Source organism: Tenrec ecaudatus, chromosome 14, assembly GCF_050624435.1.
Source record: "Tenrec ecaudatus isolate mTenEca1 chromosome 14, mTenEca1.hap1, whole genome shotgun sequence".
Lineage (NCBI taxonomy): Eukaryota > Metazoa > Chordata > Mammalia > Afrosoricida > Tenrecidae > Tenrec > Tenrec ecaudatus.
Window position 1 is genome coordinate 69378771 of NC_134543.1, and position 144179 is coordinate 69522949.

At 41.9% G+C, this 144179-nt stretch overlaps 1 protein-coding gene and 1 long non-coding RNA gene across 5 annotated transcripts; one reads left to right on the forward strand and one right to left on the reverse strand.

Moving 5' to 3' along the window:
• Window positions 1-36735: 36735 nt before the first annotated feature.
• On the reverse strand, window positions 36736-101082 carry LOC142426157 (uncharacterized). Its single transcript, XR_012779729.1, has 4 exons — window positions 101026-101082; window positions 86022-86174; window positions 54728-54832; window positions 36736-37314 (listed from the first exon to the last, which is right to left on the reverse strand). It is a non-coding gene; the product is annotated as an uncharacterized LOC142426157 (long non-coding RNA).
• Window positions 101083-101199: 117 nt separating this feature from the next.
• Window positions 101200-120245, forward strand: MBIP (MAP3K12 binding inhibitory protein 1). Of its 4 annotated transcripts, none has more exons than XM_075530693.1 (9): window positions 101200-101404; window positions 104941-105060; window positions 107063-107287; window positions 107400-107496; window positions 109952-110017; window positions 110350-110505; window positions 114047-114144; window positions 116981-117019; window positions 117286-120239. In XM_075530693.1, exons 1-9 carry the CDS (start codon window positions 101273-101275, stop codon window positions 117391-117393), a joined length of 1041 nt encoding a protein of 346 aa, XP_075386808.1. In that variant the 5' UTR covers window positions 101200-101272; the 3' UTR covers window positions 117394-120239. The 4 variants fall into 4 exon arrangements, with proteins under 4 accessions (XP_075386808.1, XP_075386809.1, XP_075386810.1 ...); XM_075530694.1 differs by having other exon boundaries at window positions 117289-120239; XM_075530695.1 differs by lacking the exon at window positions 117286-120239 and adding an exon at window positions 117129-117233.
• The last annotated feature ends 23934 nt before the right edge of the window (window positions 120246-144179 follow it).

Sequence of the window (144179 nt, forward strand, 5' to 3'; positions counted from 1 at the left end):
AGTAAAACACCAAATAGGTTCTTAGCAAACGGTAGGTTTGTCTATCTAAAGAGCTTTTGGGCAAATTGCTCCACTTTGTGAAAGGAGGCAGGAGAAAGATGAGGCTTTCTACTCCCATAAAAGGGTTACAGTCTCAGAAATTCACAGGGCACTTCTACTCCACCCTACAGGGTAGCTAGCTGTGAGTTGGCACCAGCTGGATGACAGTGATTTTTGTTGTTGTTGGTGGTGTTTTTGTGAAAGGAATGATGGATGTGTGCCACCTACAAGCCATGCCTCTTGTTCCTCATGTTGCATTTACGAGATATCTGTATATGATCATGCCAGGCAAAGAACCAATCTTAGACTCCTATGATCCTCACCTGAGATTTATTTATTTTCTTATTGTAGTCACATGGTTTAAAAATATTAAGGGTATTGAATTACTTTTATTTTGCTGAGAAGATTCACTCATCCCTCTGTCTCTGTTCTCCCTATTCCCCGTCTACACTTTTTATAAATTCTTTTATTAGGGTCTTATATAGCCCCGCCAGTGTTCTTTTGGGGAAATGTATGCTTCAGAGAGTTTGTGGGAAAATTCCATTATCTTTTCATTCACTTTTCCACAGAACTTTTTGAAGCCTCTTTGTACATGTATGTTTATGTTTTCCTCATTTTCTTAACCAGTATTTACCAAATGTATGAGGGGGTACCCCCCAAAACACCCGGAATTTTTTTTCAAAGCTATGTATTTAAAATTTTTTGATGAAGCAACCTTATCACCTTCAAAGTACTCTCCATTATCCATAATACATTTGTCAAATCTGCAACTCCGTTATTGGAAACATTTTTCAAACTTGTCTGTTTGGATGGCTGACAGCACCTCCCTCATTTTTTACTTCACCTCTTCTTCAAATCACTGTCTTTTTATATCTCTCTTCATTCTTGGAAGCATAAAGAAGTCACACAAAGCGAGGTGAGGTGAGTAAGGCGCAAGGGGCAAGAGAGGCATGCTACTATTTCCAAAAACTGCCACACTGAGATGGCTGCATGAGCAGGTGCATGCCATGGTGGCAAAGCCAGTCCCCTGCCCGCCACAAATCAGGCATTTTTGTCACACATTGTTTTGCAATCTTTCCAGAACTTCTAAATAGAAAGCTTGATTAATAGTTTGACCTGGTAAAACGAACTCCAAATGCACTATCCCCTCACATCAAAAACACCAATGAGCATCATCTTAATCTTAGATTTCACTTGAAAGGCTTTTTTTGGCAGGGTGTCTTCCACTGGTTTGATTGATGTTTCCTTTTCGGTCATAAGAATAGCACCATGTCTTGTCACCAATAGTGACTTTGGGGAAAAATTCTGGGTCGCTTCAGAGCTGTTCTGTCAAAGCACGGCACGTTTCCACTCACACTCTGTTTCCCGGTCAGTCAGGAGCTGAGGCACAAATGTCACAGCGGCCCTTCTCATTCTCACACCTTCCATTAAAATTCACTGAAACCTAAAAAAAATGCTGAACCAAGTCCAGGTAACTTCCCCATTTCTTCAATGGTCTGTCGTCAGTCTTGGAGCACAAATGCACGAATTTGGTTGAAATTTTTGTCCATTTGGGAAGTTGACGGACTTCCAGAATGAGGTTTGTCATCAATCGATATTTCACCTTTTTTGAAACGAGAAAACCACTCATACACGCGAGCTTTTCCCATAGCGCTGCCCTTGTAAGCTGTGTTCAACATCCCAACAGTTTCTGAGGCATTTTTTTCCTGGGCAGGAAACACAATTTCACAGCATCGCAATTTAAGTTCTCTTAAATTGGCCATCACAAAAAACGAGGTTTGAGCAAAAAAATTCATAGTGACCAAAGAAACCTTCCCAGGTGATGCCACTGGGTGCACTAACTTAGAGTGAATTGCTGATGCCTACCTAGTGGAAAAATGCTTACTATGAAAGCTCAGGCCAGCGGACCTTTTCTGCGTTTGTGTGTGTGTGTGTGTGTGTGTGTGTGTGTGTGTGAGATACCCCCTCTTATGTTGTTAAGAACCTTGCTTTCCTGGAGATATTTTTGAGTTGGGGTAGAGACTTCTGCATCAAAGAAAAAGCATTTATTCCTAAGCGGGACTCCTACTAGGAATCCCAGACCCCTTTTCTTCTCAGGGCAACTGGTTGGAGCAAGCTAGGTGCCAAGTGGACTTTCTCTCTTTGGCCTAGACTCTCGGCCCTAGAGTAAGCCTGAAGAAGCTACGTCCTGCTGTTGGGCACCTAGCTCTCCAGACAGCTCTTGCTGGTACTGCATCTCAAGACAACTACCTTTAAGAGACTGCAGAAACTTCTGAAATGTCACTTCAGAGAGAATGTTGTTGCTGTGGGTTTCCAAATCCATCCTAACTCAGAGAGCCCCCGTGTGAAAAACTAGAATTGTTCCATAGGGCTTCCTAGGTGGTTATCTTTATGGAAGTAGATTGCTAGGGTTTTCTCTTGTGGAGTGACTGGCGGGCTGGAACCTCAGACTTTTTGGTTAGCAACCAATTCTTAAACATTGCAATACCAGCGGGCCATGCAGGAGAGATTGATACAGCATTATTAATACACTGCAGAAGACACGAGGGGAACGGAAATGGAGTCCATGTCTTTAATGTAGTCTGCCATTCTGTGGAATTTCTCTAGTTATGATAACTTGCCTTTCTGACCATCTTTTTTCTTTTGATAAAGTTCATTATGCTCAGGGGTAGAGATCAACCCATTCCTGAGTTACCTCCCTTTGCCTGGTCCTTGAAGCGTGAACCACTTCTGACCTCTACCCAAACCTAAGCCCCTTATATGCCATTCTACTGTGGTAAAAACATACAGGAACATATTTGTCATTTCAATAATTTTTATCTGTGCAATTCAATTACATTAATTATATTCACCATGTTGTGTAACCATCTAAGAATCAATTGTCAAAAACTAGGTTCTGAGGCAGGTCCTCAGGCATTATCCTTCTTTTGTTCTAAAAGCCGTATGGTTTTTGTTTTCACATATAGGTCCTGGATTTTTAAAAAGGCAAACATAATGCACTGATGATTGAAATTTTCTTTTGATTTTGAAGTTACTATGTGCTTATTGTGTTGAAATTTGGAAGGACAAAAACATAGAAATGTATAAAGAAGAAAATTAACATAATTCATAGTAACACCTGAGAGCATCACTAGCTTAGTTTATTGTCTTAATAAAGATCATACAAAACACAATGCTTTGTAATCCTTAGTTATTTATTACTTATGCAGGGCAGGGAATTATGTAATGTGGCTCTTCTAGCCAAAGTCTCTAACTCCCACCAAACGAGCTTTCCCTGCGTGGGTCTGGTAAGAAAGTGGGGGAAAATACTGATAAAATTCACCTGAGAGCAATTGCAAACCGATTCCCTGGAATGTCATCCTGCTGTGTATGAAATGAGCCCTCTGAGAAGCAGGAGGAGAGATCTAGTTAGAGCCATCAGTGGAGGGCATCCTATGGATCTGAAATCCCTTTGTAGTGAATCTCCTGGATCCAGATTACAGCTACCACATGAGAGGAGCGGCAGCAGAACGGGCAACCAGAGCACAGAGCAGAGTGATCCACGTTCCAACACAAGAGGCAAGTGATGATGAGTGCTTTTGTTGTGGAGGCTGACTTGTGGAGTGGAGTGCCTCCGGGCACTTAATTGGGGAATTTGGGTTTGCTGCTTCCCATGGGGCTTGAGCTGAGTGCCTTCGGGTTGAGACATACAGCAAGTGATGTGCCGCTTTGGGCATGGGTTAGCAGCTCCCAAAGAACTTTGCAACAAGTCCTGATGAAGAGTTTAACACTGAGCGTTTCTCACTGGTGTTCCAACTTGTTCACATCCTTAATAAGTCTTTTAATCATGAATTTTGTCTGTGAGTTCTGTGTAGCCACGGCAATGGATATTAAAACCCAGAGTGGTCAAGAAGGGAATACTTAATAAAACAAACTTAATAAGTCATTAACATTTTTGCAAGTTTTACAATATTTTACAATGGCCTCCTCACACATACATCCAGCACTGAATGAATCTTTTCAGTTGCTCCCCATGTTTCTTATTAGACTTAATCATTGCAGCCCACGTCCTATTATTGAATCTTCGTTCAGGTCTCTGAGTATTCTCCAGAAGAAGGTCCTAGAAGTGACACTGACAGGCCAGAAAATGTGTGCGTTTTTAAGCCTTTTGGTACATATTACCAAGTAGAGTTAGGTTTATTTTAAAAGATTTAGAAAAGCAGATCACTTGAGTTTTCCATGGTAGACTTCTGACATCTTAAGCTGCCTCAAAACAGTGAGAAACTTCTCCAAGTGCATCGCAACCCCTACTGTGGGTAGTGAGAACGGAGGAAGAGAGTTCCTGGTGGTGTGTGGAGCTCCTTTGGGGAAATATGGTGCTTCCTACCAAGAACGTGGTATGGCGCCTTTAGCCCACAAGGGTGTAGACTAGACCGTATTGCAGCCTTCGTATCACATCGCTCGGTGCAGGACCAGGTTTACATGTATATGCTATCTGCAAATAAGGAGACTCCTGTGATGCTTGTAAGATGGGAGAAGGAACACCTTCTTGAAGCCACATTTCACTGTTTTAAATGTTATTTCGTTTTTTAAGAGACTTCTTTTATATACTAAGCTAGCTGTTTAAAATTTAGCTTCAAGATCTAACCCGAGTTCATTTCCATTTGCTCTTAACAATTTCATTGACATGTAATTCATGAACCATACAATTCAGTAGTTTAACTACATTAAAAAGAGTTGTGCAATCACCACCACAATCAACTTTTAGAACATTTTCTTTGTTCTCGTATCTATTATTATTAGGTCCGCTTAGACCCCCCAACCTCCCCTGCCATAACCTCGGTACTGTCTCAATAGATGTACCTAGCCTGGATTTCATATCATGGGAATCATATAAAAACTCCCAACAATGACACAAAATAAAACACAAACATCCGCAATCCAAGTGAAAGTAGACAATAACAGAAACTAGAACAAATTAAAAGTGGGCCAAAAGGGAAAACACATGATAAGATGTTAAATTTTAATCTAATTATATCTGTTGTGATCCATTTTTCAATGCACTCTGAGGGCTAGATTCTTCACATCTTTAGTCGATATTCAGAGGGAATTCAATGGAGGCTTCGTTCAAGTAGGGAATCTGCACATGGATTTTGGATTTCACTGTCATCGATCTCCTGCAAAATGGGTGCCCAGAATTTAAGCTCTAATACTATTCTCTCACCCGATCTTGTATTTTATGATTTACAATCCTAGAATCACACAGGCTTATATTTTATCATTTACAATCCTTGGATCATCACTCTTTCTGTTTGGTCTGGCTGACACCTCACTTAGATGGTTGCTTTTTAGTTGTTGTTATTTTAAGACAAGCTTTTAAGACTGCAGATGCTATTCTTTCTGATAGCCAGGCACCATCTGATTTCTTTACCATACTTTGCTAGAGCACCCATCTCTTCAGTGATAACTGAACACTGTTTAAGAAAGCAAAGAACAATTTCAGTCACACTCATTCACTGAGGCAAAACTATGTAAGACTAAGACATCACAAATAGCAAAGAAAGCAGGAAAGAGCAAGTACATGGTAGTTTTAACTGGCCAATTATTGGGCAACCTCAAAAGCAAGGTATTTGAACCAAAGTCCACTGACTTCCAAATCCACAAGGTAACCATGGTTGTATTTTAATGGTTGTATATTTATTTTATATTGTATCAGAAAAAAATAGTTAACATACCAAAATCATAATTTCATGGATATTAGTACTTGGATGAGTCTAAGTTAAAACAAACAAAATCAAAATCTATTTATAGAAAACCAAAAAAGTAAAAGAAAAAATTGACGTGCTATATGACAAAAAATGATATGCATACATCTGAGGTTTTTGAAACATTGCTCTCTCCACAATATATGCATCCCTCCCCAAGATAGTAAATTTTAAAATAAAATTGATTTAAAATCTTTCAAAATTCATTAATTAAAAAGAAAACAAAATAAAAAAACCCTGAAGAGTCTTTTTGTAGCTTGAATTATCACCATACTAGAAATAATCACTATTGTAAACATCTGAACATTTTCATTCATGCTGTTTGAAGAGACTGGAATATGTATTACACCAGTTTTAGAATACTAAGTATGCTTCTGGACATCATTAGAGTGAGAGATTATAACTTTCTTTTAAATGTACACTTCATTTTAAAAAATAGGCACCTTGGAGTACTGTCACGCTAGTGAGATATTTCAAAGAAAACTTTAGTACTTTCAAAATATGGTAATTCTCTTCATAAACTGAGAAGTAAAAAATTCAGCACAAGACAAGAGTGAAGTATTAGGATGTTCAGACATGCACACGTTCACTTTTGTTTTTAGATGTAAATGAATGGAGGAGGGATTATTTCACGCTCAGAGAACAAAAGCTTACATTTAAAAAAAATCCATTAATTTTACTTTCTTTCAAGGTCCAGAGGATTTTTTACAGACTGCTGTTGAGATCAGATGGTCTCTAAAGAAATCAATCCAATTTCAATAGAAGAGCTATGCTGTGTGGGGATTTTTCATATAATCTACTTGCTAAATGATGTCAGGGCTACATTTGATTTAAGAGAGAAAAACACAGAAACTTACTGTTCTCAAATCTCTCTATTTTCCTCCAATCAGTTGACCAAAGAGTCTTCCCTAAAGAGAAAAGATGCATTTTCCACAATCAAGGAAAATCAACATTAATGAGATAATATCTGTACCAGTATGGAATATTATTTATTTGATGATATGAAACACTGTGCTAATGCGCTAGGTGAAAGCCCTGAGAGTAAGAATGCGGCATAGAAAACTCATCTCTGCAGCCTCCCTGACATGCCACTCAAACGAAAGGTACTTCTTAGGCCTCTTGACTCAGAGGACCCCAAACTAAACTCCCCACTTGGCAAACAGCAAGAGAAGATGATCCTGAATAAAGTAGGCCATCAGCGGACCTATCTCTAAAACTGTGTTTTCATTGCAAAGCGAAGGGAAGAGAACACTTATTCATACAGATCTTTCTACATAAAAGTGTCTGACAGTCTTATCAGCAGTTGCCACTAATATTGATATGTTACTGCATGGGTTTGCTAGATACAAGGTAAGACTAAAAAGAAGAGGTGTGTGTGTTCTGTTTTCCAAGTTGCTCAGTGATAATCTAATTTCCAATAACAATGGCTCACCTCTCTTTCACCTTCTTCCTCCTTTCCCTCTGTATTCTGATATATTTAATCAGTCTTCTTGAGAAAAAGGCACTTTCTGGAAGGCTTTTCCTGATGGCTATAATTTGTCGTTGTGAAAGTCTACATAATGTCTTAGAAATGGAACTCGTTGGAGCACTAGCCCGTATTGATGGTGAAGATGATGTCCATGCATGATGTGCCCCATGAACATAAGGGTCCGGTGTGAGCTCCAATATGGACAAAAGGTGCCCCGCAGACCCCTGTCAGACACAGTTGAAGGAATGATTAAGACTCATCTCAGGCTGTGACTAAAACTCATTTTGCCTGGTGATCCAAATCTAGGGTACTTGGTATAAAAAGTGATTTTTGCCATATTTCTGTCTTCATCTTTAATTCGGTGTCAAGCAGTAAAACTGTATAAGCAACACAAATGTTATAAATACATTTTATAATATATCCCCCAAACTCCACCACACACAAATAACTGCTGATAAAATTTCCTGTGTTCTTCCAGGGTTTTTTGTGTGTGATCACATATATGTGTACATTCACATGCGCATGTGCACACACGTGCACACACACTTAAAGATGGAATCTTGTCATGCTTGTGATTTTGTAGTCTAAATTTATTCACAGAATACATTTTGGACAAGATCATCTTTAATGCCTGTGTAGCATTCTGGTTACAGATGTTCTATAATAAATGGCTATTATTGAATATTTACTACCCTTTGAAATTTTCAGTAGTTTGAAAAAAAACCCACGAGTTTTATGACTAAGAAGTGTAATTTATATTAAAGTTCAAAATTAAAATTAGGAAGACTGTTTTCTATCTTTTTACCTCTTCAAATAAGTAGTGGACTAATGAATAAGTAAATATGACAAGCATAAAACAAAAGAATAAGTATTGGACTAACTATGAGGCCAAGGGTTCAAACCTACTAGTCCCACTCGTCTGTGGGAGAAGTTAAGACTATCTGCTCCTGTAAAAACCCACAACCTCAGAAACCCTACATGGGTTAGCTATGAAGTGATCCTGACGTGCTAACAGTGCTGCCATTTGGTTTGGGGATGCCCCTAGAACACAGAAACTGTTGAATATTTACATGTAGATACATTAGGTATATTGAACATTACTATTTAAAACTTATGCCCCATCAGGCCCCAAAAGACAGAGTATCTTCCATTATTACTTTACACCGGAAGCCAACTTCTTTCGATGGAAAAGTTATTTTAATTAGATGTCTTGATGACATTACATATATTAGTGCTTCCCACTTTTCTATACCAAAGACCTTCTGTGACTCCTCCCCCCTGGCAATCTATACCCTCCCTGAAGTCCTGGAGTCTGTAACCAGTTAATGTCCTTCATTACTAACCTAAAGGTTAAAGATTTGAATCCACCAAGAGGTACCTTAGAAGAATGTCTCAGAAATCTACTTCCAAACTCTTTGAAGCACAGTTTTACTGTGATTCACATAGGGTCACCATGAGTCTAAATTGATTTAATGACAACTAGTAAATGGTCTGAATACTGTGTTTCCATAGTGTCACTGGACCAAACAGCAGTTATTAAGAGCTATACAATATTATAAAATCGATCATCTGCAATGTAAGTAATGAAGTTAAGGAAATATGCTAAGCACTATTTATTACTAAGTGCCTCATAATCATAGTTGTCCTTGTGTATTGCAATTATGGCCATGTCAAATACTCTACAGTGCTCGCAGGAAGGCCCAAATTAACAGGTCTGCTAAGAGAACCAGTGTGCATCAGTCACATCCTAGAAATGCCTGGAACATCAGAAGTGCTAGGCTGATTTCTCTCAGTATGATTTAACCAGAGTTTCCTTAAGTACACGTGAACACATAATTACAACAAAAAGCAAAGAAGCTTAATATTTTGGTTAAACTTTTTGAAACAGCTCAGACAGAAACTAGCCCTGTCCACTGGTAGGCTTTCCAGACCATCAACAAACAGGTTCTAAATGATCTTCTAAGCTAATCTTTCACTTTTCTTCAATGCACCTCTGTGCCAGCTCAATCAACTTGCTGAAAGGTCTGGCATCCATCGATGGATGCAAGAACATTGGCCTCCAACCACTACCAAGTATCTCTACCAAAATAAAGTTTTACTTCCAAATTTGGTGAATAGTAACAGGGGTCTTAAAAGATTCTAAGGCAAAACTAACTATTGGTCTTTCCCCATCTGGAGCAAAGAAGAGTAAAGAAAATCAAGACTCATGGAAACAATTAGTTCAAATGACTAATGGACCCTTCAAACTCCAGCCTCCACTAGACCCTGAGACCAGAAGGACTAGATGTTAGTCTGGGTTGACTAGAGAAACTAATACAGAGACACTCATATGTGTAAGAAAGAACTTTGTATCAAAAAGCAATAATTGTACATTAAGAAACCATCCCAGCCCAGTCCAGATAAAATCCATAAATCCGATATTACCCCATACGTCAACACTAATCCATAAATTCCTCTTTAGACTCACACAGTCATGCAATGATTCCGAATACAGGAAGATCACAGGCCAGTGGTAGATCTTGTGGATCCAGTGGTGGTGGAAGCATCTCAGCGCTGCTGTGGGTCTCCATGTGACTCCTCCAGTTTCAGGGCTCTGGCTCCATCAATGTAGCTCCTTGTGACTTGTCAGTAGAAAGATGAAACCAGGGAGGAATACAGGAGTTCCCAGAATCCTCAGGAGAAGGCCATGTCCACATGGAGACCTCATTGGCTACAGCCTGATTGACAGGCTAGAATCCACCCCTTCACAAGTTGACAGAAGATTATGTAACTGCCACAGTACCTGAGTACCCCTACTGGCTGCTCTAACAATAGATTATAATAGTGTGGGAAGGTGGGGGATATAGACTAACCCTAAAAAAAAAAGACTTGGTCTGATGCATACTGGTAGAACCCCCAAGACAGTAACCCCTAGTCGTCCTTTAAGCCACACCTCCCGGCACAACTTTCAGTCAAACGATAGACAGACTTAGAAGGCACACCGTAATGCCAGAAAGGCACACAGTCGTTCGACAACCAACCATAGGAAGTCAAAGGGCAGCATTTGACCAAGACAAAGCTCAGAAGGCAGGAAGGACAATGGAAGTGATAAACACGGGGAAGGAGCAAGAGTGCTGGCGCACTGCAATCACTCCCTCCAACTAAATGCCCATGGCTGGTGAGTGGAGAACCCAGGCGCTCTGTAAGCCTCGATCCAGATCACAAGACATTGCTGCTGTTTTTCTGAAAAAAAGAGAGCAAGGGTAAGCTGAAGACCGATGCCTAGTGGGGGCCATTAAGGAACCCACCAAGTGAGGGACGGACATTAAAAAGGCATAAGGACCTTCTCCCATAGCTGACCAGGGTGGGCAGGGGGTGTGGAGAGAGAGCCTTGCTTTGAACTGGTACCCAGATTTGGGCTTTTCGTTCCCTCAGCTGTGAGCGGAGGCCTGGTGGTGGTGGGCTGCTGGAGGAAGGAGCATCCCTAACACATCCCTAACCCTCGGAAGCACAGCTCTGCTTTGGCACGCTGGCGGTTGCGTTGCATTGGGACCAACTCAAAGACAACTAACTGACACTTGTTCACTGGAGCACCCAGCCCCAGAGAGCTTCGTTTGAAAAAGAGGGAATGTGTGCACTCCTGAAACTTGCAACTCCACAGGCGTGTCCGCCTCCAGGCAGGGCTGTGTCCAGGGGCTCTGATGATATAACTGAAGCGCTGTCACTTGGACAGATTTGATTCCTTACCAGATTAATAACTCCAGAGAACATCTTTCTTGGCATCAGGTCCCACTGCTCCTAGGGCTGTGTCAGGTGCCCGTTCTCAAACCAGTTCCTGTGGCAGGGGGCAGAGGGCTGTCCTCTTGCTGATCAGGCATGGGTGATAGGTATCCCACCACCACCAGGGTCCTTTCATACACCAGGGCCCTTCTCCCCTTGGAAAGAGTTGGGAAGTAAGGCCAACCCCATCGTCATCACATGGAATGGGTCTCCCTATGAAACGAGGATGCTGGTTCATACCAGGAGAGTGGAGGTAAGATGTAGTAGACAGACTAAAACTCCAGCTGTCTTTTTGTTTTAAACTCCTTTCGTAGCACTGTGCAACCAGCTGCAGGTAAACCCTCATAGGTAATAGAAGTGCAGTAGAGACCAATGACCTTCATTATGGATTCGAAAGAAAGCAGGTGAAATTCACGTTGAATAGAAAAGTAGGTAGACGTGATTGCCAAGGTTGCTTCAAGTCTCTTGCCTTGTTCCAACCGGTATCCTAGATGGCAGGTTTCTGATCTAATGATGGAGGTGCGGCACCCTCCACAGTGTTTGCAATCCATATCGAATAAGCAGTGCCTACAATTGGAATAAAAGTTGATGTGCTTCAGAAAACCTTCCTTAGGGGAAGAACAGGTGGGGGTGGGCACTTTCTTTTTTAACTGGAAAAAATCACCATGTTTAACAAAGATTCTGTGACCCAGCTAAAATGAGAATATATCATGTCCATAATGGGGAAGGACTGAGACACAAGACAGGAAGCAACATGCCTCAGCAACACTTAAGGGATGTTTTTCATCTGGGAAATGATGTTCAGACCACTTTTGCGATTTTGAAATCCAGCCCAAGCACTTGTGAGAAGAGGACCTTTTATATATTGCATTTTTCAGAAAACTATATAGAGTTGGATACAATATCTTGACCTAAAGAGGCACAATGAAATAGAGAGGAAAATGGGGTTTCTGGATTTTCAACCAAAAAGCAGTACAGGGCAGGAGTGAGAGGGCAGAGAGAGGGAGGAAGAGAGGGAGAGGGAGAGGAGAGGGAGAGAGGGAAAGTGGAAGAGAAGGCTGCAAACTTGGCCCTGTGACGCGCGCAGCCTGAACAGTGAAGGATTCTAAACAGTTGCACTATTTCCCACGTGTCACCATCGGCGTGAAAAGCATTGTTTTAGAAAATTTCCTCAGACCCATCTTGCTCTGGTTCGTAGCTCTGCGTGTTCTGGAGGCTGTTGCTGAGGAGCAAAGGTCAGTGGTTTCCAAAAGGTTAGAGATTCTTGGCCCCTTTTCTCTGAAAGGCTAACATTTCAGCTTGATAATATTTCAGTATTTACCACTCGGTATTGTCTTAGGCCTCCTCTTGGCATAGGGCTCCTAAACAACCGCGACTTTTAGCGTCGCTGCCAAAAGGCGCCCTTTCACAATAAAGCATGCTGTGCTTTGGCAGGAAATCAATAAAGTGAAAATCTGTTCTCATCATCCATACATTTACCATCACAATCAACAATCAAAGGCAAGACCTGGGTTCTTTATCCACAGGCTCCAGCCTCCCAATTTTCTGCTATGAAAGGCAGCATAAATTAGAACCCTTGGTTCCTGTTAGCTGGGCTTAATGGGTATGATTTATGAACCATTAAATGAGGTTATGTAAATTGATCCTTAGCAGAATGCTAGCGCCCAGGTGACAGGTGCAGCGCGCTCGTCCACAAGGGTGCTGCACAAATCAGATTCCAGTGACATTCAGTTTGAGGAAAGAGAAATATGTTGTCAACAAGGAAGTGATTTAAATAGTGCCCTGGGTTTGTCAGCAATTATGCCTTTCTTCTTAATTGCTGCAAACTATATAAATTCTAATAGGAAATAAATTAGTAATTTACCAGTTAATGACAAGGGGTATAAAGGAGAAGGGTTTCAATATTTTAAAAGCCATATTACCAGTGAGGCCATACACTTGGGTGATCTCACTTACTGCTGTTAACATTGAAGAGATGCTTTAAAGCAGGCGCATACACGTTGACACATGACAGCGAGTCAACTGGCATTCACTGCAACAGAAAAGAAGATCGGGGTCCCCCCTAGGAAACGCCCCTGCAGAATGGATTCCTGGGGGCCACAGAAGTGGAGATGTTCTCAGGGTCACTCATTCTCATCAGCATGAACATCTGAACCTTAAAACCAACGCGATTATTGTTTCCAAGTTCTAGCCCAGGTCAAAACAACCGGCTCTTCCTTTCAAAAACTCTTAGTCATTCAAGGAAAAAGGAGATGCAATTGTAAAACATAGCGCAGCAGTGAAGGAGAGGGATGCGATTGATGCGGCAGGGCTGTTACCAGTGACTGCCCGCTTTAAACAATAGAGTCCGGTGACAAGAAGACTGGCCACTTCGCTCTTTGCAATCCAAAACACAGGCTTTATGCATATGATGACCCTCTCGTTTGGAGTCTCCCAGTTGAAACTAAATACATAACTCGACGGAGAGCCCTTCGTATGTATGTATGGATGATGTCCACCAGCTCTGAGAATGAAACAAACACACTAACCCTCAAAACCTTCCAATCCATTTATCCTCCTGGCCTCGCTGCCCCTAATCAGGAATGTGGTGGCCTGCAGCGAGAGGTTTCTCTCGGGAAAGAGAGTTCAATATCATCCCGGCTTTTGTCTGAAGCCATTATTGTGCCTGCTTCCAGGAGGCTGACCCCGGTAAGCAGACACATATGGATGTGATAGCAATGGTCCCCGTCCCAGGCAGAGCCTATTAGAGCTCCAAGCAGGGGGTTCCTACCACTCTTTTGAATAGTGATTTGGACTTCATGAGGGCAGTTGTTTATGGACAGGGGAGATGATTTGCACCACTGTGAGGCTACACTGAAGTGTGATGTGGGGCAAAAGTCCTACCTTTAAACTGTGGCCCATGAGGATGGGCTCTTGGTATCAAATGAAAATATTAAGAAGTCATTTGTGAGCTTAGGAGAGAGGCCTCTGGGGCCACAAGTGAACAATTACACAGCCATTAACATCAATAGCGATCTTAGTTGTATCCTGGTGATTTTAAAGCTAGTGGGTAAGAATGATTCAGAGCAGAAAGGGGCAATAGAGAAAGAGTGTTGAAACCACAATAGGGAAAAACGCTTGATGCCTGCCCCCGCCCCCGCCCCCACCCCCAGCCCTGCCACCCGGGCTGGCTGTTTAACAAGCTAGTACCACTCTTAAATGCAGGGCTGGGTGCAAATTATTTTACCTTCAAGGGTTTGGGTAACAGCCCCCATCATCACACCGGATTCCACAGAGAAGATTAAGTAACATAATGCATAGGAACTGGCAGCAAATACTCAATGTATGGGGTGTTAGTACCAGTTCGTGAGTGTGTGTTAGCACTTATTTCCCAAATACTGAGCATTGACTCTTAGCATTTTTATGCATTCTGCATTATTGATAGGTACCATCATCTATTCCAACCAATGAACAGTAGAATGAGACACTACCTGGTCCTGTTCCAGCCTCACAGTTGTTGTGACGTTTGAGCTCATGAGGATCTTTTCTCACGGACCCTCTATGTACAAAGGGACAGAGATATTTCAATTTTTGCTGCCCTAGGATCCCAAGCTAGATATCTCTGTCCACATAATCCTTCCCTCCCTCCTTGCCAGCAAACCAATTAGGGCTTGTTGGGGCCCCACAGGACCGGGAGAGCTGTCCCACAGGGTTTCTGAGCCTCCTTTTTTCTCTTGAGGAGCGCTGGTAGGTTAGAAGTGCTGACTGTGGTGTGCAGCCCAACGTTTAATCCACTATGCCACCTGGCCTCCTGTCCACGTAACAAGTCTTTAATTCCAGAGCCTCGTGTCTCTCTCACCAACATCCTCTGCCTCCCACATTGGTCCCCCTGTCCTCACCCTTGAAGGAATAGGGTGGAACGATGCGAAACGTTCTGAAGCACACAAGAATCTACATCCTACCTTGTTCACTTGCTGGCCCTGTGACTCCAGGCGAATCCTTTCACCTCTCTTCCTTCCCTATAACACGGGGATAACAATAGTACCTACCACATGGAGCAGTTCTGAAGAGTAGAGTAAAAAGGGCTAAGAACATAGTTGGTGCACAGTGATGTGAGTCTTACCACTGTAGTTATGACTGAGCCCTCGGCGTGTCTTGGATCTAGGCTCAAATAAATACTCAGTTGCCTGTCTTGGAGAAACCATTCATATTTACTAAGCCCAGTCATATGCCAGGCAACTTCCATGCATCACTAAAATCTAAAATGCGTATTTTATCCCACTTGACAGATGAGGTGGCAGCTCAGTAAGACTAACTAACTTGTCCAAGATCGCAGACCCAGGTTTGCCTTATCTCCAAACCCATCTCCTTTGTACTATTCTGTGCGGCTTCACAAACCCCACATGGCGTCCTCAGACGCAGAGAAGGACTGATAGCCCTTGAGCTGCTAGAAAGCTGATCTTTCTGATTCCTGTGCTCTTTGGATTGTGATTTCTGCATCAAAGCATTTAGAATCAAAGAAGCTGGATTGGCGGCTTCTATACCATGCACCTCCGAGACCCGGTGTTTCTTCAAGCTTCCTCGGGGGACACTGTGCAGAGGGAGAGCTCTGGACCGTGCTCATCCCACTGGGGCTCTGGATAAGATACTCAGCAATATCATGATCCCTTTCAGCTCCAATATTTTGAAACGAGAGAGTGAAGATAGAATTCCAATCGAAAAAGAAATAATGTTCAGCTCCACAAATAATTTTCGGATCCTCTTTCAGGCGAGGTGTTGAATAGGCAACCTCCCTTGCCCTGCCAAAGTCATCGTAGGAGAACTAACGTCCTGCTCCACACTGAGTGTACTCTCAGGATGCATTCATTGGTTCAGGAATTGTCTTTTCAGTTCACTTCAAAGCCAGAATGTGAAATGCTCCCCTAAAGCTCTTAACCTTTGTGCTTTGGATCCCCCATTTCCTGAAGAATCTTTTTTATCCCTTCCCTGTCTCCAACTCTTATCTGTGTACTCTATCTTGTGAACACAGGCGGGGCCCTAGAAAGCCTCACGTACTGCTACGTTTTCAATCAATAATGCTACAGGGAGCAGTCACTCGAGCATTTCCAATGTTTTCTCTTTGTTTCCAGTCTGGGCACGAGCGTGGGGGAGACCCTCTCGCACCCACCACCCACTTGGAGTCCCAAAGACGGTTATCCTAGGGGAAGGCATCACTTCCTAATTGAAATAGCCTTTCTCACTGTATTTTGATTCAATGGGGATTAGGGATTCCCTCCGGGAGCCCCCCAGTTCCTCTGTGACTGTTTCTGGGGGACTAATTCTTCCCCTTGGGCTCCAAAAGCAATTCCCCTCCCCCTTCTTGTTTCTGGGATAAGGGGTCAACAAGGAGCCTGGATCCCAGAAAATCCTGCCTGGGGAAGGGCTGAATGCACACGAGGGCTGATGTTAAGACGAGAAGTGCAAGGCAAAGCGCTTCCAGTGGCCGCACAGTGTCCTGGTTAGGGACAGCTCCTCCGTGCTGATGAAAACGGCTTTTGAAGAACGCACACCCTGGTGTTTGGGAACAGCACTACCGTATATACTCGAGTATTCCCCGGCCCGAATATCAGCCGAGGCACCTAAACTTTTTTATCCTCCCTTCCCCCTGCACTCGAGGCACCTATTTTACCACAGAAACTGCATTTAAAATGTGCTGGAAAAACTCGGCTTATACACAAGTATATATGGTACATTGCAATAGTCCTCACGCTTAATTTAAGAACACCCTAGAAATGGATCTCAGTATGGACTAAAGAATTTAGAGATCCTGAAAGCACATTAGTCCAAGGATATTTGCCAACACTTATATCTGTAAGAATAAATTGCCAAGTTTGGTTGAATATCCAAGAAATCTCTGTGTTTGTGCATGCAAGTACACACACATTTGTGTGAGACTTGTTAAGCTGGTATCTCACAATTCAAGCTGTATGCCAGCTCTCTTGGGAAACCTAAAAAGATGCTATGGATATAAATTTATTCTCCATCCTTCAAGATTCTGATTCTGGTAAGGGGCCTGCCTGCATCCTGTCTCTGTGTAAACCTCCCCAGGAGATTGGGAGGCCTTCATCACAACATCTTGGGCTTCACCTGTGGTTTTATGCCCCGCTGAGTGTCAATCAGCTGCTGGCCTCACTGTCGGGACAAGGCATCAGACCAGGTTGATTGCACATATGAAATGGCCATTGCTTTCTTGGGTCTGTAAGTGGACTGCTTGATGTGTATTCCTAAACGATTGCTACTTTTGACCAAAATACCGCTAACTCCACAAGGGATAAAACTATCCTAATTAATCCAATGGATCTTTTCACGGGCCATTTATCCTGTCTCAGTAAATGCTCTCCTTCAGCCGGGTTACAGAGGAGCGGCAGTAATCTTTCGTGAACTTCAGGCTTTATCGAAACATTTCATTTGATATAATAGATAACGCTGCGCAGCTATAATTTTAGTGATTTGTTTTTTGTTTTTGTGGGGTTTTTTTTGCCCTGAACTATTTCTCGAGGCAAGAGATCAATAGATTGCATCATTTTCTTGTTGAAGTCTGCTATAATAGACCCGCAAGCTCAATCCTGTGGCTTAGTCCCAAGTCAGCAAGCATCATGCTCTCGGGCTACAGAAATGCCCACACACTCCCCTGGGGTCCGCCGTCACCCTTATACGCCCACACGCTCTCTCCTCATCAGCCCACCGGGCAGTTATGAGGGTCAGCTTCTCCAAGTTTCTTTGCACAATGTCTCTTGTCTTTCAAAAACTTTCAGGGGTTCGCTGGTGTCAATCATTTTAAACCCAAACCTATCCAGTGAGACCCACCACCTAACCACCACAGCGACCACCTGCTTTGATTGCTACCCTCACAGACCGACCTTGCCAGGGTCCCACCTGTCAGGGATTGTCGATTTGAAAAGAAGCTTTCTTTCTGTTGGAAGAGAAGACAGATGCCAGCGAGACCTAAAATGCAGAACCTGTGATGTGGGGAAAATCCGTGGTGAGACTGGTCACCAAAGATTAGTAAGCAAGCATATGTAAACGTATGCTTACTTTGTTTACTAGGTTGTCTGTTTGGTCATGACAATGCTGGTCTCTGGAGAAGGTCGATGGCCCATCTGAATCCTCACTCGAAGACTGATCAGAAATTCCCATTTTCTAGGAAACCTTCCAGTGATGAATTTCCCACTGCCTGTGTGTGTGAACTAGCATGTCTGAACTGCGTCCATCAACTTCACGTGGAGGTAGATGATTGTCTGGTCACATGACTGCTGGACCGTAACGAGTTCAGAACAAGTGTTTTCTTTTGTTGTTTTTTTTTCCTTTTATTTCTGTCTCCCCGAGAAAGCTGGTCCTCTTGGAGGGGAGCACTCCGCTGCCCTGACTGACATGAGGCCATGCCAATATTTCGATGCTTCCAGGAGCTGCCAGGACACAGAAGCCCTGTACCTTATTCTAGGGGAAGCTAGAGAGAAGAAAACCAGGTATACTAGTGGATTAGGAAGGGACTCCCTCAAGGACACAGCTCAAGCTGCTCCCCCCATGAGGATGCACTCAGGCAGGGCTCCTGTTCATCCCCTCTCCATTCCCTCTCTCCTGTCCTCCTTTCTGCAGCCGTCTCGTTTTTGTTGAACCCAATCGACTTCTCACACTGGAAGAGGACTGTTACCCATGTTGCCGTTGTTAGCTGCCATCAAGTCGGTGCCAACCCATATCCACCTTTCCCTGCCCCTCCGCTTCACCAAGTCCTTCTCCAGGAACTGTCTCTCGGGACATGTCCCAGGTCTGCAAGGGGCACCCAAGAACGTGGGCTTCGCCGACGTTGTGTCCACACTCATTGCACTTGCCACATGCCTGGATTTGATAACGATTCCGGCTTCTTTGATTCAGCGAGGTCTGTAGCCGTTTCTTTCAATATAGGCCTTCCTGGAAAGCCACAACTCAAAACTGTTCTGGGTTTACACACCTTATTAACACCAGCCATAGCTTTCATCCTCCCTGCTGCCTTCCTCAGAGACAAGTCTGCTGCGTCCCACCCCAACCTTCATTCTGATCTGCAGGTAACAACCACTTCCCCTTCTATCAAGGGCCCCACCCAGGCAGTATTTTTGAGTACATCAAGCCCCATGTATCTTCAGAGTACGGTGTCAAGTAGCTATGTGGTTCTCCTTATCTTACAGACAGGGAAGGCAGCGGCAAGCAGCCATGGGGTGTGTGTGGGCGGGTGGAGAGGACAGTAATATATGTGCCAGAGAGCCCTGTCCCATACAGTATGCCTTTGGCCTCTCATACCTCCTCCATCATCGCCTTAATTTAAAAACCAAATGAGTGTATGAAACAATCTAAAATCAATATTCCACTAGCCCAATAGATGAACACAACTCACCATATGTTAAGAAATAAGAAGAGGGCATATGCCCTATCTTTTTGATGTAACTTAAAAAATAACCTTCTAAATATAAAGGACATATAGCTCAGCCATTTCTGATTCAATCAGGAAAACTAGGAGGCTGTGGGTTTTGAAGAAAATCAGCACCTTTCAATAGATTGCAAAAAACATTTCTCAGTCCTTCTTCCACTAGCCCCTCATTAACTTTCTCTCCTCATCCCCCTTTTTAAAAATGTAGGGTGATCATGACCACTATCAATATAAAAAGCAAAGACACAGAGCAAGGCTTGGGGAAACCGCCCGTATTTTGAAAGATCAAAATACAGTCCTTAAGGTCACTCTCCTGGAGGCCGCAGATACAGCATTCCTGGATGAGGTGTACAGAGCCCCTAAGGCCCCCTGAACTCATTGGAACTCGCTGGGCCATCCAGGCCGGGGCACAGGTGGGGAAGGGAACACGGGTGAGGGGCAGCATCTTTCCTTTTGCCCTCCTGGTTCGTCCTCACATTACTCTTGCACTCCGGCAGCCAGGATGCTCCCCTTTCCACGCCCTCAGGCGTTTTGCCCCTGCTTCCCATGTTGCCCGTTCCTGGTTCCATGGCCTTTCTCAGAGGACTCCACCTACCAGAGTCTCAGCTGGCCTTCAAGCCTTTCTTTTTTCATTTCCCAACAGTTTTATCGGCACATAATTCACATATCATACAATTGATCACTTCGATTGCTCAATCACCTCGAGGGGAGTTGTACAGTCATCACCACATCTACCTTAGAGTTCCGTCCCCCCCCCCCCAAGATCACAGCACCTTCAAACTGAGCTGAGCAATCACTCTCAGTTCTTGTGCTCCCTCCCCCTCCTCACTGGTCACTCCTCAAATCCCCCTTCCCTACTGAGATAGTTTATTTTGCCAGCCTGGCCGGATAAATACACGTGGGGTTAATTGAAGAGTGGAGAGATCAATGGCTCAGCGAGCCTCGCCTTTCTTGTCTCTTGTTCTTTGATCATCAGACCAGTGTGCGGCTGTCTTGCTTGTTCTGTGCTTCAATTTGCAAGCTACACTATCTGTAGGACACCTAACCCGTGGACTGGGTCACTGTAATTTGAGGTCCCTTCAAGACCTGCTTTGCCACACCATTGGAATTTACATCTCGAGCTGGGGACTGCTGGACCCTGTCATCTGGCCGACTGTTGGTGACCTGCCTTGCTGTTTGCTGCCTGTGCCCAGATAGCCTGAATCTACCCGGCAGTCCTCAAGACTTGAAGGACTGCCAGTGTCTTAGAGCTGTCTCACAGGAGTGAGTTGCACTGAGCCATTTGTGCTGCTTCATAATTTAATTAACTTTATTTCTTATGTTATCTACCTCTATAAGTATATATAAAATTATCAGCATTCTGATTTTGTTTTTCTAGATAACTCTGTCTAACACACCTCTCCACCACCCACCACCTTGCGTCAGTTATCATACATGCATTCCTCCTTTGCTTCACAGCTGGGAAACTCAACAGAAAGCAGTGCAAGGCAAATGGCACGAAGGGGTGAGGATACGGTCATCTTATTGTGAAGGCAAAATACAAATGATGCGTAAGAGGGAGAAGACTCGCATCAATGTTCAAAGAGTCAGGGAAGAGACTGCTGTCACGGGACAACTAAGAGATTCTAATCCATTGCTAAGTCAGGCCATGTCTACAGGGGGGACAACTGGCCTAATACCGAGTTCGATCTCCATAATCAGGATTATAACGATCTCTGCCTGATAGTCAAGCTGTTGGGGATTCTTGTCTCAGCTAGATTGGATCTACCAGCAGCTCAGTCTGACTGGATACTCTGCAGGTGGGTTTGGGGCTCCCAGTGTCCTCCACAGCCTTCTTCAAATTGAGCGTTCATAATTTTACCTCTGACCCTTTTCTCTTCACCATATTCTCAGTTTGTAATTGTCATCTTTGGATCACCCAAGCTGGGGTGGTTCTTCAGTTTGGGCTTAGTTGGCCCCTCATTTAGATGCTTGTTTGAATCCAACAGACCATCCTGAACACAGGCTCACAACGTGAGAAGCAAAGCAGTCTCTAAAGGCTTCTCATCTCCAATAGAATGGCCATTCGTTCAGAGCACAAGCTGAAAACATGAGGCACCTGGTGGCCCAGCACGGGAACAAGCTTGACTACTAACCAAACGGTTGGGAGCTGAACTCCATAGCCACGCAGGGGAGAAAGATGTAGTAGTCTGCTTCTGTAAAGATTTCCAACCTCGGAAAACCATAGGGGCAGTTCGACTCTGCCCTCTATGGTCACCACAAGTCAGGTAGGCTGGACTGCATGGGGGAGTTGGGTTAAGAACTACCGAGGTGCATTTTAAAATGAATTATTCATACCAATATTAAGATATCTGGAAAACAACAGCAACAACAAAAACAACCAAAGCAAATACTTAAGTGAACGCTCTTGTACAGTGATGGTTTTAGTTGTGAAAGCAAAACTCTCCATGAAACAAGAACAACCCAACGAAATCCCTTCCACCTAGTGGGTTCCTAGGAAATCCTCATTATGGCCTTCAAAACTGGCCACGTTTGGAACTTCTGTTGTTCAAGAAATGAAGCACTGCAGACAGCACCATAGTACACAAACAAACTCACTGCTACCGAGTCAATTGCAAAGACAGGAGCAGAAAGCCCCCTGTTTCTTCAGCCTTTTCTCCCTTGGAACAGCTGGTAGATCCAGTTCAACTTTTAACGTTTTGTTCTGCAAAGCTCAAAAAATTATGAGCTTTGGGTTCTGACAGGAGAACAAAGCTAGTTGATTAACAGTGTCACCCGGATGACATTCATGATCAAGAATGTCATTCAGGTGAGTGAGAAAATTATCAATGCTAAATTCACTTACCATATTATTCAACATAAAAATGTATAAGAATATTGTCTCAATGAGCCAAATGCTGAAAGTAGAACTTGAAGGTGTGAATGATACAGAATCAACCATTTTTCTAATATCCATATAAAAACTGCACTGTTCCAAACAGTTAAGAAACTACAGACACAGGGAGTTCACTCCAGCTACATCTTACTCTTCTCCGTTTGTTATCTCTTTGCCTCTATTTTCTTGGCTATTCGACTTCTCATCTCGTTGCAATCATGTACATCAATCCCCTCAAAGTCTTCTGGCAAGGAAGGGATAGATAAATGCATAAACAAGGCACACACTGTCGATGGCTTTACAGCGAATGGAACAAACTTGATGTTTCAGGAGGAAAATGTTTTAGAAAGGATCTCTGGAACTCAACACTGAAACAGATACCTGCCAGCAGATTGGAGGGACTCAGGTTCTTGGTTTCTGTTAACAACCTCTGGCAGTCACTCCACACAGCTCTTGTGTCTTTTCCGCACACACTATCAAGCAAAGTGTCAGGCCTGAGGTACTTGTTGACTCATCAATCATTTGTTGGCATTTGCATGACTTCATTGCATTTTTGCTCAGAGTCATGAATATCCTTTACTGTTTTAAGGTCTGGTTTCAGGCAATCTAAAGGCCTGTTGGGTTTAAACAAACCAAACCAAAAGATGTAGGTATATAAATATGCTGCCACACTTGAAAATTAGCTGCTTTCAATGGGGGGCCAGTTGTATAAAAATTCTAGCAAAAAGACATTGATGTCAGCAATTATTTCAGTGGGGTCTTAAGATTTTAAATTCATCACCCCAGTCTCTGGAGTGTATCTGCAGAAGATTACAGTCGAAGCTGAATGGCAGATTTCTCTGTATTCAGTTTGGCAATGCGAACTTAGGAAAGGGAATTCATGTATTTTCCTTCTCTTGCTTGACACTTACAATGAGGCTTTGCTAATGTTTAAATACTCAAGGCCTAATGCCCCTCTGTCTCAAGGTCTACTTAAGGAAGTGATTCTTTTGGTGCATCACTATGGACAAAAGCTGAGCTATAGCCAACTTTCTGAATATTGTAACAACAAGATATACAGTCCTCTATCCATGCTTTCAAAAGGCTTTTAAAAGATGAATCTATTGTAAAGCAATTTGAGCTCCTCAAAACAAACAGTTCATGAATGTTGACCACAGCCGAAGTCCAACTTTGCAGGGCATGAAAGTGAGGACAGTGGCTGTAAGTAGACACACAAGCAACAAGTATAAATGGCACAGCTGTCCCACATACATATTTGAGAAGCTCAGGGTTCCAAGGTTAAGGAGGATTAACAAGATAAAAGAGAAGGGAAGAATGCATCAGGTAGAGGACAAAAAAAAGTCAAATTCTGAACATACACACCCAAAGAAATTAAAAAAGGTCAGCAGAAGGCAAGGAGAATGAATGGGAAGAGATGAGACTAGGGAAATATTCAGGTTCTTGTGAATCAAGTTAAAACATCTGAATATACATGAATGATGGGAAATCATGAAGCTCTTTAAGTGACTTAGCAAACAAAAACAAAACACAACAAACTCACTGACACCATCAACTTTTCTTCATAGCAACCCAGTCAGACAGAGTAGAACTGTTCCTGTGGGCTTCTGAGGCTATAAATCTTCATAGGGACAGAGAGCCTCATCTTTTTCCTGCAGAGCATTTGGTGGGTACAAACTGCTGGCCTTGTGGGTCAACCTACTCCACCACCAGGGACTTGATCACAGATTGTAGAAAGGACATTCACCCACCTAGAAGGGATAAACTTTTCTCATTTCTATACATTGGTTATATGTTTAGGGATGGAGAGAAGTTAGCTTTATATGTAGATATGGGAAATGACCAGACCACACTAGCCTTCTTTTATATTCTTAAAGTTTCTTTCTCCCTTCAGAATCCTTTGCACATACCTGAAAGTCTTTCTCTCCTCTCTTGTTTGGCCCATTCTCATCCTTTCGTCTTCGTTTGAAAGTCACCTTCAGAGAGGCCCTCTCTGACCAGTTTTCTATTCTTCTCTCACCCCTACACAATCAATAAGAGCACTGTTGGCATAGTGGGTCACCATTGAACCCATGGAAGAAAGATGAGGCTGTCTGCTCCTGGAAAGATTTACAGTCTTGGAAACTTTTTATATGCATCAGAATTGACTTGATGGCAGTGATTTTATTGTTTTGATTTGTTCACCCAACAAAGTAGACAGTCAGTGAAAAAGATCATCAAGGAGATAGATGGACACAGTGGCTCCAACAATTCACTCAAACAGAGCGACACTAGTGAGGATGGCCCAAGAATGGGCAGGGTGCCCCTTCTGCTGGACACGGGTCATTATGAGTTGGAACTACCTCAATAGTATCAGACAACTACAACAAAAATAACACATTTCCTAATCAGCACTCATCACAATTTGTAAATTGGGATTTTCTTGAAAATTAGTCTTTCTTTTGGAGGGAGTGCCTTTTCCACTAATATAGAAAAGCTCAATGGGTATAGAACATTATGCTTTGTTTATGTTACTCATTGATATATTATAGTCCCTAGAATGGTGTTAACTGAATGTGGGAGTATAAGAGTAGGAATACTAGTCCTAGAGTACCTGTAGGCATTCAGGTGAAGAATACAGGTTGTCTATACTAAGGTAGGAGCAGTGAACTAGAGAAAATGAGTTCTTACTGGGGAAAAACATTGGATGGCGAGAGAAAGAAAGATCAAGCGTGACGACAAAGAGTCAGCAACTCTCACAGTTTCAGGTGCTCGAAAGAAGTAGAAAAATCACCAAAGCAATGGCCTCAAACATGTCTTAAACAGTCTCTAACCTCTGAACATTTTCTCCATAGCCATATAACGGTTATAAAGCTATTTTAATGGTTAAGTTGAAACAGTAGTCTAACCAATTGCTATCACATTGATTCTGACTCATGGCAGTTCCATGCAGGTGAGAGAAAAAATGTGCTCATAGGACTTTCAATGGCTCACTTTTCAGAAGGGAATCACTAGTCTTTTTTCCTGAGCTATCTGTGGGTGGTCTTGAACCCCCACCCTTCAGTAGAGGTCTTGAGTGAGTTTCCCTGGTGGTGTAGTTGTAGTGGTTACCAGTTGGATTGGGTTGCGATCCTCATGAATGGCAGTTCAAAACCATCAGCAACTACAAGGGAGAAAGACTGGGCTTTGTACTCCTGTAAGGAGTTACAGTCTCGGAAACCCAAAGGTTTCAGCACTGACTCGATGCCAGTGAGTCTGAGCGAGTTAATCACTCACAAATTGTCCTAATTTACAGTGTGCCGGAGGAGTTCAAAGTGTTGTAATTAAAAAGAAAATTGTGACAAGTGGCTTTCATAAAGGTAGTTCTTTTAGATGTATTATTCAATTTAGATAGCAATTCTTCAGTTGCCAAATAGTGTAAAAATGGAATTAAGTAACTCAAGACAAGTAAATTTGAATAAGACTTTAGAATAATGGTAATGAATGTTCTATGCAGTGGTAGGCATCAATGGAATGTCTTCTATTAGTCTGAAAGGTTTAGAAAAAGATAAAATAATGATGTATATGTGAGATAATTGTCAGTTTACAATGCACTTTCTACATCTATTAGCTATTTTGATTATTGTACCTTAGGAGGCATAGTGGTGTTGTGGTTATGGATTGGTGTACTAACTGCAAGGTCAGCAGTTTGAAACCAGCCAGCTCCTTCAGAAAAGAGTCTCATAAACCCACAGGAGCGCTGTACTCTGTCCTATGTGGTTACTATGAGTAAGAATTGACTTGATAGCAGTGATTTTTTTTAATCCTCTTCATGAAGTGGGTATTATCAATCCTATTTTTGCCATGAGGAAACTGAGTGAGACTGTAGAGATCAAGTAGCTTGCTAAGGTCATGCAGTTAATTCATCAGTAGCAGGATCCTAGGGAAGGAGAATGTGTTAGTCTGGGTAGACTAGAGAAACAAATCCAGAGCTATATATATATATGCTTTATATCAAAGAGTAATTGTATACTAAGAAAACATCTCAGCCCAGTTCAAGTCCATAAGTCTAATATTAGCCCATTATGTCCAATACCAGTCTGTAAATTCCTCTTCAGACCTTCATAACACATGCAATTATGCTGAGTACAGGAAGATCCAAGGCCAGTGGATGATACGTCTTACGAATCCAGTGGCAGTGGAAGCATCTTAGCTCTGGTGTGGGTCTTGACATGGCTCCTCCAACTCCAAGGCTCTGGCTTCCATTAGCATAGTTCCACGTGACTTGCCAACAGGAAGATGGTAGAAGAGTGTGTTGGTCTGGCCTCCAGTCAGCTATTTATCTCCTTCATGCCTCCAAATGAGGTCACCCAGCTGCAACCTGATTGGCAGGCTAGACTCCACCCCTTTGCAAGTAGACAGGAGATTATGTAACTGCCACAGCAAATATCAAAGCTTTATTTGCTGTTGTTAGATGCCATCAAGTTGGTTTCAACTCATAGTGGCCCTATGTACAACAGAAACACTGCCCAGTCCCAGCCATCCTATGATTATTGTGTTTGGACCCATTGTTGCTTTGCTGCAAGCTGCTGTGTCAATCTTCTTCATTGAGGATCTCTTTTTTTTCACCTTCTCCATAATATCTGCTTTCTCCAGGGGCTAGTCTCTTCTGTGAATGTGCCCAAAGTAAGTGAGGCATGCAACATCACTTCTAAGGAGCACTCTGGCTGTGCTTCTTCAAGAAAGATTTGTTTATTCTCTGGCAATCATGGTATATTCAAGAGTCCTCATCCGCACCATAAGCAACAATTGTTCTCGCTTCTCTTTTGTTCACTGCGCAGCCCTCACATGCTTACCAGATGACTGAAAATACCACGGTTTGCCAGGATGATCGCATCCTAGCCCACCAAGCTTCTAGGATGACATTCCTGCTCGGAGCAGAGAAAGCACTGTACGGTTGGGCTCACCAGGAGACACAACATCCCCTGGGTGACCCACAGCACTACAGGGAGCAGCAACAGAGACACAGTGGGGGAATTGTGCCTGGTCTGACCCCACCCCCCTCCCCTACGGGGCATAACATGAAGGGAGTGTAACGGAGTAGCAAGGGGGATAAAGCAATAAAATCCCCAAGGAATTCTGAAAATAGACTTCGGACTGGGTGTGTGTGTGTGTGTGTGTGTGTGTGTGTGTGTGTGTGGCTTGGTACTGCATCAGAACCAATAGGAAAACATTCATAAGGGTCAGCAGACAGACTTGGAGCTATTCATAGACTATTTTTGTTTTGTTTCTTTTTTTCATGTCTATCTATCTAAGATAGGCTGGGTAAACAATCCTGAAGAGAAAACAATGGACCCAACTGAACCGAAAGTTCCTGGGTAACAGGGGAAAGAAGGAGGTGGGGAAAGGGAGTGGGGAGCCAAGTGATCTAAAACTGATGGGGAGGGAGAGTATGGGATGCCTGCTGGGGTTTGATCAAGTGCAATGTAGCCGAGAACTACAGAGAGCCAAATGAAGATCAAACAGGATAGTGGGACAGGAGGAAAGTAAAGAGAAATAGAGGAAAGAACTAAGAGGCAAAAGACATTTATAGAGGTATAAACATAGGCATGTACATATGTACATATGTCAATATATTAATATATAATGATAAGGATGTACATATATTTAAATGTTAAGTATCAAGGTAGCAGACAGACATTGGGCCTCTACTCAAGTCTTCCCTCAATGCAAGAACCCTTTTTCTAATAACCTGGCATTCTGTGATGCTCACCTGAAGGAAGACAAAATGGGTGCATAACCAAATGTGGTAAAGAAAGCTGATGGTGCCAAGCTATTACAAGATACAGAATCTGGGGTCTTAAAGGTTTGCAGCTAAACAAGTGGCCATGTATCAGGGAATCAACAAAGCCTAAATGGAAGAAACACATCAATTCATGTGATCAAGAGGTGTTGACAGGATCAGTATCAGGCATCCGAAGACCCAAAGCAAACAACTATTTTGATGTGAATGAAGGAGATCAGAAGGGATACCCAAGGCCCATCTATAGACAATTGGACACCCCCTCACAGAAGGGTCACAAAGAAGGGAAGAGCCAGCCAGGGTGCAGTATAGCACTGACAAAACACACAACATTCCTCTAGTTCTTTAATGCTCCCTTCCCCCCACCTCCCCACTATCATGACCCCAGTTCTATCTTACAAAACTGGCTAGACCAGAGCATCTACACTGGTACAGATAAGAGCTCTGGGCATACAGAATCCAGGACAGACAAGTTCCCTGGACCAGTAATGGAGTAGTGATAGCATTAGGGTTGTGGGAAAGTGGGGGAGAAGGAGAAAGGGGGAACTGATTGAAATGATCGACATGCCCCCCAGGGGGGCAAACAACAGAAATGTGGTGAAGGGAGATGGCAGACCATGTAAAATATGAAAATGAAAATAATTTGTAAATTATCAAGGGTTCATGAGGATGGGTGCGGTGGGGGGGGGAGGGAGTGGGGAAAAGTAGCTGATACCAAGGGCTCAAGTAGAAAGAAAAAGTTTTGTAAATGATGATATGTACACATATGCTTGATACAATCAATACATGATTTTTATAAGAGCCCCCAATAAAATGAGTTCTTTAAAAATGTTTTTTAAAATAAAATACTGGCACTATGGTTTTAGTGAGGCACACCTTAGTCCTCAAATTTCCTGATGAGAAAATGAACAAGGTCCCAGGGATTGTAAACATAAGAGGCAGAACTCAAACCAAAACCAAGCTCACTCCCTTCAAGTCAATTCCAACTCACAGCAATCCTACAGGACAGAGTAGGACTGCCTGTGTGGATCTCTCTTTACAGGAGTCGAAAGCCTCATCTTTCTTTCATTCGAGAGCAATTGATGGTTTGTAACAGCTGACATCTCAGTTATCAGTCCAACCGGTAATCCACGACACCCCTAGGGCTCCAGAGAGAACTAGGAAAAGGATTGCCCCCTTGGTTTGCTCCTCAATTTATAGGTCAGTATAATAAGTACTGATCAGATTTGGGTTTGGAGTTTCCTTAGAGGCCAATTAGAAACAAACACTGCTTTTGTTGTTCAACCCTCCCGGTGGCCTGCTTTCTCACTGCATTGCTCTGCGTGGTATTGACACCTCATGGTATTGACATGGCTGCTGTGGACAGATGGGACAACAGTGGAGATCAGTCTAGGCCAGTGGTTCTCAACCTTCCTAATGCCATGACCCTTGAATACAGTTCCTCATGTTGTGGTGGCCCCGTATGTGGGTGTATCTGCATGTGGGTCCTGGAGATGGATGGAGGAGCGGTGTCTTGGTTTCTAAGACCATTGGAAATATGGTCTTAGGCGACCCCTGTGAAAGGGTCATTTGACCCCCAAAGGGGTCTTGACCCACAGGTTGAGAACTGCTGGTCTTGGCTATGTGCTACATCTGTGGTGTCTCCATCTCTCTCATGGCCCATGACTCCGAATCATGACCTCATGGCATCTTTACGCTACAATCTTTCAGTGCTAACAGGTCATATCATATGGATTATTCTATTTGTATTTTTGACTGCAAATTCTCCAGAGGCAGGAAGAGAATCCTATGGGCAGTTCATCTTTTTGAGCTAAGACACCATCACAGATCACTGACCTGGGCATCAGGTAGGACAGACTGCCCTTCCAGGACTCTTCTGTTGTGAGGAGATCACAGGACCTTACAGAATTAATCTACAGGAAGGCAGTTTCCCTTAGAGTGTGATATGGGCCTGGAAGTCATTTTGATAGCTTGATCTATTTAGAACTATCCCAGGGACAGTTACTTATAGAACCCATCTCCTGGTTTCATAAGGAAGAGGTCCCTGTGGTTGAGGGTGAGCTGAATGACTTCATGAAGACGAAGGAATCGAGCTGGATCGTGAGACCCAGAGTTGTGCCTGGCTCAGTTAGGAAAGGGCAGAGACAAAGGCGTTACAGGTAGAGAAAACGACATGCACAGAGGCATAGAGGCTTGGCGTGAAGTAGCACAGCAGTATATTTGGGCAGAACCAATTCCTCAGTATGACTGGAATGTCCAGTCTGTGCAAGAGCGGGGTGAGGGAAGCTGGAAAGTCAATCAATAAAAGTCAGAATGTAGGGGCGCACAGAACTGTATGAGCTCCTCTCAGCTAAGGAGGGTGCATTGCCCACAACGGACACTGAGAAAGGCAAGGGATTGTGCGTGGGTTTTCCCATTGACGTGGTGACTAGGGATTATTACTCATAGTTAGTGGGTAGATCAAGGCATGAGGACAAACAAAACAAACAAATAAATAAAAACAAAAACAAATTACTGTGCCCCAATGGCCAGCAAAGCCTTTTTTGGGGAAACACTGGGATAGATTGTGTAGACCCTTCAATGTCACGCTAATGAGTTCGGATTCTAGTCACAGGAAAGGTGGTGAGTGAGAATAGAAACCTAGGAAGGCTTCCAGATAGTGGCTTGGGCAATATCATGAAAGGTATTTCTAATTATCATCCTAGTAAGTTGTGAGTAGAGGGTAGCAGAGGTGAAAGAGGGCTAGAAACAGATTGGTGAAGATTCCCAGGAGTCATGTGGAATGTGACTGTTATAGTATAGTGGAGAAACTGCAGGAGAGAGAGACCTTTGGAAGTCCTTAGGAATCAGTGATAGGTGAAATCATGGATATGGATGAGATCACCCAGAGAGAGTATGAATCTTCGATTATCCAAGGTCCAATTTTAATCGGAGGCAGGCTTTTTAGCTTCCTACTCAGTGTGCTCACAGGAAATCTCAATTAAAATTAATTTTAACATAAGCAAAACATAATTAGGAAGGTAAATTTGCTGCCAAAAATATAAAGAACTCCAGAATGTAAAATGTTTTAGCTTGCTTATCTGAGAGTTGTTTCATGATGTTCTATCTTACTTGAGTCTACAACAACCTACTGAGTTAGGGCAAGGGATATGTTAGACATTTCAAGATTAGTGACAGGAAAGGAATAGAAGTTAGGCTCATCTTCCTTAAGGGCTCTCTCTCATATTGTCTGGAGGCTTGGGATTGCATTTGTCTCTAGTCCCTCTTTTGTTTATTTATAAATACTTTATTGGGGGCTCTTACATCTCTCTCGCTCTTTTTTTTTTTTTTGCTCTTACATCTCATCACAATCCATACATTCATCCAGTGTGTCAAACACATTTTTACATATGCCACCATCATCATTTTCAAAGCATTCTCTTCCCACTTGAGGTCCTGATATCACCCACCCATTTCTCCCCGCTCCGCCCACCCTCCCTCCTGAACCCTTGATAAGTTACAGATTATTATTTCCATATCTTACATAGTCTTCTGTCACCCCTCACCCACATTTCTGTTCATCATTCCCCTGGGAAGGGATTATAAATTGAGCCGTGTGATCGATTCCCCTTATCTTCCCCCACCATACCCTAATCCTACTGGTATCTCTACTCTCATTCTTGGCTCTGAGGGGTTTGCCTAGCCTGGATTCCCTGTGTTTCGGGCTCTTATCTGTAGCAGTGTGCATGCTCTGGTCTAATCCGAATTGAGGTCATGATAGTGGGGTGAAGGTAGCACCAAAGAACTAGAGGAAAGTTGTGTGTTTCATACTATACTACACCCTGACTATACTACACCCTGACTGGCCCCTATGGCCCTTCTGTAAGGGGATGTTCAATTGTCTACAGATGGGCATTGGGTCTCCACTCCATGCCCTCCCTGCCATTCACCTTGGGTATAGTTTTGTTCTGGGTCTTAGATGCCTGATATCTAATCCCATTGACACCTCATGATCACACAGGCTGGTGTGCTTCTTTCACATGGGCTTTGTTGCTTCTGAGCTAGATGGCCGCTTGTTTACTTAATGGCTTTCTGGAACATCATAGAGGAAAGTCTTCACCTGTTTGGAAGGAAGAACACTAAACACTGTCATACTGGGCTTGTGTGTGGCTGTGATGCTGGAAGCTGTGTCACCAATATTATAAATACCAGCAGGGTCACCCAAGGTGAACAGGTCAGAGTAGAACTTCTAAGAGTAACACAGACTAGGAAACGGAATAAGAGGACCATTTCTGAAAAGTTAGCCCTGAAAACCTTAAAAGTATGCAGCAGAATATTGCCTAATACTGTTCCAGAAGGTGAGATATTCAGGTTAGAAGGCACTCAAAATACAAGTAGGGAAGAGTTGCCTCCCCAAAGCAGAGTAGACCTTAATAAAGTGATGGAGCAAAGCTTTCAGGACCTTCATTTGCTGATGATGAATGGCTCAGCACGAGAGGAAATAGTTATGACGTTATTGCAACTGCCAAATCAGTTGCAACTCATTTTTCTTCTAAGATAGCTTCCTTTGTTCTCTTGGCAGTCCATGATATTTTCAATTTCAATTTCCAGAACTATAATTCAAATGAATCCAATCTTCTCTCGTCTTTCTTATTCAATGTCCAATTCACATATGCATTTGATACAATGGAAAATACCATGGTGTGTCCAGTGTACCTCAGTCACGGTGGCATTCTTGGTTTCAACACTTATAAAGAGGTCTAGCGCAGATTTGCCCAATGCATTACATCCTTTGATTTCTGAACTGTGGCTTCCATGAGCATTGATTGTGAATCCAAGGATTATGATATCCTTGACAATTTCAATACTTCATCAATTTATTATCACGTTATCTATTGTTTCATGTGGGAGGACTTTGATTGTCTTTACATTGGGTTGTAATCCATACTGAAGGCTGCATCTTTGACCTTCACTAGCAAGTGCGTCAAGTCCTCCTCACTTTCAACAAGCAAGATCGTGCCATCTGTACATCACATTTCTTACTAATCTGACTTCCTTCCAATCTGATTCTGAGTTATTCTTCAGATAGTCCAGTTTCTCATATGATCTACTCAGCAGACAGATTGAATATTGTGGTAAAAGGATACAACCCCAACATGCACACCTTTCCTGATTTTAAACCCCTCAGTATATCTTTGTTCTGTACAAACAACTGCCTCTCTCGAGGCCCATGTACAGGTTCCAAGTGAGCACAATGAAGTGTTCTGGAATTTCCATTATTCTCAATGCTGTACATCGTTTGCTATGATCCACAAATTCGAATATCTCCAGCAAAATTTTAAACGTATGTGTTATTATAATATTGTTTTATAATTTCAACACTCTGTTAGATCACCTTTTTTGAAATGGTTAAAATATGTATCTCTTCCAGTTGGTTGTCATTGTAGCTGTCTTCCAGATTCTTAGCATAGGTGATTGGATACTTCCAATGTTTCATCTACTTGTTGAAACGTTTAAATTGGTATTCCATCAATTCCTGGAGGCTTGTCTTTTACAAATACTTTCAGTATATCTTGGACTACTTCCTTCAATACTATCAGTTCTTAATAATATGCTAGTCCTTGATATAGTTGAATGTTGACCAATAATTTTTGATACAGTGACTGCCTATTCCTCCCCTTTTAAAAAATATATTTCTCGCATGGTTCAATATATTGTCCATAGAATTGTTCAATATTACAACTAGAGGCTTATATTTTTTCGTTAGTACTTTTTGCTGTGTGTGTATATGTATATATATATATGTATATATATATGCTGTGTATTCTTTTGTGCTATCTAATTCTAGGTATTTGCATATTTCATTACTATACTTTGTCTTCTCCAGGTACCCTTTGAAAATTTCTGTTCAGGTTTTTTACTTCATCATTTCTCTAATTTGTCTTGACTATTCCATGATTAAGAGCAAATTCAGAATCTCTTCTGCCATTTACTTTGAGATATTCTTTCTCTCCTATCTTCTTAGGCATCTTTTGTGTTCTTCATGTATGTTGTTCTTGATGTCACCTTATAACTTAGCAGGTCTTCTGTTATTGGTGTTCAATGTGTCAAATCTGTTCTTGAGGTGTTCTTGAAATTCAAGCAGAATATACTCAAGGTCTTATTTTGGCTCTCCTGGACTTGTCTTAATTTTAATCAGCTTTATCCTGAACTTAAATATGAGCACTGATGGCATATTTCAGAATTCCTTTGGCCTCATTTTATATCCATCACTTCTTCCCACAGATGTAGTCAACTTGACTTATATGTATCCCATCTGGAGAAGTCAATGCATATAGTCACCATTTGTGTTGACAAAAAGTATTTGTGGTGAAGAAGTTGTTGGTCTTGCAAAATTCTATCATGTGGTCTGCAGTTTCATTTCTGTCACCAAAACCATATTTTCCAACTACTATACCTTCCTCTTTGTTTCCAACTTTTGCAGTCCAATTGCCAATAATTATCAATGCATCTTTAATGCATGTTTCATCAATTTCAAAATGAAGCTATTGGTAAAATTCTTCAATTTCTTCATCCCTAGTTCTAGTGGCTGGTGCATAAGTTGAATAAAAGTTATATAAACTGGATTTCCTTGTATGCAGATAGATACTATCCTATCACAGACAGCATTATACTTCAAGATAGATCTGGAAATGCTCTCGTTGACAATGAAGGTGACACCATTCTTCATGAATTTGTCATTCCTGGCACAGTAAACCATATGATTGCCTGATTACAAATGGCCAACACCAGTTCATTTCAGTTCACTAACACCTAGGATATCAATATTTATGTAGTCCACTTCATTTTTGACAACTGCAATTTCCTAGATTTATGCTTTGTACATCATATTTTGATAATATTGTTGTCATTGCTGTTGTTATAGGCGCCATTGAGTCTGTTTGGACTCATAGCAACTCTATATACAACAGAATGAAACTGTGCAGCACTACGCCATCCCCACAATTGTTCTTAAGTTTAAGCCCATTGGTGTAGCCCCTGTGTCAATCCATGTCCTCAAAGGCCTTCCTCTTTTTCTCTGCCCTTCCACTTTAGCAAAGATGATGTCCATTTCCAGGGACTGGTCTCTCTTGATACCATGTACAAGGTACAGGAAATGAAGTCTAACCATCATTGCCTCTAAGGAACATTCTGACTGTACTTTTTCCAAGATAGATGTTTGTTCTGTTGGCAGTCCATCGCACTTTCAATTTTCTTTGACAATACCATTATTTCCAATGCTTCAATTTTTCTTTGGTCTTCCATTTTCAATATCCAATGTTCTTATGAATATGGGGTGTTGAAAAATGCCACTTTAAAGAGGTATTGTGTAGCAGATTTATCTAATGCAATGCATCCTTTAATTTCTTGATTGCTGCTTCCATGAGCATTGATGGTGGACCTAACAAGATGAAACCCTTGACAACATCAGTCTCTTCTCTGTTTATCATGATATTATCCATTGGTCTAGTTATGAGGATTTGGTCTTCTTTACATGAAAAAGGCAAAAAGTCATTAAAACACAGGAAAGAAAGAAAAAGATCAAAGTAGCTGTCAGAAGAGGCGCTGAACTTTGCTTGTCATCAGAGAGTAGTTAAGGAACACGGAAGAAACGGTGAAGTCAATGAGTTGAGTAGAAGTGCTCAAAGGGCAGCTCAAAGAACAATGTCAAATATTATAATTAAATGCAAAAACCTAGAGTTAGAAAACCCAAAAGGAAGAACACTCTCAGCATACCTGAAACTGAAAGAACTAAAGGGAAAAATGCAGACCTCAAGTTGCAGTTTTGAAATGCACTGTGGCAAAATATTGGATGCTGCAGGAAGCCTCAAAAGGAGATGAAAGAATGCAGTCATTGAACCAAGAGGAACCAGTCAGCATTCCACTCGTTTAGGAAGTCCCACAGGAGCAAGAACCAACGCTTCAGGAAGGAAGAAGTTCAAGCTGCACTGAAAGTATTTGCCAAAAACAAGGTTGCAGGATTTGATGGACTGCCAATTAAAATGTTTCAACAAGCTGATGAAGCACTGGCGGCACTCACTGGTTTGTGCCAGGAAATTTGGAAGATAGCTACGTGGCCAACTGACTGAGAGAGATTCATATTTGTACCCATTCCAAAGAAATGTGGCCCAATAGAATATTCCAATTGTAGAACAATATCATTGAAATCACATGCAAGTAAAATTTTGGTGACGATATCCAACAGTGGTTACATCAGTTCATCAAAAGGGAGTTGCCAGAGGTTCAAACTGGATTCAGAATAGGGAATGGAACAAGGGATATAATTACTGACAACAGATGAATCTTGGCAGAAAGTAGAGAATTATGTTTCATTCACTGTGCAAAGGCATTTGGCAGCGTAGATCATAAGAAACTATGACTAGTCTTGAGAAGAATGGGGATTTCTGACCACTTCATTGTGCTCATGAGCACGCTGAGCATTAAGGGGCAGTTGTTTGAACAGAACCAGGAAATCCTGCATGGTTTAAAGGCAGTGAAAGTGTGTGTCAGAGTTGTATTCTGTCACCATACTTATTCAATCCGTATGTTGAGGAAGTCATCAGAGAAGCAGAATTTTAAAAATCATTTTATTGAGGGCTCTTACAGCTGTTATCACAATTAATGCATAAGCACACTTGTACATATGTTGCCATCATCATTTTCAAAACATTTTCTTTCAACTTGAGCCCTTGGTATCAGCTCATCTCCTGACCCCCACCTCCCTCCCTCATGATCCCTTGATTTGGTGTAAGACAATAAGAGGGATTTTTATGAAGAAGAATGCAGTATCTGGACTGGGGGAAAGGGCTATTAACAACTTACAATGTGCAGATGACACAATCTTGCTTGTGGAAAGTGCTTGAAGCACTTGCTGATTATCAAGAGATGCATGCGACTGCTCCTTTTCATTCTCAGCAGCGCCTCATTGCAAGCGAAAGGCTTGCGTTCATTCTTGTCCTTATGGCCACTCGTCTATGTCATTAGGGTTGACACTGCTTTGAGGAGACAGTTCCTCCTCGGTTTTTTTTTGACTGACTGCCTGCCTTCTGACCTGAGGAGCTTATCTTCTGGCAGTACATCTGACAACTGCTGTTGTCATTCATGTTGTTGTCCTGTTGTTATTCATGAGATCTTCAGTGGCTCATCACTCAGAAGTGGGACGTCTCTTCCTTCTTCACTGTCTGTTCTTAATCTGGAAGCTCCACTGAAACCTGTTCATCTTGGGTGACTCTGCTGGATTTTGAAATATTAGTGACATAACTTTCAGCATCACAGCAACATGCAAGTCACTACAGTATGACAAACTGACAGACAGGTGGTAGAGAAACAGATACAGACCCATTAACCATCAGAACATGGAATGTGTGAAGTAAGAATCTAGAAAGATTGAACTTAATAAAAAATGAAATGGAATGTATAAATATCAATATTCTAGGCTTTATTGAGCTGAAATGGACTGACATTGGCCAATTTAAATCAGATATAGCAGAATACAGTTTATTAATGGGGTTGTTGGGACTGCTAATTGAAAAGTCATGGTTCAAACCCACCAGCCACTCCTTAGGAGAAAAATAAATCTGTTTTCTCTTATAAAGATACACAAAGCTTTAGGAACCTTTTATATGATCGATATGAGTTGGGATAGACTCTATGACGGTAGCTGTTAAAAAAATTGTTTAATACCAAGAATGACAAACTGAAAGGGAATGGCATTGCATTTACTGCCAAAAAGAACATTTCAAGACGAATCTTGAAATGTTGTACAATGTTGTCTGGGATAAGATAATACCCATACAACTACAAGGGAGACCATTTAATATGATGACTACTCAAACTTATAAACAAGTACTATGCCCAATGATGAAGAAATTGAAGAATTACAGCAAACTTCTGCTGTCTGAAATTGATAAAACATGCAATCAGGTTGCATGGACTATTACTGGTGATTGGAATGTGAAAGGTTTAAACAAAGTAGGAGGATCCACAGGAGGAAAATATAGTCTTGGTGATAAAAATGACAATAGATATTACATGATAATGCAATTTCACATGACCATCAAGTTATTCATTGCAAAAACGTTTTTTTCGACAACATGAATGGTATCTATACACATGGACTTCCCCAGAGGAAGAATCAAATTGACTACATCTGTGGGAAGAGATGCTACAGAAGCTCAATGTCATCAGGTAGGAAGAAAAAAGGCCAAACTCTTGAAATATGCAAATACCTGGAGTTGGAAAACCAAAGAGAATTTCTCAAGCTAAAAGAACTGAAGAAAGAACTCAATTCTGGAATGACGATATTGAAGGATTCCATGGGCAGAAGATTGAGTGATGCAAGAAACAGCAATGATGGAGTGAATACACAGTCACTGTATCAGAAGTAATCGGTCAGTGTTCAACTATTTCAAGAAATAACATATGATCAAGAACTGATTTGTCTTTAAAAAAAATACCGCCAGAATGCTCCTTAGAAGAGAGGATAGTGAAACTTTGTGGAATGAACTTTGGCCATGTTATCAGGGAACATTGGCTCCTGAAGGCTCTAGTCGTCCTGCTTGGTTGACTAGCGGGTCAGTGAGAGAGAACTCCACAATGAGATGGGTTGACACAGTGGGTGCAACAATGGGCTCTACTGTAAGGACGGCACAGGGGTGGGGTGGGACGGGACAGTGCTTTGTTCGGTTGTACTTCGGGTTGTTGTGAATTGGAATTGACTCACAGCAACAGGTTAGACAGTTTTCTTAACTGAAAAATGTCTTAGAAGAACCCTTTACAGAATAAAATATTTTATGCATATGCAAATCCACAACACAAAGGCTATACTTCAAATATGTGGTGCTTTCCAAACATAATCTAAAAAAACTTGTTTTAGGTGGTCTAACAAGGAATGTTTATGTTACCCAGAAAACATTTTGTTCTAGATATTCTAAATTTTATACTTGGATCAAGAGAGATAGCCAGAGTTCGGAGCATCTTCCTCCATTTGCCTGATCTTCTTGTCATAGACGCACTTTAAATTGATGCTTTGCTCTTAGCCTATATTGAGATGCATTGTCAGCAATAGCCTCTGGAAGACCCGTCCTGAAAACACTTTGTGAGGAATCATGGTGATTTTTCTTTCAATCAACACAAGGGAGTGTTGCGCTCCAGCTGATAGCCGTTCTTCCTAAATCTTATGGGTGGCATAAATTTTACAACTGATTACTTTCATCTCTTAGCTTTGACTGCTAGAAAACTCGGAATGACAGTTTCCTGGACCCCTCTAACAATATCACATTATTGCAAGTGCTTGATACTACTTTTACTCTGATTTGCATGTGATTTCCTTCCCATGTTTTGCAAATACTTGATTTACATCTTATCATTTGATTGCCCTTTTGACCCATTTAAAATTTGTTCTAGTTGTTAATATTTTCCGCTTTCCTTTAGATTGAGGCTTTCCTCTGTTTTACTTCATTGTTGTTGTTTTATATGTTTTTTCTGTATGTGAAATTTAGGACATGTAAGTCTATAAAGATAGTAACTGGGTTAATGGTTTCTTGGGGCACGGCAGGGGAGGTTGGGGAGAAATAGGGAGCTAATAACATTGAGTACAATAAAGAAGAAATAGTTCTAAAATGAATCATTGTAATGATTGTACAACTCTTCTTAATATTACTGAGTTAATGAATTGTATGATATGTGAATTATATGCTAATAAAACTGTAAAGTAAATAAAAATCACCTATTTGCTCTTCAACAGAGATACATTTAGCCCCTGCTAAGGAGCCCTGGTGGTGCTTTGAGGGAACCGTTGGAGTGATAACCACAGGTCAGCAGTTCTAACTCACCAGTCTCTCCTAGGAAGAAGGATGAGATTGTTTACGCTCATAGCAATTTACAGTCTTGGAAATCACATAAAGTCCCTATGAGTCAGAATCAACTCAATAGCAGTGAGTCTGGTTTGGGTTTGGTTCTGTACATGCACTGAACTAGGGTTGGGAAAAGCAATGGTGAAAAAGATATATGTACATGATCTTTGTTTTTTATATCTTATGCTCTAGAGGTAGATATAGACTAGTAAACATAGAACTACATCCAATGTGACAGAAGAACGTTAATGGGGAAGTATAAACAGGATGTCTAGACCCCTTAGAGAGGCTAAGGAACACAGTCGGTATCAGAAAGAGCTTTTCAAGGAGCGTTGCCCTAGAAACTGCAGTAGAGTCTCTCAGGTATTCTTCTGGGTCAAATCCCTTGATTCCTCTTCCCTGTCCCAAGCTGCGTCCACACATGGTGCTCCATTGCCCCATTGTTTCTCCTGCTTTGGTGCTTGGAATAACTCTTGCACTGAATTCCTGGTACAATATTCGTCAAAGTCCCATGACTAAACACACTTGGCTATGGGAATATGTCTTGTTTCTACAACTCACTGTGTGAGGTCATTCCTTACCCAATTAATTAGTTAGAGCCAGACAGAGACTGGTAGGAAGGAGGAGAGGAGTAAGAGGGCATCTATTTTGAAAATAATTGCATTTAAGAGGAAGAAGGAATATAGTCAAAGAAGGCTCAAAGAGCAGAATCCACAGAGTGACAAGGAATCTAGGGTCATGGGCATTTCTGTAGGAGAGGATTTTAGAGGTATCCTGTACTACCAATCCAAAACCAAACTCAATGCCATCTAGTTCATGCAGACTCATAGCAACCCTACTACAAAGAAGTCAAAAAGTTAATGGGATTGTTATGTGGTCACTGGATTTAGCGATCTTATAGATAATAACAACTTTCAAAGAGTCACTTTAGCTGCACGGGGAAGGTGTAGAGTTAAGTATTATGTGATCCAGTGTGATTATGATGGGTGAGGCAGTGAAAACTGCAAGTGCAGCAAGTGAGGACTAGTCTCTTGTCAATTTGGGGGATGAAGGGAAAGTCAGACCGAGGTTGGCACCTTAGGGACTACCAGGGTCAGGGGAAGGTCGGTGCTTCCTGAATGGCCGCATGCTTCACCCATTTACATCTCTCATTACAAAAGACCGTAGAAATGTAGTTATGCCACGGTTGCTGGGCACTGGGGTAATGTATACAGTCAACATTCTGAAATACTTCTTAGAAGAACACTTGAATCATAACCTAAATTTTTAGGAGGGGCAGTGATTTCTTATCCAGCATATCTTGATCAAACTTCAGATAGCCCTAACCTAATATTTGAAAAGTGAATAGTTTAAACTCATTTGTCGGGTTGTTCCTTTGCAGTAATAGCCAAATAGTGTCAACCAAACAGAGAATGTTGCAAGCGGAGCGCCCTTGCCGGCAGCCGCCGCCGCCACAGCCCAGGGTGGCACCTGTTCTAGATAAAGACTTGGGCGCGAGGGCAAAGGGGAGGCTGGCAGGCAGCAAATGGCCGCCCGGGTCTAATTAGACAGGAAGTACAAGCATAGGACGATGGTTTTCTAAGGACAGTGCAGACAAGAATGTCCCAGTGACTTCTCACACACACACACACACACACACACACACACACACACACACATGGTCTACTTCCATGTATGCTTCACACACACATACACACACACACACATGGTCTACTTCCATGTATGCTTCACACACACACACGGTCTACTTCCATGTATGCTTCACACACACACGGTCTACTTCCATGTATGCTTCACACACACACACACACGGTCTACTTCCATGTATGCTTCACACACACACACACACACACACACACACACACGGTCTACTTCCATGTATGCTTGCCAAAACTCAAGTTTCCACATTCTGAGATCATTTTGTTCCCAGGGAGGAAGCAGACAAGAAGCCTTGAACTGTTTCCCCAGATTTTTTTGCTGCGCTACACTCCTGCCACCCCCCACCTCCCACCCCTTTGCAGTCTTTTTATTGACTTTCCTTTTGTCACCACTACTGTAGATTCTTACCTTACCTAGACTCATCTTCTCCACTGCTTGTCGGATGGGCTCTCTCCCCACCCTGGCACTTCATCCCTTACCACTGCTTTGTCTGCTTTCCCGTGGTCCCACGCCGGGTCTTTGAGTCAGGAACAAGCTCACGATCATGGAAGCTAACTTCAGTGAGCACGTGCTATGTGCCAGGCATATTTGATCATCCTATTTCATTTCATTTTATCATTTTAACAACTCATTGAGGTGATGGATTTATAGACGAGGAACTCATCTAAGGTGACACAGGAAGCTTCAGAGCTGACAGTCTGACGTCAGACTCCATGTTCATACCTGTGTATTACAGCACCTCATGTATATGCTTAGATGAAAAGGACCAGGAACACAGACAATTCATTAGCCTATAAAACTAGGGGTCAGGCACTCAAACAGATACTGGGTAACTGAAGAGTTCAATGTAAGCCTAGAATCTGGGCAATTGGCCCAAGGCTTCAATAGGTAGAAGAAAGCTGCATTCTATCTTGTGCATCCTCATTTATCCCCAAAGAAGCCCCTAGCAGAGTGGGGAAGGATGGAGGGTAGAGCTGTATCATCCAGTGGCTCTTTCTTTCTTGCTTAGGCTCATGTTACCAGCCCAAATAGCACAATCCCAACACTCCACCCAGTTCAGGCACAGCAGAAGCATTTTAGATGTCTATTCTGTCTCATAAGCCACAAGACTCTCAAGAACCTCTCCCATGATGAAAAGTCTGGCACACTCTAGCAAGAAGGAATGAGCAAAAAAAGGGAGCTACAGCCTGTCAGAAGATACATGTAGGCTGTGTTTGCAAGTTGCACATGTGTTTAATTGTTATTGTGCCAGTCAGTCGTTGGTAGATCTTGTCATTTCTCCTTGACAACACAAATCTACAACATCCTCATTGAAAGAAAGAGGTTGCTAGAAAATGATCATGGAAGAACATTCTGTAATGCAGAGCAGGTGGGCTAGTTCAATGAGCTGTACACCATTCTAGAGGAGATGCCTGATTCTCATGCCCAGCTTCCTTCCCCTTTTTAAACTTTTAAAGACATCTGGAGAAATGGCAAATGCATTCATGTCTGTAGGAAGTAGCAGTCATGGAAAAGTTATGTGAAATAAAAGTAAGGCATACTTTCAAGTTTGGTGCTTTTTGGAAGAACTCTACTACTTGCAACTATCCTGCCAAAGATGGAAATGATTTTTCACAGCAGCAGCATGCGCTCTGTCATGATTAGATCTCTGCACTTGTCTTTTCCCCTGCACTAGGATGCTACAAGTATGCAGGGTCAGCTTTGTCTTAGCAAAGCACAGTGTTTGGACTTTGCTTGGTGGAAGAATGCATCCAAGTCATTATGTGGGAATTAGAGTGATAGAAATTGGAGAGAGAAAAATAGAAATTGGGGCGTTAGAAGTCTTGTTGTGTGATTCTGCCATAATTGTCTCCAAGTTCTGGAGGGTTCCAGGCAGAGGGATGTGAAAGCCAGAAATGCCCCATCAGAATCACGCTAAAGAATCAGCTACATGTGAGCCTCAAGCCAAGTGGGGAGCAGGGTCTCACATTCACTTTACTCCATCTTTCTTTGGGTTACAAGAAAAGACCCTGAACTCTATCTAGTCAAAGGCTTCCAAGCTTTTTCTTTTCACAATGCCTAAACTCACTGGCATGAGGGCAACTCTGTAGGCGGGGTAGACTAGCCCCTGTGGGTTTCCAAGGCTGTGTGACTCTTAATAGAGGAGAAAGCCTCGTGTTTCTCTAAAGGAGCATCTGATGGCTGTAAAGTGTTGACCTTTCGATTAGCAGCCCAATGCATAACCACTGTGCTACTGGGGTTTCTAGCTTGCCACTGACGTGTACTCATAAGGCTAACAACCAGGGCATATTGGCTGTTCTTCTTCCAGTGGAAAGATGACTGCCAGGGAATAAGGAGGCCGCGATCTTTGTCTTGATGGGGGGGTGGGGGGGTGGCTCTGGCCCATTCATCCACCCTCTCTGGGTCTCTTTCCTCATTGGTAAAAGGTGAGTGCGTACCCACTAACCTCAAAGACAATCTCTGATTTCCAAAGTTTTACTGTTTTATTTTCTCTACTTCCAAGTACTCATATGATTAAATAAAGAGTATGTGATTTTTCAGTATATTCTCAAGTAGCCCTAATAGAAATCAGCAAGTACAAAATTATTGCTGTCATATGCTATTAAGTAATCTGGATAAGACTCTATTTTCTTTCTATCATCCCTCTTTGACCTAAAATTAAATTATAAGCCTTATTATATATTATCTGTTAACATTCAATAAAACATTTGAACAGTAACATTAATTCAAAAAAGGTGTGTTGTTCAGTAAATACTAAGTCAAATGAATAAACATGTTTGGCAGCTACCAGTGTCTATGAATTGGGAGGTGAGTGAGAGGAAGGTAGTATAATCGCATAAGTCAAGGGCAATTCCTTGTTTCAATTGTTCTTGTGGTTTCAACGGGGCTTTCTCTATCTCTCTGTCCAGAACTGCTATATCTTTTTCCTGGGTATTGTCAAAACAGCTGCCTTGCTCCATTCCCAGAAGAGAATGGTTTCACCGGAGATTAAAACATCAATTTTTATCTACGAAGTACAGAGTAGCATTTTCTCCATTATTATTATTATTGAAAAGGAAAGGTGAAATATTAGATATTTTCAGTGGTGGAAGCTATAGAACACGTGCTTTTTACAAATGGGGAGCACACAGCATGGCTCTCAGCCACAGGTTGCGTGAGACCCGCAAGGCTCTCAGTGAATGGACCTGCTGCTTTTCAGTTCTTAAAAGGGTTTGTGTTGGCCTCCAGTCCTTGAGCCTGGTGAACATTTGCCATGTATAGCAGCCTTGAAAACCCTATGGCCGATCACAAAAGGAGCATTTCCCCCAGCTTATAGGGTCAAACATATGCTGTGTGCTTCCTGTCAGCCCTGGCGCCACAGACAAGCTCCTTTCATAGTGCAGCCTGCAGAAAGCCTATAATTATCAGTCGCAGGTAGTGGCCACCTGCTCAGGAAATACACAGAAATGGGAAAAAAATGTGGAAGAATCTGTAGCAAGAATGCTTCTTTTGAACTGACCCTGAGAGGCCCTACCTCTGAGGGTGTTACAATAGATATGACTTTTAATCAGCCTCCTTTTGCTTACTGAACTGGCAATTTCAGAGTCAGAAGGCAATCTTACACAGACAATTATGGCTTTAAGAACTTTCCTAACATGTTCAGCCAGGCCATGGCTCCATCAGAGTCTGCATGATCATATTCTCTGTGACTTTCGGAACTCTGATGCATTTGTTTGGTGCACATTGATGTGTTGGGTTATGTGCTGGATGCACTGCCTAGGTCCTCTCTTAGGACCAAAGTACTTATTTTCCCAGCTACCAGGATTGTTGCCTGCTGAAGATCCACAAAGGATACAGGCATTTTCTGCAACCTAAGGATCTGCCTAACCCAAGCCTGCAGCTTCTCCCTAGGATTGTCCATGTCCACTGATTGGTCCACTCTATCCACTGGGTAGAAAGATGTGACCTCCTTGTCTCAATTCTGGACACTGCTGAAGAGCCATTCCAGGGGATCAGTTGAGATCTCTGTTGTGATTGAACTAGTTCAATTTCTCTTTCTCTGTCATCCTGCCTATCTTGTTCTCTCCCAAACTGTTACTGACAACATCCCCCAATAAATTTCCTGCATGCAACCCAAGGTAAACACAGAAGAATTTTATGTTTAAAACCTGCAATGAATGATGTCGCTTTTGAGAAGGAACACAATGACAAAGAACCTGTCCCAGAAGGATGTCCAGGTCAGAGAGTATTTCATATAAATCGGGTCGTCTGAAAGACCCAGCATTACAGGTAATTTGGGCAATGGTCTGAAAGCAATCAGCTGGTAACGGAAAGTACTGATATAGCCAGCTCTATGTGTCCGATTTCTTCCACGACACAAGCCTAGGGGTCAGGAGCTTTCTCTCTCATACTACTAGAACTCAATAAATGTTTAGTAGTAATAGGGAGAGATTGCCACACAGAATCCCTGCAACACTAAGAGGAGCAAGAAGCCATTTCAGTGTGATTTGTTGAGTCCTACGAAAAAGCATCGGAACCTTTGGGGCAGAGTTGACATCAGCTCAATGTCTCCTTAATAGCGTAGAAGGCAGGCAGGGAAGCAACCGTGCCCTCATGCACACACCTAACCCTAGGCTTGTGGAGTGACGAAAGCTGCCAGAGCCCCTCCCCACACACTTTCAGGACTTTATTCAAGGATTAGTTTTTAATCATTGTTTACTAACGATGGTAGTAAAACACTCTCTCCTGCCCAGCGGTAAAGTGACTGGTATTTCCTTAAAGATGTCATTTGTTTATTTTAAAACTTGGTAAAAACTTGGCTCAAACATGGAAAATTATCAAAGGTATTCTGTGAAACCTCCTTCTACTCCCATTCCTTGTCTGTCTAGTAAAAATCCTCACCTCACCCCCCAAACTACCTCTGATAGATTTCCTATCCTCTTTATAGTATGTGATATACACTTTATTTTTCACTTATCAAAATATCTTCAAGTTCTTTTCTTTGGTTACTTAACTTTCAATCGATAACAATTATTCTTCTTTAAGTATTATAGTATGTGACAGGAGAATTTAGGAATTGCTGAGAACTTTCAAAGATGGTATAAGAAGGTAACATTGGGAAGTTTTTCAGTGCTAGGCTAGATGTGGGTGGAGTGGGACAGCTTTCTCAGAAGGGATCCAGTAGCTGGTAGAAATGGTGAAGAGGAGGGAAACAGATAAAGACAAATTAGCGGAAACCATCACACTTAAAAACAGTAAGGGAAGGATTCGGTGCTTCTGATGGCAGGGCTAGGATGGAAATTCTATAGAGGAGACACACAGTCAGCCTGAGTTCAGAGAAAGATAAATTGATCAGGGCAAAGGTAACCAGTAGGGGGAATACAAGGGGGTGGCCGCTGAGTAGCCATAGACCAAAGGAAAGGGAAAGCTCAGACTGCATTTGTAGCAAATAGACCATCTACTCCAAAGTCCTGCCATGGGGTCAACTTTAACTGGGCATCCCTTTAGGGCAGAGGAGAACTGCCCCTGGTGATTTCTAAGACTGTGAGTCTTTAGGAAAGTAGAAAGCCTCATCTTTTTCCCACAAGTGGCAGGTGGCTTTGAACTGCTGACCTTCTAGTCGGTACCCTAATGGATAACCCAGTGCATCACCAGGACCCCACCCTGCTCTCCCTCTCTATTTATTACCTCATTTACTTTACTTCTAAATGCATCACTCAAGACTGTACCTTCCTCACGGCAAATTTCATCACTACTTTTCTTTTTTCAATCATTTTAGCGGGAGCTCTGACAGATGGTGTAACTCTCCATAGTTCAATCACATCAAGCAGTATTGGACACTTGCCACCATAGTTAATTGTCAAAGAATTTTCTTTCTTCATGAACTCTTTGATATCAGCTCCCCTTTATCCCTTCCCTCCGCCATCCTACCCCCAGGAACCCTTATTTATTTATTTTTGCCACATTTTCCACCATCCAACATATCCATTCACATACAAATCTGTTGTCTGCTCCCCTCGAGAGTAGTTATACAGCCATCAGTGCTATCAGTTCCGCCTTACGCTCCACCCTCTTACTTCCTGTTCCCTCAGGGAACCATTACTCCTGTTACTGTCTCTGAAGGGTCATCTATCTTGGCTTTCATGTATCCAATGATTTTAATTATACAAATGAACAGACGCAGGTCTAACATGCTTAATGAGGTAAAACAAATAAAAAACATAATAGTAAAGGGAGGGACTATTAAAGAACCAGAGGATAGTTATGTGCTTCATCAATGCTATGCCATACCCTGGATTTATCATCCCTTCCATGTGGCCCATATGAGAGGGCTGTCCAATTATCTTACCAGTGAGTTTTGGGTCTCCACTGCATCCTCACCCCTTCACATCAATTTGGTTGCTTGCTTTTGAACTTCTGATACCTCTTCCTGTTTGACACCTCATGATCACACAGGCTGGTGTGCTTCCTCCATGTGGGCTTTGTTACTTCCCTGCTTGATGACTGCTTGTTTGACTACAAGGCCTTTATAGCTGACACTATATCTTTTATTAGCCGGGCACCATCTGCTTCTTCACCACATTTGCTTATGCACCCATGTTGGCTTTATTGATCGTGTCAGGAAGGTAGGTATCGTACAATGCCACATTATTAGAACAAACTGTTCTTGGACGTATGGGTACGATTTCCCCATAAGACTAAGCTAGTTCCTCCTGGAAAGGGATGATGACCTGATAGCTGTGTTCCCCAGTGTGTCCCACAATGTCACACACACAGAAGACTTTCTGCACTGGTTTGTCAATGAAAGAGTGCTCCTAGAGAAAGCACCCCATAAAGACCTGTTGAAGTGGGGGGGGGGGAGGGGCGGCAGATAAGACCAGACTTCTTGTTTAATCTTCCATCATTGTGAAATTGAATTGAGGAAGTGTACGTGGGGGTATTTTTTAAATTATGAACTTTTATGGAAATGTACATTATTATTAGGAAAACCTCTCTTTTAGATAGTTTCCAAGGGGTGGGTTTTGATGGGTAAAGGGAGAATATTCTGATTCATTTCTACAAGATAATGGCAAAAATTCTTGACTCATCTTCAAGCTGCTTGCATTTGAAGAAGGCCAAGGTCCACAGGAAGGACTATTATAACAATAAATGATGAGGGAAGGTTTCACTTTGGTAAAAATAGGCATTGGCAAATGGGCAAGAGTTGTTTGGGAGCAAGGTATAGGAAAATACAGTAAGCCTGTCATGAGTGCTTCAAATAGAACTTTTCATCTCTCCCAGACTTTGGTCAATGACGCTTCTTAATATGAGATGAAGTTCTTCGCTTCAGGCTTGTGTCCTTATGAAATGCATGGCTTTGCTCTCTAGGTTGCAAAGAAAATATTTTAAGACTGGGATTTTGGTCATTTGTTTCCCAGGAAACCAGCGTGGTTCTGATGCTAATTTGTGTACCTGATTGTTTTCATTAAAAACAGGGCTATTTCTCTGGAAGGTAGCGGGGGAAGCAAAGAAAAAGACTGCTTTGGGTTACTGCCCACTGAGAGAGTGCCCACCAAGTTGGCTGAGAGCATCAAGCCAATTTTCAGCTACACCCTGCACTTGGTGCCATTTGGCACCAAGCTTCTAAATTGAGGTCACCAGAGTACAGGGCAGGGACACAGAGGCTCATTCTCCTTTTTATTTCTGACCCAACACAGTGGAACTTGGGCCTGGCAAACACTTACATCAGTCTGAGTTAGATAGAGCCAGCAGACAGGCCTGAGCAAGGCAAACAGCTCATGCCTTGGAATTGTTCTGTTTCCTGCTTAAGATTTTTTGTATCTCCTCCCTCAGATGGAATGGTGTCCCTAGAGGGCGTGGGTGCCCAGAGCTCACCCTTAGCAAGGCCTCTACAAAGGAACCATATTTATACTTCTGCAGCTTTTTGTCTTCCTGGCTACAGCATTGGAAGCGTGGCCTTGCTCTCCAAAGAATGTAGTGTTCTCTCTCAAATGCCCTTAACGTTCCCTAGAGTAAGGCAGCCTGTGGTGCTGTGGGTTAGGCAATGGTTCGTTACCTCAAGGTCATAAGTTCAAACCCACCAGCCTCTTCTTGGGAGAAAGATGAGAGTGTGCTCCCACAAAGATTTTTAGTCTTGGCAACCATACATACTGCTACTGTAAGTCAGAACAGTGGACTGGAAAGGTAGTTTAGTTGCACATTTCAGCTGCATACACCCGGTTGAGAAGCAGACTTGCCATGTCACCTGACAGTCCCACTGCCTGCGTGGCTGTCCACAGCTTGTGTGCAGGGGTCTCAGCGTTAGACCTGTGTCTTTACTTCTGCGTGCAGTGCAGAGAGGAGACCAAGATGAACACAGCCTTGGTATAACTCAAGTGCCAAGAACTGTGTACGCCGGTAACCACCAAGTTCGAACCCTAGACTAGACTCTGTCCTTCTTCACTGAGAAAGTGCTCCCATTTACCTCGTGCATATAGATAAGAGCACCATCCTCTAGAACGGTGCTGTCGAATACACTAGCCACATGTGCCGACTGAGCCTCTGAAATGCGGTGAGTCTGTGTGGAGGGGTACTGCAACTGCAAAATATAATGGATTTTGAAGACAGTATAAAAAACCAGAGCAAACAACATGAAATAGCTCACTGAGTTTTATATTTCTTATATCCTGAAATGATACTTTGAATATATTGTCAAATAAAAACCTTATCACTGCAATGCATTTGAACTGTCTCCACTCCTTTTGAGGTGACGTCGAGGTAATTAAAGTGACGTACATGGCTTACATATGTCAATTAAACAGTGCGAGTCGAGTCTGGAAGGCCTGGGAGCACTCCATGGCTAACTGCAAGGTTGGCGGCTGGCACTCACCAGCTGCTCCATGGGAGGAAGACGCGACAGTCTGACTGTAAAGATGGCAGCCCTGAAGCCCCCTGGGGCAGTTCTGCTCTGTCCTGTAGGGTCACCATGAACAGAAATCCATTTGATGGCAGTGGATCTGGTCTTGGGTGTTTGGGCCTAGGATTGTTCTTATCCCATTCACTCGTTCCCTCCGCCACCATCTACTGAGCACCTTCTGAGCTAGTATGAACGAGACCCGGGGCCCATCCCAGAGAGCTCTGGGTGGAGCAGGGAGGTAGACATTTGTGAGCAACAGACCGGGATAAGGGTTGCTAATAGAGTCATGGACACGGTACTGGGGGAGCAGACAGGGAAGCGCATCATCAGGGAAGACTTTGAGGAGGAGGTGGGTTTTGGGGTGCAGGGCTTCAGCAGTCAAAGGGAAAGAAGGGACTACTGTATAAAGAAGCACAAATGTGAGGTGTGCCAGGCATGTTTCAACAAAACACAAGTGCTGTAGCTACTGGGTGCAGCTTTTAGTTCAAATGGGCACATGAGTGGTAGAGATGAAGCTGAGAAGATAGGCCAAAGTTCCAGGTTCTGAAGGGCCTCTCATGCTACAAGGAGTTTGCACTTAGACTGTGAATCAAGGGTTGTTTAACTGTAGTATGCAGAAGAATCACTTAGGGAGATTTTCAAAATGCTAATCCTCAAGCCACACACCCAGAGACTTTGCTCCTGATGTTGGGCCTGGAACCAAGAGCTTTTGGACCAGCATCCTGGTTGATTTTATGAAAGAACCACTTTGGGGAATGCTGCTGCCTATGAGGTATTTTGAGTTAAACAGTGACATGTCTGCATTTAAGAAGGATACTCAGAGCACAGGGAGGATGGATGGGCAAGGCAAAATATGAACATCACAGGGTCTCATTTCAAAACAAACCGTACTTTTGCATTTCCCATAGCTAGAGGGCAGAATATGCCGAGGATCAGAAGGAAGACTTAAATGTAAGGGTACAGAAGTCCACAGAAGGCTGATGCCTCAGTGTGGTCAAGGGTCCTATATCAAGATCAGCTGCTGGACTGGGGGAAAGTGAGGTCTTGGGCTTTGAGATGAGGACATCCTAGGTCATTGCACTTGAGAACCTTGAACACCCAGATCTCCCCGAATCTGCTATGCCTGTAGAGAGGTCCCACTCCTCCCTGCCCACCCCTCTGCCCAGCCCCACCACCATGGCTGAATAGAATGCAGTAGCATTTGCTTGCTTCTGAGGCTCAACTCCCATCTCCCCTCTGGGCCACCAGTCCAACAACTAGACCCAGGAGATAATGAAGAAGTATGGACAAAGTAATGAAACCAAATTCACTGCCACTGCCTGATTCCTGACTCATAATGACCCTATATTAGGATAGAGTAGAGCTGCCCCTTTGGGTTTTCAAGACAATAAGTCTTCAGGGCATAAACAGGCTCACCTTTCTCCTAGAGTGACGTGGTGGGTCCAAACCACTGACCTTGTGTTTAGCAGCTCAGTGTGGAAACCACTAGGCCAGGAATAGACATGCTATGAGAAGTGACGAGAGTACAGGGTAGAATCAAAAGGCATAGACAAACAGGTTGTCAGAAAAGCTATTAGAATAAGACTGAAAATAAACCCCAATAGACGGCTATACCACAATTCGCTATTTTTGTAGCAAAGTGGGGTGAAGAAATAAGATGGTGCTTGACTATTAGAAAGAATGGTGTCTCAGGGTCTAAAAGGTTTGCTTCAACCAAGTAGCCACTTAAGTGAGGTTTCAGGTAAGTCCCCAAAGAAGAAGCACACCAGCCTGGGTGGTCCCTGGATTGTAAAATCCATAAAATCCAAGACCAGGGGAGGAGGGTAAGATATTAAAGCATAAATTCTGAACGCCCTATTTGCAGAAAGCTGTGGATGACAGTGAAAGCCCAACATCAACTTGCAGGGTCCCCACTTGGGTTAAGCTTCCAGCGACTCCCCTTTGACCATCGGCCAGGCATGTGACTAACCTAGCTATATTGAATGCTATAGTGAGCCACCCAGAAAGCTCATTTTAAGACCAAACTATGCATCCACCCACTGCTAGCAGTGTTGCTTCTAAAGGCTCTAGAGAGTTCTCTGGGAATTTCCCTGGGCCAAAGGGGACTGCCTCACCCAAAGTTATGACCGTCCATGGAGGCAGACTGCATCTAACAATTTTGTAAAATCATTTTATTGGGGGCCCATACAGCTCTTATCACAATCCATCCATCCATTGTGTCAAGCACATTTTTACTTATGTTGCCATCATCATTTTCAAAGCATTTTCTTTCAACTTGAACCCTTGGTATCAGCTCATTTTTCCCTCCCTCCCCTCCCCTCCCCTTCTTCCCTCATGAACCCTGGATAATTTATAAATTATTATTAATTTTTCTTATCTTACACTGCCTGGTATCTCCATTCACCCACTTTTCTGTTGTCTGCTCCCCCCCCTGGGAGGAGGGGTTACATGTAGATCATTGTGATGAGTTCCCCCTTTCTCCCCCCACCGTCCCCTTACCCTCCTGGTATTGCTACTCTCATTATTGGTCCTGAAGGCTTTATCTGTCCTGGATTCCGTGTGTTTCCAGCTCTTCTCTGTACATGCTCTGGTTTAGCTGGATTTGTAAGGTAGAACTGGGGTTATGATAGTGAGGGGAGTGAGCATTAAAGAATTAGATGATAGTTGTATGTTTCATTGGTGCTATACTGCACCCTGACTGGCTTGTCTCTTCCTTGTGACCCTTCTGTAAGGGGATGCCCAATTGTCTACAGATGGGATTTGCTTCTCTACTCTTCACTTTACATTGATATGATTTTTTGTTCTGGGTTGTTGATGCTTGATACCTGATGCCATTGATATTTCATGATTACATAGGCTGGTATGCTTCTTCCATGTGGACTTTGTTGCTTCTCAGCTAGATGGCTGCTTATCTTCAAGCCTTTGAGACCCCAGATGTTGTATCTTTTGAAAGCCGGGCACCATCAGCTTTCTTCACCACATTTGCTAATGCACCCATTTTGTCTTCAGCGATCGTGTCATGAAGGTGACCATCACGGAATGCCAGGTTATTCGAACAAAGTGTTCTTGCATTGAGGGAGTACTTGAGTAGAGGGATAATGTCCATCTGCTAGCTTAATACTTAACATATAAATATATGTACATAGATCTATTTCCCTATCATTATTTATAAATATATTTACATATGTACATGACTGTATGTAGACCTCTATAAATCTCCTTGGCCTCCTAGGTCTTTCCTCTATTTCTTTTTACTTTCCTCTTGTCCCACTATCATGTTTGGCTTTCATTCGGGTTTCAGTAACTCCTCTCAGCTACACTGCCCTTGATACAAGTCCAAGCAGGCATCCTATACTCTCCTTCGCCATAGATTTTAGATCACTTGTTGTTCCCTTGTCCCTGGGTCAGTTGACACCCCCTGTCTTTTCCCCCTGCTTCTCCCTCTCTCATGTCCCCATGGAACCATCTGTCCGGTGTTTTCTCTTGTGGAGTCTTTATCCTGCCTATCGTACCTAGATAGATGTGCAGAGACAATAATAAGCACAAAAACAAGACAGAACAAAACAAAGCAACAAAAGACAACAACAATAACAAACCAATGACAAAAAAGAAAAGCCTATAAATAGTTCCAGGTCTGTTTGTTGACCTTTAGGAGTCTAACAACTTGTTAACATAGGTTCCAGGAACCTGGCCTCTTGCCTTTATTTGAGACAAATCTTAAAGACCATCATCGGCCAGAGCTTTCCACAGGATCAGCTGAGGCTTCTACTTCAACAGCATTGCAGCTTAAAGTCTTCCTCTGACAAGTCTCACCCCTCTCATTTCCTTATACTCTCTCCCCACCGAACCTCCTGCATCCAGCCGACATCTCAGAGTATGTCCACAGACAACTACCTTAGACACTACGCAAAAACCCTTCAATGATTATCTAAGCGGGCGGGTGTTTTTGTGGACACCATGATCTGCTGTTGCAGAATCCAGGCTATCCTATTTATTCCTTATGCTTTTCAGTGCCTGCCATGTCATACTGCATCCAATAGGTACTGCACAGATAATTCATAATAAGCTGGTTTTCCTATTAGCCAACTTTATGATTGGCCATCAATGAGATGCTTACATTCTCTGCAGGGCCTCTGATATTTCTGGGACTTTTCATTCTTCTCAGAATATCTCTAAACGCTTCAGTTTCACAGAAGCTTCCAAAGTCAAGGTTAAATCACTCCACATGTGGAAGGATGAAGAAGAAAAGAGGAGATACCTTTCCTCCGGGCAAGTTAAACACTTAGCGGAAGGCCTGTAATCACAGGAGGGCCCGTCTCATGCTGAAAACAATCTTGAATGAAGAGGTAAGCATATCTACCATCTGAAACCAGAGAGAGAGAGAGAGAGAGATTATATACATCTTAGATGCAATCTTGTCATGCTCATTAAACTACAGAAATTAGTGGAATTCTCTCAAGCTCAATAGACATATGCCCCAATTTTATTTTGATTCAACATCAAGACAGATTTTGAAAGCTTCTCAGGGGCATGGTATTGTGCTGAGGGTTGTACTGAACAATTTAAGCGAGTGTGCATGTTGCTACAATGAAAACCCAAGGCTACAAGGTAATCGGTGAGAATGTACCCTTTTACTGGGCTCAGTCTAGACTAGCACTGCACGTCAGCCCTGTCAGACACTAGCGGCTGGTCCCACTGCCACCCTCACTAAGTCTGCAAATAAGTGACAGGTGATCCCCACAGGCTTTTAACTGGCTATCAGGTCACACACAGTACTCTGCTCGGAAAAAACTCACTTATGTATCTCATCACTGATCAAATTCAAGTACTTCATATTTACAGTTTAAAAGCCCCAAATGGGTGAGTTTATCATAGCCCAGCTTCATGACACTGATGCGCGTGCTTGCACTGAGGGGCTATGAGCTTGGTGCTCTTTGATTTAAGTGCAGGAAGCTTTTATTTTTGAATTTCGACCTACTCATGGCAATACATCAAACAATCAGTCTTAATATCTTTAGGGTTAAGTGCACTCTTGTAATTTAGAATTAAATGATTTTTATTAAGCACTTTTACAGACCATCTACATGCCATACAAGTCCACTGATTAAGGATCATGGTGACTGGTAAAACAGCAGCCCCTGCGAATTAGGGAAGCATTAGTGAAATGCATTTGCTGAATACATCACAGAATGCATTCAGTACTAAGTAACTCAAATGTCACGGGGGCACTGAATGAAAATTTCCCTTGACAAAGCACATATACAGGTCAACACTGTGAGCTATAGTGGGTTCTAATAGTGACATATCCCTGGCTGGGGTTCCTTTCTGCTTATCCCGCCCTAGAGACCCCCGACCCCAACTCCATTCTTACTCTCGGTGCACACACAACTCCACCTTTACATCTAAGGGGTTATTTCTCTGCAAGGCTGCTAGGAAATGGGGTTGGAAGCAGGGGCACAGTCAACCAACTCAGTTGGTCCCCTCTTGTACAACATTTGCAGTAGAGTTGCTTACCAGCAGAGGGCAGCATATCTGTTGCCTTGCACGTGCTCAGAGACACTTGGGGCGGACTCATTCTTTAAAGACTGCCCAGAGCTGGGCAGTGGGCAACGCGAGGAGGCAGATGTTACCAGGACACCATGTGACTGTGTTTGCGGTGGAACCAGAGCCACAGCTCCAAAATATGGCTGCCTGATCAAAAGTGATCCAAGGTTCTCTTACCCATTGTTTCACCTGGGAGTGGTTGCATTGACCTTGGGGAGGGAGCTGTAGGCGGGTTCTTTGGAGAATCAAAGAGGTTCCTGATTCTTTTTTGACTATGTGATTTTTTGAAGGGGGTGGATTCTTTCCCCCCTCGAAAGGTAAATAAAACCTGACCTGTAAAAGGAATTATTTAGTGTGTGACCCAGTGAACTGGGAAGCCTTTCTCTTCTCCATAAGGATGTCTAAGGTCAAAAGGATCTTACTGGTGCTTTCCCAGGTGAAAAACAAAAATAAGAAGGCATCCATTCCCTCAGCTAGTTCGGGTGGGTGTTTTTGGGGAAGCAATCAGACCTCGGTTGGAAAAGGAAAATGTGTTTGTCAGCGTAATGGTGTCCAGGGCTAATGGGAATGGTGGTCTCTACAGAACAGGACCCCAAAGCATGCAAATAGCAACAGTCTGTCCTGCCTAGGTAATTAGTTTAATACAAGCAACGACCGGGCTTAGAAGTGCACCTCCTTATCAGGTAACCCTTCTCTCAAGAGTAGAGGACTAACCTCTCATTAATCTTTCTTCAGAGTACTGACATAGCTCTCTGCGTGCTACCTTACCGACTGACAGGAGAACTTCAACTCATAGCCAGGGGAAACCCAAGCCTTGCTTAGGTATGAGAATTCTAGAAGGAACCGAAGGAAGAATCTTCCTCCTAAAGAGTGAGGTAGAGTTATTCCTGGAGAGAGCAGTGGGGGCACAACCAACAAGGAGACACACCGCGACGTCTGGGGTGGGGGTGGGGAGCACCGGAGGGAGAAGAGAGAAAGCAGGTGGACGAGCACTTCTGGGTTCTGTGGACCCGAGGGTTAGAGAGGCCTGATCCGCTGGTATTCCTCCTTTTGGAAAGCCCTGATCCTCGACTGGTACATGGAAACATCTACATTCAACCTTTATTTCTCCTTACAACCATTTGCCTAAGAATAGGCCCGAGTCCTTCCGAAAGACCTCTGCTTCGCCAGAGTGGAGTCTAGTGCTTGTTTCGTGGAGACTGACTGGCTTGAGGTGGAGTAAAGGATCCTTCTCCGACAGCCTTGAGCAAAGGGGGAGAGGAACACTGACTGCACTCGATGGTTTATTAGAAGCCCTGGACCAGTGACCCAAGATGGTCCCAGACATGAGAGCCATTAAGACCGGTCTTTCTAAATGCCTTGCTGTTCCCTCCTCATAACTTCCTTGGGATTGCTTCAAGCTCTGATACAAAAAAAAAAAAAAAAAGTGGATTTTGTGTCTCTCCTTCCAACTCAAGTATTTCTTCCCCGAGGTCTTGCCTCTCTGATTAGGGCCTTCCTTGTACGTTCCCACTGTGTGCTCGTGTAGACTGTGAGCTTCACAAGGGCAAGGCCGTTTTTGGCCCCCATGGTTCTCACCGTAGTGCATATTATAGTGCCTGCAAAAAAACAACTGATGGTTAAGAAATATGGGTTTTGTGGGGAGGTGCAGGGGTGGTGGTGGGGGGGGGGGTAAAAGGGAGATGACATCAAGGAGTCCATGTAGAAAAGGTATGTTTGGAAACTGACTGTGGAAGCAATTGTACAATTCTGCTTGGTGTGATTGAACTATGGAATGATATGATACATGTGCATTAAACCCAATTAATGATACATTTTAAAAATTAAAAAAAGAAATATATGTTGAATAAATGCATAAGTAGATTTACCATAACACATATAATCCTAAAATTTAGTAAAATTTTGTGTTTCTTAAGTCGGTTGTAACTCACTGTTTTCATTTTAAAAGAAGAGAAATGTAAGGCCCTAGTGGTTACAGAGTCCTCAAGGTAACCTAGCTCAGAAGGGTGTGGTATTTGAAAAGGGCTTTGCATTCATTATTCAAAACCCACCTCCCTCTGGGTTTTGAATGAGGAATAAAGATGGGGCTTTCTACTGTAGTGAACAGTTACAGTGTTGGAAACTCATGGGATCATTTCTGTCCCGTCCTATAGGGCTACTATATGAGTCAGCACCAACTCACTGGCAATGAATGAGTTGAGTGAGTTTGAGTAAAGACTAGAATGTCAACGGCTGAAGATAAGGAGATAAGCAGATGACTATAGGAATCCCATCACTAGAACAAAAAGGGACCCCCACTGGGGTTTCCACTTGTATCTAATTATCCACAAAGTGAAAAACGACTTGCTGTACTTAAAAGCAGTTCTCCCCTTTCCCCTTTTATGCCTGTTTGTGTTGGTTTTCTACTTTTAAAATGTTGCTTCAATGGTCTTACTCCTGGATGTGTATGACTTCTTTACATATTGAGGAAATTAGCCCCTTATATATACTTTATATGTTATATGAAGTTGTTGTTATTTTTTCTGAAATTATATAGATAGATTTCTTTAAACATATTTTATTTCAATAAGTTTCAAAAGTGCACATTTCATCGCTTCCCAGCCTTTTTTGCTAAGATCAAGTGTAGTCAAAGTGCACATTTCAAAATTCCAAAAAGTACAGAGTAGTATCACCAAGTCTTCTATGCACACAGTCCAGCATTACCAACATACCCACATGCATTCCATTTGCCACTACTTCCTTCCCTCTGCCTCGCTGGGTTATTTTGAAGCCAATACATTATTTTCTATCAGTTTTGTCTATAATAATGTTAGCCCTGAAGCAATTTCCATTTTCTGTGTCATCAAGTGTCTTAGTCTTTCATGTGCTGGCTTCTGATGTTTACACCCCCTGCAGCTCTTTGAGAAGATACAGGGTGACAAGACATTTTTGAGGTAGGAAATACTAAACCACAGAGAAGTTGAGGCCCTGGAGACCCAGCAGGTTAAGCATCTGGCTGCTAACTGTCAAGGTGGCTGTTCAACCCCCGCACCCGAACCCCCAGTCACTCCCTATCCCATCCCTGCGCTGTACCACTTCCCTGGGAGGCTTTCACAGCCAGGCTGGGCCAAAGGGCCCTCCGTTTGCCTTGATGTTCATTTATGGCTGCTGCACAGTGAGGGTGCGGTCAGCTCCCCAGCGGCCGCCTTCCTGAGATTTCAAAGGCCATGTGTGAGCTGTCACAGAGGGCCTTGAGAATCTCGTGGAAGCTCCAGACCCTGTCTATGGAAAGCATGCATATGTGCTCATGAAAACACACACACACACACACACACACACACACACACACACACACACACACAATCAGCTCTCTTAAGGGCAGACTCCAGGGACTTGTTTATCTTCATTCTGTCATTTCTGCATCAGGCAAGAAAACAGTCTTTCAGTTATCATGAATCTGGATTCGCTACTTAACAGGTTTTGTTGCTGTTTTTTTTCCTCCTTCAGTTCCCTAGAGAACAGTGCGGTTTGATTATATTTGTATTTGTAGGCAGGTGAAGATGACCTATGTAATCAATACATCTAGAGGCTAAGAGATAAGCTATATTATTCAGGCTCTGCAACAAAGCTTATGCTAATTCAACCTGACATGTAGCATGTTAGGTTAATATGATTTGGATTACATGTATCATTTTTTTTTAGAAATTGATGTTTTTGTTGCTGGTTTCTCCTGACATTTTTGAACTATAATATGGAATGCAATACTTTTCCAACAAAGAAGGTAATTCCCACTCGTGCAGGTAATTAATGGTTATTTGATCATATTACAGCATAGAAATGATGTTTCTGCCACACAATAGGTTTCCTAATTGGTGATCCAAGGATGACCATGTACATTTTCTGCTGACAGAGATTTCCTACTGTGCGTGGCATTCGCTCTTAATACTGTGGTAGCCGCAGATGATGGCCATGGTCGGTAAGAAAACTAATTTGCAGTGCTTCAGCAGTCATTTAGATGTGGGCTGAGTCATCTCGTTAGTTAGTTAATTAAAGGGGCCTTGCTGCCGGTTGTCTACAGTGGAGCACAGGGTTGTAGGTGCGGCGTGGAACTGAGCAAGGCCAAGGGAGGACAAATGAACACGGGCTGATCCCCACGGGCTGTTTACAGCCCTGAAAGCACAAGCAAACACGTCTGCTTTTCTGAAAATCTGAACCATCCAACCACAGGTCAAATAACTGCCTCTTTGCTTCTTCTTTATGAAGACACACACAAAAATACCACCGGTCTATTTACTAGCTTTACAACTCCCCCGAAAGTCTTCAAATCTTCATTTGATTTGTCGTTCAAAACCAAAACATGAAACAAATCTCTCACCTATTGGTTTTTCTAAAAGGAAAAAATGCTAACAAAACTGCTTCCAACTGATTGAAGATGACCGATATCGCCATCTATTTCACTCCTCTTTGTTGCAGTATTTGCATGCCATTTCTAAACTTGGCCTCTCGTGCAGCCCCTGAACAACAATGGGGATTGGCCATCAGAAGGAACGGATCAGGCCGGTGGCCCCACAAAGCTGGGATTCAGAGGGCCCACTTTTCCTCTCTCAGCTTGTGTTATTTCCGAACAATAGGTTTTTGTATTTTATTCTGTCTTCGTGTGAGAAGCGCCCTATCCCTCCGGTGTTCAGCTGTTTCCCTGGGGCCTTGCCAGAAGTGCTCATGTTTGGAAGGCAGGGGGGGGGGAACAACTAGCACATCACATATTCCTCATTCGAATACAATTGCAATTGCTCAGCGAGCACATCTATCTTTCTTTGCCAGGAGGACGAACTATTCCTTTTCTGTCATTTGGAATAACTAATTTAAAAGGTTTTGTATTATAAAGGAAGAAATGGTTTTCTTTTCTTCAAAAAGGTATTGAACATGATTACAATAAGAGTTATCTAATCATTGAATGCAGTCTCAACATTTTCTTAAAGACTTTCCAAACCACAATAGATTTCCTTTTTGCCAATTCAAATATTCAGGGGTCATCCAGTCTGGCCGTCTTCCATCGCGCACCTACAATTCCTTAGTTCAAAATAGTAATTAACTTTTCAACATAAGGCCCGTAGCTCTGCATACAGTACTGCCTATATGAAGGGATGACGTGAGGGAGGTGAAGAATGGTGTTTCTTGGAATAGGTATTGTTTGCCAAGATGTCTCCAAGGGCCCTCCAGAAAGAAGAAAAGGACATTATAGAAGAGTGCGCAGACATTTTCACAAGGTCACCTCATTCCCCCTGGAAAGTGGCCAGCACAATGGCATTATTTACAACAGGATGATCTGGGAACACTTGAGGGAATTACAGACCACTGAGCTCTGCTTCCTTTGGGGGGGCAATGTCTTAGGAAGTATTTTAGGAGATTAAATGGGAAACACTGAGAAAATCACAGCTTGATGAAGGGTGCCCCAGGCAGCCCTGCAATGACCCAGCCATGCTCCAGGAGTTGTTTGCCTTCTCGAAGGACATAAATGCCTAGAAAAAGACACGCAGGCCTCAGAAGCCTCTCCTCAAAATTGCCAGGAGATGTTTGTTAAAGTTTCCCTGGACAAGACCTCACACCCAAAGAAATGGCTCAAAAACTCGGGAGACATGCGAAGGGCGGAAGTTACTTGTGTACTCAATGGTGGTTGAAGTGACGAGGATTCCGAGGAATATGCCCCAGGACCAAGAGGACGTTCCTAACACAACGCAGAAAAGGCGTCCACTGCAGTGCACTCGCCAGGACCACGGCTTTCACGGTTTGGAGAGTGGGCTTTGCTGGGCGGGCGGCGATGGCAACTTGAGCAAATCCCCGGCTTTCAGGAGAATTCAACCCCAGAGTGACGGGACTGGTTCCGAGCTACAAACCAACTAGAAACAACTAGACAAACAAGTAGAAAAAGCATGACAAACATTTCATAATGTGGCTCTTCAACTGGGAGCAGTGGAGAGGAGGCCTTGGTTGGGAAAATTCAGACCAAGCCATCTGAATATTGCTTCTCTTGGTGCAGGGGAAGCAAGATTAGCACGTCAAAGACAATTATTTTAAAAAGTGAGGTGAAAGACGAACTCTGTCAGCACTGAGGAAGCAGTGTTGGGTGCTGCCGAGTGTGTTCTGGCTCACAGCCACCCGATGGCAACAGGAGGCAATGCCCCACCCTGTGCCAGCCTTACAATGTTCCTAAGCTTGAGGCCAACGTCACAGGGTCGATCCAGCTCCTCGAGGGCCTTCCTTCTTTTAAATGTTTTTCTGCCCTTCTACTTGACCAAGTGTGATGCCTTTCTCCAGGGATTGGTCTCTCCTGACAACATGTCCAAAGTCCACGAGATGAAGTCCTTGCCTCTAAGGAGCATTCTGGCTGTACTTCTTCCAAGACAGGTGTATTTGTTCTTTTGGCAGTCGGTGGCGCTTTCAATATTCACCAGCACCATAGCTCAAAGGCATTGATTCTTCTTTGATCTGACTTCCATAGGCATACAAGGTGATTAAAAATAACATGATTTGGGTCAGGAGGGGCCAGGGCATTTGCTGGGCACAAGAAGATCCTAGAGTCATTTGGGAAGTCAATCCCTTCCCCAGTCTGGGAGAGAAGTACACATACAGGGACATGGTACAATTGCACATATATAGAAATGACTGGAAAATGGGTAGGGAATAGAACAAGAATTAGCAAACAACATTTAGGTGTTGGATGTCTAACTCCAAAATACTACGGTCTTCTAGGACCGATGCTGCATGGGAAGTCAGCGTGAAAACTCAGAACATCTTTTCCCGATATAACAGGTGTCCTGGACAAAGTGATCCAGTGATGTGTAACTCCTTTACGAAGATGTGATTGCTGATTTAATGAAAGAGGGGAGGCGTTTGCTCCAGAGCACACAGTGGAGTACTCTCTATGGCTGGTGCGCGGTGCTGAGTATTTTACATGCCTTTCTGGGTGGTACAAATAGTTCATTCGCAACCACTTCCAACTGAAAGGTTGGTAGTTTGAGTTTGTCCAGAGGTGATTCCAAAGACAGACCTGGAAATCCACTTCCCCCCAAATAGCCACTGTCCAATGATTGATGGGCTAGGAGTACCAGGTCCTTACTATTTTAATGCCCTGTTTGTTTTATTATGATATATATTAATCTGGTAGGCATGGTTCTGGCACTGTCAATGAATATTACTGAACGTTTTGCCTTTTCCCTAAGTCACTAAGAGTTTAATCCACACAAGTCAATAATGCATGTGTTGTGGTTATAGAATTCTCCTTTTATACCTGTATGTTCCTGCCTGCTAAACAGGAATAGAACTAATTCTCAGTGGCTACTCTGTAAAAATGATTAAAGGGCAACCCCACTTTGTGGATAGTTCACCAGAAGTAATAACATATATACTTGAGCGTAAGCCGACCCAAACTTTTCAAAGAAAAATTTTGAAAATTTTGGGTTGGCTTATTCTGGAGTATATATGGTAGTTACTTCTCAAGGATTTTTGTACATTTGCTTTAACCTATATTAACTCATTTTTATGTTGCCAAACTTTATCATCAGGATGATGAAGTACAAGCTTGATAGCAGAAAGAATACCCTTTGACACCCCTACAAAATTGTATCATAGGGATGAATTCATACTGTGTACCTGGTTACATAGGTACTGGCTGCTAGGTCAGCTGAGCTCTGTTCTTGTGCGTAAAGTATAGAATATGTCATCAACGTGGTTTCTTCAACAAAACATCTCTGTCATATGTCGTGAGTTTTCTGGTCCCATTGTCACTACCTTAGTCTTGCCGTCATCACTTGACCATGAGAGTAATCCTACACATTTCTCCTGACTCCTCTCCTGGTGTCTAACCCTTCCCTCTGCCGCTCTGATACATGAACCACCACCAGATTAATTTCCCTACAGCAATGCTCTGTGCACTCACTTTACTTAAAAGTGCTTCAGGAGTGCTTTCTTGTTTCCTAGAGAACCAGGGCCTGTCAATATGGACTCTGCACAACCTGCCCCCACTTCTGGGTTGCTCTTTCAAGAGAGTTATTTCTGAACTCCTGCAGCTCTGGAGAAGATTCAGGAGCAGGAAGCTGAAAGACATCCATTGCATGCTTGAGGTGGGACACTGTCAGCCTGATCTGAGCATGCACCATCGGTCCATGCCAGCGTTGGCAATAGTCAGTGACAGGCCAAAGGGATACAGTGCAGGGCACCAGAACTTTCTGTTTTGCCAACTGAATTCAACCAGAAGAAAATTTAAATCCCCTGGCCATCTGGCCAAAGGTGATAGGATCATAACTGTTTGCCGACATCCTAAGTAGTTCTCTTAGGGTGCTAATATTTGACTTTCCCACTTAAAAATGTGACAATATATATCCAGGATAGCTAAGTCCCAAAGTCAAGTTTGGATAAGTCAAGTTTATTAAATTTTATGGTAAATGACTGATCAGACTACTAGGAGATGATGGACAAATTATTAATTTGAGACATAGGATAAAAAGGTTTATGAATAAAATAATTCAATTAACATGGATTATCCATCCCGCCCCCCTGTTCCCCACTGTAAATGCAGTCTAAGTTCTAGTAGCGTGGTAAGTAATAACGAAGATCAGTTGTAGGGCCAGACAGACTGGGATTTCCTTTTAACAGCATGATTTTGAACATATTTATCAGCCAGTTATTGCTGGAAACAATACTGTGTAACAAATACTCTCAAATCCCAATAGTTCACAATGGTAAGTGCTTATTTTCCATTCACAAAGTCTGCGAGAAGGTTGAGTGTCTGATGGGCTCCGCTAGGACTCGTGTGGCTTGGCTCCAGGCTTCAAAATTGAGGTTACAGATACTCTCTGTTTCTCTTCATTCTCTTTGGAACGATAGCTATGTGGGCAGTACCTCCATGGTGAATGGCACAAGCACAGAGAGAAACAAATTCACACATGGACATGTATTCCTTATTATCCATTAACATATCTCTAGTCAAAGTTCGTCAAATGACCAATCCCAGCATCAATTTGGTGAGGAAATAGCCTCTTCATCCTCTTGTGGGAGGTCCTGAAAAGTCACATGGCCGAGGAAGGGAATGAAGCATCGGGAAGGACAACCCACTATGCCTCATCTGCATGGCAGGTGTTGCTCAGGGACACGCCTTTTAGCAAGGCTTTCCCTCACTCACCTTATTTGACCTTGAATTTCTGTCTGGCACTCATTCTCCTTTTGCTTTGTCTTTTTCGCAACGTTCATCTACATGTATAAAGCTGTATATTTACTTCTTTGGCTTCTGTCTTTCTTATCCCAATAGGATATAAATTTCATTTCTTAGGAACTTTTGAAAAGTCTCTTTTGTTCACTGCTAAATCCTCAATTCCTTAAAATGCGCTGCACATCCACCCTCCGAAAAGTTGCCACTGAGTTGATTCCCACTCTGGAGAGCTCGTGTGTGCACAGTGAGGCTGCTACACTAGGGTTTCATAAACAGATCCCCAGAACTTTCTTCCGAGATGTCGTGGGGTGGGTCCCACAGGCAGACTCTTGGTTAATACCGAGCACCTAACTACACCACCCAGGGTCTCCTTCCCTGCACAGAGTAAGCCAAACCAAGCCGAATGCTATCAAATTGGTCCCAATTCAGTGACTCTTTAACCCATAGCAGAACTGCCCTAGAGATTTTCTTGGGCTGTAATCTTTATGGAAGCAGACTGCCACTGTGGAGCAGCGAGTGGGTTTTGGCCATCAAGCGCTTAACCACGGTGCCACCAGGACTCCTAGTCGCTACCTCTCTCTCTATCTATACATACATACATACAGACATGCATACACATGTATAGATTCCTGACATCATATATATGTATATATAAACACATGCTGACCTGTAATCATTATTAATAATACAGTAAAATATTCAAAACTAATAATAGTGTTCCCTATTCTTCAGACCTGGCATCTGAAGGTGAAGTACACCAGGCCAGGCTAAGAGGCAGAATTTGATAAGGCCACTTATCCAGTCTCCTCACCTCCAATTACTGGTTCCTTTTCCAGAGCACTAATTCCAGTAAACATGTGCAAATACATGTGTTGGTACTAGTTAGGGTTATGGGAACTCCAAAATAATAATGAAATTTGAAAAGTCAAACACCTTCAAATATCAAGTTAATTTTTAAAGGAGAAATGTTCCTATTTCAGGTAGGAGGTGGGGAGAATTATTTTTTGAAGAAGAAAGATTGATTGGTGTTTTTCAAATAAGCAGTGGCCTATTTGCCCTGCTGATGGGTACCCAGCAACATGCCCTGAATTCAATGAGGAACAGTAGCTATGAAATGTAAAATGAGAGCACACTCTGGGTTGCTAGGGTTTATGTAAATGTCACGGTGTGCTACATCATCCAGTCTCAGAGAGAAGGATAAAATAAAATCCATAGTAATATCCTGAAAAAACCTTTAGCGCTAAATAGAAATATAAACTTTACAAGACGTATTGGAATAGACACGGACACATGGTAAAACTAGACTTGCTAGTTATAAGATTGTACCATGAACTGAATAATAAGTATTATTAATGGACATATATAGAAGGCAGAATTGTGGGAGATTTCTATGATTTTCTATCTTTTTCAGATATTCAAAATGAATGTATCCTTTTTGGAATCAGAAAAAAGTAGTTAAACATTAGAAAACATTAAATAGGCTTAAGTTCGTAAAGAGACACTTTAATCCTTAAACATGTAGAATCATGGTTGTTTCTGCATATGCCAAATACTGGAACAATTTATAGGTTCATTTTGTATTGGCATAATTATAAACATAATTAGGAGGCCTTGTGCTCCTTAACATTTTTATATGACAAATTTATTATTATTAGAAAAAAGATTGAAGTTGTGAAGGATTTCATTTTGCTTGGTCCACAATCGATACTTTTGGAAGCAGCGGTAAATAATGGTATGTTGCAGTAGGCAAACCTGCTGCACAAACCCTTTTTAAAATGTGAAGAATGTCACTTTGAGGACTAAGGTGCCCTTGAACCCAAGCCATATTTTCAATTGCTTCATATCCATGTGAAAGCTAGACAATGAATAAGGAAGGCCAAGAAGAATCGATACATTTGCATTATGGTGTTGGCAAAGAATATTGAAAGGACCACGAACCTGCAGAAGAACAAATAAACCTGTCTGGGAAGGGGTACAACCAGTATGCCCCTTAAAAACAAGGGTGGCAAGACTTGGTCTCACATACCTCAGATGTTATCAGGAGAGAACAGTTCCAGGGAAAGAAGAAGATCAGTGACAAAGAGGAAGACTCTCGGCGAGCTGAACTGACACAGTGGATCTAACAATGGGCTCCAACATCACCCCAGTGGCCAGGCTGGTGCAGTGCCGGGCAGTGGCTCCGCCTATTGTCCACAGGGGCTCTGTGCGTCACAGCTCCCTGGACAGCAGCTAACAGCAACAACATAATTTCCTTTATGTCTCTTCTCTGTGACCAGAAGAGGTAGGAACATAGAGGTCAAGGGCCTGGGTTCTGGACCCACAGAGCTCAACTTCAAACCCTAGCTCCATCTCTTATTAGCTCTGAAACAGTAGACGATCTCCTCCTAGCCTGTGGCTCAGTCTCTTTATCTACAAAATAGTGACAGAAATACTTCTGTTTTGTAAGGTGTGATAAGGATTAAAGGAGTTGATCTGTGAAGCATTTAAAACATTGAACAGAAAAGGCTTGGGATCCTTGTGGTGTAGTAGACACAGTAGACAATATGTACCAAAAGATGTCTAAGTCATGGTGAAAACCAATTGAGATTGGATGGCTAAAATGGAAGCAGGCCAAGTTTAATGGTCTTTTCAATCTTTAAATAAATTCACCATATTAAAGTCAGTATTAATTAATCCATTTATATTATTTGGGTTTGGGAATATGGCTTTTTGGGTAAGTTTTTACTATTTTTATTTTAATTTTCTTTTTGTATTAATCATTTTACTGGGGGCTCTTACAGATAGTACAAGAATCCATAAGTCAATTATATCAAGTGAACTTGTACAGACACTGCCATCATCATTTTCAAAATATTTTCTTTCTACTTGAGTCCTTTGATATCTGCTCATCTTTATTCCCTTCATCCCCACCCTGCCACTGTTATGAACCCTTAATAAATTATCTATCATTTTATTATGTTTTCATATCTTACACCATCCAATGTATGCCTTCACCTACAGTTCTGATATTCTAGTACATATAAAAGTTTTTAACATACAGAATCCAGAATAGATAAACACCTCAGAAACAGTAATGCGAGCAATGAGTCCATAAGGGTATGGGAAGAGAGGGGGGAAGGGGAAGCAGGGGGACAAATAAATTTAACTTAATTTTTCTGTGAACTTTTTGAATCCTGTGTGTGTATGTGTGTACAGTAACCATCTTTGTGTTAATTCTCATTAATGGTGACCCCATGTGCGTCAGAGTAAAACTCTGCTCCACACAGTGTGCAAAGGCTGATTTTTCAGAAGTAGGTCACTGAACCTTTATTCTGAGGCACCTCTGGGTAGACTTGAAACTGACTTTTTCATTAGCCATGGAGTGAGTTAACCCTTGTTCTACATAGGGAAAAAAATACATACCACACCTTTTAAGAGATATAACATTTACATACATACCAGGACTCCTTCCATATAGAAGTCTGAATTATGGCCCTTACCATAAATAATCAGGTTGTGTGCCACCAAACCAAAACCTCCTCTGACATCTAGTTGACTGTGATGCCTAGCAACCCTATAGGGCAGAGTAAAATTCCTCCCAGAGGTTCCTGTGCTGTAAAGCCTCATCTTTCTTTCAAGGTGTGGTTGATGGGGCTGAACCTGTGACCTTATGACTAGCAGCTCAATATCCACCACCAGGGTTCCTGTATTGGCAGGGACTGCCTATATGGAGGTTCAGTGTATAGAGGCTGTTCACACTGAAAATCTAATATCTACTAAACTGCTTGCTTATTAATCATACAATAGCTGATCAAATTTCTGACACTGCAATATCTTATTTAATTGATACTCTAATACTTTAAACTTAAAATCTTGGCTTTTGTTTTTTTAAAAAAAACCTTACCCCTAGAGGGAAAATAACAAAGAATACTACAATAAAGGTAGTTTGCTTTTTTAGCAAAAGTATCTTAAAAACTATAACTTGAATCAAAATTATAAATGTTCTTTGATTCAGGATTTTCACTACCAGGAATAAGCAAATAACCATAGATTTAGGAAAAACTTAACCATAAGGGTTTTTATTACCATGTAGCTTTTAATAAAAAGGGTGGCTGCCTGTGTGAACCCACAAACTGCTTCATGGAAACCAGAGGAGGCAGTCTGCCGCCATACAGATTGGTAGCCTTCAACACCACATAGGCAGTTCTACTAGGCAATCTCAGATCTACTGTGAGTTACTCAAATATCTACCTATAATACGTTTGGGTCCCATACTTTGGACTTCATTCAAATCCATGGGCATAGATGATTTACACAAAAATTAACCTAAACCTTCAGAAGAGGTTCTAAGAGGTACTTTTGTGAATAGATGGTCAGCATCCTGAGGACAGGCTCTGACGCACTGTGGGGCTTTGCACAGTGCTCTCCTCCAAGGGTTCACACATATATTGATCTAATTAACATGGAAAGAAGATTAAACTCCTGGAAGTGGGGCCCAATTTTCATCAACATCCCCACAAAGCTTGCTAGGTGACATTCAAGAACTGTCAAAAGGAGAACTCAAAGCTGCCTCAAATCAGAACCAAACTCCCTGCCTCTGAGTTGGTTCTGACTCATGGCAGCCCTACAGGGCAGGCTAGAATGGCCCCGGTGGGTTTCTGAGACTGTAACTTTTAACATGAATAGGAAGCCTCATCTCTCTCCCATGGAGCGACTGGTGGATTCAAACTGTTGACTTTGAGGTTAGCAGTCCAACATAACCACGATGCCACCAGGGGTCAAAATTATAGGGGGATACTGGCTTTGTTCTGCCAGTTTAGAATTTCATAAAGAAATGGGACTCATGCCAGAATGGAAGGCAGATGGAGTTTGCATTAACCATGTCTGAGCTGGTAGTTCCCATTTAGACTTTTAACAGGCCCTCCTTCTCAAGCTTCTCCTCTGGCATGCAATGGGACTGCCATGGGTGGGACAGAGTGGAAATCACCCATGGACCAATATAGCTGCGCAGAATAATTGCCATCCTTTTATTTTAAAGTGCCGTCCTTTGTGCCTAGGCCATCGTCCACCTGCATTCCAACGACAGACATGTTTTCCAAATGAAACTGGCTTCTTATCTGTGGGGTATGCACAGGGGTTCCGGTCCTCAGGCACTCTTTGACTCTCCTGGTCACTTCCACCATTCGACTCACCCACACAAGTTCGAGCAATGCCCCGTGAACACAACAGGTCCTTATCCAAGTCCAGTGCATTTTGTTCACCTAGTTTACTGCCTTACCATCTGCCCTTCACTTCTGGAGGACTTTCTATAAAGCAGGAGCCAAAGTAAATGCGGATACCCTGCTGCTATCTATTGAACGCTCATTAAGTGAGTTGGTGCGGTGCTCGGGCGCCTTCTGAAAACCAGCCGATCATCTAAGAGTATTTACATAAGACTCTGCATTCTATTCCAACCTCTGCAACACCAGTATTAACTGCTGACATCTGCCAAGTCTGATGGGTAAGCGCTTTACAGTATCAATTCATCCTGAGCAAAAAAAAAGCATTTCTGAGTGCTGCAGTGCTCTTGTTAATGGCAGAAAGAAGTATCAGGGCTCATATGACACCTAGAAGGAATTAGTACCCACATTCAAAGGAAAGCCTTTGTTATTTCCCAGAGTATTATGTGGACTTTATTGAGATGACTGCATCTGACACCTGCTGTAATATAAAATGCAGCTATAATTAGCCAACTGATGCTCACTGCAGTTTAGGTCGAATCCCTTCTGTGGGAATTATGCTTTAAAATATTCAGAACTCCAAGTGGCTCTCATTACATTTAATTTTAACTTAGAATTAGGTGGTCTAGAAAAAAATTTAGGATTGTAATAGCCCCCCGCTGAATGCCACACAGCAACGTGGAAGCCCATGGGTTTCCCCCCTCCTCTAAATTAAAAAAAAAGAGAGGGAGAGAGAGAACAGGAGACTACACTACAGCCTTCCATTGAAGTCTGGCTTTGCTTAATTGTACTTTTTGCACTCATCAGTCTCTCCTCTTCAGAGCAAGCTACAAAAATTGCCTGAATAGCTAAAGAAAAGTTTCCCACAGTCACTGGCCACAGAAAAACACTATTGTCCTTCCTCACAGTTTGATGGACAACATTTCTATAAATGGGTAGCCAGGCTGTCAATGGTGCCCTTGCTGAAAAGGCAAAAGAAGAGAACAGATTCTGCCAATATCTGACAAAGCCCGTTAACACATAATCAGGCATTCACTAGTCAGGCAGCTGCCCGGGGACCTTCAGCACACAGGTGCCGTCAAGCCATTTCCTATCCAAGATAAAGGAAGCAAGCAGGAGATACCTGGGAAAGGAGCAGTCTATTATGGCTTGCCACATGTCCATCTTCTGAGCTGTGTGTATAAAAGTGAAACGAAGGAAAAGGAAATTGTATTTTCAACTGAGAAATTATTAAACAGCAAAGCACTTTAAAAACCTATCATTTCAGCTGTGTTCCCCTCCCCCCACCCCTTTCATTTTCTCTTCATTTATTTATTTTGGGAGTGGACTTTTGTTTGTTTGTTTGTTTGTTTTTATGGCACAGCAACCTTTCTCTCTCTTCCAAAAGTCCATTTTCCCCAAGGGCTTGCCAAATGCAGTCGTCCAAAGCCCCTTCACACACTAAGACTGAAACAAACCTTTACCTGGTCAGAATAAGGCATTTTAAGTGACTTTACACACACACACACACACACACACACACACACACACACACACACACCACACACACATATCACCACCACGACCACCAGCACCATTCCCAGATCTAGGATCAATCACGCCAAAGTATTGGTGGGATGGTTGGTTCTCCAATAAGCTCAAATTCTGGTCCACCTGTGAGAGTCACAAAAACAAATACTTCTGGGGAGTGAATACCATGGTTCTCTCTTTTCCCCTAATTGCTGAGATGGAGAACATGATCTCCACACTGTGCTGATCCACCCTGCCAGAGGAAGCCTCAGCCTTCAGTACTCTATTAAACGACTGACCGCATCAGTGTCTGTGATAGACGTGCTAAGAAGGTAAACTGTTAACACAAAGTTTGAAGGTTCGAATCCCTCCAGAGGAGCCTCAGAAGAAAAGTAGGATTTTTTCCCCTACTTTTAGGAAAAAATGGCCACTGCAAACCCTACAAAGAACAGTTCAGCTTTTATGCACATAGGATCATCATGCGTCAGAATTGACTTGGTGGTGATTAGTAACTTGATGTGTCTACGTACAGGCAACCCCTGCATTACAAATGAATGCCTCTTCTAAATTTGTCTTTCAGTTGAACTTGTAATCAACTGAAATCAATGTATATCACAACAGTTGAATACCATTCATATCTGTCAAATGTTTATCTTAGTATATAGTATAATATACCTAAAAATTAAAGAAACACTTTCAGATACACATAAACATCCAGTTTTTAGTACACAAGGATTTATGTGGGTTGGTTTGTAACTATAGATTGTACTTCAGTCAGACATTTGTAATCCAAGGACTGCCTTGCCTGTATATAAATATATATTTGCACATCTATAAGCCATTAAAATATGCTGTGATAGTTATATAATCGTTGTCAATTTGAGGATTCAGAGTGAAGGGGTGGACTCTAGTCAGTCAATTGGGCCATAGCCAATGAAGCTCTTTTGTGGGCATGGCCTCCTCCTGAGGATTCTGGGAACTTCTGAATTTCCTCCCTGGAGGCAGGAGACCGATTCTCTCTCTCTGGGCTCACTTCCTGGGAGATGCTCTACTGACAAGACACATGTACTATGTTGATAGACCCTGTACCCTGGAAACTGAAGAAGCCACATGGAGACCCTTGCCAGTGCTGAGATGCTTACAACTAGATCCAAAGACTTTCTACCCACTGGCCTGTGATCATCCTGCATTCAGCGTCACTGCATGTGTTTTGTGAGTCTGAAAAGGACTTTATAGATTGGTATCTGACATATGGGCTAATATTGGTATCTGACATATGGGCTTGGATTGGATTGGGATGCTTTCTTAATGTGCAATTACCCTTTATATAGAACTGTCTTATACACATATGAGCTCCTATGGATTTGTTTCTCTACCATACCCAAACTAACATATATGCATATTTGTTTATGCATGTTCTAAGAAAGATTTCAAATTTAATGTGATGATTACTATCAAAGGTTGGGGTCTCTAGATGATGTAAATGGTTATGTGCTCAACCACTAGCCAAAAGGCTGGCAGTTGAAACCCACTCAAAGGGTTGGAAGGCAGGGTGACAATCTACAGCTGAAGGGTCACGTGCTGGAAAGTCTTGGGGAGCAGTTCTGCTTGACAGCACATGGGTTTCCATGAATTGGAATCCGCTGGATGGCAACCAACTACTACGACTACAACACTATCTTCAGATATTTCGATATAAACTTCTATTTGATTTCTTCATTTTCATATTATTTGTTGCCATTTGTCAGATTTCCCACATCCTAAGTATGGAGTTGATATAAGAAAAGAACAAGAAAAACATTTCTGGGAAGTGATTAAATCCTTGGGAATCTTAAATTGGCTAAGTTATCATCCTTAAGATACATTTTGAAGATCAACACATAAGTAACTAACTATATGTTTTAAGCTAAAAGGCAAGATGTTATAAAACTACCAGGGAAGAGCGAAATCAACACAATGATCCTAATCAAGTGCTGAGCGAACGAATTACTTTTTCACCTTAATGAGTGCTGTTTACTGTATATCGCTTTCTCATCCGTAAAAACCAAGTGCACTGTTCACCATAGTTTTGAGTAGTTACTGTTGAAAATTTCTTCCCTTGGCATGAGAAGTAAGAGCACTTACTAATGGGACACAGCCAATGAAGGACAATGGAACACAGAAATCTCAAACATATTCTCTGACTTGAACTTTATTTTCTCCTTTTAGTTCATTTCTATAATCAAATAAAAATAAAACTATGAGATTGACTTTACTTAATAGTAAATTACAATTTAGTAATATTTTTAATCTTTCAAAATATACTTAAAAGCTTTAAAATTAAGTGAAATAGTATTAGTGATTACCTAAGTAGAAACAGTGTGATTATTGCTACTATCATATAAATTATATATTATATGATATATATAATATTATAATGTAATGCCTATTTTTTGCCAGTTCCTTAACCAATTAATGCTCACAACAATCCTTAGAGAGATACAATTATTAACTCCACTGACAGGTGAGGAACTGAGCATCTGGAAAAGGGGTTCTCAACCTTTGGGGGTTGAATGACCCTTTCACAAGAGTCACCTAAGACCACCAGAAAACACATATTTCCAGAGGAAAGAATGAGGAGGCAAAGGGTATTTATAGAGATCTACACACAGGCATGTATATATGTAAATATATTTATATATGACAATGGGGAAATAGATCTATGTACATATATTTATAGGTTTAGTATTAAGGAAGGAGATGGATTTTGGGCCTCGGCTCAAGTATTTCCCCAACACAAGAATACTTTGTTCTAATAATCTGGCACTCTAAGATCCTCTCTTTCCCAACAGGATTGCTGAAGACAAAGTAGGTACATAAGCAAATGTGGTGACAAAAGGTGATGGCACCCGGTTATCAAAAGGTATAGCATATGGGGTCTTAAAGGATGAGAAACAACAAAGCCCACATGGAAGAAGCACACCAGCCTGTGTGATCATGAGGTGTTGATGGGATCAGGTATCAGGCATCAAAAACCCAGAGCAAACAATCATAATGTGAATGAGAGGGGGTGTGCAGAGTGGAGGCCCAAAGCCAATCTGTAAGCAATTGGACATCCCCGTACAGAAGGGTCGTTGGGAGAAGACGGGCCAGTCAGGGTACAGTGTAGCACCAGTGAAACATACAGCTTTCCTCTGATTCTTTAATGCTTCTCTCCACCCGCCCGCCCACTATCATGACCCTAATTCTACCTTACAAATCTGACTAGACCAGAGAATGTACATGGGTACAGATAAAAGTTGGAAACACAGGGAATATAGGACAGATAAACTCCTTGGGACCAATATTGAAAGTGGCCATATCAGGAGGGCACAGGGAAGGTAGGGGGAGAAAGGGGAACTGATCACAATGACCTACCTATAACCCCCTACCAGAGGGATGGACAACAGACAAGGATGTGGGGGGAGACATCAGACAGAGAAAGATATGAAAATAATAATAATAATTTGTAAATTATCAAGGGTTCATGAGGGAGGGAGGAGAAGGAAGGGGGGGAATTAGGAGCTGATACCAAGGGCTTAAGCAGAAAGAAAATGCTTTGAAAACAATGATGGCATCATATTTACACATGTGCTTGAGACAATGTATGTATGTATGTATTGTGTTAAGAGTTATACAAGCCCCCAATAAAATGATTTAAGAAAAAAGAAAACACGTATTTCCTATGGTCTTAGGAAGTGAGACGCCACTCCAGGCAGGTCCACCCACATGCAGATACACCCACATACAAGTACCTGGCATGATGACATCATTGTGCCAACCCCATCACATACACCCCATACAAATACAGGTGCATGTGACAGGGTTAGCGCCGTAAGGTACTTATGCAGACCAGTCACACATGTGTAGGGAGCAGCTACCATGTAGAGGGCAGCTACTGTGTAGAAAGCAGCTACTCTGTTAAAAGCAGCTACTGTGTTAAAAGCAGCCACTGTGTTGAAAGCAGCAGTATTGGAGGTAAAATGACACTTCATGAATTATAATTACTGGGTAAATGTAAAATTATCAACTACTGATATATATATATATATAATCTCATGGGAACTTAATCTGGATGCTTATTTTTATATTCCGCTGTGGTTGATGTGAATACTGCCTCCTTGTGATAGTAACAGGTATGTTTAAAAAAAACAAACAACAACACCGAGAATGGTAAATCCTAGGAAATTTTAATGAATGGTATTGACTGAACTATGCCATGTATCATCTTTTGTATTATTAAAGCTATTGTTATATATTATTTTCATTAGCAAACCATCCCATGACAATGGCTCATGTTGAGAATGTTAAGAAAAGAAAACATAGTTAGCATTTTTTAAAACATTTTATTAGGGGCTCATACAACTCTTACCACAATCCATACATATACATACATCAATTGTATAAAGCACATCTGTACATTCTTTGCCCTAATCATTTTCAAAGCATTTGCTCTCCACTTAAACCCTTTGCATCAGGTCCTCTTCCCCCCCCCTCCCTCCCTGCTCTCCCCTCCCTCATGAGCCCTTGATAATTTATAGATTGTTATTTTGTCATATCTTGCCTTATCCGCAGTCTCCCTTCCCCCCCTTCTCTTCCCATCGTTTCCCAGGGAGGAGGTCACATGTAGATCCTTGTAATTGGTTCCCTCTTTCCAACCCACTCACCCTCCCCTCTCCCAGTATCACCCCTCACACCCGTGGTCCTGAAGGGATCATCCACCCTGGATTCCCTGTGCCTCCAGCTCCCATATGCACCAGTGTACAACCTCTGCCCTATCCAGTCCTGCAAGGTAGAATTTGGATCATAGTAGTTGGGGGGAGGAAGCATCCAGGATCTGGGGGAAAGCTGTGTTCTTCATCGGTACTTCATCGTACCCTGACTGACCCATCTCCTCTCCTAAACCCCTCTATGAGGTGATCTCCAGTGGCCGACAAATGGGCCTTGGGCCTCCACTCTGCACTTCCCCCTTCATTCACTATGGAATATATACACACACACACACACACACACACACACACACATATATATATATATATATATATATATATATATATATATATATATATATTTGCATGATGCTTTATACCTGGTCCCTTTGGCACCTCATGATCGCACAGGCTGGTGTGCTTCTTCCATGTGGGCTTTATTGCTTCTGAGCTAGATGGCTGCTTGTTCACCTTCAAGCCTTTAAGACCCCAGACACTTATCTCTTTCGATAGCTGGGCACCATCAGCTTTCTTCACCACATTTGCTTATGCACCCATTTGTCCTCAGCAATCGTATCATGGAGGTGTGCAGGCGATAATATGATTTTTTGTTCTTATACAGTATGGTTTTATCTCCATCATTACAGCAGGAATTAAGAAACCACAATGTGTTATTTGTTGTGAAGTTCTATCAGCTGAATCTATGAAGCCAAACAAACTACAAAACCATTTTGATAGCAAACATCCAAGCTTTGCTGGCAAGGATGCCAACTATTTTAGAAGCAAAGCTGATGGACTCAAAAAAGCCAGACTTGACACTGGTGGCAAGTACCACAAACAAAACGTAGCAGCCATTGAAGCTTCATATTTGGTAGCACTCAGAATCACCAGATCTATGAAACTTTACAACATTGCTGAGGATTTATTGTTGCCAGAGGCCAAAGACATTGTTTGAATTATGATCGGAGATGAATTTGGTATAAAATTGAGTGCAATTTCCTTATCTGATGACACTGTGTGCATAAGAATAGATGACATGTTTGCTGATATTCTTGATCAGGTAATCTGGGAAACTGAATCTTCTCCACTCCCAGTATTTAGCATCCAGCTTGTTGAATCTACAGACATTGCAAAGTGTTCACAGTTACTGGTTTATGTGAGGCATATTAATGATGATAACTTTAAAGATGAGGTTGTTTTTTTTGCAAACCTCTTGAAATGACAACTACTGTACGTGATGTATTTGACACAGTTGGTTCATTTCTGAAAGAGCATAAAATCTCTTGGGAAAAGGTTTGTGGTGTTTGCACAGATGGTGCTCCAGCTATGCCAGGATGTCGATGTGGATTTCAACATTTGGTACAGAATGAATCTCCAAGTCATTGGAACTCACTGTATGATTCATCAGCAAATACTAGCAATGAAGACGCTGCCACAAGAGTTAGAAGAAGTGATGAAAAGCGTCATAAGTTTTGTCAATTTTTTAAAGGTGAGCACTTTAAACAGTTGACTATTTTCACAACTGTGCAACGAGTTGCATGTGCTGAATAATGCTCTGCTATTTCATACTGAAGTGAGATGGCTGTTGAGAGGAAAAGTTTTAAAACGTGTTTTTGAGCTTTGTGATGAACTCAAAACGTTTTTTAATCAGAAAGCAAGACCGCAGTTCAAAGCACTTTTCAGTGATAAAAGTGAACTGCATAAAATAGCTTACTTGGTTGACATCTTTGCCATGTTGAATGAGTTAAATTTATCAATTCAAGGACCAAATGCAACATCCCTTGATTTTTCTGAGAAGACCCAATAATTCCAAATGAAACTTCAGCTTTGGCAGAAAAACTGAATGAAAATAAAATGTACATGTTGCCTACCTTATCTGCTTTCTTTGAGAAATATAACGTTGAACCAGACAAAAGGATTACAGTGACAATTTCTGTGAAAGAACACTTGCACATACTTGCAAACGAAATTTCGTTGTACTTTCCAAATCTACCTGACACCGCATTTGCACTTGCCAGAAGCCCATTCACAGTCAAATTTGAAGATGTTCCTGAGAAAGCACACGAGGAGTTCAGTGAACTTATTGACAGCGATGCAGCCAGAACTGATTTCTCTACAATGCCAGTTACAAAATTCTGGATCAAGTGTTTACAGTCATATCCTGTTCTGTCTGAGACTATGTTGCACCTTCTTCTTCCATTTCCAACAGCATATCTTTGTGAAAGAGTTTTCCAGTTTGTTGATTATCAAGTCTAAATACAGAAGTAGTCTTGTTGTGGAAGATGATCTTCATTGTGCTCTTGCAAAGATTGCCCTGAGAATTCCTGATATGGTGAGAAAGAAGCTATCTCAACCTTCCTGTTGATGTTGGCTTTTTAGCCATACTGTCACAAAATGTATCAATGTAGTTCATTGTTGTTATATTAAGACTGTTACCCATGCTACACTGTGCTTCAAGACAAAATTTCATTTGTTTGTAATTAGAAATAAATATTTCACAATATATAATTACATATTGTTTTGTGATTATCATTATACTGTAATTATGTTCAATTTGTACCCATGAAAAATACATCCTGCATATCACATATTTACATTATGATTCATAACAGTGGAAAAATCAGTTATGAAGTAACAATGAAAATAATTTCATGATTGGGGGGGTCACCACAACATGAGGAACTGTATTAAAGGGTAACGGCATTAGGAAGGTTGAGAACCACTGTTCTGGAAGGTAGACTAATTCAACTTTCTCTCTCGATAAAATAACTAACACTTAATTCTGAAGTTGAAATAGGGTTCTATTTTCTTAACTATTTCTGGAGAAAGAATTCCCATCTGTGATCAAAATTATACTTGAAAATACTTCCCTAAGACTCCGGATAGAGCAAGATATGACAAAATAACGATGTATAAATCACAAAGGGCACATGAGGGAGGGGAGAGCGAGGAGGGAGGGGGGAAAAATAGAGGACCTGATGCAAAGGGCTTAAGTGGAGAGCAAATGCTTTGAGAATGATTGGGGCGGGGAATGTATGGATGTGCTTTATACAATTGATGTATGTATATGTATGGATGGTGATAAGAGTTGTATGAGTCCCTAATAAAATGTAAAAAAAGAAAAGGGAAAAGAAAGAAAGAAAAGAAAATGATTAGGGCAAAGAATGTACAGATGTGCTTTATACAATTGATGTATGTATATGTATGGACTGTGATAAGAGTTGTATGAGCCCCTAATAAAACATTTAAAAAATAAAAAATAAATTAAAAAAAATACTTCCCTAAACACTGTATTCATATTGAAGATGTGATTTACCTCCCCAACCAAATGGAAGCCCTGTGAGGGCAAAGAGAAAGCCTTTTTTTAGCTAAAGATTGTGTGTGTGTGTGTGTGTGTGTGTGTGTGTGTGTGTGTGTGTGTGAATGTTTGTGCATGTACCTGTGCATAACACATAATCTCTTAGGGATCTCTTATTTAAGTGTAGCCTCCCAAACTACTACAACTTAAACACTTATATTCTGGCATTGGCCAGATCCATATTTCTCATGCTTGTCATCAGATCAGATCTAAACTTTTCAGCCTGAGGTCCACACTCTTTGAAAACTGATCCTGGTGTGCTACTTCTCCCTCAACTTCTAACCACCTGAAAGAAGTCTCCTGCTTATTCCTTCTTCTGCTCATCTTCTTCAGCTGATAGTTTTCTAACCAGAAATTTCCTCTTTCCTTCTCCCCATCCATCAAAGACTAGGGCCATGTCCATTGAGGGGTAAATATTCTCCAAGAAAATTTTCTTAGCAAACTTCACTCAACACTGACTTTTCATTTTACGTTATAATCCGTTATTAGTTCTTTTTGTGCCCAGTAGTGTTCACTTGATTGATCTTCTGCCTCATTCTCAATTCATTTTCTCTACCAAATTATAGCCTTCTTAAGAGGCAGAAGAAAGACCTTGAATCCATAGAGAAATGAGTGAGTAGTAAAACAGTTTATTTTCATTCTCCATATAATAGTTTTTCACATGTAGTTATTGAAGAAAACAATCATTTTTATACCTTTATATTCCACAAATAGAAAAAGAAATTGTCAATCATATCTGGTTTGAGCAAAGAATGAGTTAGAAGAACTGGTCTCTCCGATTTTCTCTAGATGGTCATGGAAGTACTTAGTTCTGTGCAGTAAACTCACTCTTTTGGGAAACATGAGGAGATTACTCTTCTTGATTCTTTCATTTCATGTTTGCATAACCGTGACCTTGACTTTAATCAATGTGACTTCTAGGGAGAAACTATAGTCATGTGCTATTTGTCATTTTACTTTTTACTTGTCACAGTAATTGTGGAAGCACAGAGATAGTAGACGCTCCTGTTCAGCCAGGATCGCTAAATGACGACCATGTAAGTCAATGAAATGTAAAATGTAGACAACCTAGACAATGACCTAATTCATGATAAACATGTAACAGGAGCAAAGTACAAATTTACCTTGTTTTATACCATTAAGGTTTTATTTTTACTAAAGCACAACCTATCCTATTGTGACCGATATAGCATCTTACTATTATCACAATGAAACTTGGAATGTTGAAATATGAGGGGACTGAAAAATGGAATGGCTATCTAAGTTAATGCATCTTTATCTATGATCCAGAAGCATGTACTAAAGAAGTTTGTCTCCTAAGCTGGTGGGTAAAGAATTATGTTCCTTTAATACTTCCTTCACACATCTTTTCATTGCGTTTCTCATAATTTCTTTTCTTCCTTTGCAGTTCTCATTGCCTCTTCAAACTTCTCATATTATTTTGAAATTTCAATCACAGACTACACTTAAACCTTGTTGCTGTCAGGTGCCATTGAGTCAGCTCCGACCCATAGCTACCCGATGAACAGCAGAACAAAGCACTGCATGGTCCTACACCATCTTCACAATTGTTCCTATGCCTTGTTGCAGCCACTGAGTCACTCCATCTCGTTGAGGTCCTCCCTTCTTTTGCTGCCCCTCCACTTTACCAACATAACGTCCTTCTCCAGGCACTGGTCTCTCCTGACAACATGTCCAAAGTATGTGAGATGAATTCTAGTCATCCTTGCCCCTAAGGAGCACTCTGGCTTTACTTCTCTCAGTACTACTTCCAACACAGACTGGTTTGTTCTTTTATCAGTTCACAGTATTTTTGATATTCTTCTCCAGCACCATAATTAAAATGCATGGATTATTATTTGGTCTTCCTATTCAATGTCCACCTCATGTATATGAGGCAATGGAAAATACAATGGCTTGAGTCAGGCACATCTTAGTTCTCAAAGTAAAATCATTGCTCTTCAGTATGGTAAAGAGATCTTGTGAAGTAGATTTACCTAATGAAATACATCTTTTGATTTCTTGACCGCTGCTTCCATGAGCATTGATTGTGATCCAAGACACAATCCTTGTCAATTTCAAACTTCACTCCATTTATCATGATGTTATCTATTGGTCCAGTTGTGAGGATTTTGGTCTTCTTTACATTGAGTTGTAATTCATACTGAAGTCTACAATCCTTGCTCTTCATTGGCAAGGCTTTAATTCCTCCTCCTTTCAGCAAGCAAGAGTATGTCATCTGCATAGCTCAGATTGTTAATAAGCCTCCTCCAATCCTGATGCCATACTCTTCTTCATTTAATCCAGCTTCTCAGAATCTTAATTTAAATCTTAACTACTAAACTTAAATCTTAACCACGGCAATATTTAGTGGTAAATTTCCCTAACTTCTACATATATTATTTCTGGTTAAATGTTAAAATTCCACTTATGTCCTCATAGTTGCAGCTGCTAACTTATATGAATGTTATTTGCATTATTTTGCTATTGATATTGTTTTAGAAATAAGATATTACAGATCTGGTCCTATTAATCTACTTAGGAGATGCTTTGACCTAGTCATGGCATACATATACATGGTTTCCTTGTGCTTCAAAAAATGTAACATATATGTAAAGTTTAAAATATGAAAACTACTTAGTATGTTTACTATAAACATGCTTGTAGATTATGTATATATACTTATACACCAATATGCTGTTAACTACATTCCCCTGTGAATACATTCCGCACCACACACAAGTACTATATAGCTATGAATAATGAGATGATTAAAAAGCATAATGGAAAAATGGCAAGGCAACTGTGGGGGGTTTTCCTGGTGTGTGTGTTTTTCCTACTCTCGAGGACTCATTGCAATATTTCCTGTTCCGTATTAAGTTTGAGAGCTTCTGAGAAGTATTCTTAGAATTCCAATCTTTTGGAAAGAAGAATGATTCAATTAGAGGGTTTTTTAATCATAATGATTACTTTATGGTAATGATCTTACATGGCTAAGATGTTGTACTTATGTTGCACTTGGATGCAGCATTTCATTTGAACAAATTCCAAGAACCATCTATGACTTTATTATTGTACCTACTTTTTACGAGTTCTTTATCCAAGAACCTCTTCAGTCTCGGTTGCATGGGGCGGTAGTTTGACAGAATGCAGTGAAACCAGCACATGACAAAATGAGGGTGCACACAACTGTTTGAAAGCAAACCAGAACCCCCATATGTAGCAATCCATTTAAAACGGGGTAAGAAACTAGTCTTTCAGAGATACCAAGAAATTCCCTCGAAGTTTCATTGGAGAAAATGGAATCTGACCCAGATCATATTAAGCCATGTTTTGCCTCCCACAATTGGGGGAGGGAACGAAAGCGCCAACATCATTGCCGTGTCTAAGAATATTTTGCTACCTAAAGATCAAGGCTAGCCAATTTCTTGATGACTTCATTTATTCAAGTGGCAAGACCCAAGTAGAAACAAAATTTTTTAAATGAATTGTTTATAAGTTATTATAGGGGAAAAACATTTTCTTTGTAAAAGTAAAACTTAGTACTAATTTTTTTCTTTTACTAACTCTAGTTAAGATTTTCAACTTGTCACGATCATTCAACCAGTATTAATTGAATCCTGACTATATAAAGGAACAAAACACATGCTAATATGTAGGAGTACAAGGCAGTTTAGACCACATGTAACAGAATCAGCACAGATAACGCTGGTGCTCCTATAGAAGGTTTGGTGGGAGAGGTGAGTCTTAAACTAAACCTTAAAAGATAGGTGATAGGTTTCCAAATTTATTTGGTCTATGGTCGCCTTTCAGAAATAAAATTACTCAGGCAAGGGTAAAGTGCAGGTGTCTGCTTTTGCACCCCCAGGTCATTCAACACCCCCAGGGGACTGAACCATCTACTTTGGGAAACACTGGTGTAGATGACAGTGATGAACCAAAGGTCAAAACACATGCAGGTGATCTGATGGCAAGGAGACGAGTATACTTCCAGAGCCGACAAGTTCTGGTTACTGATTCGTGACAGCATGCATGTGTGTGCCTATATATTTAGTAATAGCAAAGATGCTCCCCTTTGAGGGAGATGAATCAAGTTCAGGGTAAGCGTGAGTTTAAAGCATGGATGCAGCCTTGGAAATGAAGACTACCAGTTCCTTTGAGATAGGAATCATCCTCCTTTCCTCTGAAAGAGCATCTGAGAAGGTCACAAAATCTATTTTGTGCTTTCTTACTCCCCTTCTCCTTTTTCCTAAAGTAATTCAACCTCTAGATCTGTCTTTTCACTAATACACTTCACTAGTACATTCATCTCCACATTTGTCGAGCACTTACTGTATGTCAGTAACTCTGCTGAGTATTGTGGATCCAAAGATCAGCTGGCTACTTCCCTTCACTTTAACTACCTATGTATCTCTGTATCTATCTCTGTATCTCTGTATCTATCTCTGTATCTATCTATCTCTGTATCTATCTATTTGTCTACCTATCTATCTATCTATCTATGCATCCTGTTGTCTTGCATGGTGCCTGACAGCTGGTTGCTGTTTGATAATGACTTCCTACTTTTAAGACATAGATAAGGAAATTAGAAAGCATAAACTGAATTTCTCAGTAAAGCAGGATGGTTATTATCTGGGGAGAAAGGAAAGGATCAGCAATGGATTGTGTGCATGAGCAGAGAGAACGTCGAGTGCCTGGCGCGAGAAGTGGGTGAGGAGTGCGTGGGAGATCAATAGCAAGAACGTCAAGCAGCCAGGAGAACCCAGTTGGATTCTGATAAATACATTTTGTAGTAGGCCTAGGGTACACACAGTAGTGTGGATTTCTCTGAAATGACTGCTCCATAGAGTTTCCGAGGCCATAAATCTGTATGGGAGCAGACAGTAGGATCTTTCTCCACAGTAGCAGGCTGGTGGGTTTGAATCCCCAGCCTTTCAGTTAGCAGCCCAATGCATCAACCTGCGAACCACGTGAGTGCTTTTAAATTACCCACAGACTGGGAAAGATAGGGCAAAACACATAAGGACAGAAGGGTGATTAAAATGACGATGGATGTGATGGCACGTAAAGGTAAGATCTCACTTGCCCAAATAACATGGTGTTACATGACATTTCCCTGATAAAGAGTTGTATCATCAATAAATCTGATTTAGGACTCATATAGAAATATCCACATAATGGTCTTCTTATGTACACTCCTACCCAGAACAAGGGTCCAACGCAAGATATTGCAAATGTGATATGGAATAAATTAATATCATAAGCTCTTTTATTGTGAGATTTTGGGACTATCATACAATCCAAAAACAAATCAAACCAAACAAACCCCACCGACATGAAGTTGATTCCAAATCATAGGGACCCTCCAAAGAGTTTCTGAGGCTGTAAGTCTTTATGGCAACAGGTGAGTGTCATCTTTCTCTTGGAGAGGGCCATGGATTTGAACCTCTGACCTTCTGGGAGTAGTCTAACCCTTACTCAAAAGGGCCATACTATAAAAACCCCATACATTCCTTCTGGGAGTGAAATGGGAGATCTTTCCAGAGGACGTTAAACTTATCTATCCAAATGAAAAATAAGATAGTATGATAGTTCCATTGATCCCGCTACTATTATTTGCATTTATGTTGTTTGTTACTTAGTCCTATTTAACAAATCCATGAGTCTGCATATTTGAAATGACTATAAACAAATACGGAAAATATCATTAGATTATATAAAGATATATAACTGAATACATCAGTATGCTAAAACTTTGGCAGAACGAGTATCTTCTGTTTTAAACCAGTTCTTTGAACCTAGATTTTCCTCAGTTTAGATGGATCCCTGCTTTTATAGGAAAGGAGCTAACCTCACTTTCTATCTCTAGGAAGACAGGTAGGTGGTCAGTATGAGTTGAATGCAATACTAAGATTATATGTATATATATATATTTATATTTGCCTCTGCCATCGAGGGGCTTCTGATTCACAGCGACCCTACACGGAGAATTTCTGGTGTGTCCTAATGCTTCAGAGAGCAGATAGTCTCACCTGTTTCCCGTAGAGCGGAACCGCAGACTTTGTGGTTAACAGTCCAGCTCTTTAGTCTCCAAATGGTCCGTGTCAAATAGTGGGGCCAGATGTCGTGCAACTCAAGAGCAGATCTGTGTCTCACTTGTTCATAGTTGAATCTCCATTGTGTACCTAAGTGTCAGATACGGAATGGGTGGGCCAAGGAAGGCAGGCAATAGGAAATAACATTCTCTTAAGGCAGTAACCTTAGTGGGTAAGGTACTGAACCAAACATTTGCGCTTTAACACTGTCTTAAAAATGGTACATGTTGTAAAACACTAAAGAACTTTTGGAAGTACTCACATTTTAAAAAAGTAGAGAATTGCATACAAATTATAGGCAATTTGCATATGAAATCACTTGTTGTTAATGTGTTACTTAATAAGCATACATTTGTTCCTGTATATTTTCTTGCCCATGATTAAACTAACACCTTTTAGAAAAAAAATGTTGTAGAACTATATTTCAAATTTCAATTTGGGGTCGGGGGAGGGTGATACTGCTACTGGGTATAAGTATAGGACGGAAAACCAACCTAAAAGATTGTTATCTCACAGTTCAAAACAATCACACAGCACAGATAATGCAGTTTATTATCTTGAGGGAGACTTTCCAAGTGTTTTGGGAACCTCATTTGTCTTGACAAAGATAAATTAGATGAAACTGAGTGGAAAGAGAGCTCTCCAAAAGATGAGTTATAGTATCCTTCAGTTATTGGTGATAACAATAATTCATCTTACCATTTTACTTTAAAGTTTACACATGATTTCACGTCCTCTAGCTCAATGGATTGGAACAACTTGCAAGGTTAATACTAGCAGGCAGCTAATACTAGCCCTTTGATCCCCCGGCTCCCTGTTTCTTTGATGCGTCAAGCAGTTCAGATATGGGAAAGATTGAAATACAGGAGTTGATACCAAAAAGGATCACTCTAAATTGATCATAGTTAATATCTGTCTGAATTTCCTTTATGTTTTTTTTACCGTGGAGCATTCAAGTATTTGAGCTAACATTATATAGTTTGTTCATCTGCTTTTCTCTTGTGCATTACAATAATCCTTTTCTATTTAACGATCTTCACAATGTATTTCTAGAGTTGAAGTGTATATTAATAGATAAATATTTTTGACATTTTTATGTTTAAATTTTGGGGTATGACTTCCTTAAAATAGATTTCAAAATTACATTTACCAAATACAAGCACCAACCACCAATCAGAAAAGATTTGACATTCTATGAGGAGGCTTCGAAAAGTTTGTGGAAAATAGATTTTAAATATAATGAATTTCCCCCCACAAACTTTTGGAATCTCCTTCGTATAGTCAATCTTATTATCTTCCAAAATAATCCTATTTTTATCTCCCCTAAAAGACTATTGGAAGTTTTCTTTGCATCTCACATAAATGCTAAAGACAGAAGCCCTCAATGATAGCTTCCATTTGCCCTTCTCATTCTCTCCTTACGTTCTCCTGTGAGAAAGAAAGCATCTAAAAGTTATTATTTTGCAACATTAAAAAATAGCATCAACTTGCTTTACCATCCTCTATTCAGAGAAATATGATTTTATTAAATATTATCCAAAAATTGCCATTGTTTTCTTGTTGTCCTTGGCACTCTCCCTCACTAGCGAGGACTGCATGGTTGAATACAGATGAAGACTCATCCCCTCAACAACCAGAAGTGCCGAGCCAACTGATCAACACAGCCAGTAGGCTTTGCTTTCTCTTCCGTACATGTAGGCTATTAAGACAAACTGTCCTGACTTAGCCACGACATAGACCAGAAGATACTTTCTGGTCTTGAGGGATAGTGGACAATCTCTCATTAAACCAAATACCAAACCAATTGCAACTGAATTGATTCTGATTCTTGGCCACCCCTTGTGTGTCAGAGTAGAACTGTGCCCTGGATGATTTTTTACAAGCAGAGTGCCGGACCTTTCTTCCGAGGCAATTCTAGATGGACTCAAACTGCCAGCTCTTTAATTAGCAGTGAAGCATTTTAACCAGGTGTGCCACCCAGGTCTTCCAGAATCTCTACTTACAGACTGTTAAAAATGAGAGAAGGAATGAAAGTGTCATGTGCACTTTTCCTTTCTAAAGTAACAGAAGGGTCAATAATACAAAAGACAAGGATGGAAATATTAAAGAAGACCAAAGAAATTAAAGTAGTCAAATGACTTAGGAAGAGTAATAAACATGGTACACACACACACACATACATACATACATTGCAGTCTCCAGAAGCTAATATGTTTTACTCACCAGAAGATGTTTGAGACCAAGGAGAAAATCATAGAATGGTTAAATCAGTGAATTAAAAAATAAGTATTTTTTACATGCTTTGGTCTAGCTGAAATAAATAATAAAATTTTAAAAGTATTTTTATTTTATGTCATTTCACTGTTAAGTTTGTCAAACTCTTCTTTTTAAATGGTTACTTTCATGCTACAAAAATATTTGGAAATATGAATATTAAAATGTATGCAGTTAGATAATTTGCAAATTCAAAGATAAATAAAAAATAATCCATACATTTAGGGGGAAATCAGTTTATGTTTTCTTAATTGAATTGCCAGTCAGTTGTTCAGAACCAGTACTCTGTCCTCACCATTAAGAGGCACGGTACTGCTAGTTTGTATTTAAGAAATGAAGATCAGAAAAATCTATCCAATAAGATTGAAGAAAAAATTGTTTTTAAAGGTTCAAATCTAAAGTCAAGATGAAACATGTGCAAAGTAAAGAACTCATTGAGCTTTCATACAGAAAACAAAAAATACCATAATACAGAATAAGAAACTATTGTCATCAGATTTCTCCTCAGCAGCATTGGTTCTAGAAAAGAATTGAAAAATTCCTTCAAAGTTATGAGGAACAATTAATAAAATATCTTTGAACCTAGAAATCTTTGCCAAGTTAAACTTTTGCTCAAGAGTGAGGATAAAATAAAGACATTTTCAGACACATGAATACAAAAAGCTGAATACCCACAGAACTTTGCTTTGAGGCCTTCAGAGTTTAAAAGTCTTTCTGGAAGCAAATGTGTCATCAGAACACTCATTTTAAATGGTGTTAAGTCAGGGGCCGGGCATGAGCTTGTCAGAACAGTGGAAAATAAGAGACAGGAAGATTCTGGGGACACCTGAGAACTGTCTGTGCTTTGCCTAATAACTTCTCCAATAACTTCTACCTACAGGAAGATGTGGCCCTGCTGAGACATAAAAATGCCTTAGCAAGCATTCAAGCTTCCCAATTCTGGAAGGCGATAACGTGTGCAATTTCACAACTGCTTTATGCCCAATGAGGGAGTCAGGGGATCAGTTAAAGCAGCAGCTGATCTAAGCTTCGGATGGATAAGGAATGATCGTGTCTGGGTTTGATTCTCATACTGAAGTAATCAGCCGAGCAAACAAACAAAGAAAGAAGAAGAAACTATTCTCAGACACGGAGCAGAACCTAAATGTGATTCCAGAGAAGGGAAACAAACAGGTGGAGGCCTACGCTTGGTCAGTTCACTGCTTCTAGTTCATTTTCAGTCAGCAACCAGGGAGGTGGATTGGAAAGAAACTCTAGTGGTCGAATTGAGTTGAGTGAGGAAACAACGACCAAGAATTTGAAAGGGTGGAGCAGGCTGTGGAGAGAAAGCGCTCTGGGGAACCTGCAGAGCAGTCTCATTACATTTTTGAGTATTGATGAATCTGTGCTCACGAGAGGAGAAACTGCCCATAACTGGAAAGTAGTAAACAAAACAATTCCCAGAGCGCACACAGGAGGGGGAATAGTTTGTGTTCCCACCAGTGAGATAGGGAGGGCCTTTTAATACAAGAGACATTGATTAAAATACTAAGAACGCTGTCACCTTACTGGGTCAATTCATCTTGTTGAGGGTTCTCCTCTTTTGTACGGACCTCTACTGTACCAAACATGAGGACCCTTTCCAGGGGCTCGTCTTGCTTGATAATGTCGAAAACGAGTGAGATGAAGTCTCCCCATCGGGACACCAAAGAGCATCCTTGCTGCCCTTCCTCCAAGCCAGATGCCTTTGTTCTCCTGGCAGTCCCTGGCACTCTCAATAGTCTTCACCCACACCATCATTCTGCTCTGGTCTTCCTCACTCGTTGTGCAACTTTCACGTGAAAAAATGGAAATACCATGGCTTGTGTCAGGCATAACTTCATCTTCAAGGTGACGTCCATGCTCTTCAACACTTTAAGGACATCTTGTGCAGCAGATTTGCCCAGTGGGATATGTCGCTTGACTTTGTTGACTGCTGCTTCCATCAGTATTGATTATGGTTGCAAGAAAAATGAAGCCCTGGAAAAATTCTATCTTTTCTCTGTTTCTCATGATGTTTGTTGGTCTAGTTAAGATTTTTGTTTTCCTGACATGGAGTTGCAATCCACACTGAAGGCTGCAGTCCCTGATGTTCATCAGCAAGTGCTTCAAGCCCTCTTTACTTTCAGCAATGAATGGCTGTGACAACTGCTGCTGTAGGTTGTAAACAAGCCTTCCTCCATCTGAAACGGAATTCTTCTGCACATGGTCCAAATTCTCACATTATTTGTTCAGTGTAGTGATTAAATGATCATAACGAACAAATACAACTCTGATCCACATTTCCTGATTTTAAACTACTCAATATCCCCTGATTCTGTTCAATGGCTGCCTCTTTGTCTATGGACAAGTTCCACACGAACACAAAGAAATGTTCTAGAATTCCCCTTATTCTGAATGTATCCATAGTTTGTTATGATCCACACAAATACCTTTGCATAGCTAATAAAACACAGGTAAACATCTTTCTGTTGCTATCTGTTTTCAGAGAAGGTCCATCTGACATGAGCAATGACATATCTCATGCCATGTCTTCTTCTGAATCCAATCTGAATGTACAGCTGCAACAGGGTTGAATTGTCTTTATCAAAATTGGATTTGCTTGTGCTCTCAGTGATATTGTTTGATAACATCTGTATTTTATTGGGTCACTTTTTTTCTATGGAATGGGCATAAATATGGATGTCTTCCATTTGGTTGGCCAGGTAGTTGTCTTCCAGATTTCTTGGCGTAGACAAGTGAGTTTTTCCATTGTCGAATCAGTGTGTTGAGATCATTTTAATAGTATTCAGCAAATTCCTGGAGTCCTGTCTTTCTCTAATGACTTCAGTGCAGCTTGACCTTCTTTTAGCATCATTGGCTCTTGACCTTATGCTACCTCTTGGAATGGTTGAAAGTCCTTTGTATGTGTTTACTGTGACTCTGTATAGTTCTTTCATCTTCTTTTGATGTTTCCTGAATCATTGACTATGTTGCCCATAGAATTCTTCAATATTTCATAGCTTCCAGAATCACAGCAACAAACAAGCCACCACAGTATGACCAGCTGACACACGATGGTACCCAGCAGTAGATAGCTAATGGAGTTCTCTGAGCATCTTGAACTGTGGGTTTGTGGTTTTCATCATTTCCTCCATCATTATCTCTTCAAATATTGCTCTTCCCCATTTTGGGATCCTAATTACATGCATGTAAAACTGACTGATGTTTCATTGGGCGTCACGCGGCATTATGACAAACTGACTGTGCATATATGCGTCGTACACTAGAATCACAGCACTTGGATATTATATTTGCAGTTTTCAAGTCTTGCCGCTTCAGTGTCATCCTGAGACATCAACATCATCCAAGCTGCAATTCTTCCTCCAGGGGATTCCACCAAGATGTACCTCCAAATTTTACTAATTCCAAACTAGTTCCTTTGCTCTTCCCCTAAGGGGTTAGCTACTTCTTGAATTTGCTACCTTCATGATATTTTATTATTTTCTTGTTGCCTTTTCAGTTAATTAAGAACTTATCCTGATGATAAGTTTTATATTAAATTTTCCCAGTTCCGATAACAGAGATGGCTTCTATTTCCTGACTAAAGCTTGAATAATACAAAAATTGTTAAAGGGAGTCCTAGTTTTTTTTTTTTAAAAAAACCCTGAAAACGGGATTTTTCAAGTGGTTTCATTGTGTTCTTGAGCGTAGCCATGGGTCCCAGCTCCTTGTTTGTGTAGGAAGTGGGATAGTAGCGGCCCATTGCATGGCTTAGCATCACATGTAGTCAACTCGTACTGAAATATTTTCCCAACTTATATGACCAGGGAGCTTTTTTTTAGATGGAGAATCTTTCAGGACCAGTATACAGCAAATTTTGGGAAATATTGGCTTAGCCAAACTACTCCATTCATTGCATCTTCTCTGAACACAGAGAGCATGTTCAAGATGCTGTTTATAATGTATTATATAAATTGAGAAATTTTACCCATCATTTGAAGCTAAATATATGTTTTACTATAATTATTTGTAACTCTTAGGGGCACTGAATCTCAACCACCCCCTTCAAGAAAATACTTGATTATATTACTTTATACATATGATCATTGCTACATAATGTTGCATTATTTGTTTTCACTGGCTAATTTTCAGAAGTAGATAACCAGGCTCTTCTTCCTGCTTATATTACTCTGGAGGTCTCTCTGAAACCTGAAATCGGTTTACAACAGGTGGCCCTACTGATATTTGACACACTGGTGGTATCAGTTCCAGCATCACAATAAAATGCAAGCCACCCCGTTATGAAAAACTGACAGGTGGCTGCTAGATATGACTGTCCAGCCCACTAGATTGGGAACTCTTTGAGGGAGGATCTTTGATTCATCTCTGTTCCTCCAGTACTCATCACTTATGAGGATGGTTACGCAAGTTAGCTATATTTATTTACTTCAATACGTGAGCATTTTGAATTTGAGGAGTTCTGGAAACTGCAACTCTTTACGGGAGTAGAAAGCCTCACCTTTCTCCTACAGAACACCTAGTGGTTTTCGAAGGGCTGACCTTGAGGATTTCAGTCCAACTTGCAGCCAATTCAGTTCAACCAGCATATATTGTTGCTGTTCGGTTCACTTGAGTAGGTCCTCACTCATGGCAATCCTATGTACCATAGAACAAAACACCACCTGATCCTGCACCAGCTTCACAGTCATTGTTACGTTTGAACCCATTATTGTAGCCACTGTGTCAACCCATTTCCAAGAGGATCTTCCTCTTTTTGCTGCCCTTCGCCTTTACCAAACAGGGACTGTTCTTTCCTGAAAACATATCCACAGTGTGTGAGACTAAGTCTCCCCATTTTCACTTCTAAGGAGAATTCTGCTTGTATTTATTCCAACACTCAGTTGGCAGTCCATAGTCCTTTCAATATTCTTCACCAGCACCATAATTCACATGCATCAACTCTTCCTTGTCAGAAACGATGCTAATTTTAACAGAAAAATCATGCATATAAATGCTCATAGTTAAATATGGATGCATAATGTAGTCGAATAAATTGCAACATCAAAGTAGCAAGTACCACAACAGAAATATATATATATATATATATATATATATATATATATATATATATGAGTTTCAGGAGTAGTGAAGCAGTGAAGAAGATGTACTCTGTATGAGGAGAGGTGTGAGGAAAAAGGTTCCCAGAGAAGATTTCTGAATAAGCTTGGAAAGTGAACAAGAGTTTACAAAGGAACTCAAGACCACAGCACTGGTAAAAGAATGGAGACAAGAACACAAAGGGCCCCTAAGGAATGGCTGGTGAAGCATTAATTACCAGAGGCGCTGTGACAGAAAATGAAGCTGGACACGTAGGTGGCAGTTAAAGCATAAAGGTCTTAGATGACATTCTAAGGAACGTGGGTGGACTTGCTAGATGACAGGACGCCAGAGAAGAGAAAGACCATTGGTCTCACCTTTCCTGATCTCCATTATCATTAATTCAACAAACAAGTGTTGACTGCAGAGAGTACAGTGAATTATTTCTGATAGTTGTGCCTCGAAAGGGCATCACAAAACAAGGTCATTTTGTTGATAAGGTAGATAGCCTAGTTTTCATTTGTAATTTCTCTCCTCTCCAATTGATTCTTGGCATAAACCCGCAGGACAGAATTTCTAACTCTGTAGCTAACACCAACCCCGACGTTTTGAAATGTTTCTGCCAGGCAGCAGATTTTTCAGCAACCCACTTCATACACTGTAATTAGTCTTCTATAAAGGGCACATTATTTCTTTTATCCCTTTTCTGAATTTCATAGCTTTCATTTTATTTTTGTTACGTTAATATCTATAAATTTCTATATAAGGTTAGGCCAAAGGAATCCGCATCTTTTCAGTCTGAAAACTCTTCTATTTGAAATGGAATCTTTTACTATAGAACAAATAAACTAAGAGAAATTTCTAAAATGTAGCTAATGGCCCACGAGAAAACATCTCTAGAAAAACACCCTAGAAAGAAGCACCACACGTGCTAACAAACCCCAACTGTTAGCTAAGTAAATAATACTACCCTACACGTGGAAGTCTGCTATCAGACACAGAATTGCCTACACAACTGAGAAAATACAAATCAAATGGTCACCAAATTAATACTTTATTAGATGTTCCAGAGAACAAATAGAACTTGAAATCCCATAATCAGTGGTGGAAAAAGAGGAATGCACAGGACCTTCTAACGGTTGTACTAGTTGAATGTACAAACCAGGTTTGTAAATGTGTTTCTTCGCAGTGTCTTGCATATTTGAAAAAAAAGGAATCACATCTAGATTACCTGAAATTGTTTGTTAATTTGCTACAGAAACAAAAACTTCTAGATACTCATTGCACTATTCTATATTAACAATAGAATGAGGGGGGAAATCAGTCTGTTAATATTGTAAAAAACCAACCCCTGCGTTAGATGAGTGGTGAGGGGCTTCAATTTGAGATTAGATACTATACCATAAAATCTTCTGGACAGTCAGCTGTGTATCTCGTCTGCTAACAAGGGACTGGGCAAGATGTCTTAAGATCTCGTCGAGTCTGATGCTCCCCAATGCCTTTAGAAATGAAAGCTTCATTGAGAGGATCCTGAGGGACAGGCCAAAAGGTTTCTTTTATCCCTACTACCCTTCTCTCAGTTCCTTCATGCCTCCTTCCTCCCCTTTTATTCAACCTGCTTGAAACTGAAGAATACACATTGTACACGTTTCTGCCTTTGTTTTCCCAACTGTAAATGCATTGGACTATTAGAACCAAGAGTTTTAACCCATTGTCCTTTACCTTTACATTGATACTGCTTATTTATTTTAAGTGTGTTTCAATGTTCTTCCAAAACTTGTCTTTCCAATTGGTCAAGGCATTTTATTAAATTTAATGATAGATTTTGCCTATAAGATTTCCAAGTCTTTTGAGCACGTTTGCAATAAAGCTATCTGCTAAAGAATGCTTGGGCAAATTTTAATTCAGTTTTTTTGTCCTCCTAATTCCACAGATTGTATTACATGGAATTAACTATTCAGGTTCTATGGTGGAGTGAAATTTCTTAATATGGCTCTTCTACCCACATCCCTAGTGTTCCTTCCCACTGACTGGTGGTATTCTGCACAGAATGTGTAAAACACTACACGAGTGAATTGATCGATATTCATTGCCACATCCATGGCTAGAAGGAAATGCCATCAAAGCAGGAAGAAGGAGAAAGCCCAGAACCATGGTAGTGGAGTGCATCTGAGATTTGTCTCCAGCAGTGGAGGGCACAGCCAGGATACCATGAGACAGAGGAGTAGCACTGAGACAAGGAGTCTGAAAAAGCAGTAGGCTGGCTTTCTGGTCCAGAGGCAGAAGCCAAGGAACCTTAAGACTGAGCGGCTGAGGACCAGAAGGAGAGCTGGCTGCTGGCCAAGGAGAATTGTTGCTTGGGACCAAAGACTGGGTCTTTAAAGTTTTCTGATTTGGGCTTCTGGAACCTGTTAACTTCCCTGGTAAACTCCCTGAACTGTGAGTACTGTCTGAGTTCTGTGTGGCGAATACAGCAACTTCTCTAACCCAGCAGAGACACAGCGTACTGTGGGGTGAATGGTGGATATCAGAATAGGGTAAAGAAGAAGGGAGGGGGAAGACATGTCTGACTTCTGTCTCATAGCAATAGGGAAGCCAGAGGAGGTCAGAAATGGCCCCCTCCATGATGCTTTTACATGGGTTAAATTCCTGTTTGAATCATATTACAGCAATCATATATATAGCTAAACAGAGAACATTTTGACAGTTTCTACATGCACCGTTTAGTGGCATTGGTTATGTTCTTTGAGTGGCACAACCATTCTTACTCTTCTTTTCTGATTAGTTCCTACCTCATTTACATGAATTTACTGCGTCTGAAGGTTTCCCTGGGGGCCCTGCTGGTGGTGTGGGTACGTGATGGGCTCCTAACCTCAACAGCAGTTCGAAACCCCCAGTTGCTCCACGAGGGCTTCTATTTCCCTAAACAGTAACAGTCTCAAAAGCCCAGGGATCAGTTCCACTCGGTTCTGTAGGGTCACCAGAAGTTCGACTTGACTCAATGACAGTGAATGAGATTTCCCGAAACCAAGTGGCAGTTACCTAAAGTCACAAGAGATGTCGATTAGGGTTGTTGTTGTTGTTAGGTGCCATTGAGTTGGTACTGACCCATAGGGACCTTATGCACAACAGAACAAACCACGGCCAGGTCCCTGCCCCAACCTCACAATTGTACCTTGGCTTGAGCCCATTGTTGCAGCCACTGTGTCCATCCATCTCATTAGGGGCTTCTTTTTTGCTGCCCCTCCACTTCACCAAGCATGATGTTCTCCAGTTTCATTTCTAGCACCAAGTCCATATTTTCTGACTACTGTTCCTTCCTCTTTGTTTCCAACTTTTGCATACCAATTGCAAATAATTATCAATGCATCTTGATTTCATGTTTGGTCAAATTCCGACTGAAGTTGGTGGTAGAATTCTTCAATTTCTTCAGGTGTAGTTTATGTGTTTGGTGCATAAACTTAAATAATATGAGGGAGTACCCCCCCTCAGAAAATCAGATTTGTTTTCAAAGCTATGTATTTAATATTTTTAAAAACAAAACAGCCTTATCACCTTGAAAGTACTCTCCATTATACTTAATACATTTGTAAATCCGTGATTCCAATATTGGACACATTTTTCAATCCCATCTGTTTGGATAGCTGGCAGTATCTCCCTCATCTTTTAATTCACCTTTTATACATTGTCAAGTCGCTGTCCTGTCATGTCCCTCTTTATTTTTGGAAACACAAAGAAGTCACATGGAGCAAGGTCAGGTGAGTCAGGTGCACAGGATCAGAGAGGCATGCTGGGGTTTTGCCACAGCTGGCACACTGAGATGGCTGCGTGAGCAAGTGCCTTGTTGTGGTGGCAAAAACAGTCCCCCGCCTGCCACAAATTAGGCCTTTTTCTTGCACACTGTTAGCCTATCTTTTCAGAACCTCTAAATAGAAAGATTAATTAACAGGCTGGCCTGGTGGGACGAACTCCAAAAGCACCAAGAACGGACATTTTCATTCATTCTGGAAGTTGATGGACATCAAGAATGAGGTTTGTCACCAATCGACATTTCACTGTTTTTGAAATGAGTAAACCAATCATAACTTGAGTCCCCCCCACCCCAGTGCTGTCCTTGTAAGCTGGGTTCAACCTTACAACAGTTTCTGCAGCATTTTCCCCAAGCAGGAAACAAAATTTCACAGCTGCACACAGTTCTCTTAAGTCGGCCATCACGAAAAACGAGATTCGAACGAAACTGCTTTTAGGATTCACTGTGACCAAAAAGAACCTCCCCAGGTGACACTACTCAGAGCATGGTGATGGATGCTCACCTAGGGGGGAAAAAAAGTACTAAGAAAGCTCCATGCAGTGGAGCTTCCCCCTCCCAATTTTAGGGGGATGCTCCCTAGTATTTGTATTGATTGGATTTCACTGAAGGCAGATTAATATAATCTTATCACAGACAGTGTTTAATTTTGAAATTGATTTTGAAATGGTCTGTTTTTTTGACACTGAATACTATTCTTCTAGATTGTGTTATTCCCAGCATAATAAATTACATGATTTTCTGATTCAAAATGGCCAATACCAGTTCATTTCTACTCACTAATGCCCAGGATATAGATCTTCATGCATTCCATTTCATTTGTGACAACTTCTACTTTTCCTAGATTCATATTTAGCACATTCCAAGTTCTGATAATTAGCAGATTTTTGCAGCTGTTTCTTCTTATGTTGAGTTGTGCCCCATCAGCAAATGAAGATGCCAAAGGTTCCATTCCCACCAGCTTTACTGGACTCAAGGCACCATGGTCCACTCCTCTCCAAGAAATCAGCCCCTCCTTAGTCACATGTTGAGTGCCCTCCAACTCAAGGGTCCGTCCTCCAGCACTATTTCCCACAATGTTCTCCCACTCATCCATTAGGCCTTCAGTGTGTGACAATGTTTTGAAGATATGCATAAGGTTTTCTATCTTATATCACAGCATCACACAAGACGTCACCATATGGTCAACTGACAGAAGTGGTAGATTAGGGTTGTATACTTATTCAATCTGTATGCTGGACTATATGAAGAAGAATAGGATGTGAGGGTTGAAGGATATACAGATGACATACCTATCCTATCAAAATTCAAGAAGTCTTAAATCAGTCATCATAATGAACATCAGCAAATACAGCTCAAGGTAAAGGTGGGGGAGATCCTCACAACTGGGCCAATAGATATTATCACAATGAACAAAATGGAAAGCAAATTGAAGTTGTCAAGATCAGTTTTAGTTGGATGCATAATTAATGCCCATGGAGCCAGCAGTCAAGAAATCCAGTGATGTATTGCATTAGGCAAATCTGCTACAAAAGACCTCTATAGTATCAAAGAGCAAAGATTTAACCTTGAGAAGGTGCCCCTGACTCAAGCTATAGTATGTTCAATCATCTTCTGTGCTTGTGAAGGTTAGTGAACAGATAAAGAACTTGAGGTTCACAAAGAATTTTGAAATAGCCATGAATGTTCAGAAGAATAAACAAATATTTCTTGAAGAATAATGTGGCATCAGGATTGGAGAAAAGGTTATTAACAACCTGAGATATGCAGATATGCAACCTTGCTTACTGAGGACTTGAAGCACTTGCTGATAAAGATCGAGGAATGTAGCCTTCAGTATGGATAACTCCATGTCAAGAAAACCTTGTACCTGGACCAAAAGGTAACATCAAGATGAATGAAGAAAAGGCTGAATTTGCCAAGTATTTTATCTTGCTAGGATCCACAAGCAATGCTCATGGAAGAAGAGATCAACAGACACATTGCATTACAGAAATCAGCTGCAGCAGACCTCCTCAGAACACTGAAGACCAAGGATGCTTCTTTGAGTACTAAGATGCGCCTGACCCACGGCATGGTGTTTTCAATTGCCTCATATGCATAGGAAAATTGGACATTGAATAAGGAAAACAAAAGAATTGATGCATTTGAATTGTGGTGCTTGAGAAGAATATTGAAAGTACCATTGATTGTTAAAAGGACAAACCAATCTGTCTTGGAAGAAGTACGGCCAGAGTGCCCCTTAGAGACCAGGATGGTGAGACTTCAACCTTACATACATTGGACATATTGTCAGAAGAGACCAGTCCCTGGAAAAGGACATCATGTTTGGTAAAGTGGAGGGGCCTAAAAAGGAGGAAGGCCCTAATGAGATGGTTTGACAGTGGCTGCAACAATGGGCTCAGGCATGGGAACAGTGATGAGGATGGGCCAGGGCCTGGTAGTGGTTCATTCCGTTGAACAGTGTGACTATGAGTTGGAACCATTTCAAAGATTCCAAACAGCAGCAACAATAGGGTTCCTACCGATTCCTTCACGTTGTTGTAGTACATTTGATCCCACCTGGCTAGATCTTAATAGTATAATGCTCAAGGCAGACCTCTTAGTAGCTAATCTATTGTTTGATTTTGTTGACGACTCAAGGGATATTTCGTAGAACTTAAATTCTGAACATTGGGTTGTTGGAAGACTGTGGCTTACGATGGAAGTGCTAAGTCCATTTTCTGAACAGTTTTATTAACTGATAGGGCGGGTTATTGATGGCATTTGTGCTATTGGGTCCACATGGCCATGTGTCATACCCTTAGCTCTGAACCAATCTTGTCAGCTTTTCTATGTAGGATAGTATGTGTATCCCAATCATGAGCTCTTTCCCATTTCTGTAGTCCTGCCTGCAACTGCGCTGTATTGATCTACCTCCAATCATGCTTTTGTGCAGTTTCCCAGGCCCCACGGAGTGCTGAAATTCTGTAAACTCGTGGACACCATAATGGCCTCACACTGCCAGTCTGCCTCACCCACATGCGTTGTCTTTGTCTGGTTTAAGACCTTAAAAGTGTGTCTTTATAAATTATATTTTTATGGAGGAGTGTCCTGGTGGCATAGTGGGTTGCACATTGGATTGCTAACACAAAGGTCAGCTGTTTGAACCACCAGTGGTTATGCATGAGAAAGAGGCTTTCTGCTCCTGTACTGATTTAGAGCTTCAGAAATCCATAAGGGCAGTTCTATTTTGTCCTGTAAGGTTGCTGTGAGTCAGAATTGACTCAATAAGTTTAGGTTTTCTTTTTTTTCCCCCTCACCTAGCATAAGGATTTTGTGGCATCGTGGTTATATATTTGGACTACCAGCTGCTCCAAAAGAGGAGGCATGGCTTTATACTCCCATAAAGAGTTGACAGTCTTGGACACCCGCAGGGGTAAGGTGCCTATGAGTTGGGATGTCTCATGACAGTGAGGTTTTGGTAATTATCTCAAGGCAATCATATCAGGGACATCTACCCTCAATAGTCTTTGAGAATTTAGAATTACATTCTGCATCCCCCACCCTCAAGATTTCTATGAAATCTTAGATCAAAATGTTAAGCAGTGGGCGGCGCGTGCCATCCAGTTTTTCGGGCCTCGTGGCGGAGGCAGTTGTTCACGGAGAAAATGAGTCCCGCGTTCCCTCTCCTATTGCTGACGGTCTCCTTCCACTATTGCTCCATTAAACAGAAAACAACGGTGTCTGCTGCGAACTCTTACCAAGCCCGGCTGCACTCACCCTCTCGAATACAACGAGCAAACGCGTGCTCGGCGTCAGCAATTGCCATCGCGGGCGCTCGACGTGACGCGCGTGGCTGATCCCTGTGGTTGGTTGGCGAGCTTGTCAATCACTCGAAAACGGTGGGGCCTCAGAAACGCGTGCTCTACGTGAGACGCGGCGTTCGACGTCATCGTCCTGCGACGACCACTGGCGGGAGGGGTCTTGGGAGCGGACCTCCGTGGTGGGGGCTGCCGGCGAAGGTGCCATGGAGGCTGCCGCCGCGGAGCTGAGCGGCCCAAACAGCAGTGATAGGAGCTTGGAACGGAGCGGCAGCCCTCACCTCTGCCGAGAGGTGCTCTGCGAGACATTGCGCTCCCTGCGCAACCTGGCTGGACAGGTGAGTCGTGCGTAGCCGGGAGCCACGGCGTGCGGGAGCGCCCAGCCCCCGCCTCCCCGCTCGCTAAGGGCGGGGCCGCCCTGCGGAGCCGGGGAGGAATTCGGGCCGGGCCGCCGCCCCCGGGCGAGCGAGGCGGCCGGCCCCCCTGGCTCGGCCCTGGGGCCGTTTGCGCACCAGATGCTCTCCAACTGCCGCCCTCCCCTACGGGGAGCGAGGAGGGTGTCCGCGAAAGCCGGGTTCCCTGGGAGAATGGAGCGAAAGAGCTTCCCCAAGGGCTTAGGAGACACTCGCGGTCTGTGTGTGCGCCGGTCCCTCCAAATCTTTGTAGAAATTGGCCGGTTCCTGCGGCCTGGGATTTTGGAAAAGCTGCCCTCGCCACCTTTTTGTTGTTGCTGCTGCTGGTGGCGTCTTGGGTTACGGTTTTTGTTGCTTTGCGCCTTAGGAGTCACTTAGCTCTGCTTATTGTTCCCCGTGGACTTCCTCGGCCTCTACTACCTTTTCAAACCGGGAGGAGAATGACCGGACTTCATCTAAAATACTTACAGCATCAAGTTGAATGGATTGGCCAACATTGATCTGTTAGCACCCTAATTCTTCTTTAGCTGTGAACGGAATGAACTGGCTAGATGAATAGTTTTTGCATAAATATCATAATTTGGGGGTGGGAAGAAATGAGTTCCTTATTCTCTATTCGGATCAACTCAATATTTGGTTTCTTAATACGCAATTGAATGCACAAATTTAAATGAAAAAAACAACAACCTGAAGAGATATTTATTTGCCTGCGTTTTAAAAAGGAAATATTATCTTTTTTGCCTTAGGTGAACACTGTCTCGCTATAAATTTGACCTGGGACTGGTCGTAAAGCATGTAGACGCAGCAAATTCCTTGGCAAATAAAAGAAAGTGTTGTGTTTTTTTTTTAATAAAAGTTATTTTCTAAAGCCTTGGGTATGAGAATTAATTTTTTTTAAGTTACTCAATGTCTTAAAAAGTCTAGCATGTTTGTCATGACTTACAAAGAGCATACTCTAAACACTCAGCTTGGCATGATGGAACAATTATTAATGGAATCTGCTAGAACAATTATTAATGGAATGTCACTTTTAAACTTGGTTGCTTGCCAAGGGCTTAACAAAAGATGTTTTTAAAGACTTGGGGAGTGTTGATTAATTATTACTAACATTTTAGTTTTAAGACCCAAGACTTTTAAATGCTTCTAAGATTTAGAGAACTTTTCTCTTTTTATGATGTAGATTTCAGGGCTTTAGAACTTATTTGTATTCTAATACCAGGACAAAAAGAAGTTTGTGCTGTCCTAGTATTTACAGAAGGTGTTTCTTTCAAGGATGGAAGTTTTTTTTTAAATGAGGAAAGCTTTAAACTTAAAAAAAATTGCATACAGAATTTTTCAAATTCATTTCGTTTACAGGTAGAGATACGGTTAAAATTAATCTGGCAAAAATGTACACAGTACTAATTGATGACTGTACCTGGCAGTGTGTAAGGGTCTTCTATGCCAGTGTCAAAAATAAAGTGGTCTCATCATTTTGGTAATAATTGCTTTGGTAATATTTTTTCTATTTTGAGATATATTATTTAAAATAAGAATAAAAGCCAGGATATTATACTTACAAAATCTGCTCAGAGGAATCACGGCTTCCTTTTGTAACACATCTAAAGAGTTTAAACTGCATGTCATTATCTGCCTAAATTCATTCTGTATAATGCCATTGTATGAGTGGCTCTCCTCTCTAGGAAGCAGAAAATTGACTGTAAAAAGTATTTTCTACCCCACGTTATATATATTGCTTATTTTTTAACCTTATTACTTGCACCTGGATGACCCATTTTACTGCCCTAAAGAATTGTTTATTGCTATGTTGGAGTTTATTAATTTAATAAAGTTTTTGCTAAATGGAAATGCATACTTAGTCAATAGCAAACTAATAGATTTTAGAGCCTATGGTTTACTGTTAAAAATTCTGTAAAAATGCATATTTGTTAAATGAATCATAGGATATAATAGGATAATTCTAAACTGATGACATTTTTATATGGTTTTCCTGAAAGACCAAGTATCCTTATTGCACTTGAAGGTTTACATATAACTGTTGAATTGCAATGAGAATATAATCCAAGATTTATTTTCCATAAGTTACTGTTTTGCCTAGAGAATTTAGTGCTTTGCTTTAGTTAAGGATTTGCCTACTTTATCTCCAAGCCAGATTACTAAATTTGCTATACTTGAGTATAAATCTCTACTAGGACTATAAATCTAAAGTAGTAGACTTTCATCTGTAAGTTTTCTAACTTAAACATTTAAGGTATATAAATTAAGAGGAATTAGCCTTTGCCAGTGCAATGTACATAAAACTTCAACTTGTACTTAAAATAATGGACTTAAAATGTTTGGGTCTCATAGTCAAGGACAGTATATTTCTGACCCACAGTTTTCTTGTTTTCCTGATGGGATCTTTGATATCTCTTTGGTTCCTTGTACAGTAGTTTATTATTTTACTGTGATGACACTGATAAGATCCATATTTGAACTCATGCAACATTGTCTTAACTTTCTATAGAAGACTTCTAATAAATTAATATATTTGACTTGATACTGTTCATTGAATTCTTGTGTGCTATACACCCATGACTGGAAAGTTGTGGTGGTTCACTTTTGTTCATTCACTAGCCACTACAAGTAGAGGCTCTGAGTATAAAAAATTATTATAATTTTTATACTGAGGTTCTTGGTAGTTCTCTAGGTATCATTTTATTCTAATAGATCACACATAACTTACTTAAAAGAACTTTCCGTCTAATAAACCCTGACACCTTACTTGAAAATAGCATTTACCAAAAGATCCAAAGGCCATTTATTCACTATTGTGAAAAAGTATGCTATTTATTTTCAGATTCCCACAGCTCAATAACAGTTTCTTTTTTATTTGATGTAGATAAACATGCTGCCATTTATCCTTAGACTTTATACTGTATATAAGTAATTTTGATTTACTTTTTTTTAATGGCTAGAAGTTGAAAACTAGAACTGTGATTCGATGACTGAGGGTCATGAGGAATGTGTGTGCCTGTTTATTTAACAGGAGGATCCGTGTGTAGCAGAGCGCCAGGGATGCAGCTGTTGGTCCTCTGCTTAACGTTCTGCCGCAGAAGTACGTCGCAGCATTCTGTGTAGAGCAAATCTAACTGGGACATACCCAAAGATGTTTAGATATTGAAGTACCAAAAGGACCATTGATATTTGTGGATGTTTCACCTAGAAGATGGTCAGTCCCATTACACAGACCCAAGGGTAGAGTTAGAATAAAAGATCATTCCGGGTTATTAGGAACAACCTGCACCTTTCTTGGCCTTTAGAAATAATTACGAGGTGGAGTATTTGAATGTAAGATTAAAAGTTGATAACCTGGAGCAAAATCGGCACGTTATTTTATAGAAACCTTATTTTTGTGACATTGCAATATGTAGAGCGTAATCATGTAATTTCTGTGATGTTGCTGGTTTGCCCTTTTGAAGCTTAACCTCGGAGATGATGTGGTGAAAATTACAATCGATTGGAACAAGCTCCAGAGCCTCTCGGCAGTCCAGCCCGCAATGCTCTTCAGTGCACTTGAGCAACACGTTTTATATTTACAGGTAAATTTCTTGTTAGACATGTTAACTCGATATTGAGAATAGAAATTAATTGTGATTAAATTATAAGCTGGGGTCTTTGTCAGTTCTGTGTAGCATTACAAGAATAGAGTTATTAATAAGAGGTTACTTACTTTCAGATTGGATCCAAATCTGTTAATTTACATAGTGATCAGGACAGTCGTAGGAATGTAGCCCAGTAGGCCAATGTAAGTATGAGGATTGAATGAATGCATTTCTATTCAATTCTAGACTTGCATTGAAAATTCAATACAGTTCCATCGATGGTGGGGTATAATTAAGCAATAAGACACGGCAGGTGTGTGTCATGCTATGATAATGATTCCATGCCTTGGGTGAGTTTGGAGGCTCGTGGAGTGCTTTCAGTGGCTCCAGAAGTGGCATTATCCCAGCATGACACATCCTGGAGTGTCTATTGCAATTAAACAGTTGCAGAATAGTTTTTAAAAAGAAAGTAATTTCTATGACATTAATGTCTCATCTTTGTAAGTAGCCAGTCACAATTCTGTCTTTCTTCTGCTTAACATTTTTAAAAAACTCATTCTTTGTATCAAAGTTGACATCGCATTGTTATTTACGATAGCATTTTCATAGTTGTTAATGTTCCAGTTCAGTAGCTGAGCAGTGTTATGACTCACTGCTTCCTAATTGAGCATCCCTGCGATTGTAATTGATGTAAGTTAGCAGTTTATCTTTAATCAAAGGGAAAAATGTGTAGTCTCAAAAAGATAACGTGGAAGAACTGCTTGGATAGGTCAGTTTACTGCTTTTAACTTTCAGAAGACTTTGTCTTAAACAATGGAAGCAACACTGTAGGTATGAAGAAAATAATTGGAACTTTGATGTGTTGGTGTGTTTTGATTAATAGAGTAGGCATTAATTTTGTGTTATGCCAGCCTTAACTTCAATGATAAGGAGAAATGTTAACTCTCTTTTACTTTAGAATAGTTATCCATACTTTTAAAGGACAGAAATAAGCTATAGAACTCAAGTGAGTCCTAATTGTGTGTGTGTGTGTGTGTGTGTGTGTGTGTGTGTGTGTGTGTGTGTGTTGGGGGCTGCACTGGATAGCATAATTTACATTGCACAACAGCCCAGGGATCCCAAATCAGCCAGACCTGGTACTCTGGAGCCCACTCGGACTCCTAGCGACCCAGTAGCACTGTGTAGAGTTGCACACAGGGCTTCCACAGCTATAATCATTCCAGAAGCAGACCGCCACCTCTTTCTCCCGCAGAGCAGCTGGAAGGCTCGATCGCAGACCTTTTGGTTTGCAGCCAAGTGCTTCACCACTGAGCCACCAGGGCTCCTCACTGAAGTGATAGGTGCCTATTTTTAACTGTGGGTATTGGTAGGTTTGTGTGGGGCGGGAGTTCCCCCTTGTTCATTTCTCATTTCTAATTTAATTTCATGACCTGAGAAGCTATCCTGCCATGTCAGGAAAAGCCTGAGTGCTCACTCAGCATAACACCTATATGTTTCACGCCTGTGCTTCTCATTCACTTTGGCCAACTGCAGTTTCAAGTGGAGCAGCTCCAGTGATACAGTGATAATGCAGGGCTTTGCTGGGTGAGAGCGCTGGCTCTCCTGTTACAGGCGGAAACACTGAGCCTTAGTGTGCCGAGGAGGCATTTGAATGCCATGTTAATGAAGTGGCATTGGTGCCAGAGGATGAAGCTTCGATTTGGCACAAAATAAAAGATGAGTGACAGAATGATTCCTTCAAAGAAAATTCTAAATTTCCACAGGTTTTCTTTCTTTTGTAAAAAACAAATTTATAGCAAATGATAATAGTTACAATAGCAGAGATCAACAAACACTTGTGTGTGCGGTCAGATTTATGTATCTTGATATGCCAACTTTTATATTTCATAATTGATAATAAATGTTACATTCACTTAGTAGGATTGCTTATAAATACGCTAAATGTAGCACTGATTTTGATCATTTTGAACTCCAGCCGATGGAATTGTGTTCTTTTCAGCCCTTTTTAGCAAAACTTCAGCCTCTGATTAAAGAGGAGAATACAGCTGCTGTTACAGAGACAGGAGAAACGGACCCAGGCACCGAGAATCAAGGAAATGCCAAATGTCCCGCTGGCGACCTACAGGAGGAAGAAAAGCACAAAGATGGCGATTTAGGCGATGTGAAAAAGGGCCAGATCTATTTTGATCCAGAAGTAGTTCAAATAAAGGCTGGAAAAGCAGAAGTAAGAAGTTTTTATTGATCGGGGTGGGGGTGCCGAGGGGGGCATTGCAGTTAAAAAGTTTAAAAAGAGAGAATTTTTGAATTGTTAAATCCTTCATGTTTGTGATTTTTAGATTGACAGGCGAATATCTGCGTTCATTGAAAGAAAGCAAGCTGAAATCAATGAAAACAACGTCAGGGAATTTTGCAACGTTATTGATAGTAACCAAGGTAACTACCTGAAAGTTAGTTTTCCTAGGATTTTAAACTCAATTTTCACAGCCGCTCTGATTTTCATTTGCCGTTTAAAATGACTGAAATGGACAGCAGCACAATTCGGTTTATTCACAGCTTTACTTCGGAACCGAGGCTGCATGGGTTTCTGTTGGTTAATAATAATGTGTTGTAAAAGTAGGTTTCAGTTTGACTGCACAAAGACATGCTAAGGGTAAATAAAGTACTGAGGTAAAAAGGCCAAAATAAGGAGATTATTTTAAAGTTCCCTTCAACATGGAAGGCGAAGTGTGTGAGTGGCAGGTTTATGGTCTCACTAGTAAGACGAAACTGAGCTGAACCGTCTCCACCCTACATACGTAGGTACTGCTGAAGCTGTAACGCTGATACCTAAAATGAACTTAGTAAAGTGCACACTCCTCAAGAGGGAGCCGTTTTCGCACTCCTACTAAGCTGTTTAAAATGTTTTCTGTCACAATTGGAAGACCATGTGTCGTAGGGCTTTTCCCCTCTAACTGATTGTCATCCAGTTCACTCCCCTCTTCACTTGCTGGTGTGGAACGTGTACAGGTTCGCAGGTACACTGCCGAATACAGAGCACTGCAGAGCCCTGCCCCAACCACACTCGTCACCAGGCGTCATGGTAATAATCAGAACAAGTAGTTCTTAGGGGAAAACTTGAAGAAGAGTTCATGATTGGAATGAATCTTTTTCTTGTTTTCTCTGATACCTCTTGGCTAATTAGTATAAACACAAAATTGTCAGCTGAACCAAGATGAGATTCATATCCCATTGGTACACCGAATCTAATGACAGAATCCGGCCTCACGTTCAGCTGTTCCTGCTGAGAAGGTTATGCACGGCTACCTTTGAAGGTGGTCTGTTTTCCGCTTAGTGTTTCAGATCCGGTGCATCTATGGCAAAATCTCAGGTGCTGCAATGCGACTGGAAGCAACCTGGGAGAAAGGGTTGTTGAGAGAGCATGCACGAGTGTCACTAATGTGTTGTTCCTCCTCCTCTCTGTTAACCCTTCTTACTATAAACCACCCAGGGGTAGAACTTGACAAGAATGGAAATGCTCAGCAGGATTCCTTGGCCCATTCAATTCCTCGCTGTCTCAAAACAGTGCTAGCAAGAATTGCTGTGGCCAGTGACCTGGCACTCACACATTCACCATCTTCATGCCATGCTGAATTTCTCACTGATGGGTCAAGTTATCTGTACATTTGGGACACACCTCAGGAATGGATGGTAGCCTTGTTTTTGCCCCATAAAACAGTATGAAGTATTGTCCCTTTACACATATTTTGAAGTGTATTTTTTTAAAAGAGAGAAAAAGAAAATGATTCTGTTTAATGATGAAGGCAATGAATGTACAGATGTGCTTTACACAATTGATGTATGTATGGATTGTGATAAGAGTTGTATGAGCCCCAATAAAACGATTAAATCTAAATACAAAGTACATTTAGAATTTTATTCACACAGTCTGATTTAACAGTAGTTAAATGAGGAAACGTAGACTGAAGAATATAAATATATTTTAATGTGGGTTATTTAATGCCTTTCAATTTGACCTAAATCTAAGCAGTGGATTGGAAAAAATAGATTTTATAGGGACAAAAAGACTTTTCTGTCAATATCTAATTTAGCATCCATTTTTGTAAATAATAAAAGGATAACTTTGAGAGAATTTTAATATTGGAAATGTTTATATGTTAACATTTTCAATCTCCCCCTGTAGTTTAAATTTATTTCTAAATTGAAAATAAGATGTCAAACTTTTTTATTGACATCTAACCTGAAAAGACTCTATACTTTTCAGTTGAGGAAAGAAACCAATTTTCACAGCATCTCTTTCCTAAATTGGAAATTTTGAAAGTGGGTAGGATAGATATCAATAGACAGTTATTGTGATTAAGGATTTTAAAATGAGCATTGGAAATCTAGGTACATAACCCAACAAAGATATGTTATAAGGTTGTCTTTTCTGTGAAGTTCTGAAGTAGAGATAGTAAATGTCTAGTAGTTTTATTTGATCTTCATTGATTTGATTAGCAGATATCAAAGATGCTAGATTTTTAAAGATATTTCAGGGAAATAATGAGTTCTGTGATGAAGTAATGTAAGTAATGTCATTGGCTTAGAATTAAAATATTATCTATAATGTATGGATTATTTTATCCAGAGACAAAGCTCGCTTTTAGAGATAGTTGTCATTAAAAATTAAATCATACCACTACATTTTGAGACCTTTTGTGAATATAAATCTGAAAATTAGACACAAGTTTTAGAGAAGAGTCATGAAGTTGTAGACATTGACAATTACAATTAAAATATGTTGTCTAATTATGAATCTTGTTAGTGTGAACAATTGGGAATTTATAAACATCGCATGCATGTGATGCTAAGAATATATTTAACATTATTGTCATCTGTGAATTTTCCCCAGAAAATAGTTGTGCAAGAACTGATGCTGTTTTTACCCCTTATCCTGGATTTAAAAGTCATGTAAAGGGTAAGCGACCACATCATAGTATCTTCCTCACAAACAGACAGAGTCTTTATTTCTGGGTTTGTGGTTAAATGGATTTATGAAGAGAATTTAAAGAATTGTTAGGAGTCTTGGTTGTGCAGGTGGGAAGCCCTGACTCCTAGCCAGAGGCATGGCGGGTTGATCCGTCCAGCCCATCTGCGGGGAAAAGACCTGGCAATCTGTGAGGCAGTCCCACTCTGCCCTCTAGGCCTCCCAAATAACTCCACGACACCAAACAGCAGTGACGGTAGGAAGGGCGAGTTGCTGACTTTTGAAATGCACATTTACACAAGCTCAAAAGTTTCTTACCCTAGTTTCTAGAGTTGTGAATACTTATGGACCGCAGACTAGACCCGAAGGAGTTCAAGGGTCAGTGCATAAGCCTAACAACAGCATGCTTCGAGACTGTGGAAATCAAGCCGTAGAAGAACGACTGCAAAATATTGAAGCTCACTTGCGATTGCAGACAGGTAAACAGAGGGCTAGGTGGTGCCCCATGATGTGCCTTTGTCACTAAATGGACTTGAACCCTATCTCGTACAAAACGTTGTGGTTGCTATCAAATGAAATGCAACATGCTCGCCCCTCAAGGAATGTCCTGTTGTGCTCTTCCCTCCTCTCACAGTCTTCGCCACTTTTTCATTCCGAGAATGCAGTAGGAGGATGGGGATCGCTTCTAACTTGATCCTGGCAGTCTGAATTTATTGAATTCATAGTTGAAAACTAACAGATGTCATCCTTTTTCCTATCAGTTTCCTAACTTAGAATGACCGCTTCTCCCATTCTTAGCGTCCACCCGCTGTGCTGGTATAGTGTGTTGATAAAATGTGATCCTGGTCCTCGAGGTTGTTTCAGTGACATTAAGCATTTACGTACATAAATGCTGTAGAGGAAGTGAAGTGATGTTTTTTGAACAGTACTAAGTGCCAACCACTCAGAAAGCATTGTGCATGTGCAGCTCCCTTGGGGTTTAGGAGTTCCCTTGTGAACTGTCGGTGCTGGAGTCATTGTACAGATAGGGAAAATTGAGTGTGAAGAGGCCAAGCCACATGCCTGCCCAAGGTAGTAAGTGACAACTGGAGTTCACACCACTATCTTAATTGGCTAAAAAGCATGCATCTCTTTTCACATTAGTCACTGAGTCTGATTGATACTGTCATATAGCTCAGAAACGTCCACTTCTTTTTTCCCCAAATTTTATTTTATTGGGGGCTCTTACGCTGTTATCACAATCCATACATATATCCATTGTGTCAAACACATCTGCACATATGTTGTCATCATCTTTTTCAAAACATATTCTTTCTACTTGAGCCCTTGGTATCAGCTCCTCATTTTTTCCCTCCCCCACATCCCCTTGATAATTTATAAATTCTTCTCTCTTTTTTTCATATCTTACACCGACTTCTGTCTCCTTCACCCACTTTTCTGCTGTCCATCCCCCTGGGAGGGGGACCATACATCGATTATTATGATTGGTTCCCCTTACCCACCCTCCCCTTCCCTTCCCCTCCTAGCTAGTATCGGTGCTCCCCTTACTGGTCCTGAGGGGTTTATCTGTCCTGGATTCCCTGTGTCGAGAGCTCTTAACTGTACCAGTGTACATATTCCGGTCTAGCCACGTCTTTCTGCCTGCTTTAGTTGAAGCCTCTGGCCTCTCCCTGACTCTGATGGGAAGATAGTAACTGAACTTTTCCATACGAGACGCCCTCTTCAAAACCATTATCTATTGAGTAGCCAAAGGGGTTTTCCTAAAACTCAAATCTGGTCTTGTTATTATTCTCCAGATACAAAGTCTTTCATTGTTCCTGGTTGCCCTTAAGTGCATTCCAAACTTAGTATCTATTCGTTTTTTCCCCACAAGTAGATATTAAGCTTATACCCTCCACCGGGCACTGTTCTGGACCTGCGAATGCATCTGAACAAAAGTTCAAGTTGGGGAAACAGGTGGCACAAACAGAGAAATTGTATAGTTCCTGCAGGAAAAGGGCTGTGGGTAAAATGTCTGTCTGCCCTGAAGGTAGACAAGCCTGTGTCTGTCGTGGTCATCACTGCAGGCCTATTGCAGGGCCTGCACGAGGCAAGTTCAACAGTGAGCTCCTTTTCCCTTTGCGTCATGTGCAAAGTGACTCAGGATGCACTGTTAGGGTGCAGAAATCTCAGGCAGGTCAAGGGAGGAAGGCTTGGTCTCTGACAAAGTGACATAGGAGACCTTGGAAGGTTGGTAGTAAGTTTCCAGCAGTCAGGGGAAAACATTTCAGAAAGGAAGCAACATCTGCAAAAACAGCACAGGAGCAGAACCTGCAGAGTCTAGTCTAGCTGGAGTGTTGGCTGCACAGCTCCAGAAAAGCAGTAGAGAAAGAGTCAATGTTTGGAGGCTAGTGGGGAGAAATTGGCACTGACAATCCTTTCTCCAGAAGTAGATGGATTTAAGATGTAGCTATATAAATTACTTGCCTGGTTTATTAAGTTCTTAATTGGTAGCTCAGTGGTTACACGTTGGGTTGGTATCTGCAAGGATAGCAGTTCCAAACCACCAGTTGCTCCACAGAAGAAATACAGGGTCTCTACGCCCATTAAGAGCTACCATCTCAGAAACTCAGCCGGGCAGCTCTACCCTTCTTCCATACGGTTGCTCTGAGTTGACATCGGCATGATAACAGTGAGTTTGGCTTTAACATCTAATAGCTAATAGGACCATATCTGTGGAGTGCCTTCTATGTGCTAAGTACTATTTTAGGCATGAAGGATACTACACTGATGTAGTGACAGGCCCTTTATTCAAGCAATCTATAATTTAGTGTGGAGAGGAGAAACAACAAAAGTCACAGCCCTTGAGTCAGTTCTGACTCACATCAGTCTCATACAGGGTTTTGAACACACAATCTTTCCCACAGCAGACCGCCTCATCTTTCTTCTGCAGGAGGGCTGGTGGGTTTGGTTTGAAGTGCCAACCTTGAGTTTAGCCCAGTGCCTAACTCAAAATGCCACCAGGACTCTTAAGCAGGGAGAAAACCAAAACCCACATGCCTGCCATTAGTTGATTCCAACTCAGTGACCCACACTAAGCACTACTTCACAAGGCCTCCTAAGCAGGGGAGAGACAATAATGAGGGTGTGGGAAGCTAAAGGGCCTGTGGGGAGAACTGCAGTGCGAGCCCAAAAGAGCATCCATATGAAGGTGACTAGGTAGTGCTGCCCTGACCTGGTGAATGGCACAGAGATGAGGCAGGGGACTTCCTAGGTAAAAGGAGCAGTAAGAAAAAAGTCAAGAGTGAAGAGAATGTCCAGATTGTGTAGGACAATGTAAGCCATTGTAAGAGCTTTGTTTTTTAATGTGATGGGATGGTACTGAAAAGATTTTGAACAGAACAAGGACATGATGTGACTTACTTTTGAAAGGATCACTGTTTGCGATGCTGAGAATAGACTCTGGGGAAGGCAGAAGTCAGGGAATCTGGTGTGGAACCTGTGATAGTCAAGGCTGGAGCAGAATGGTCACAGCGGAGAAATCGTCGATGTACGCTTGACATTTGAGGGGTTGTAATTTGCCATCTCCCTCTCTGCAGGTTTTTTAGTCCAGATTTATGATAAAAGCACCCCCCCCTTTTTTAAGTTGAAGGAGAAATATCAGTTGAGAACAATAATGACAGCTGGTAGCCGCTGAATTGATGTGTTGTCTCTGTGCACTGTCCACGCTGTTGGAGTGCCAAGTGTTTATAGGACCCATTACGATGGATTGTGTAATCGTGTAACACCAAACTCCTGTCAATATACAGCATCCAGAAGGGGGTTTGGGGAGGTAGGAATCCATCCCATGGGGCATAATATGAAAATGTAGACGACGGATTTCCTTCCTATTTTGTTAGTGTTCATTTTCTTAAGTTTAAATATCCCCTCCCCCCTTTGGGGGATGTGTGTGTAAGATGTCTTTGTTTTGTGTTTTAGGAATAAAAGCTCTGAGAGAAAATATTCCTTGGTGTCTCAGATTTTCTTTTTAATGTTACTTAGGTGGTCCGGTACCAAGGGACATTTATCAGAGAATTAAAAAACTTGAGGATAAAATCCTTGAATTGGAAGGCATCTCTCCAGAATATTTTCAATCTGTTGTGAGTATAAGTGTCTTATAAAAAATTGATTAAAAAGTTATTTTATTTTAAGAGTCTTCATTGTGTCACAGTTCACACATTGATTTGCCATGTGCAAAACACTCTGAATTCAAGGATGAGTGAGCGTAGTCTCATGTAGGCGACTGCCTTGTTTTTTAGAAAAATTGAATATTGTATTACAAACTCAAACACGTTTGGGTAAGGTCTACCTTACCCAAATTCTGGAACGTAAGGCCGTATCATGACACGAGTCACCCTGTCTCTGAAAATTCTGTTTTGTAAAATGAAGGCCTCCCCTGGGCTCCATCTGTCAGTTAGCCCTGCCATCTCCGTAATCCTCCCAGCTCACACGCATGCTTACCTTCCTCCATCCCGAACAAACATCTCCAGGCACCACCCAGCCTTATGCATAACCTGTTTGAAAGATACGTTTGTATTAGGCTAATCTTCAACTCGCACTTGCTTATGCATTCATTGATTCATTCGTACCTCTTTCCCAGGCTGTTAAGACATAACTGTTATGCTACCTATCTTCTTCAGCACAGCAGCCTGTTTGAGACAAGCAGTCTCAATCTCAGGCTGGTACTTGTCTCTGCCTCCGGAGCTGAGTATATGTTAACACCTGCTTTCTCTGAGTTTGTTAGACTTTAAAGCAATGACACGTTGGAAAGAATTAATAAAGGTGTTTTACTAAAACTTATTTTTGAACAATTACGGAAAGAGTTTTCTTGCTTCTGTTAGCATGGAATTATGAGAGTCAACTGGTGAAAATAAAATTCACTTTAGGTGTCTCAAAGATCTTTGCCAAGGTAGCATTTGGGGTAAATCACCAGAGGAAGAAGACAAGTGGCGGAGTCCTCAATATTAAAAATTCAGAGAAAGGATTTAGTGATTTATATCCCTAATAGGTAAAATGAGGCTCATGAACGCACTAAGGATCACAGCCAAGATTAAATGCCACACTACTAGTCAGGGACTGAATCCAGAGTACACTGTTAGCTCTTTTCATGTATTTCGTGTCCTAAGTCATCAGAAGTACGGTGTGTAAATGTGGATAAATCTGGTCTTCAACTGTCTAATTTTTCTAATTTTAGAAAAATGTGTTGGCTACATTATGTAATTACAAACGTCTTTTGTTTAGGATTTAATTAATCTTTAAATGTTTCTTAGAAAAATTTGTTGAAATTTATGGCTTTTCTTAAAATAATCTGCCATTTTTCACATTCGAGTTCTTTTCATTAAGTAACCCCTGGGAAAACTTGTTTTTCTAGTTCAATTCATACCTCTTTAATCTCTTCTGACTTGGACTTTTAGGCCCTTAACATGAAATTAGGACTATACTTTGTTCATGAAAAGAACATGACCTTCAAACCAGAATTGTATTTTTGAGGAATTTTCGGCCTAGGCTCGAGTGCTGAGTTACAGAGTAGCAGTTATTCGATGCTAGCAGACCTTCAGTGCGATGCCAAGAGGTTTTCAGTGTGCTCTCCAGGGAGGGGAGCTGTAGAAGGCTTTTGAGCAGGGAAGGGCCGGTGAAAGCTGTGCTTGCAGAGGTTTTCTAACCCTCGTGTGGACATGGGGACAGGATCAGGAGACAGCATTATACCGGTGTGGATGTGAAGGGAGAGCCTGGACTAGGGTCCCGAGAGCGGGAATAGAAAAGATTAATACAAACGAACCATGAAAAACACCGATGATTGGTTAGACACAGAGAGATAAAGCAAAGATGGCTCCAGTTTCTGTTTGGAAAAAAGGATACCATCGGATGCCATCTTGACAGAAATCAAATCTGGAGGGGTGTGCATTTTGAAGGGAATGTGAATTGTAGGCATAGCAGAACATGCAGACAGAAATAGCAGAGAAGAAGCTATTAAACTTGAGAGTCTGTCGAGGTGATAGTTAAATCTCTGTGGGCTGAAGAGATTGGAGGCCACATTCATGATTGTAAAGTTTTGGATTCTTTGCCTTCTCAGTTCAGTTTGGTGTTAGCTTCTCCAGGCAGGCAGCAAGACAGCTAGCACGCTCAGGTGTCCTGTTTTTATTTAGCTGTTTCCAGGGGAGGGAAGCTATCTTATTTGAGGTCTTTTTCAGGAGTGAAGATACTTTCCCGGAGTATCTTCTGGACTCGTGACCATTGTAGTCACTGATGAGACCAGTTGTTTGGAGCAGGATCAGCAGTTGCCTGGGCGGGCTGTTTGCACACGCAACCACAGTATCCTTGGCAGTGAGGAGTGTGCGCATGCTTTTGCCTCGTGGCCTTGTCTGCAAACTTCTCCTCCACTGCCTCTTGCCTTATCCATTAGACTAGGATGAAAGGGCTACAAACAAGACAACGTGAATCCCCAGAGCATTGCCTATAATCAGTGAGCCCCATTACTCAACCCAAACCCAACCCAATGCCATCAAGGCCATCTCCACTCCTCATGACCGTGCGGGACACCATAGAACTGCTCTGTGTGGTGGCAGACAGCCTGCCCTTTCTACTGCGAGGCTGGTGGGGTTGAACTGCCAACTTTGCACGCAGTTAACTGCTGCTCAATGCTTAACGCGCTGTGCCACCAGGGCTCCTTCAGTCTCGTTGGAAACGAGTGGTGACCTGAAATGCATGCATCGCCAGCAGTGGCACGTGCCTGCTGTGTGCTTTGCAATGCCGTCTGTGCAGTCTCAGCGTCAGCAGGTAGATGTTGGTTGCAGCACTTGCTACGTTGGCGGGCTCTGATTCTGCCAGTATTGTCAAAGGTTCTCTATATTTTGTGCAATATTTTATAATAGAAAAATTGACGGTTCAAATATTCTAAGCATTGATTACTTACCATTGTTTTTACCTTTAATCTAGAACTTTTCTGGAAAAAGAAGAAAAGTTCAACCACCTCAAGTAAGTTAAGTTCTTGCCCTTTTATTCATTTCTTTCTTTTCTGAAATAGTTTGATAAGTTTTATCATTTCACATTAATAATAAGTTTATCTTGATGCTTTTATTTTCAGGATGTCATCAGATGGAGCTGTTTAAATTGAAAATTATTCTGAGAATAAAAAAAACATGCTAGTAGACACTTTAAATATTTATAGTTCATTTAGCACTTTATCTGCATTAAGACACTTCAGAGTCTTATTCAGCAGTTTGTGTTCTTATTGTTTACAGCAGAACTATTCACTGGCTGAACTTGATGAGAAAATTAGTGCCCTCAAACAAGCCCTGCTCAGAAAATCAAGAGACGCAGAATCCATGGCAGCTCACCACCGTGCGTGAACAACTCTCGTCCTCGTCATTTTACATTGTCTAGACCTGTGTGTAACTGACACAGTAATGAAGTGAATGGATATGTAGTTTTCCATGTAGACTTCGCTGTGAAGTCAAAGTTTATTTTCAAGTGAGCCCAACTTGTAGCAAGTAATCTTTAAATATTCCAGGGAGTTTAGAAATAGTGAATGCATTAAGGATTGCATTGTGGAATTGTTTTCCCTTCTGTTATAAAGGAGATATTTTGGAAAGTGAAAAACCTAATTTGAAAATACTTTTTGGGGGGTGGGGGTCAGTTATTTGTGGACCACAGAAAGGAGGATTTATTTTGCATAGTTACATTTAAAAGGACTTTATATTTGTAACCAACTTAATCAGTACCTTATAAATAACAGTCATTTGACCAAAAAAAGTTAACTAAATTTTAAATGCAAAAGTCTGGTCTGCTTTTTCCTTTTCAAATATCAGAAGGTTGTAATGTAAATAAATGCTGTATTGTTTCATACTCAGACTCTAGTTGTACCCACTACTTGCTGTGTTACCTGGGGAAGCTATGTAACCTCTCTCTGTTTTATTTCCCTTATCTGTAATCTGGGGGTAAAGAAGCAGATTCTGCTTCTTAGGCATTAGAACGACTAGATGAATTCCTGTACAGCTTTTGAAACACTCTGACCCAAGGGAAGGATCAAGCACAAACTATACCTACTAAAAAAAATCCAGTTTATCTTTGGACAGTAGTTAAGAGGTTACAAGTAAGTTACAGTGCCTCTCTTCTGAGAACCTCGCCTTTCCCTGCAGCTACAGTTAGTAGCAGATTGATTATGGAATAGCTCTTTTGGTCCAAAGTTGTTTGGCCATAAACATCAGAAATCTGGAACTTCATTGCGGGCAGTATTGCTGTATATTGTGTGATCCAGGAAGTCACCAGACAGCTAGTCCTCTGTTTGACTGACTTGGGGTCAGAATTTGGGTCTCATCTGTCCTGGTCCCCTACTCCTGAGTTTCTGGTCTTCCTGTCCCTCAGTCTCTCTCCTCCTCTAGCTCACTTTCTTTCTTTCTATACATTCATGTATACATTTCCTTATCTCACTGTGAACTCGTTTCTCATAACGCCCTCCTGCCAGCAACCACCACCAAAAAAGCCTGAGGAGTCGCCCACAATTTGAGTCTCACTTTTGAGCTCTCCCCTGCACCTGTCAACCCTGAGTTGCCTGTGTACATTTTTTTTTTTTTTGCCACGGAGCTTACTTTGGGACCTAGTCTCAGCCCACCATTGTAGAACCTCAGGACTCCAGTCACCACTGCTTACCTCTCTTTGTCTCTGTTTTTCCAGATTCTTCAGAGGGTGAGGCTGACTCTGGGCAGAATGACGAGTTAGGACCTCTTCTTAGAGTAATGCAGTGTACACCTTGTACAACGTTGTGGGAGTCTGGAAGCTGAGATCAACCAGAGAAAGAGGGATAGCTTTGGAATCACTCCTGAGAAATGGTGGGCTAGGCCAGTCCCACAAATGTCTGCAGGCTTTCTTTCATCTGCCCAGTAAAGATAGCCTTCAAGGTAGAACTGCCTTGTTCAGGTATCGAGGTTCAGGCACAATTGCCTGCTTTACAGGCAGTCTCCATTCCAGTTGAGAGGTGATCACCGTCTTGCCTAAATCATCTCTAGGTATAAGGACACATCTTACTGCCAGGACACATAGTGCAATCTCAATAAACGGGACCAGTTAGGAAAGGAGGTTGGCTTGAAGTTAGGGAAATCCCCATGAGTCTGTTTCTTGCATCCCTTTGCACCAAAATAAGCTAAGTCATGTCTGGCAGTCTTAGGATCAGCCTGTTTTCCATTGTCCCTCAGTTCTGAGGGGCATTCCAGAGGCGTCTTCACCACTTCATCAAGTACTTCCTGTCTGGGGCCAGTAGCCTTTTCACTTAAGTCTGGAGCCTGTGGAAGAGGCGTAGGAGTTGAGGATAGGTAGTGTTCTTGAAGACAAAGCTGGTAAGGTTGCCCCCAGAAAGCTGAGTGGGCCCTTAGTCATTCTTGAGTTTGCCTAGTGATCATTCCTGCAGGATTTTTCTTGTTCAAATCTTGTCTCCATTGTTTCTTCTTAATGGCCCTGTCCTCAAGAAAGGGACTAATGACCAGAAAGTTGCCACGGGGCCAGGAAGCATTCTTCCCTTAGCTGCTCTATAAATCACTCTCCCAACACCTCTCGCAGGTTGCAGTCACAGCTCCCTGCCTCCTTGTTTTCTGCTCTCAGACTTCTGGTCTCACTGGTCTGCTTCAGCAGGAAGACGAATAGTGGCAGAGCACGCAGGCTAATTAACAAAACTGAAAAAGAAGGGGGGAAATGTGACTGATAAAATCTGAGAAGCATGGTAGTTCCATGTTGGAAGGCTAACAGCAAGACCTGAATTTCAAAACCAGCCCTTTCATGGGACATAGAAGGGACTTGCTATTCCTGTAAAGAGTTACAGTCTGAGAACCCACAGCAACGGGTCTACCCTGTCCTCCAGGGTCACGGTGAGCTGGCATCTCAACTGGATGGCAGTGAGTCAGTCACACGGTAAAATCCGGAAAGGAGGAATCAAAAGAACTTTCTGATGCCCTCAGTGTGGTTCCTGAGGCTACTAGTTCATTGTGATAGGCATTTAGGAAAAGTCATTTCTGTATTCAACTTACATTGAATAAGCACTGGGCTGGGGTCGGGTATCGAGTGATACCTGGAAGGGAATTTCTGCCTTCATAAGCCTAACAATTGGTGTATGTCTTCATGTGTCGCTCTGAGAATCGTCTCCATTGCTTTCCAAGGAAGCCGAGGGCTAGACATGCTCAGGAAGCGTAACGTACATGATCAAGAGAATGCCTGAATGAAAATAAACAGAAATAAAAAACCATCGAGTCTTGTGCATTAAGCTGCTCTTGTATAATTACAGAACATGCCTCAACTGGCTTAAACATTGAAAGGTTTATCACCCAGAGAAGTCCACCGTAGGTTAACTGACCCATCTGGCAACACCGCTGACGGCCCAGGTTCTTCTCATCTTTCTGCCCTGCCTTCTCTAGGCTGGGTTCTTCAAGGTGGCAGGGAAGCTGCATGCTTCCAGGTGTCACTGATACAATATGACAGCAGAACAAGCAGTGTTCCTGTGTTTTTATAGGTCCTACATCTGCTTCCTAACCAATCATTTACAAGTAGAATTAAATGTCCATAGTTGAACTCAAAATCCCAAATATTCTCTAAGCTAAAGACAATGACACCAAATACAAACCAGTATAAATTATCAGCTTTGAGTCAAACTTGTAGACACAGATGTTAACGGTGACCTTGCTGGAGGATTAAAAGGATTATACACCATGGCCAAGTGGGGTCTATTCCAGGAATGCAAAGGTAGGCCAACATTAGAAAAGCAATCAAAGTAGTAGCTCCTACTAATAAGATGAAAGAAAACAACCATAGGACCATCTCAGTTGATGCTGAATAGCATTTGACAATATCCGGTAGCCTTTCATGATTCAAAACTAAACAGGATCCGAAGGAAAATTGCTCCGTGTGATAAGGGCATTTATGAAGGATCCACTGCTAACATACTCAGTGAAAAGGACTAAGCTTTGCCTCCTAAGATCAGAAACAAGAATGCTGCTATTCACCATTATTCTAGAAATTCTAGCCAGAACAATTAGACCAGAAAAAGAAACAAGCTGTGTCCCAATCAGAAAGAAAGAAGGCAAGCTATTCTAAGGTGAAGAGGCCCGGTGGCTCAGATGACACATAGAGAAATCCCTAAGAAAGCTCCAAGAGTGGCAGAATTCAAGGTGAAGAATGAACATTCTGAAAAAACTAATATAATAACTCCCGCCACAACACCCTGTTTAAAATACCTACGAGAATTTAACCAGAGAAGTAAAAGACTTTTGCACTGAAAACTACAAAGCATGTGTTGAAGGGAATTAAGGAACTCCTAATAAATGGAAAGAGGAGGCCTGGTGGCTTAGCGGGTCATGTATTGTGCTGTTAACCACAAGGTCAGCTGTTTAAAATCACGAGCTGCTAAATGGGAGAAAAATGAGGCTCCAGTGGATTTACAGTCTCCAAACTCCACAGAAGTTCTGCAGTATCCTGTAGGGCTGCTCTGGGTTGGAGTGGACTTGATGGCTGTGAGTTTGGTTGTTGGTTTTGGAAGAAAATGAAAGACTCATGCTTATGAACTAGATAACATAATGCTAAGATTCCTGTGTTAGGTAAGCCGTTAAATTGCTAACTTCCAGGTAAGTGGCTCAAACCCAACAGCTGCTCCTTGAGAGTAAGATGAAGCTGTCTGCTCCTGTAAAGATGGACAGCCTTGGAAGCCATACAAAGGGCAGCTGTGAGTCGCGGTGACTCAATGGTAGTGAGTTTGGTAGTGGTTGTTTTGGTTCACTACAGATTAGTAAATGAACACAAGCAAACGCCTGTGTACCTAGCTATTGGGGTAATTCGACACTGCTCCGGAGTCTGCACTTGAAACCAGCTGTTTGCCTCCCACCCCGTCTCTGTTATTCTGGGACTAGGTTACAAACCAGAAGGAATACCTATGCAGCCTTTCTCTATTACCCAGCCACCTAGAGCTGTACTGTCTGCCTCTGTTGGCTCATTGCTCCGGTGAGTTCACTAACTATAAAGATCATATAATTTATGGGGACTGTTACATATACTTAACAGTTACCCATTCAGTATAACCCAAAAGATACAAACGTACAGATGTACCAGATATGGTCTGGAAGTGTTCTAGTTAAGAGGCCTCCATTGTCCCCAGGGACCTGCCTCTCAGTGTTGTGCATGGATGTTCTCACTGTACCTGGAGGGTCCAGAGTGCTCCAAGTCATCGTCCCCACCTCCTCACCTACTCCCCCCCCCCCCCGCAGTTAATAGACCCTCAGCAAATACACAGCTATGATTGATCCAATCAATGAATATGCACCAGTTGTGCGGTCTGTGAAGGAGCCCTGGCGGGCTACAAACTGGTCTGCCAACCACAAGGTCAGCAGTTTGAAACCACTAGCAGCTCTGTGGGAGAAAGATGAGGTTTTCTGCTCCCTTAAAGATATATGACCTCAGAAACCTAAAGGGGCTAAGTTCTGTTCTGTCCTATAGGGTCTCTATGAGTTGGACTAGACTCGGTAGTGAGTCTTGTTGTATTTTTGTTTCGCTTTGTGTATAGACCCTTCTTTCCTGGCTATTTCTGAAAGACAAAGCCTGCTGCAATTGCTCAGGTTATTTTCAGAAACCCGAGTCAGAGACAAACTAAATAACACTGTCTGAGGTGATCTATAGATTCAATGCGATCACTGTCAAAATGCCAACAGTCTGTTTGGCAACAATGGGAAGACAAACTCTCAAATTCAGTCTGAATCGCAAGGAGCTCCCCATAGCCAAAGCAGTCTTTTAGTAGTTACATAATCTGTTGTCAATTTGAGACTTAAGAGTGAAGGGTTGGAGTTTAGCCTGTCAATCAGGTAGCAGCTTCATGACCTCATTTGGGGGCGCTAAGGAGATAAATAGCTCTCTGGAGGTGGGACACATGCTCCCTTCCTGTGAGACATTCCTGAGCCAAGCCACATGGAGCCTATGCTGATGCAGCCAGAGCCCGGGAAGCTGGAGGAGTCACACGGAGCCACAGCCCTCACCCCTGCCAGCGCTGAGATGCTTACAATGCCACTGGATCCACAAGACTTCCCACCCACTGGCCTGTGATCTTCCTGCATTTGGCATCTTTTTACGTGTTTCATGAATGTGGAGGACTTTATAGATTGGTATCGGACATATGGACTAATATGGGACTTATGGACTTGATCTGGACTGGGCTAGGCCCTTTTCTCAATATTCAATTGCTCTTGTATATAAAGCTCTTTCTTAAACACATAGGAGTGTCTCTGAATTTGTTTCTCTCATCTGCCCAGACTAACACGGGCTTGAAAAGGGACAAAGTAGAAGGGCTCACATTTCCTGATTTCAAATCGTATCCTAATACTACATCATCAAAACAGCATGACACTGAGATAAGTATAGACCCATACCCCATCAAGTCAATTATACTCCAAACAGATGTATAGACCAATTGAATAGAATTGAGAGTCCAGGAATAAGCCCATACATCTATGGTCAGTTGATTTTCAACATCTAAAACGGAACTCCCGTCCTTTCCTCTGGTCTGTTCCACCCACCTGCTCCCCATCGCAGTGGACAGCAGCACCCCTACCTCAGGTCTCGCAGGTCACATCTTTCACCTCTCAGACCCACATTCGGTTTGTCAGAAAAGGCTATACAGTCTATTTAGAATCCGGTCATTGCTCTCCACTGGGACCACCCCATGCTGAGCCACTGGCATACTAATCCCTTGGATTGCTGCAAGCACTTCCTCTGGTCCCTGGGTTCCTGCCCTTGCCTGGCCATTGTCCTTTTTCAACAGAGCAGCCAGCATGATCCTTTTAAATCATAAGTCAGTTTACATCACGTCTTTGCTAAAAACCTTACAAGGGATTCTCAGTTTATCCAAGAGAGAAAGTCCTTCCAAAGGCTTACAGGGCTCTACAGGATCAACCCCCATTTCTTCCCCATTCCACACCATGTCCCCCCCCCCCCCATATACACCCCTTTCCTTATCTACAAGTCTCCCCTCCTCTCCACATGGCCCCCTGGCTGCCCAAATGCTCTAGCTGCTCTCCACCTCTCAGCCTGACCTCTCAGTACTTCTTTGTCTGGAACACTGTGCCGTGGTCCCTTCCTATCTGTGCAGACATCTCACTTTCTTAATGGACTAGAATTGCCAGATAAAACACCAGCTACATTTGAATTTCAACTGGACCATGACTAATCTTTTAGTGTAAGTATGTTACAAATGTTGAATGGGACACATTTGTACTAACAAGCAAGATTAATTGATTGATCTGAAATTCCAATTGAATTAGGCATTCTGCTTTGTTTTGAAGTCTGGTAACTCTCCCCTGGGCTCCACTGCCAGGCAAGTACAACTTGCTTCGTTTCCCCCGTTTCCTCCCTCCCCACACCAGGACTTGAGTTTCTTCTCACCTGACCTAAATCTTCCCTTTTCATAAAACTCAACTTCTAACAAACTGTGTCATTGACTTAGATACCATGTTGATTGCTTTCTGTCTGCCTTCTCTGGAAACATCTCCGTGGGAATAGTTATAGCTTCAAACCCAAAGCCATCAGGGCAATCCCAGCTCATATTGATCCTATTTAGGGTTCCTGAGGCTGGAAATCTTGACTGGAGCAGTCAGCCTTATTGTTCTCCCCTGGAACGATGAGTGGATTTGAACCACTAACCTTGTAGTGACCAGCCCAACACTGACCCCACAGCGACATCAGGACACCTTTTCGGCCTGAATGCATAATTTCATTTGTAGTTAGAGGATTTGCTTTTTCAGCTTATTTCCTCCCCACTGTTTCGCAGGGTTGAGTTTCTCATGGAAACATTTAGGACAATACAGCTTCTCTCTGTCTCTACCCCCACTGTTCTCAACCAGCGAATACACGTGCGGTAGCTGTGGGTTTCCTTTGGGCTATGGCACCCCCTGTGTGCCAAGTGTAGCTGCTCCGGAGGACGTGCAAAGCTGTGGCCTTTGGGAAGCAGAACTGGATAGCCAGTCTGTTTCCTGTTGGGCCCTTCCTAGTGGATTTAAATAGTCCACCTTCCGGTTTGTGGTGGGACGCTTAACTACTTGGGGCATCAGGAGCATCTAATAAAAGTTCATGAAAAAATTGAATCTACCCTAACTTTTTCTACCTTTGGAAAAGCCTCTTGGTACACACTCATTGCCGCTTGGTACTTACTCAATTTCAACTAGTAGTGAGCCTATAGGATAGAGTAGAACTGCTCTGTAGTTATCTTTTTTAAAATTTACATATATATTATAATATACATCCTATCATTCCACAGTTCAATCACATCAAGAAGAATTGCTCACAATCAGTTTCCAAACATTCTTTTTTTACATGGACTTCTTGATGTTGGCTCCCCGTCACACATTGTACCCCCTTCCCCCCAAACCCTTATTCACCTTGATGCCTCTATAGGTTCATCAATCCTGGGTTTCATGGGCCAAAAAAATAGAAAATTATATAGGGCAACTGCAAGAGGGTGACCTCCCATGATATGACACCTCTGAGCTATACCCTAATATGAACAAACAAAACAACACAATACAAACCAAAAATACAGAAAATGTTGGAGACCAGATTAGGTGCAGTATGCATTGTAGGAGGGATCTACTGACACAGTTTTAATTGCTCAAGTCAAATTTGCATCTTTGATCTTTGATACTTCTTTCTCCAAAGCTCTCTATTTAGTAACCACTTTGTTACCCTCCCTCAATTGTAGATAGAGGGCGTTCTCCGGAGACTGACTTCCTATGTCACCCACAGCCTCCTGTACTCTGGATTCTCACACTTTAAGCTCTGATACTAGCCCCTCCTTCGGCTTCAGATCACACGGTTGTACCCCTCGGTGACTGGTGATCTTGTGCTTCTCCCATGTGGACTTAGTTGACATCTCACTTAGATGGCTGCTTGCTTGGAAACAAGCCTTTAAGACCCCAGATGCTATTTTATCTGCTAGCTGGGCACCATCTACATTCTTCACCACATTTTGCTGTAGCACCTGCGTCTTCTGTGTTTTCTTCCTGAGGATGAGTATGGCGCAGGGCCATGAGGTAAGAATTAATTACTTAATTACTTAAGTAATTAATGATGTAAGAATTAATTGATTGATTAATTAAGTTGGAGCTAAGATTTAGTGTGAGCCCGAAACCCATTTCTGGATCTATGTTTGTTTTCTTTTGTTATTTCTTGCGGGTTAATATGTAGGTCATATCATTCCACAGTTCAATCTCATCAAACAGTGTTATGATCGCTTCCTAATCAGGTTCTCAACATACTTTTCCTTCCTGGTCTCCTTGATATCATCTTCCTTTTACCTTTGCCCCTCCCCCTATACCCTTGTTCTATTTGCTGTCCCTATAGACTCATCAACCCTGAGTTTTATTTATCGAAAGACAGAGAAACAAGTTACACTACTTCCATAGGGTAACCCCCAAGGACCTAGTACCTCGTATATACACTCTACTTTGACTAAGCATAAACAGAATGATGCATATCTTAATACATCACATAGGTGTTGCTGAAGCAGAAGCTCGATTGTCCACATACTAACCGTTCACTGCTCTCGGTACGGCTGTCTTCTGCTTCCTCAGACACCATGTATTTTCCGACTGAAGTCCTCAGGTTACAAGAGTCTGAGTGGAGTCCAGTTCATCCAGTGTGTTCCCACATGGGACCTCACTCTGGAGCAAGCTGTGTGTCCTGAAGATCTAAGATTCTGTGTCCCAGTGTTCCACAGCACCTGGTCTGGCTCCCCAAGATCCCCCCAGACTCCTGAGTTCAATGTAGCCCATTAGCTGCATGCCACCAAAGCCACTCACCTCCCCCACCCCCTGGTGTCTGTCTTCAAAAGCATTTTCAGTCATTCTTGCCCTACCTGGAGATCAGTCCTCCCCCTTCTCCTACCAACAGACATGCCCTTGTGCTCCCTTAGACTTGTTTGCTCCCTCTGCCCTCTGCTGCGTTGTCTTTCCCATCCATCTCCCTCATCCCTCGATGGAGCCGTCTACGTGCCCCAGAAGCAGGGCAGGGGGGCCCAACTTAGATTTACATGACAGCCACTCAGTAGACAACATTCCCCTCCCCTTCCTTGGCCATCTGTTCCCAGCTGACAGGCACCCTCCGGTCAAGAGAGTTATAAAACACTTACCTAGAGCGGCTGGTGTATGGCTCATTGGCACCAGGCAGGATCTCTACCAGGCTCCCTGGCACCTCAGCCAGAACACTGGATGCCCTACAAGTCTGAGCTTGTGCCCACAAAACTGTAAATCTTGTTCAGCCTCCTCTTTCTCCCATAGAGTGGCTGGTGTGTTCGAACAGCTGGCCTTGAGGTTATCACCCCTCTTCTTAACCCAGTGCCCCACCAGCACCCCTTATTTAATACAGAGACACATAAAATTAATTGAATTGATTTCTCTCGTAATGTAGCAAATAAGTTTGTTAAAAATAATAATAATCACATAATTCATATAACTAAAAAGTTAGAAAATTCCAGTGGTGGGTATAGTGAGGAGAGAGAAATGAAAAAGAAAAAAAAAACAAAAAAAATCCCAAATATTGTGACTGGATTTCACAATGTGCCCTTTCCTTGATAGCAACCAGATGCAGACATAAATGAACTTTTTCTCCCAGAGCAGCAAAAAGCCATCTATTTGTTGAATTGAGTAGTTCAATACAAGCCATGGAATATGTTTCCTTTCCCTAGTTCTTCATTCAGTACTGTCTCTGTGTAGCCACACTGTGAGGAGCGTTGAGGAGAGCCGGTGAGAGATGCTCCCAGAGGAAGAGGGTGGTGGGTCAGGAAGGGCCTTGCAAATCACCATGTTAGACAAACCACGCTGGTCTCTGGCTACAGTGGGCAGAGTACCTTCCTATGCTTGGTACTTTATGTTCTGTTAAGAAGTTGACTGAAACTTTGGGGCCACCAAGGAAAAATTCAGAAAAAAGAGCTCCTTTTTCAAGACGTCACTTGCGGATCTGTTTTAAATGCCTGCCTGAGGCCTGCTCCTCTAGTTTTTGACGTCACTGTCTGTGTCGCAGACATCCGCCACCCTAAGACGGGTGCAGTTTTAACTCATTTCTGGATTTTGCTGGTGATACAGTTTTTAAAAATTAAACACAGGAAGGAAGAGCGGGAAGAAAGGTATTAAGTCTGAGCATTTATTCAAAGTGGACAGCGTGGGAAGGACTTCATGTTCAATATCTCATTTGATGTTTCTAGTAACAAAAGAGCCTATCGCTCCATGATCCCTACCTCGTAGTTAGGGGAACTGTGACTTGGAAATGTGGGAATCTCTGCCCAGAAATGCTCAGCCTGCCTTCTCCAAAGCCTCTACTGTCCCCAACTAACCTGCTTCCAGGAGAGCAACGGCAGGCAGGAGAGGAGCAACCACAAAGAATAACAGTCACCAATTGCTTGGGTAAAAGAAGCAAAGCGACCAAGCCAAACGGTTGTCATGGGGCCAGTGCATCTCAAGGTGGCAGGGGTGTGTGTGTGTGTGTGTGTGTGTGTGTGTGTGTGTGTGTGTGTGTGTGCACGCGTGCGCTAGGGCAGAGTTTCACCCCACAGCGTCCTCAGGGCACACACGGGTCCTCAGCGTTTTCTTCTGAGGCTTCTGTCAGTGCAGGTTCGAGGGGAAGGGACGGTCAGGTAGAGCCAAGGGAAAATGATGAGTTGCCAAAATCGAATGATAAGGAATGACTTTTTAAAACAAAACCAAAAGGTAATTTGCTTCTCAAATGGAAATAGTATAGTTGAGCAACAAGAATTGACCAGCGTGGATTCCGTGTGTGCCGGAGCAGAACTGCACGTCATAGGGAGTTCGAGGCTGCGCGTTTCTGGGAGTCCTGGTGGCATAGAGGTGACGTGGTGGGTGGTTAATCACCCAGGCAGCAGTTCCAAAACCACCAGGTGCTCCAGGGGAGAAAAAATGAGGCTTTATACTCCTATAAATAATGACAGTTTCAGAAACCCACAGGGGCAGTTCCACCCTGATCAGTAGGGTCACTGCGAGTTGGAATTGACTCTATGGCAGTGTGTTAGTCTGGGTTGACTAGAGAAACAAATCCAGAGACTCCCATATATGTATAAGAGAGCTTTATATCAAAGAGCAATTATATATTGAAAAATATCCTAGCACAGTACCGAGCAAGTTTGTAAGTTTGATATTAGCCCATATGTCCGATTCTAGTCCACAAATTCCTCTTTAAACTCACACAGCACATGCAATGATGCCAAATGCAGGAAGATCACAGGCCAGTAGTGGCTTCAGTGGGGTGTGGAAGCATCTCAGCACTGGTGTGGTTCTCTATGTGGCTTCTCTAGCTTCAGAGCTCTGGCTGTCATCAGCATGGCTCTAGATGGCTTGGCAACAAGAAAATGTCAAACAGAGAATATGTGGGCCCCGCCCCGGGGAGGAAGACAGGAGTTCCCCGAATCCTCAAGAGATGACCATGTCCACAAGGAAGCATCCATGAGGTTTTGACAGGATTGACAGGCTAGACCCCGCCTCTTCGCTCAAATTGACAGGTTATGTAACTGCCACAGACCATGAATTTGGTTTTGGTTTTATCTCCCAGGGAGCCTCTAATGGGGAGGGGGCAGGGGGGCATCACTTTTCTTGGGATTAGCTGGGGTGGGGGGAGGCAATAGACACTTTGCCCCACCCAGGTACTCCTTTGGTTGGGCAAGGTGGTGGTGATGGGAAAGGTTATATATGCACTGGTCATGGGACACAGCGGGTATCACGTTTATCTTCTGAGTCTGGGTGGATACTTTTGTAACACGTTTATCTTCCAAGTGTGGGTGAATGGATACTTTTGTAACACATTTATCTTCCGAGTGTGGGTGGATACTTTTGTGCCTTCTCTTTTCTCATTAGCCAAACAGCAAAGAAAGAGGAGGTGGGGAGAGACAAGGGCAACACTTAGTAAGACTCCTCAACCCAGGCTGGCCTCTCCGAGGCTGGAGTCCAGCATCCTTCAGGCTGACAGCTAGACTGTCAATCAGGACACCTTGGCCCCCTGAGGTGGCCTTTTATTGAGGAATACATTTTTACTGCAAGTCTAATTGGCATTAGCTACCTGAAAATGGAAGGGGGAAGTCTTTGAAAGTTCCAATTCAATAAACCAGCAGCCAGCACACTGGGAGAGAACAGGAGCAGAAGGAGGAGGAGGAGGGGAGAGAAACATGCTTATCACGGGGGCATTTTGAAGCTAATGAAAGCAGACTTTGGCTCACCGCAGCAGGGTAATTTTAACGTACCTGACACAGGGCTTGACTAGAGCTCTCTCAATGTCTCTCCCAGTGCAGTTATGCAATTAGCTTTCAGAATATCTAATGGGGGGAGGTGGTGGAGGGGGGAACGGATTCTTTTCTTCGAAGCAGTTCCATTTTTCAATTACTAAAGAGTTTACAAGTTCACCCCCACACCCATCGTGGACGTGCTCCTCATCTAGTGGCTAGTAATCAGGGGACTGACTCTTCCAGACTCTGGAGCCCATGGGACTGACCCACCCAGCCGCTCTCTTTGACACTGGACAGGGGCTACGCACTAAGCCCTTTTGCGCTTTTCTTTATCGCCAGTCTCTGGAATGTCTGAGGCATTTTCTTCTTTGCTACACGAACAGATTTCTTCTTTGTCGGGTAGGAAGTGACTCACCTCTAGGAGGCTAATTTCTTGCAGTGGAGTGCAGGATCTTAATAAAGAAGCCCCAAAGTGAAGTGCTATTAGGAACAGCCCTCCCATCAGCAGGAAGAAACCGTGCATGAGGAGCCATGGAAGACGGTTCACTACAGACCCATGTGCTCCAAAATATTACTTGGATCAGCATGGGATATTTTTAAATAAATTATAAGCGATTATTCTTTGTGCATGAATTAAGAACTTACACTCTCCCTCGAGTGTTTTAAATCCCCTAGTGCCAAGTCTAAATCCCCGGGACTAATGCAGATGCGTGAAGAACTGTGCAAATGTACCAGAGGTAAGCAGACCTCAGAGTGATTCAGAAAGCAAAATGTGGCAGGTGCTGAAAAAGGGGGCAGTTACATGGGGGGTGGGGAGGCAGAAGTGGCAAAGGGCAATTTGAAAGATTGCCTCATCAAGCTGTGTGCACAAGTGAAACACTTTAGACCTGGAATCTGCTGGATATCTCTTCCTTCTCGCCGGAAAAGAAAGATACTATATAGGAGGAAGCCACTGAAGGGCAAAACTCTAGTCTAAGCAGAGGACTGAGCCCAGAGTAAGTGCCCAGTAGGAGGAAGCACGAAACAGACAAAAGATAGTGCTGGATTCAGTGGCCAGTTCACAGGTAGAATGGTATCACTAGAAGGTGAGCAATGAGTCTTTGGCCTAGACTCCTGATGAGGTAGCCTGGGTGTGTTTGTCAATTCGGGCAGTGTTTTCTGCTTAAGTAACAGTGAAAACAAATCATTCTTCTGTGGCACCACGATGCTCTCTCTCTGTATCGCCAGTGGGTTTCTTCAGGCTTTCTCAGTCTGGAGGATTTGTAGCCGGTGGGTTTCTTCCAAGCTATTTTGAAAAGAGGGCCATGGGCATTTGCAGCGCCGATTCTGTCCATAGGAAGCTCCTTTCACGGGAGGGGCCGACCAAACACACTAAAGTTTCTCATCTCAATAAAAACAGGACATTAGGACCAGAAATCTAGTTTTGGATCTCCCTAAACAGTTTGACAGTGAGAAAAGTCAGTGTATGACTCTTACGGGGCTAAAGCAGCATCTGAATAGCCAGATGTTTCCAATTTACCTTAACTTTATTTCAACATGTACGTTTTCTTCACAGATGAGGTTTACATGCCGGCGATAGGCAATTTGATCATCCTTTCTTGATACATGGCCAGTAGGAACTATAGACCATGCTTCCTTTGATCACTCTCAAGAAAAGGCCCTGTCTCCTCCTCACGCACACTCCCTCAATACAATAGCACCATGCTCAGCTAAACGGTCATTCCATGATACCCACCTTCCCGACATGATTGCTGAAGACAGACGTGTACATAAACAAACATGGTGAAGAAAGCTGTTGGCGCCCGACTATCAAAAAGATATAGTGCCTGGGGTCTTAAAGGGCTTGAAGTCAAACAAGCGGCCATCTAGCTTGGAATCAACAAAGCCCACAGAGAAGAAGCACACAGCCTAAGTGAACACGAGGTGTTGAAGGGATCAGGTAGCAGACACCAAGGAACAAAAACCATCATTGTGTGATCACCTTCCCACATAAACACTGAAGACGAATGTGTGCATAAGTAAGTGTGCTGAAGAAGGCTGATGGTGCCCAGCTATTGAGAGATATAGCGTCTGAGGACTTAAAGGCTTGAAAGTTAACAAGCAGCCATCTAGCCCAGAAACAACAAAGACCACATGGAAGCAGCACACCAACGTGTGATCATGAAGGGCCGAGGGCACCAGGTTTCAAGCAACAAAGGCAGGGGGATAAAATCATATCATGAATGAGGGGAGTGCGTGATGGGGACCCAGTGCCCATTTGTAGACGACTGGATATCCCTTGCAGAAAGGTAGTGGGGAGGAGATGAGTCACTCAGGGTTCAGTGTAGCAATAATCAAACTCACAAGCTTCCTCTAGTTCGTAAATGCTTCCTCCCCCACCCCCCGACCCCCCACCAACTATCATGATCCCAATTCTGCATTGCAACCCTGGTTAGACCAGAGGATGCATAGCAGTACAGTTGGGATCGGGAAACACAGGGAATCGAGGACAGATGAACCCCTCGGGACCAATGGTGAGAGTGGCGATACAGGGAGGGAAGTGGTGGAGTAGAAAAGGGGAACCGATCTCAGGAATCTGCATATGACCTCCTCTCTGGGCATGGTCAACAGGAAAGTGGGTGAAGGGAGATGCTGGGCAGTGTAAGATAAAATAATAATTTATAAATTATTAAGGGTTCATGGGGGAGGGGGAGGGAAAAATGAAAATGAGCTGATTCCAGGAACCCAAGCAGAAGGCGAATTTTGAGAATGATGAGGGCAATGAATGTATAAGGATGCTTTACTTCAATTGATGCATGTATGGATTGTGATAAGAGTTGTATGAGCCCCAATAAAATGATTTTTAAAAAGGCCCTGTCTGCAGATGGAGGACTGAGTTACACCTTTGGTCCTCCATGTGCATTTGCAATTTTATAGTTTGTGTTTTAGGATGAGACACAAATGCAATCTAGTTTCATGTAATAATCTCTCTAGGAATAAACTAATCATATAAAAACAATCCCCTTTGTAGATTTTCAATTAAACCATGCTGTATCATGGACAAAATACTCATCCTACCGGGGAATAGAAAGGCATTGTTTCAAACCTATTATGTACAAATCAACTAATTTTTCAAGGTTAATGAGTATAATTTATCCATCCTTGGTTCCTGGAGGGATTATATATGATGAACAAAACCTAAGGGTTCATCCATTTCATTTCTGTTGTTGATTTGCCCACATTTGTTTAGCTTTTATGTCCATGTAATTGATTTGTATAATTCTGTCCAAAGCAGATGGGCAACTGCTCAGGACCACTTGCAAATCATTTAGATTATTATTGTACTGATGTTTATTCAAGGCCAAAGGGAGAGAACATAAAAGGTGTGATGTTCAATTTAGCATAACAATATCACACAAAAAATCTATTTGGTCCCAGCCGTAAAATAGATTCTGCCAATCAGTTGTACATTGTTGTTGTTAGGTGCCAGCCGAGTCGGTTCCTATTCTTGGCTACCCTGGGTACAACAGAAGGAAACATTGCCTGGTCCTGCAGCATCCTCACAATTGTCACGTTTGAGTCCATTGTCACAGCCTCTGTGTCAGTACATCTCATTTAGGGTCTTCTCTTTTGCTTCCTTTACCAAGCACGAGTATGTTAGACTGGGTTGTCTAGAGAAACAAACCAGCGTCACTCCGCTACGTACAAGAAAGAGCCTTAGAACAAGAAGCAACTCGACATCAAGAAAGCGCATCAGCTCAGTGCAACTCCAAGTCCACAGGCCCAGTGCGAGCTGGGGTCCTCTTTAACCCACATCGTAGCAGGCTGATGGCAGGGAAAGGTGAAGCTGAATGATCACAGGCTGATGAGTGCAGAGTCACACGGCTCGGTGGAAACACATCAGCCCACGGACAGCTTTCAGGGTTGAGTGGCCCACATGGGGCTGCCCCTAGAATTGGTCACAGAGTCCCAGCGAAATCCCAGAGGCAGAAGGCTGAGTGGCAGAGAGAAATCATCTCTGTTTGACCTTGCTCTTAGGCCACACCCTTAAGTTAAGGCGCTGTCATCAAGGTACCACTCCATTGACAGGTTGGATCCCACCCGAGCCAGGAGTGTCTCTGTGCCATAATTCCTACCCATCACATATGCCAATCTTCTCCACCGCCTGGTTCCTCCTAAGGACAAGTTCAAAGTACCTGAGCTGAAATCTCACCATCCTCACTTCTCAGGAGAACTCTTACAGCATCAGTTTGATGAGTGCAGATAAACTGCTTCTGTCCATATGGCTGGGCCAGCGAACCAAAATAATCATGGCACCATTCGCCAGCTCCATGATATATTGAAAATTCTCCAAGTGTAGGATAGAAGAACTGGCATCAGCTATGGTACTTGATGTTAAAATTCACATTAAAGACCTATACTGCCTTTTCTCACACTTTTGAATCAGAGGATTAAAAACATCCAGTTATCTGTTTGAAACAAGGAAACATAATCCTGTTTGGCAGGAGTCCTGGTGGCATCATGGATTGTCCACTGGCTTGCTAACCACAAGAACGAGCAGCCCAGCCACAGCCAAGAGAAGGAGGAGGCTTCCTACTCCAGCAGAGTGTTGCAGTTTGGAAAGCCCACGGTGGCAGTTCTAGCCTGGCCTAGAGGGCTGCTAGGAGTTGTAATCAACTCAATCACAGTGGATTAAACATGTTTGATAGTGGAGAGAACAAAATCTCGACAAATAGTTCACGGACAATACTGATTCTATCCCCGCCCCGCAAATGGTTCCCACATCATTTCAGTTCAACAAAACGAAATAAGGTCCCATCCTGGGCTCTCCTCAATCTGTCCTCTGTTTCAGCTCCTTGCTGTAGCCACTGTGTCCATCTGTCTTGTCGAGCTCTCCTCTTTCACTGACTTTACCAAGCATCGGGTTTTCCTCCAGGGATTGATTCCTTCTGATAATATGCCTAAAGTATGTGGGACAACGTCTCCTATTCCTTGCTTCCAAGGAGCATTCTGGTTGTAGTTTCCCCAAGGGAGACTTGGTCATACTTCTGGCAGTCCATGGTATATTCAATATTCTTCACCAACACCGTAATTCAAGTTCATGAGTCTCCCTTCTTCATTGTTACACTTTCACATTGACACGAACTGACTGAAAATACCATGGTTGGCTCAGGGACACCTTAGTTTTCAAAGTGACGCCCTTGCTCTTTAACGCTGGGAAGGAATTGGGCAGCAGCTGTGCCTGGTGTACCGCACGGCTTGACCTTTTGACGGCTGCTTCCTCAGTGTTGACAACTTTATTCTTGTCACTGTGTTTCACGATGTCATTTATTGCGCTAGTTATGCGTGTTTCTTGGTTTTGCTTTTTTCTTGGCCTTGAGGTTACATCCATATTTAGGTCTTTGTTCTTTATCAGGAAGTGCTGGAGCAGGCAAGATTGTGCCACCTGCATCGTGCAGGGTGGTGAGGGGTCTTCCCGCGATCTTGATTCTGGGGGCGCTCCACACAGTCAGTATCTCAGACTGTGCGCTCAGCATCCAGGCAGGGTAAACATGGGGATAGGATGTCCCCGGGATGCCCACCTTTCTTGATTTGAAACCACTCCGTATCTCCCTGGTCCCGTTTGAATGACTGCCTCTTGTCTATGGTCAGGTTCCTCGTGAGCAGAACTCCTTGTGATTCTGAAACAATCTCCATTCTTTGCAATGTTATCCATGATTCATTATGATCCACAAAGTAGGCTGCCTCTTCCTTCTTGCTAAGGAGTCTTAGTCTGGAAGTTCCATGGAAATCTGTTTACCATGACCTTGCTGGTACTTGACACATCCATGCTGTAGCCCCCAGCATCACAGGAGCATGTAAACTGCTAGAGTATGAAGATTAATGAGGTGTAGTTCAATAAATAGATTTTTTTTATCTTAGTAATATACTATGTTGAACACTACACATTTAAAATCTTACTTTGAATTATAACTAGTACCCTTGAAATAGTGTCTATACAGAAACGTCCCTTTTTATTTTGGGGGAGGGAAAATTTGTATTTTTTTACGTTTAGATTAAACATTTTGATAGATCTGAAAAGTTTAAGGACTATTATTGCTTATTAGATAAGTAACAGTACACATTTTCTTTAAGCAACCAGATGTCAACTACAGTGGTTTCCTTAAAATGTAAATCAATTGAAAACACTTTGGAAGGCCTGGGTGGGCATTTTAATGTTATCCCCAAATGCTAATCATCCCCTTTGTCTAAAGGTGTCATGCAAATGACGGCACTTTTACTTAAGGTACATGCCAATGGCCAAGCTTGGAAACATGCATAAACAAGATGAAAGGAAAAACAAGTGATCTGCCACCTTCTGCTAAAGATCACTGTGGAAATCCCCTGTTAAAAAGACTCACCAAGTCCATTTCTTTTTCTGGCGTAAGGGAAGACTACATTTCCCAGAGGCCTTTGCCGTTGGATGCGGCATATGCAAATGAGTTCTGGCCAATAGAATGTGGGTGGAAGTAATAGACGCAATGGAAGTTATAGAAGTCATTTCCTGGCCTTGCAGAAGACAACTTTTTATCAGATCCCTTGCCTACCTCCCCACCCCCAACCAGTGAATCCGTATTTAAACAAGGTGGAACACGGTCAATTCATACACGGTGAAAATTTTGAGATTTGTGTCTACTTTAACAATCAGATCAGTGATTAAGCTGAAGTTCTCAAAGTCAGAAAACTTTGGAATCTTTAAAGAATTTAGAGCAGTCTAATAAAAACTATGAGCATCAAAACAAATCTTGTCTTTTAAAGACTGTTGAAATATAGGTGTTGGAAAAAATATCACTTTTGATACACTCATTACTAAGGGTCAAAGATAAAGCAATAGATAGCAATTGCACAATACTGCTTGGTGTGCTTGAACTCTGGATTGCTATGGTATATGTATTAACTCCCAATAAAGTGACTTAAAAAAGAAAAGAAAACTGATACCGTAATATAAAGAGCCTTCTCAAAATGCTACCAGGTAACATGCTAGCCTCAAATTCATTTTAGGATTGTGAAGACAGAGTTCCCAATGCTTCCGGCCCCCATTCAGAGCACGGGTGTTCTTTGAACAGTTCTGTTCATGCAGGAGACAGGGGAACTCTGCACCTGGAGAAGTTCAAAGGCATTCCCTAGGTTGCATTTTAAACTCAAGTCCAAGTGCAAATTTTAAGATGCCTCTATCTTTCTCTAACACCATCTGGAGAAAAACACTTTACCTTATTGCTCCACTTTGTTTATTGCAGATGACTGGGAGTTTATTATGAATTACTTCAGCATATCCATATAATAAATTCTGTATTTAAGCTCTTCTCACAGCACCTATTATTACTAGTCTCTTTCCTTAGGAAATTAGTTACCTTTATGTCAATAGTAACACTGCCTCACTTGATACCATACTAATATTAAAGGCCCTGCTGTCAAAGGCTACAGAGTTTACAGTGATGTATAAAATATTCAACAACGTACTCTAGGTAAGCTTTAAATTCTACATTCAAGGCAAAACAACACTTTCTTTATTTCCTCCTTTTATTTACTTTTCTGTTTATGAATCCAAATCCTTTGAAATGCCTTCTTTCTTTTATTTAATGTGGCCTGTTATTTTTTCATGAGGAAAATCTATTGTTGTGTCCATCAATTCTCCAGCAAGTTCTTTAAACCACCTTTCTTTATAAAACCTACAGTATAATGGTAAAAAAAAACCCCAATTATAATATAATGGTAACTTCAATGAAATGATACATTTTTGTGACCCTTCTCCCTTAAGTGAATAAGTATTGCTTAAAGACTAGTTTTTTTCTCCCCCACTCCCACCCCCCGTCCCCCAAGAAGGCTTTTGAATGTATGGTCCATAATACCACACGATAACCCCAGAGAGTGAATAAGCTTGTCACCAGGACATGTAATCCTCCAGGCAAAAGAGAAGAAAATGTGTTAAGACATAATTAAATACGTACTTTTGGGGAAAAATATGGGAACAGAAACTTCATCTTTTGTCAAACACACTTTTGTTAACCCAGACTTGGGCAGATTTGCAGCATGTCAAAACTGGTCCCGTCCTTAGCCATTTAAGGGACAAGAATGCACACTCATTGTTCACGGCTAGTTTCCGCTTGCATGTGACAAAATAGCTAGTCGGCTAGTGAGCCTTGGTCAGTGTCTATTTAGGGCAAAATGTCAAAAAAGAATGTCCCGCATTTGGGACTCAACAATAATGAACATGGCTAAATCTGAAAATTAACAAAAGAAAGCGAACCGCTTTTTGAATTCTGAAGAACCTTGGATTCTGGTCTCCTCTTTGTTCTGATTCTTGAGGCTGAACCCTCTGAAAAGACCACCTGTTGGGCAGCCACATTGTTCTTGTATTAAATGCAGTGATTGCAGAGAAGAACACTTTCCAAAATAACCTGGTACTATTATTCACTCACTTTATCGTCAATCTGCATTCAAAGCCTGCATTAAAATATGAGGCTCGTCTCCGAAGTGAAATTTAAAGCTATAAGTTGGAGGTAAATGCATACTCAATAGCAAATGCATAATTTTATGGTCAAATGAATTACACTTAAAAATGAGTTCAAGTAAGCCTTTGATATGGCAATTAGAGGGCAAGTTAGATAAAGGGAACTGGTTAAAAGTGGGGCAGAGTAGGGAATCCCCGAGGCAATGACACAAAACTGATAGTATATAATTATGAGACTGACACAGAGAGTTAGCTGGAGAAATTACTGTTGTCTATTGAACGGATATGATATCCTCAGCCAGCCTGAAAGCATATTTTACTGGCAACAATGCTTCTGAATTCATGAAAAAACAAACAAATAAACAAACCCCTCATAACCTCTGCTTAAAACGCACAGGCCTGTGGTTCATGCATGTTAACAATCGATCCTACCTAGAACACTACGCAAATAGAAACATTCGCGTTTTAGTCCACTGGTTCAAATGAAAGTTTATGCCGCAAAGACGACCAGGAAAATGAAGGTAAAGATTCCAAGAGAAGCTGTTCCTAAGATGATAAGGTCATTTTCCATAGCTATCTTTCAAGGACGTTCTGTTATATACCTGCACTTTAATATGATCACGCGTGTATCCCAAAGTCACCCGTGATGCGCAGACAGACGCCTGGGCTGCGCAGCTGTGGTGCCAGCACTGTGGCTACGTCGGAGCAGCGTGGCAAACATCAGTTCTGTGCTCCAGTGTTTATGGCCCACTAGCTTTTAGAGTGAATGCATTTTCTGAATTTGAGAAACACAGCAGCTTTCAACATATTTTTCCCCAATGCTTCGCTTTCAACATATTTAAAAAAAATATTTTACTCCTACGTTTCCTAAAGTCACGCAGCTGTTTGTCTTTGATGAGGGCCTATTATCTTTTTCTCCTGGTTTTGTTGCATTTATTTTAAATTTGATCTACTTACCCAACTAATGTAAATTGGGTGGGATAAATAAATTATAGATTATATCATCACAAAAAAACCCACTCTTCTGTCACTCATCTGCCTCAAAAAGTTTTTCCCTAAGATTTTTAAAGGTTTTACTTACTCCTATTCATTTATCTCCACTTATTTCTATGTTGTGTTAAAAGTGAACTTTCTTGGGGGGGGGGAGAAAAGGTTATTTCCTTAAGTCTGATTTTCAAAATGGAGAAGACTAACACATGTTTTTTTCAGTATAGAAAATTGGTAAAGAAATTCCAGGAACCCAAGTGGAAGGCGAATTTTGAGAATGATGAGTGCAACAAATGTATAAGGGTGCTTTGCTCAACTGATGTATGTATGGATTATGATAAGAGTTGTATGAGCCCCAATAAAAAGATTTATTAATTTAAAAAAAGAAGCAAAAAAAAGAAATTCTATTGTTGAATCATGAAAAATTTTGTACCACTCCTCTTATATGGTATAATCTGCAAACTTTGCATCAAAAGGTGAGGTTTTAAAAAAAATCCTTCCTGACGGATACAGCAGAATACCTTTTGTATGATTAACAAACAACTGTATTTTATAACTCTTGATGTTATGTTAATAATTTAAAGAGAATTGTACATCCTGCATATCTGTGAGAAACAATCTCTGTTTTTCAAAAACATTTTCTTCTACTTCTGTTTCAGAGAACCATACAAAGCATATAGTATCAACTGTAGCAGCAGTGTGGAGAAGGATACTTAGAATGCATCATACTTAGAATGCATCTGAAATGAGTTTTGTCCACAAATTTGGAATTTTTATGGCAAAAATTATAAATGTGTCTAAAGGTCATGGCTATTTTTGTAGACTACTTTCCACCCTTGCTGACATTGAGTCATCGGCTCTATAGGACAGGGAGAACTGTCCCTGTGGCTTTCTGAAACTGTAATTTTTTACAGGAGTAGAAAGTGTACAAATACAGAAATTACCTGGCAACATTACATATTTGTCTATCTCCCATCAATTTAGCTACCTAGGATGCATTTCTGACATGAACACTTCTCAAAGGACTGCTTATCCCTCTTCTGTAATATCTATCTATCTATCTATCTATCTATCTATCTATCTATCCATATATCTATCCATCTATCTATCGAGAGAGATAGCCTTGGTGACATAGTGGTTACACTTTGGGCTGTGGTCCTCATGGTCGGCAGTTTGAAACCACCAGCTGCTCCACCAGAGAATGACAGGACTTTCTACTCCTGTAAACAGTTATACACACAGGGGTTGCTATGAGTTAGCATTGACTCAATGGCAGTGAGTAAAATTATATGAGTGTGTGTGTGTGCATGTGTGTGAGAAAAGGACACAGGGTATAATGTTAATTCAAATCCTGTCATAATGTAGTGTAAAAAACCCTCATAAATTAGTGACTTAGCAAGTCAACACAATGTAATCCCTGAGTTGCATTATGGACCGACTGAAATATTTTTTTATTCTCTTAAGGAAAACAGCATCTTACAAACAAAGGCGAGATTACATAACATCTGATAAACTCATATAGGAGCTTCCAGTTTGCTGTGGGAAAAAAAACTGATTCTATGAATCTAATGAGGTAGAATTCTGATAGAAATTTGACTTTATGAAGAAAGATAGGTTAGGCTTTCAATAAAAGAAAGAAAGGGCTTCTTTATGGGATGCACAGGTTAATAATAGGAAAGGCAGAGGTGAAGGGAAAGGAGAGGAAAGGAGAGAAGAGAAATAAGAGAGGCTGAACTGATGAGAGGAAGGGCTCAGCGGAAGGCAGGACTGCTTACAGCTGGGTGTCAGAAACAAGACTAGCAGAATGGGAACTGCTTCAACATTGGGAGGAGAGAAAAAAGTGCATCTACCACAGAGGAAAGAGAAAATAAGAAATAATAAAAAGGCTTTCAGCCTTTCCATAGAGCATATCTGTGAAAAAATAAAGCGACCAAGAAAATAAAAGAAACTGAAATTGAAATTTGTTCCAAAAGTAGCTCATGCAGAAGCCATCCCTGTATCTTCCTTCTTTTTCACATCAGAAATTTAATTTTGCATCCCTTTGTCTGTCTTGAGACACATTTCCAGCTTACTCTGTGGATTTCTTTTTCTTTAAAAGTTGCCCATACTGGGCTAAAAGAAAGGATTAGAAATTGGATCCTTGCCTAGTCTCCTTTGTCCCAAGTTTAGGAAAGATAGGAATGTCTTATTCATGAGCATTTGGGTATTTGCTGATTTTCTCTGTTGTATCTATAGTAGCCCAGTATTTCCATCATCTTTAAAATACCTTCCTTCTGATGCTACTAAGAACTACCTGTATACTTTAAAGTTATCACTAATCAATAAACCCCTATGTGTTCATGCGAGGAGCCCTGTGGTACACGGTTAAGCACTAAACTGAAAACTGAGAGGTTGGTGATTCGAATCTAGTAGCAGCCCTGAAGGAAGAAGATGAGGTAACCTGTTTCCATGAAGATTTAGTCCTGGGGAAGTTCTACTGTGGTCGCTGTGAGTTGGAATTAACTCTGCAGCAACAGGCCTGGCTTTTGGGGGGCATTCTTAATAAGATGGTGCAAATGGCTAAGCTCCAAAGGGAAGATGGTTTGAACCCATCCCGAGGTACTCAGAAATCAGGCTTGGTACTCTGCTTCTTCAAGATAGATTGCAGCCTTGAAAGCCTGGTGGAATAGTTCTATTCTGTACACACACGGTCACCATGAGTTGGAATATCCAATGGACATCTGGGGGTCGTGTGTTAATGGAACAGATTGTAGTAAGTTAAATTACTCTTCTCCACCCCTAGCTAAACTGTGGACACATTTTATTTCAGGCCCCATCAGCCAGGCTACTAGGAGACTGGGGCTTCCTCCACAAGACGAGGGTGGGGAGTGAGTGATTTATTTGGAATACCAAGCATTGATATGAAGACATAGTTTGAATAAATGCACATTCCAGAATTGGTCCCAAAAGGAAGTAAGTTCTTCTTTCTTCCCTGACCTTTGGTTGGGTTTTGTTCAGAGTCATCGGAGTTCATGAAATTTTGGTCCAACAGAATTTGGGGCCAATTCCGACCTGAGTTAACTGACAACCCAGAAGAACATATACACAATGGGGAGCAGGGCTGGGCCTGGGCAGCTGCAGATGGCCACCAACTCACTCTCTACCAGGCATCCTCAAACTAAGGCCCACGGGCCAGATGCGGCCCGTCCAGGACATTTATCTGGCCCGCTGGGTGTTTTGGCACCGTTTGTTTTTTTGCTTCAAAATAAGATATGTGCAGTGTGCATAGGAATTTGTTCATAGTTTTTTATTAAGCTATAGTCCGGCCCTCCAACAGGTCTGAGGGACAGTGAACTGGCCCCCTGTTTAAACAGTTTGAGGACCCCTGCAAGTTTAACCTTCCTCGTTCCTCTCCAAGGAACTTACGTTTTATCTATAAATTGAAAGCTATCTGTTATTTCCCATTTCACAGGGCTAGCACAAGCCTATAGACCCAGTCTCTTCCACTGGCCCATGGAATGAAGATACAATTCAATTGACAATGTCAGGGCTACATATTATGATAGCTTACTTATGCCCACCCCCCACAAGTCACTTCAGGCGGCAGTCCTTATGTAGAGCTGCTCCCTGGTGCCCATGGCAACACCATCTATTAATGCTGAAATGAACTGTCGATGCTGCAGTTTTTGCACATCCTTCAACTTGTACAGAATTCACAGCCAGAACTTATAATCCTGGTTCCTATCAGGTTCACCAAGACACCCCATCTAAAAGCTGGCTTCGGGATTCTTCCTGACTCAACCTGCCATTTCACAGAAGCTTTTTGCATTTCAGAATTTATTTGCCTCCCTTCCCCATTTTCTCTTAATTGCTATAATAGAAAACTACCTTGGGGAGCAAATTCTCTCGCTATTCTGTACTTTATAGAAGTGCGTCTCTGTGTGTGTTTATGTACATGTAATCCTTAAGGGAATTTGCATTTAAGAGCTCATGCATATTCTATATCTCAAAAGTTCTATGGAGATATTTTTCCATTTCCTCTTTCTCTGGGCTGTCATAGTCAACTGACTGTTGTGAGCTCCCGGCGCAACCTTAGACACCCTGCGTACAATACGTTTTATCAAACATTTATTTGCTCATTTACACATTCTGCATAGCAAGTTTGTGAAGAGCCGTGATGCAGGCTTCAGTTTGGGGAGGACATGTGCTCGTGGCTCAGGTTGCATCTCCTGATTCCTCACCGTTTCTCCTGGATTTCAGAGTTCACCCCCATTGCACCCTGGCTTGGGTTTGCCACACTGAAGCTGGAAACTGCGCACTTGCCAGTGTGCCCATTTCTCTTTCTCTCATACAATGATCCTCCTTCCCATTGTTTTTTTTTTTTAGAATCCTAGCTTAAAATTATTGGCAAATATGTTGCTATGTAGAGCCACACTATGATATATTCATGTGTGTGCCTG

Excerpts from the sequence above, each read along its gene's own strand:
- MBIP (XM_075530693.1), top strand. The coding sequence starts at position 101,273 with ATGGAGGCTGCCGCCGCGGAGCTGAGCGGCCCAAACAGCAGTGATAGG. Across the intron at positions 101,405-104,940 it reads TGCGCAACCTGGCTGGACAG|CTTAACCTCGGAGATGATGT; the intron begins GTGAGTCGTGCG and ends GCCCTTTTGAAG. Across the intron at positions 114,145-116,980 it reads CAGAATATTTTCAATCTGTT|AACTTTTCTGGAAAAAGAAG; the intron begins GTGAGTATAAGT and ends CCTTTAATCTAG.